Source organism: Hemitrygon akajei, unplaced genomic scaffold (assembly GCF_048418815.1).
Source record: "Hemitrygon akajei unplaced genomic scaffold, sHemAka1.3 Scf000107, whole genome shotgun sequence".
NCBI lineage: Eukaryota > Metazoa > Chordata > Chondrichthyes > Myliobatiformes > Dasyatidae > Hemitrygon > Hemitrygon akajei.
This window is the reverse complement of record NW_027331993.1, coordinates 678,670-822,848: the sequence shown is the minus strand read 5'-3', so window position 1 is coordinate 822,848 and position 144,179 is coordinate 678,670. Positions and strand designations below refer to the sequence as shown.

Sequence of the window (144,179 nt, the reverse complement as noted above, 5' to 3'; positions counted from 1 at the left end):
TCCATCAATTACAAGAATATAGAGCAGCCGCCAAAAAGCATGTGACATTTGGTAATTCAGATATTTTGACCGCTTTGGATAACAAAGTGGTTGGCTGAGCACAGTAAATGTTCACTGCCTCCCAAAACAGCTAGTTTTATTCAGGGTTCCAGAACTCTAGTTTTCATTTATTAAAGAAACAAGAAGCGCATTCAAACTTGAAGAAGTAGAAAAGACACAAAAGGAATTAGACTATTTAAGAGAACGGGTAAAGATTTGTCAGGTGGAATACAATGTCGGGAAATATCAGGTCGTGCACTTCGGGAGAAGAAATTAAAGAGTTGACAAAATAAGCCACTAGCGAGTGCCCATCATTGGTCCTCTGATTACAAATGGAGGAATAAAGTGAAAAACATCTCTAATGCTAACTTTTAATTTAATGCTGTTCAACAGATTTCTGTGTTCTTCCGATGAATCAATCTTCTGCCAGACAGGAAGCGGCTTTTGAGGTACAGTTACTCAACTGGCCAATTAAAGCTTCTGCACTTCTCTATATTATCTCTAAAACTCTAAACATTTCGGCCAGTCTTCTTATGCCAGCAGTAAGATGGGTGTTGCGCCTGCGGGGGGCGTACAGAATCAACGATTACAGGCTCAAGATGAGCGGTCGCTATGAATAGAGATTTGTTTTCACTGGAAGTGGCGAATTTTGGGAATCCACGGCACAAGCTGTGTCTGTGGAGGCTCAGTGGCTAAGCGCGTTAAAGAACAAGAACGGCAAGGATTACACACTAAGGCAAGCAAAGGGATATGAGGGAAGGGAATTGCAAGCGGCCCTCGAGTAAAGGTGTAGGCATCTGTCCTAAATGTGTCTGTCAAACTGTCCTTGCAGAGAATACCGTCTCACCCATGCGTCAGCCCGGTAAGCCACTTCTGAAACCTCACCAACGGCACCGCGCTCTCCCTGTAATGGAGCACTCGGAGCTGTACACAACACTCCCAGTGCGGCCTGAACAAAATTTCAGAGAGCTGCAACATTACTTCTCGATTCTTACATTGAATGTCCCTAGCGGTGAAGGTTATCTTGTCCGTCTCCATTTTCATCCAAGTCATTTATAATACATCACGAACAACAGGGACTCTGTCATCGATCCTTGCCAAACATTGCTGTTCACGGACACCCAACATCCTACCAAGACTTTGCATCAGTCAGCGCACAGAGTGTGGATTTGGGGAATGTTATGTTGCAGCTATATAAGATATTTGGAGGTTGAGATAGGGTGGGCTCATGCAGGCTCTCGCCCTCCCCCTCTTGCTGGTTTAGACTAAAACTAAGTGTCATGGGTTGCGGGTGAACGGTGAAATGTTTAATAAAAACACGAGCCCAAATTCGTCACTCAGGGGGTGGTGCGAGTGTTGATCCAGTTGTCACATTGAAGGGACGTTTGTGTAGGTACATGGGTGAAAGCGGTTTGGGGAACAATGGTTCGTGGGCAGGTGGATGGGGCAAGACAGAAAACCAGAGGGTGTCGAATCGGTAGAACCGTTGCCTCAGTCGGCTACGGAAGCGAAGTTACACGTCATATTTAAAGCAGAGGTTGATAGGGCCGTGTGCTTTGTGTCAAATTCAATTTTATTTCAGTAATGTATAATCAATAATCTGGATACTCATTAGAGTGGAGTTCGGAACGACGCGGCCTGTCGGCTCACTGCAGATCCCAGTGACTCTCACAGTGGAAACATGCACATTGGCTTCACAAATCAGAGTAGAGAGCGCGGGAGTTGGGATGTTTGGGTGAAATTGTATAAAACGCTGGTAAAGGCCCAATCTGGAGTGTTGTGTGCTGACGTGGTATGTCAAAGGTCAGCCAGATACATGCGCCGTGTCCTCTGGACTGGCAATGGATGAACTGAATCTGAAATATAGGGTTAATACCAATGTGAGTACTTTCTGCATAATTACACTGTATACTAAATCACCCACTGGAAATCAGAGTCACGGGGACCGGCACAGAAACAGGCTTAGGCCATTTAGTCCGCACCGATCTATTATTCTGACTAGTCCCAAGGACTTGCACCGTCAATTGCCCCCAGCACACCCTCTCCAGCCATGTACTTACCCAAAATTCCCCAAAGTGCTAAAACCGAATCCGTATCCATCACTTCCGCTGGAAGCTGGTTTCACTCTCTCAGCCCCCTGTGAGTGAAGAGTTCCCCCAGACATTTCAATGCGTTTGGAGTGGTAAAGCTGTCTGTCATGGGATGGAACTGAATGCGGTGATGAGGAGACAACCTGCGATATAAAGTGAGCGCCTGAACAGGGACTTGAACCCTGGACCCTCAGATTAAAAGTCTGATGCTCTACCGACTGAGCTACCCAGGCTCTGTTATACTGGAACCAATTACACTGGAAACACACACAGACACACACACACACACACACACACACACACACACACACACACACACACACACTCACACACACACACACACACACACAGACACACACACACTCACACACACACACACACACACACACACTCACTCACACACACACACACACACACACACACACACACACACACACACACTCACACACACACACACACACACACACACACATCTGTCTCGATGGTTTCTGCATTACGTTTTTTTCTGCAATCGATTTCCAACGTTTTTAGACTCCATGTATTTCATCGCAAAGATTAAGATAATTATCCTTTGCTGAAACATTCCAAGCCTCAAATTGGTCTGTCAGGGGCTGGGATTCAGGCCTGACCTGCACGGAAAAGATATTTACGGCAAATTGAAGAAGTCAAAGTGAGTGAGTTCGGGAGATCGGACAAGCAGGGATGGAAGAAGGAGGGAAAGGGTCTGATGGACGAAGCTGCATTTATTTCAATACAATTAGACTGACGGATACGGCAGATGGATTCTGGCCATGGATCAGAGCACCGGACTGGGATATCAGAGTGATAGATATGGCAGATGTATTCAGGTCGTGGATCGGAACACGGGACTGGGATATCGGAGTGATGGATACGGCAGATGTATTCAGGTCATGGATCGGAACACGGGACTGGGATATCGGAGTGATGGATATGACAGATGGATTCAGGCCGTGGATCGGTACACGGGACTGGGATATCGGAGTGATGGATATGACAGATGGATTCAGGTCGTGGATCGGAACACGGGACTGGGATATCAAAGTGATCGATACGGCAGATGTATTCAGGTCGTGGATCGGAACACGGGGCTGGGATTTCGGAGTGATGGATATGACAGATGGATTCAGGTCGTGGATCGGAACACGGGACTGGGATATCGGAGTGATGGATACGGCAGATGTATTCAGGTCATGGATCGGAACACGGGACTGGGATATCGGAGTGATGGATATGACAGATGGATTCAGGCCGTGGATCGGAACACGGGACTGGGATATCGGAGTGATGGATATGACAGATGGATTCAGGTCGTGGATCGGAACACGGGACTGGGATATCAAAGTGATCGATACGGCAGATGTATTCAGGTCGTGGATCGGAACACGGGGCTGGGATTTCGGAGTGATGGATATGACAGATGGATTCAGGTCGTGGATCGGAACACGGGACTGGGATATCGGAGTGATGGATACGGCAGATGGATTCAGGTCGTGGATCGGAACACGGGACTGGGATATCGGAGTGATGGATACGGCAGATGTATTCAGGTCGTGGATCGGAACACGGGACTGGGATATCGGAGTGATGGATACGGCAGATGTATTCAGGTCGTGGATCAGAACACGGGACTGGGATATCGGAGTGATGCATACGGCAGATGTATTCAGGTCGTGGATCGGAACACGGGACTGGGATATCGGAGTGATGGATACGGCAGATGTATTCAGGACATGGATCGGAAAACAGGACTGGGATATCAGAGTGATGGATATGACAGATGGATTCAGGTCGTGGATCGGAACACGGGACTGGGATATCGGAGTGATGGATACGGCAGATGTATTCAGGACATGGATCGGAAAACAGGACTGGGATATCAGAGTGATGGATATGACAGATGGATTCAGGTCGTGGATCGGAACACGGGACTGAGATATCGGAGTGATGGATACGGCAGATGGATTCAGGCCATGGATCGGAACACGGGACTGGGATATTGGAGTTATAATACAATCACGGATAAAGAATGAGCAATACTGACAGGTCATCGTTCCAGGTTACAGGTACTTCACTCGTGATAGAGGTGGAAATGATGCTGATTATCATGATCTAATGCAGGTTAGGCAAGTCACTACACAACTATTAATTAATCAAAACTTGCACTCTATTGACTCTACGTAACCATGTTGACCCTGGCAACAACTCAAACATAAATTCTACTGTTCCCTCTGTAGCAGAAATTTCTCCAATTTATAACACTGAGATAGAAGATCTCCCATTGGCCAAACGATGGGTTCTTCTTCTCCCAGCATCTGGCACGGGGGAATCCTTGCGATAGTTAGTCTCCGGATTTGCCACTGTTTTGCTTTCGAAGCCTCATCTTCTTACACTCTGCTTATCTGTTTAAAAGTTGAGCTTCAATCTCATTGACTCTGCCCAATCTGGCTAATATGTGTCAGCTTCCCATTGGCTCTGCTCATTTATTTGGAAATGATCTCCAGATCAGCAGACTATCAGGATTATCAATCAGGTCACTTTAAATCGCTTTGATACAGCTACTTCTGAGCAGAGCAGTTCACAAGACAGTTCACAAAATGGAGGATACAGAGCAGCTTCACAAAATGGCAGCCTCCATTCCTTCAGCCACATGGCAAGAACCAAGACAATCGGTTTGTATACTTCCACTCTCCTTGACCCATTCGAGTTCAGTGTTCTCTTCCATATTTTAATCCTTCATGGCCAACTCTAGGAGAGTGAGGGTTGCGTTTTTGATGAAGTGGAACATCGTGGGAATACGTCTGGAGATTGTCCGGTGAGACTATCTGTCAGAACTGAGAAGGAGTGGATGATCGATTTGATTGGAATGTGCTACCGTCCCCGCCGCACCCGCGATGGTCAGAGACAATCAGTGGAGTCCTACCTACCTCTGCTGCGTCTTTTAACAACTTCCTACTCTATCCACGATTCCAGTATGTTTCTGTCGCTATCGCCTGCAAGCATACTAATCAACCATCTACAGCTTCGTCCAAGTTGTGTGTAAGAGGCGCCGGTACAGAAAGTAAGTTATACTAATTCGGTGCGGGGGTGGGGGGGTGGTGAGGGTGCTCTGATGAGAGTGTTTTACCTGCAGTTCATTCGGATCAATAGATTGTATGAACATACCGAATGAAATATATGGATGTTGCATTAGCCAGAGTACTAATTCGGCTTGTTAACGGACGCTGGATGGTCGTGATATATCAAATTAGTTCCACGGTCCACGCAACCCCCTTTCAAATTTACAACTTTAGAAGTCACGTGGACAGGAATTTGTACAGGAAAAGTGTAGAGCGTTATTGAACCCGCTCGGGCAACTGGAAACGGCTCAAACGGGTCCCTTGGACGAAATGAGTAGAGCGGCCAGTCATTCTGTGCTGAACCTCCCTTTGATTCTATATCCATTCGCAGCCGTGTGGCCTGAGGGAAACCTCGGCGTTTGGAATTGCAATACTAACTTATTCCTGCATCTCTCTGTTCCTTTTGGAAATGCAGTGGCTGCATTTATCGAACTGCAATCCCTAAGAACGTGTCCATCTCGCAAAGGATTGTGACAGATACTCATCCGGGTATAAACGACTTTCCACAACGTCCAACCATCCGGCCAGTGTGGATAACGTCACTGACCGCAACTCTGAACTGACTCCACAACCTGGAGACCCAACTTCCAACGACTCCAACATCATATTCTCAGTATTATTGATTCATATTTTTATTTTTATTTGTTCTATTTTGTCTTCCTTTGCATGTTGGTCTTTGTTTATGTTTAGTTTACATTAATTCTATTGTATTGCTTTGTTTTCTCCTGAAAGAACACGAATCTCAAGACGGTGTAGGGAGACAGTTATGTCCTTGGATACTGAACTTATTTTGACTTTGACTTTAACCACATTTCGTTCTTTGGTATCTGCAGCATAAACTCCAGACATTCGTTGTCCTCTATCCTCTTTAATTTCCAGATTACAGGAACACAAGGGAATGGGAACAGGGATGAGCCACGTCTCTCCTGCCAAGCTGGGCGGATTAGTTTCCAGGACTTGAGGCGACAACAGCAGGTGGGTCACTGACCCTGAAACAATATTCTCATGGCTGGAAGAACGTTGCTCTAAATACTCTCTCTTAAATGTGCCATATTTTCCACTCTTTGTAGTTTCGCAATTAACTCTCTGAATCAAGCCAATGAAAATCCCGGCAGGGAATTCGCCCGGCCGATGTTTTATTTTTAACTCGCATTTCCAAAATCACTATTTTTAACTGTTGAACCTTCCATGTCCCTGTGGGAATCTCAATGGCTATAAAGCCTTCGGCTCTGAAGCGCCCCGAAGTTTCATTCGGAAAGGGTTACCTGCAGGTTGGACACCACTTCACGCACGAAATGCTGTATATCTATTACAGTGTTGAGAAAATAGTCTATGTTATCATCGCCGTCATCGGTGTTCCTGGTAAGTGAACGCACCATTCAATTACTGTTACTCCGGGTGTGATTTTATAAAAGTTAACACAGAAACGGTAAAGACAAGAACTAAAGCAATACCTGGAATATTTCGCTCGGTTCTTGTCGCCTCGTTACGGAAAGGACGTGAAAGCTTTCGAGAGGATGCAGGGAATGTTTGCCGGGATTCTGCCTGGAATAAAGTATCCCTTATAGGAACGGTTATGTGAGCTAGGTGTTATTTTTTTCCCCCTTTGGAGAGAAGGACGATCAGAGGAGACTTGACAGAGGGGTGCAAGATGAGAAATGGCACAGAGCAAGTGGATATTCAGAGCCTTTTTCCCAAGGTGGAAATGGAATATACGAGGAGCAGAATTTTAAAGTGTTTGAGGGAAAATGCAAGAGGATGTCGGAGCTAATTTCACGGAGAGCGGTGACTGTGTGAGACACTCTGCCAGAGATGATGCTAGAGACAGATACACAAGGAGTGTTTAAGAATCCCCTGGCTAGGCACAAACATGAACGAGAAATGGTGGGCATTGTGAGAGGGAAGGGGAGAATGATCTTGCAGTAAGTTAAAAGGTCGGCACGACATCGTGGGCCGATTGGCCTGTATTGCGTAGAAATGTTCTACGTTCAATTTTATATTCACGATTAACCGTGGCAGGCCGTTCCACATACTCACCACTCTATACAAAAATGATACCTCCAGCATCCCCATATATTTCACAACAAAATGGTTCTTGCTGCTATGTCTGTGTGAAGTATATCGTTCTGTTGGAGAGGGAGGAAGTGAGAGACTGAGAAAGCGCGGGTAACTGGTGATCATTTAGCCTGGGATCAGCCACAGGTGTAGAGTTCGCTTCTTTATAAGGAAAGAGCGCACAGATACCTGGCAGAGACTAGAAAAGGCCAGCGTTGCTGTGTGGGAGGAAGGTCATGTCTGACGAGCCGGTGTGCGCGTTGACGTCATAACTCGTGGGAAAGCGCATCACTCACTGACAACAGTCACTCCGGCTCAGCAAGCGGTGACACCGTCCCCGTCACGTTGTCCCTCATTGAGGGAACTTTTCACAACAGGAGGATGGCATCTGAAATGCATCAGAAGAGAGCCTCGGCAAAACTGTTCCATAGGACCATAAAACCATAAACTATAGGAGCAAAATTGGGCCGTTTATCCCATCGAGTCTTCTCTGCCATTTCATCATGACTGATCCTCATTCCCTCTCAGCTCCAATGTGCTGCTTTCTGCCCGAATCCCCTCATGCCCCGGCCAACCGGGAATTTCGATTTCGATGGGCAGAGTTCCTGGGTATCCACATCTCTGAAGATCTACCCTGCGCCCAATATTTTGATACAATTACGATCATATTTCACGAGTTTGGGGAGATCTACTACGTCACCAAAGATTTGTATAACATCCGTAAATGTCTAAAGAGTACATAGACCGTGGAGAGCATTCTGACTGGCTCCATTACTGTCTGGCTTTCGTCGCGGGTAAGTGACGGTTTCGTCACGGCACACATTCGGGAAAGAAGCTGTGGAGTTGTAAACACGGCCAGCTCCATCACGGGCACCAGTCTGAACACCAGCGAAGTCATTATCAATATGCCATGAGTCCAGACGGCGTCATCCATCATTAAGACCCCCAGCACCCAGGGCATTTCCCGCTCTCTTTGCTATCATCGGGGAGAAGGTACAAGAGCCTGAAGACACACAATCCACTTCAGAGATTGTCGTTTTGTGTGTTCAGAGATGCTCTTCTGCACACCGCTGTTGTAACGCGTGGCCATTTGAGTTACTGTCGCCTTTCTGTCCGCTTGGAACAGTTTATCCGTCTTTATCTCACCCCCGCCCCCCATAACGGGGCGATTTCGCCCACAGAGCCGCTGCTCGCTGGATGTTTTTTTTTCCCGCGCCATTCTCTGTTGTTGTGCGTGAAAATCCTCGCAGTACAGCAGTTTCTAAAATACTCGGTCAACACCAGCTGATCATCAACAGAGCCTCTCGACCATGTCTGCATGTTTTTAAACGCTTAAAGGTTGATGAGAAATTTGTGTTAATAGGCAGGTGTACCAGTGTCCCTCATAGAGTGGACACTGAGTGTATGTTGTGTGCTCTAACACGAGTTCATTACTTCCCCCGTTCCGATCCCTGCTCCCTCCCTCCAGTGAATTTAATGGCGATTGCCATCCTGTCCCGGGGAAAGTGCGGTCTCTCCACCTGCACCACTCGCTACCTGGTCGCCATGGCGGCGGCGGACTTGATGCTGATCCTCACCGAGGTTATTCTGTACCGGATCAACTTCCATTATTTCCCGGAGTGCTTCCTCAACATAACCCCGGTGTGCAGTGTCATCACCGTGCTGCGTCGCTCCGCCGCCGACTGCTCCGTCTGGTTCACCGTCACTTTCACACTCGATCGGTTTGTTGCCATCTGTTGCCAGCGGCTGAAAACAAAATATTGCACCGGGGAGACTCTCGCGGTGGTCCTGGGGACAACCGGCGTTCTGCTGTGTCTGAAAAATGTCCCCTACTACTTCACGTATGTACCAAGAGTGATCATCGACAATGTGCCGCGGGGCTGCTATCCAATGATCGCTTTCTTTACCGAACCAGGCTGGATGGGGTATGACTGGTTCAACACGGTTGTAACCCCGCTCCTCCCTTTCGCTGTCATTCTGCTGCTCAACGCTCTGACAGTCAGGCACATTTTGGTGGCCAGCCGGGTCCGGAAGGGGCTGCGGGGTCAGAACAGTGGGGAGAACCGCAGCGACCCGGAGATGGAGAGCAGGAGGAGGTCTATAGTTTTACTCTTCACCCTCTCCGGCAGCTTCATCCTCCTGTGGCTGACGCACGTCGTGGAATTCGTCTACTATCAGATCACGGGGACGGCGGGGGGCCGGGAGGAACGACTCACAGTTCATCTTTACGCTGCTCGGGTTTATGCTGCGGACCGTCAGCTGCCGCACCAACACGTTCATTTACGCGGCGACGCAGTCCAGGTTCCGGGAGCAGCTGAAGAGCGCGGCCGTGTATCCGGTCACCTCGCTGCTTCGGGTCATCAGCGCCTCGGCCACCTGAGCGACCCCGGGATCACCTGCCCGGCTCCCGGGCTTCTGAAGGCCCACGCACCGAACAACCGCAGCAAAGTGCGGGGAGGCCAGTCTGCCCTTGGCAATACCTGGAGAACACGGCACAGCACAGACCCCTCGGCACACGATGTTGTGCCGGCCTTTAAACGTACGCCAAGACCAACCTAACCCTCCCTCGCTACAAACAAGAGAAAATCTGCAAACGCTGGAAATCCGAGCAACACACACACAATGCTGGAGGAACTCAGCAGGCCAGGCAGCATCTATGGAAAAGAGTACAGCCGACGCTTCGGGCCGAAACCCTTCGGCAGGACTGGACATGTCTGTCATTTCTGTATGTAGCTGTGAGCTTCATAAATTCCTCTAATATATCTGCCTCTACCACTACTACCGGTACGCACACACCAACCATTTCTGACATTTTTCCCCCCACCCCAGCCAAACTTTCCTCCGATCGAGCAGTTTACAATTATACCCCTTCTGCAAGCCATTTACACCCTGGGAAAAATGTACTTACCCACCGACTCGATCTATGCCTCATCATCTCGTACGGAACTCATAGATCCGCTGCCCTCTCGGTGGCGAGATGAGTCCCGATCTCCATTTTATGGTCTCATAGAGAAGGCCAGGGGGTGGGGCTGTGGTGCGAGAAAGGGATCAGCCATGATTGAATGTCGGAGCAGACTCGATGGGCCAAATGGCCTAATTCTGCTCCTATGCCTTATGGTCCTCTGCTCCCATGGTCATATATGTAACGTTTGTAAATACCTTGACGATGTGACCCCTGGGTTTGGAGTCCACTCCGAGACCATAAGACATAGGAACAGAATGAGGCCATTCCGCCCATCACCGCCATTCCATCGTGGCTGATTCATCCCGATCCCATTCTCCTCATTCAGTTCACGCTCTTTCTCATCAGGAACCTGTCAACCTCCGGTGAAAGTCGGGACCACTTTCCATCGTATCGGGACATGTTGGACTTTGAAGGGTGTCATTGACATCCCGCCTCACGGTGGGTACAGCACAGAATGATCGGCCCGGTCTCTCATCCTCCGTTCGGACAGACAACTGGCGAACAGACCGGCTCGCATCCTCGCCATGAAGCGAACACCTCTCCATAGATAAAACGGTGATACTGCGCACCGTGGGGTCTCACAAAGGCCCTGTGGGTCTGCGCTGGGACTTTCCTGTACGCATTCCCTCTTGCAATAAAGCATGGCCTCCCACATGTCTCCCCAAGTGCTCGCTGCTTCCGAATCCTTATCAGCCCGGATTAAGGGTCTGGTTAGGAAGGGATGACTATTCATTCCTCTCCATAGATGCTGCTGCCCGACCTGCTGAGATCCGCCAGCATTTAGTGCGTGTTACTCTGGGTTTCCGGTATCTGCAGAATCTCTTGTGTCCCTGCCTCGTGTACACGGACACGCGGGTCCCATTTCATTTTCGTGACCCATTTCCCTCACGTCATTAATAATCTGGTTTCTAGTTTGTAAGAATGAAGACTAACCTCTCAGTTATCACCGTCCACATCTGGTACACATCTGCCCGTTCACCAATCCTGAATGGACCGTATCGGAGACAGTTTGCGTCCTGCTCACTGCTCCCTATCGCACCAGCAACGGTGCAGTTTCATGCCGTCCGCAGACAGGCAATGTGTCCACAACATGACCCGGTAGTGGAGCGGTTTGCGTCAGGCTATTCGAGCAGCCGCTGTAAGATCGGGACTCAATTTCCACTGCTAACCGAAAGGAGTTTGTACGTTCTACCCCCGACCGCCTGGGATTCCTCCGGGTAATCCGGTTTCCTCCCACGTTGCAATGACGTACTGGTTCGGGTTGATGAGTTGCTGGCACGCTATGTTGGTGCTGGACACTTGCGGGCTGTCCCCAGCACAATATTCACTGATTCAATTTGACACCGATGATGAATTTCACCCGAAGTTTAGATGTACACGTGACAAATAAATCTAATCTTTAAACACTGTACTGAAGCTTCAAAGTTATCGCCGTACACAGTGAACAACTGAGCTAGGGACCGAACCACGCGAATTCCAACTTGTCACTTCCTTCCATGCAGCAAAAGGCCCGCATCCCCCTCTTCCCTGCTTCGACTCTATCACCTGACAATGCCCCGCGTGGGTTCGTATTCAATGCCACAATCCATGCCAGACTCCTTTAGGGAGACTTACCAAAATCCTTTTGAAAGTCCAAATGCATTAAACCACCGCGTCTATTTCACATTTCACCCTTAACCCATGACCTCTGGCTCCAAACTCAGTGGAAAAGACCTGCTTCCACTAACCCTGTCTATACTACTCATAATTCTGTATACCTGGGTTGCTCAAATTCCCCGGGTTTCTCAGTTCCTTTGTGAAACTGCGAGGTTACATTTCCCACACTCTGCTCGGCAGGAACGTCCCCAGACGTCAGAGAAAGTTGGAAGATGGTCATCCACTCAAACACTATTTCCCATGTTCACGGAAGGGGCTGCGGGGTCAGAACAGTAGGGAGAACCGCAGCGACCCGGAGATGGAGAGCAGGAGGAGGTCTATAGTTTTACTCTTCACCCTCTCCGGCAGCTTCATCCTCCTGTGGCTGACGCCCGTCGTGGAATTCGTCTACTATCAGATCACGGGGACGGCGGCCGGGAGGAACGACTCACAGTTCATCTTTACGCTGGTCGGGTTTATGCTGCGGACCGTCAGCTGCTGCACCAACACGTTCATTTACGCGGCGACGCAGTCCAGGTTCCGGGAGCAGCTGAAGAGCGCGGCGGTGTATCCGGTCACGTCGCTGCTTCGGGTCATCGGCGCCTCGGCCACCTGAGCGACCCCGGGATCAACTGCCCGGCCCCCGGGCTTCTGAAGGCCCACGCACCGAACAACCGCAGCAAAGTGCGGGGAGGCCAGTCTGCCCTTGGCAATACCTGGAGAACACAGCACAGCACAGACCCCTCGGCACACGATGTCGTGCCGGACTTTAAACGTACTCCAAGACCAACCTAACCCTCCCTCGCTACAAACAAGAGAAAATCTGCAAACGCTGGAAATCCGAGCAACACACACAAAATGCTGGAGGAACTCAGCAGGCCAGGCAGCATCTATGGAAAAGAGTACAGCCGACGCTTCGGGCCGAAACCCTTCGACAAGACTGGACATGTATTTGTCTGTCATTTCTGTATGTAGCTGTGAGCTTCATAAATTCCTCTAATATATCTGCCTCTACCACTACTCCCGGTACGCACACATCAACCACTTCTGACATTTTCCCCCCCACCCCAGCCAAACTTTCCTCCGATCGAGCAGTTTACAATTATACCCCTTCTGCAAGCCATTTACACCCTGGGAAAAGTGTACTTTCCCACCGACTCGATCTATGCCTCATCATCTCGTACGGAACTCATAGATCCGCTGCCTTCTCGGTGGGGAGATGAGTCCCGATCTCCATTTTATGGTCTGATAGAGAAGGCCGAGGAGTGTGGCTGAGGTGGGGGAAACGGATCAGCCATGATTGAATATTGGAGCAGACTCGATGGGCCAAATGGCCTAATTCTGCTCCTGTGCCTTGTGGTCGTGCGCTCCTGTGGTCATATACGTCATGTTTGTAAATATCTTGACGATGTGACCCCCAGTTTAGAGTCCACACCGAGACCATAAGACATAGGAACAGAATGAGGCCATTCGGCCCATCAGACCTGCTCCGCCATTCCATCGTGGCTGATTCATCCCGATCCCATTCTCCTCATTCAGTTCACGCTCTGACTCATCAGGAACCTGTCAACCTCCGGTGAAAGTCGGGACCACTTTCCATCGAATCGGGACATGTTGGACTTTGAAGGGTGTCATTGACATCCCGCCTCACGGTGGGTACAGCTCAGAATGATCGGCCCGGTCTCTCATCCTCCGCTCGGACAGACAACTGGCGAACAGACCGGCTCGCATCCTCGCCATGAACCGAACACCTCTCCATAGATAAAACGGTGATACTGCGCACCGTGGGGTCTCACAAAGGCCCTGTGGGTCTGCGCTGGGACTTTCCTGTACGCATTCCCTCTTGCAATAAAGCATGGCCTCCCACATGTCACCCCAAGTGCTCGCTGCTTCCGAATCCTTATCAGCCCGGATTAAGGGTCTGGTTAGGAAGGGATGACTATTCATTCCTCTCCATAGATGCTGCTGCCCGACCTGCTGAGATCCGCCAGCATTTAGTGCGTGTTACTCTGGGCTTCCGGTATCTGCAGAATCTCTTGTGTCCCTGCCTCGTGTACACGGACACTCCGGTCCAATTTCACTTTCGTGCCCCATTTCCCTCACGTCATTAATAATCTGGTTTCTAGTTTGTAAGAATGAAGACTACCCGCTCAGTTATCACCGTCCACATCTGGTACACATCTGCCCGTTCACCAGTCCTGAATGGACCGTATCGGAGACGGTTTGTGTCCTGCTCGCTGCTCCCCATCCCACCAGCAACGGTGCAGTTTCATGCCGTCCGCAGACAGGCAATGTGTCCACAACATGACCCGGTAGTGGAGCGGTTTGCGTCAGGCTATTCGAGCAGCCGCTGTAAGATCGGGACTCAATTTCCACTGCTAACTGAAAGGAGTTTGTACGTTCTACCCCCGACCGCCTGGGATTCCTCCGGGTAATCCGGTTTCCTCCCGCATTGCAATGACGTACTGGTTCGGGTTGATGAGTTGCTGGCACGCTATGTTGGTGCTGGACACTTGCGGGCTGTCCCCAGCACAATATTCACTGATTCAATTTGACACCGATGACGAATTTCACCCGAAGTTTAGATGTACACGTGACAAATAAATCTAATCTTTAAACACTGTACTGAAGCTTCAAAGTTATCGCCGTACGCAGTGAACAACTGGGCTGGGGACCGAACCCCGCGAATTCCAATTTGTCACTTCCTTCCACCCAGCAAAAGGCCCGCATCTCCCTCTTCCCTGCTTCGACTCTATCACCTGACAATGCCCCGTGTGGGTTGGTATTCAATGCCACAATCCATGCCAGACTCCTTTAGGGAGACTTACCAAAATCCTTTTGAAAGTCCAAATGCATTAAACCACCGCGTCTATTTCACATTTCACCCTTAACCCATGACCTCTGGCTCCAACCACAGTGGAAAAGACCTGCTTCCACTAACCCTGTCTATACTACTCATAATTCTGTATACCTGGGTTGCTCAAATTCCCCGGGTTTCTCGGTTCCTTTGTGAAACTACGGGGTTACGTTTCCCACACTCTGCTCGGCAAGAACGTCTCCAGACGTCAGAGAAAGTTGGAAGATGGTCATCCACTCAAACACTATTTCCCATGTTCACGTTCTGTATCTCGCTTCAATGTAGAGAGTATCACACTCAGGACACCTGTTCCTATCCATAGAGCTGAATTTCAGTAATACAGGAACACAGGAGCAGGAATTGGCCACACAGCTTCACAACGATTCCCATCCATTCCAATTCTACGCCAGTCCAAATCCCTCATAGAGTTATAGAGTGACGTTGCACTAGAGAACGGAAACAGACCCTTCGGCTCATCTAGTCCATGCCGCCCTTCTGTCTAGTTCCACCCACCCGCACTCGGAACATAGCCTTCCACACCTCTCCCATCCACATACCTATCTAAAATTGTCTTAATTGTTATAATTCTACCTGCAGCTCGTTCCAAGCTCGCCACAACCGCTGGATGAAGACGTTGAACTTGAATGTTTCACCGTCCACTCTAAAGCTTTGATCTCGAGTTGTCGTCTCGCCCAACCTGAGGGGAAAAGCCTGCAGGAATTCGCCTTGCCTGTCGCCCTCATAATTTTGTATTCATCTAAATATCTCCTCTCATTCTCCTACGCTCCACTGACAGAAGTTCTAAAATGTCTCATTCAGGGGGCTCGTCCGGGATTTGAACCCGGGACCTCTCGCATTCTTGTAAATTCAGACCCAAAGCGAGAATCATACCTCTAGACCAACGAGCCCAATCTATATGTATGACGTAAAACTGATGCCTTTCACTTACTCAATCTCCTTCCTCAACACATCTGGGAGGTGTTTTATGTCTGACCTTGGAAGACAGGACCAAAGTAGAACAAAGAACAAAGACCTTGTTCAGTACACTCGGGGCCCTTCAGACCGCCATGTTTTCTCCACCTATGTAAACCTACTTTCCCGTAACTATAACTCTTCCCTCCTACACAGACTATAATCCGACAATTTAACGCTCACCTGTCTACGTAGGTGTCTTTTAAAATTCGCAGTTACAAACGCCTCTACCACACTGTTCCAAAACCCACCACACTCTGTACAAACAACTTATCTCTGACATCTTCTCTAAACTCTCCTCCATTCCCCTTGCCGCCACCTGCAAGGAGTTTGTACGTTCTCCCCATTTCCGCCTGGATAATCTGATCAACTATTTTAGTTAGACCTCCCCCACCTCCTCTATCTATTACCTCACCCACGTCACTGCACCGTCAGCATTTTAAAACGCCTTTTTATATTAGAAATGTATTTTATTCCATATCCATACTTTAACCACTAACTACATTTTATAACATTCTTTATTCTTCATCATTGCTGAATGTTGGGTTATTTTATCGCGTGTTTTTCGTGTTGACGAGCACACCACAGCAAATTCCTCATAGAGTAATGTGAACGAGTCTTAGGCACATATAAATAGCTCGGAAGCCTAAGATTTTTGCACAGTACTGCAGTAATTTTATGTATTGCACTTTACTGCTGCTGCCGAAAAAACAACAAATTTCATGAGATATGTGAGTGATGACAAACCTGATTCTGATATGGGTCTCTGTTGTGGACTGGAAGTGGGAAGGAGACAGGGAAAGGGGAATCATGTTTGGGAAAAGTGGAAGGGAGATGGGAGAGAGCGGAAAGCACCAGTGAGACATTCGGTGATGATCAATAAACCGACTGCTTGGAATCAGACGACCTTGCCTGCTGCCTCAGTGCTGAGTGCCTGCACCTACGTCACTCTGACCCCGGAGCTCCTTCTCTACCACCCGTCCAACACTCCCTCCCGCGGCGCTCCACCTTCACCATTCCCAAGACCCTTTGCTCCCGCCAAATCTACCAACTCGTTCTACACTGCATGTTGACAAATACAGTACTGGGCAGAACTCTTAGGCACTTGAGCTGTATATCTGTCTGTGTCTCAGACATTTGCACAGTACTGTATATGCTCGCGCGCGCTTGTATGTATAACTTTTTCCTGTTCGGCCACGTATCTTCAATCCTTCTATTCCCTTCTCCATGCTCTGTCTGACCCCTCCATTATATGCCACGAATACAGCTACGTCCCAGCTCTCGGTGATAACCTAAAATTATTCTGCAGCTTTGAGAAATGTACGTGTTTAAGATCACGTTTGTTTCCTCTGATATTGCGGGAGATGTTCTTGGCTGGAAACGGTTAAATGAGTGTGTTTGTTCAGTGACTGTAATTAATGACGGTCTCACTGGAAACCGCTGACGTTTGGGGACTTTTCCTTCTCTCCAGTTCATCAGTAAATATGGCTCTTCCCACACTTCCGTGAGATCATTTCCATCGGCTCTGCCGGGGCAACAGCGCCGCCCCGAGGCAGAGCGTGGTATTACACGTGAAAGATATAGCTCGGTTCTGCATTCTCACTGCTGTGGAGCTTGCTGTTATATCCAGGTATTGATGCTATAAACCACGCATTTGGTCCTTCTGTACACTCAGACTGAGGTGTAGCTTTTTTTTCTTTGCTCTGAATGCAATATTGACTCCTGAATACATATTACATTAAGCTGACGTTCTGGGTAAGATGCTGACAGCACTTAACATTCTACTTTCAAGAGACACACAATCTCACTTTCACCGCATCTCCCACTTGTATTGACGTCAGCTTCATTTCCATCTCTATGGAGTGATTTATTTAAAGATACATCACGGTAACAGCCAATGAGCTCGCACCGCCCAATTACACCCATGTGACCAGTTACCATGCTTACCCGTACGTCTCTGGGATGTGGGAGGAAACCGGGGCACCTTGAGGAAACCCACGCTGGGAACGTACAAACTTACAGACAGCGGAACTGAACCCGGGTCAGTGGCGCTGTGAAGCGTTACACTAACTGCTATGTACCGTGCCAACACCAAGGGCCGTCAGTGATTTTCACCGGTTACCACCTGAGTGGTATTGACTAGCCTGAGGTGGATAAAATCCCCAGGGCCACAGCAAGTTTACCTTTAGATCTTGTAGAAAAGTAAGGAAGAAATCGAGTAAACCCTTGCAGAAACTGTTGCTTCATCTTGTAATGCCCTGGTTAATAGATAGATAGATAGATAGATAGTTAGATAGATAGATAGATAGATAGATAGATAGAGAGAGAGAGAGATAGATAGATAGATAGATAGATAGATAGATAGATAGATAGATAGATAGATAGATAGATAGATACTTTATTCATCCCCATGGGGAAATTCAACATTTTTTTTCCAATGTCCCATACACTTATTGTAGCAAAACTAATTATAACCAATACTTAACTCAGTAAAAATATGATATGCATCTAAATCACTCTCTCAAAAAGCATTAATAATAGCTTTTAAAAAGTTCTTAAGTAGTTTACATAAATACATTGAGTCCTAACCCCGGCACTTTAACATATCCTACTCCTGGCGGTTGAATTGTAAAGCCGAATGGCATTGGGGAGTATTGATCTCTTCATCCTGTCTGAGGAGCATTGCATCGATAGCAACCTGTCGCTGAAACTGCTTCTCTGTCTCTGGATGGTGCTATGTAGAGGATGTTCAGGGTTTTCCATAATTGACCCTAGCCTACTCAGCGCCCTTCGCTCTGCTACCGATGTTATACTCTCCAGCACTTTGCCCACGACAGAGCCCGCCATCCTTACCAGCTTATTAAGACGTGAGGCGTCCCTCTTCTTAATGCTGCCTCCCCAACCTGTTTAATTGTATTTGTTGTACCGGATGGGGTATCTGAGGGATATAATCTACCAGCATTTCTTTTAGATGGTTCTGCGCATGTCTGAAAAAAATCTATTGGAACTTTTTTTTAGATCAAGAGGGTATGAGGACAGAGGCGGTCCCACATACAGGGCTCGTCTGGGAGGTTGGATCGAATGGGATCCAGGGAGAGGTGGCTTGGTGGATGCATAATTGGCTCGATGCTCGGACACAAAGGGTGAAGGTTGAATGTGTTTTTCTCGGACTGGAGGCCACTTTCAGACCACGTCTCAATCCTGGTGTCGGATACTCCAATATTTGCGTCCAAACCATCCTTCGTCAAGGTCTCTCGTTACAGGATCAGTACATCTAGGGATGACACAAAAGCACGAAGTCTTGCTCATAGTGAAGAGGGCTATGGCAGATTACCATAAGATTATAAGATATAGGAGTAGAATTAGGCCTTTGGGCCCATCGAGTTTGTTCCACCATTTCATCATGGGTGATCTATTTTCCCTCTCAGCCCCAGTCTCCTGCCTTCTCCCCGTAACCTTTCATAGCCTGACCAATCAGAAATCTATTAACCTCCACATTAATTATACAAATCTGCCAGTGGCATAGAAATCCACCACTCTCAGGCTAAAGAAAAATTTCCACAATTCCGTTCTGAAAGGACACCCCTCTATTCTGAGGCTGTCTCCTCTCGTCTTAGACACTTCTTAGAGTTGAAACATCCTCTCCACATGCACTCTATCAAGGCCTTTCGCTGTTTGATAGGTTTCAACGAGTTCACCCCTCATTCTTCCGAATTCCAGTGAATAAAGACCTAGATCCATTAAAAGCACTTCATATGACGAAACTCTAACAGATTTGTCCGGCAAGATTTCCCTTAACAGAAGTCATGCTGACTTTGACTTACTTTATCATTAGTTGCCAAGTATCGCCAAACCTCATCCTCAATAGTAGACACCAACACTTTCCCAAACACTGCGGTGAGGCTAACTGGCCTATAATCTCCTTTCTTTTGCTTTCCTCCTTTCTTAAAGAGTGGACTGACAGTATTCCAGGACCATGCCAGAATCAAGTGATTATTGAAATACCATGACCAATGCATCCATTGTCTCTTCAGCAACTTCTCTCCGGACTCTGGGATGTTGTCCATCTGGTCCAGTGGACTTATCCACCTTAAGACATTTGAGTTTGCCTAGCACTTTCCCTTTGTAATAGCAATGGCACTCACTCCTGCTCCCTGACATTCACAGACCACTGACACACTGCTAGTGTCTTCCTCAGTGAAGACAGATACAAAGTACCCATTAATTTCATCTGCCATTACTTTGTCCCCCATTACTACCTCATCAGCCTCATTTTGCAGTGGTCTAATATCAACTCTCACTTCCCTTTAACTCTTTATATAACTGAAAATAACTTTTGGTATCCCGCTTTATATTATTGGCTAGCCTGCCATATTTCATCTTTTCCCTTCCTATACCCAGGTTGTCTCTATTTGGATAGACATGGACTGATTCGGGATGGTCAGCATGGCTCTCTGCTTGGTAGGTTCGATAGAGTTTTTCAAGAAAATTACCAGGAAAGTTGATGAAGACAAGATATTGGATGTTGTCTATGCAGACTTTAGCAAGGCATTTGACAAAGTACGGCATGGGAGGTTGGTCAATAAGGTTCAATCGCTCGGCATTTGACGTTAGAGAGTAAATTGGATGAGACATTGACTTTGTGGGAGGAGACAGAGAGTGGCAGTGGATGATCGTCTCTCTGACTGGAGGCCTGTGACGAGTGGATCGGTGCTGGATCCATGGTTGGTCATCTATATCAATGATCTGCATGATAACATGGTTTACGAGATCAGAAAATTTGTGGATGACACCAAGTTTGGGAGTGTAGTGGACAGCGAGGAAGATTATCAAAGTTTGCAGAGAGTGACAGGCGGGGGAGGGGGTGTTGCTGAGGCTCACTGGGGCCTCCAATGGCAACGGATCCCACTCCTACTGTGTGCAAAACCGAGGCGTTTAGATGCAAACACACTTTTCCACTGAGGTTGGGTGAGATTACAACTAGAGGTGATGGGTTCAGGGTGAAAGGTGAAATCGATCCCCTGAGTAACTTTCAATTCCCTGGCCCTGACCGCCTCATCTTCACCATGGATGTTCTGTCCCTGAACACTTCCATCCCCCATCAAGAAGGCCTCAACACCCTCTGTTTCCTTCTTGACAAAAGAACCAAGCAATCCCCCTCCACCACCACCCTCCTCCGTCTGGCAGCGCTGGTCCTCCCCGGGAACAATTTTTCCTTCTCCTCCCGCTTTCTCCAAACTCGAGACGTGACCATGAGCATTCGCATTGGTCCCAGCTAGGCCTGCCTCTTCACTGGCTACAGAGAACAATCCATGTTTGAAACCATCTCCGGTTACACTCCCCCACTCCTCCTCCGCTACATTGACAACTGCATTGGCGCTGCTTCATGTACCCGTGCTGAGCTCGTCAATTTTATCAACTTTGCCGTTAACTTCTACCCTGCCCATAAATTCACTAGGTTCATCTCTGACACCTCCCTCTCCATTCTCGATCTCTCTGTCCCCATCTCCGGAGACAAACAGTCAACCGAGATCTTTTATAAACCTACTGATTCCCACAGTTGTCTCAACAATACCTCTTCCCACCCTGTCTCATGTAAGAATGCTATTCCCTTTTCTCAGTTTCCTCGTTTTCGCCGCATCTGTTCCCAGGACGTGGTTTTCCATTCCAGGACATCAGAGGCGTCCTCCTTCTTTAAAGAACCGGGTTTCCCTCCCTCTGCTATTGATGATGCCCTCACCCGCATCTCCTCCATTTCCCCTACATCCGTACTCACCCCATCTTCTCGCCACCTTAATAGTGATGGAGTTCCTCTTGTCCTCACCTACCACCCCACCAGTCTCTGCACCCAATACGTTCTCCTTTGCAACTTCCACAGTCTCCAACGGGATCGTAACACAGGACAAATTTCCCCCCACCTCACCCTCTCCGCGTTTCCCTGGGATCTCTTTCTCCACGATCCCCTTGTCCATCCAACCCTCCTCACTCATCTCCCTCCCTCATTCTCCCTGCAAATAGCCTGAGTGCTACACCTGCCCACACACCTCCTCCCTCACCTCCATTCAGGACATCAGACAGTCCTTCCAGGTGAAGTAACACTTCACCTGAGTATCAGCTTCTATTGTGTCCGGTGCTCCCGGTGCGGCCTCCTCTACATTGGTGAGGCCCGGTCTGAATTGTGGGACAGCCTCATCGAGCACCTCCGCACCATCTGCCACAAACGGGACTTCTCGGTGGCCAAGCAATTTAATTCCCATTCCCATTCCCATTCCGATGTGTCAGTCCTTGGCCTCCTCTTGTGCCAAGATGAGGCTGCCCTCAGGGTAAAGGAACAACAACGTATATTCCGTCTGGGTAGCCTCGAACCTGAAGGCATGAATATTGATTTCTCCTTCCGGTGAACAAATTCACCCCCCACCCCACGCCCTTTGCCTATTCGCCACTCTTACCTCTTAATTGCCACTATTCCTCCACCCCTCCCAGCCTGGTGGATTAACACCCACTCCTTTGGCCTAGTACACTGAGACCCTCCTCTTTCGGCCCCAGATATTAACACCCTCCTCTTTCATCCCCATACATTAACACCCTCCTCTTCCGTCCCCGTACATTAACACCCTCCTCTTCCGTCCCCAGACATTAACACCCTCCTCTTTCGTCCCTGTACATTAACACCCTCCTCTTCCGTCCCCGTACATTAACACCCTCCTCTTTCGTCCCCGTACATTAACACCCTCCTCTTTCGTCCCCGTACTTTACCACCCTCCTCTTTCATCCCCGTACATTAACACCCTCCTCTTTCGTCCCCAAACATTAACACCCTCCTCTTTCGTCCCCGTACTTTACCACCCTCCTCTTTCATCCCCGTACATTAACACCCTCCTCTTCCGTCCCCGTACATTAACACCCTCCTCTTCCGTCCCCGTACATTAACACCCTCCTCTTTCGTCCCCAGACATTACCACCCTCCTCTTTCGTCCCCGTACTTTACCACCCTCCTCTTTCGTCCCCGTACATTAACACCCTCCTCTTTCGTCCCCAAACATTAACACCCTCCTCTTTCGTCCCCAGACATTAACACCCTCCTCTTCCGTCCCCGTACATTAACACCCTCCTCTTTCGTCCCCGGTCATTAACACCCTCCTCTTTCGTCCCCGTACATTAACACCCTCCTCTTCCGTCCCCGTACATTAACACCCTCCTCTTTCGTCCCCAGACATTAACACCCTCCTCTTTCATCCCCGTACATTAACACCCTCCTCTTTCGTCCCCAGACATTAACACCCTCCTCTTCCGTCCCCGTACATTAACACCCTCCTCTTTCGTCCCCGGTCATTAACACCCTCCTCTTTCGTCCCCGTACATTAACACCCTCCTCTTCCGTCCCCGTACATTAACACCCTCCTCTTTCGTCCCCGTACATTAACACCCTCCTCTTTCGTCCCCGTACATTAACACCCTCCTCTTTCGTCCCCGTACATTAACACCCTGCTCCTTTGGCCCCGGTCATTAACACCCTGCTTTTTAAATTAACGCCTCCTCTCCCAGACCGAGTAATTAACCCTCTCTCAGCGGCCCCGTGTAGGGAATTGGCCGGGTTGCCAGATGTGGACGGATTCCAGGTTGGGTGGGAGGAGGGGAGGGAGAGGACTCAAACCCGAGTTCCCGGAGATCATCAAAGCCCAGCGGAAGTAGGTGAGGATCCAGGATCACCGGCGACATCCAGGTCCGACCCCTGAGGGGGAAACTGGATCCTGCCCTGAACCGGGGGAGTGTCGAGCTGGAGGGGGTGCTGAGACTCACTGCGGGCTCCCCTGGAGAAAGCACGGCTGGTGGAGAGAGGGAGAGGTGGAGAGGACGGGAGGAGAACAGGGGAGGAGGGGTGGAGAGGACGGGAGAAGAACAGGGGAGGAGGGGTGGAGAGAGGGAGAAGTGGAGAGGACGGGAGAGGAATAGGGGAGGAGGGGTGGAGAGAGGGAGAAGTGGAGAGGACGGGAGAAGAACAGGAGAGGAGGGGTGGAGAGAGGGAGAGGTGGAGAGGATGGGAGAGGAACAGGGGAGGAGGATGGGGAGATAGAGTGGAGAGGTGAAAAGATGGAGAGAAGCTGGAGAGAGAGTTGGAGTGAGATAATGGGAAAGGGAAAGATGGAGTGAGGATGGGATCTGGAGACAAAAGAATGGGAGAATAAGATTAAGTGAAGATAGAGGAATGAGGAGGAGGGAAGATGGTGTATGAATGGGAGAGGAACAACGTTATGAGAAAGGATAGAGTGGTTGGGAAAATGAGAGAGAAATATATAGTGAGGTAGGATGAGAGGGTGGGAAAGGTGGAGGGAGGAAATGGGAACCTCGTATCAGAGGACAGGGTCAGACTAAAGGACGCACATTTACCAAGGAGGTGATAGAGATTTGTTCCCTCCACACCTGGTCTGGGGGAGGGAGGGAGGGTGAGGTGAGAGAATGCACACTTCACAGACACAGCATTGGGACAGGGATTGAACGGGGTCTTCAGAGAGCGACGGAGTGAGAGAACGAGAAATAGATGCAATGAAAGAGAAAATGGAATGAAAGATGGATGGGAGATAAAGAAGTGAAAGAGAATGGGATAAAGAGAGATAAAATGATAGGGAGGGATGGGGTGAATGCATGTGAGGGAGAATGAGAGAGAGTGGGAAGGGTTGAGAGAACATTGGAGGAGAGAAGGGAAACGGGAGGAAAGGATGAAGACAGACAGTGTGCAGATATACGTACTCTTCCCTATACAGGGATATGTTGCCATGGGGCGGGGGGAGAGGGAAGGACAGAATGAGCTTACAGGAAGGGAGAACAAATTAGACACCTGAGAGAGTAGGGGTCCAATTTCTTTCTCCACCTCGTCATTATCACTCAATCCACCACCCGCCCCCCACTCGGTCAGGAAAGATGCAGCAAATTCCCCCAGGTCCAGAAAGGGTCTTGTGCACTCCCCACCCCAGCCACCCACCCGAACGACCTGTACACACACGGCCTGACCTCCCGCCACCCACTCTTTCAGCCCTGCCCACTCTCCCCAGCAGAGGGCGACAATGGTCAGCTCTACACATGTACCCGCAATTACAGATGATATAAAAGGAACACATCTCTCAAAACCTTGCGTTCGGACAGTTCCATGTTTATTGAGCACGCACAACAAGCAATAGCAATGCAAATCATCAGCTTCACAACCAAATAATATTCAGGAATGTCAAAGATCCCTTGGATTTCAACCCTTCAAACCCTTGCAGACTGAGGACACATCATACCGTCTCTGCACTCTGTTCTCCGACGCCCTGTCCCAATCTCCCTATCTCCGTTTGTGGGAATCTGTGGCTAGAGATCGACTGACTTGCTCGATGTGAGAGATGGAAATGAGAGTGCATTAGAGAGAGAAACAGATGGAAATGAGAGTGTACCAGAGAGGGAAACAGATGGAAATGAGAGTGTATCAGAGAGAGAAACAGATGGAAATGAGAGTGCATCAGAGAGAGAAACAGATGGAAATGAGAGTGTATCAGAGAGGGAAACAGATGGAAATGAGTGTGTATCTGATAGAAACAGATGGAAATGAGAGTGTATCAGAGAGAGAGAGAAACAGATAGAAATGAGAGTGAATCAGAGAGAGAAACAGATGGAAATGGGAGTGTATCAGAGAAAGAAACAGATGGAAATGAGAGTGTATCAGAGAGAGAAACAGATGGAAATGAAAGTGTATCAGAGAGAGAAACAGATGGAAATGAGAGTATCAGGGAGAGAAATAGATGGGCATGAGAGTGTATCAGAGAGAGAAACAGATGGAAATGAGAGTGTATCAGAGAAACAGATGGAAATGAGCGTGTATCAGAGAGAGAAACAGATGGAAATGAGAGTGTATCAGAGTGAGAGACAGATGGAAATGAGTGTATCAGAGAGAGGGAAACAGATGGAAATGAGAGTGTATCATTGAGAGAAACAGATGGAAATGAGTGTATCAGAGAGAAACAGATGGAAAGGAGAGTGTATCAGAGAGAGACAGATGGAAATGAGAGTGTATCAGAGAAGAAACAGATGGAAATGAGAGTGTATCAGAGAGAGAATCAGATGGAAATGACAGTGTGTCAGAGAGAGAGAGAGATGGAAATGAGAGTGTATCAGAGAGAAACAGATGGAAATGGGAGTGTATCAGAGAGAGAATCAGATGGAAATGAGAGTGTATCAGAGAGAGAATCAGATGGAAATGAGAGTGTATCAGAGAAACAGATGGAAATGAGAGTGTATCAGAGAGAGAATCAGATGGAAATGAGAGTGTGTCAGAGAGAGAGACAGATGGAAATGAGAGTGTATCAGAGAAACAGATGGAAATGAGAGTGTATCAGAGAGAGAATCAGATGGAAATGAGAGTGTGTCAGAGAGAGAGACAGATGGAAATGAGAGTGTATCAGAGAAACAGATGGAAATGAGAGTGTATCAGAGAGAGAGACAGATGGAAATGAGTGTGGATCAGAGAGAGAAACAGATGGAAATGAGAGTGTATCAGAGAGAGAAACAGATGGAAATGAGAGAGTATCAGAGAAATGGATGGAAATGAGAGTGGATCAGAGAGAAACAGATGGAAATGAGAGTGTATCAGAGAGAAACAGATGGAAATGAGAGTGTCTCAGAGAGAGAAACAGATGGAAATGGGAGTGTATCAGAAAGAGAAACAGATGGAAATGAGTGTATCAGAGAGAGAAACAGAAGGAAATGAGAGTGTATCAGAGAGAGAAACAGATGGAAATGAGAGTGTATCAGAGAGAGAGAGACAGATTGAAATGAGAGTGTATCAGAGAGAGAAACAGATGGAAATGAGAGTGTATCAGAGAGAGAGACAGATGGAAATGAAAGTGTATCAGAGAGAGAGAGATGGAAATGAGAGTGTATCAGAGAGAAACATGGAAATGAGAGAGTCTCAGAGAGAGAAACAGATGGAAATGAGAGTGTATCAGAGAGAGAGAAACAGATGGAAATGAGAGTGTATCAGAGAGAGAGACAGATGGAAATGAGAGTGTATCAGAGAGAGAAACAGATGGAAATGAGAGTGCATCAGAGAGAGAAACAGATGGAAATGAGAGTGTATCAGAGAGGGAAACAGATGGAAATGAGAGTGTATCAGAGAGAGAAACAGATGGAAATGAGAGTGTATCAGAGAGAGAAACAGATGGAAATGAGAGTGCATCAGAGAGAGAAACAGATGGAAATGAGAGTGTATCAGAGAGGGAAACAGATGGAAATGAGAGTGTATCTGATAGAAACAGATGGAAATGAGAGTGTATCAGAGAGAGAGAGAAACAGATGGAAATGAGAGTGAATCAGAGAGAGAAACAGATGGAAATGAGTGTATCAGAGAGAGAAACAGATGGAAATGGGAGTGTATCAGAGAAAGAAACAGATGGAAATGAGAGTGTATCAGAGAGAGAAACAGATGGAAATGAAAGTGTATCAGAGAGAGAAACAGATGGAAATGAGAGTATCAGGGAGAGAAATAGATGGGCATGAGAGTGTATCAGAGAGAGAAACAAATGGAAATGAGAGTGTATCAGAGAAACAGATGGAAATGAGCGTGTATCAGAGAGAGAAACAGATGGAAATGAGAGTGTATCAGAGTGAGAGACAGATGGAAATGAGTGTATCAGAGAGAGGGAAACAGATGGAAATGAGAGTGTATCAGAGAGAGAAACAGATGGAAATGAGAGTGTATCAGAGAGAGAGACAGATGGAAATGAGAGTGGATCAGAGAGAGAAACAGATGGAAATGAGAGTATCAGGGAGAGAAATAGATGGGCATGAGAGTGTATCAGAGAGAGAAACAGATGGAAATGAGAGTGTATCAGAGAAACAGATGGAAATGAGCGTGTATCAGAGAGAGAAACAGATGGAAATGAGAGTGTATCAGAGTGAGAAACAGATGGAAATGAGTGTATCAGAGAGAGGGAAACAGATGGAAATGAGAGTGTATCAGAGAGAGAAACAGATGGAAATGAGAGTGTATCAGAGAGAGAGACAGATGGAAATGAGAGTGGATCAGAGAGAGAAAAGATGGAAATGAGAGTATCAGGGAGAGAAATAGCTGGAAATGAGAGTGTATCATTGAGAGAAACAGATGGAAATGAGTGTATCAGAGAGAAACAGATGGAAAGGAGAGTGTATCAGAGAGAGACAGATGGAAATGAGAGTGTATCAGAGAAGAAACAGATGGAAATGAGAGTGTATCAGAGAGAGAATCAGATGGAAATGACAGTGTGTCAGAGAGAGAGAGAGAGATGGAAATGAGAGTGTATCAGAGAGAAACAGATGGAAATGGGAGTGTATCAGAGAGAGAATCAGATGGAAATGAGAGTGTATCAGAGAGAGAATCAGATGGAAATGAGAGTGTATCAGAGAGTAACAGAAGGAAATGAGAGTGTATCAGAGAAACAGATGGAAATGAGAGTGTATCAGAGAGAGAATCAGATGGAAATGAGAGTGTCAGAGAGAGAGACAGATGGAAATGAGAGTGTATCAGAGAAACAGATGGAAATGAGAGTGTATCAGAGAGAGAGACAGATGGAAATGAGTGTGGATCAGAGAGAGAAACAGATGGAAATGAGAGTGTATCAGAGAGAGAAACAGATGGAAATGAGAGAGTATCAGAGAAATGGATGGAAATGAGAGTGGATCAGAGAGAAACAGATGGAAATGAGAGTGTATCAGAGAGAAACAGATGGAAATGAGAGTGTCTCAGAGAGAGAAACAGATGGAAATGGGAGCGTAACAGAAAGAGAAACAGAAGGAAATGAGAGTGTATCAGAGAGAGAAACAGATGGAAATGAGAGTGTATCAGAGAGAGAAACAGATGGAAATGAGAGTGTATCAGAGAGAGAAACAGATGGAAATTAGAGTGCATCAGAGAGAGAAACAGATGGAAATGAGAGTGTATCAGAGAGGGAAACAGATGGAAATGAGAGTGTATCTGATAGAAACAGATGGAAATGAGAGTGTATCAGAGAGAGAGAGAAACAGATGGAAATGAGAGTGAATCAGAGAGAGAAACAGATGGAAATGAGTGTATCAGAGAGAGAAACAGATGGAAATGGGAGTGTATCAGAGAAAGAAACAGATGGAAATGAGAGTGTATCATAGAGAGAAACAGATGGAAATGAAAGTGTATCAGAGAGAGAAACAGATGGAAATGAGAGTATCAGGGAGAGAAATAGATGGGCATGAGAGTGTATCAGAGAGAGAAACAGATGGAAATGAGAGTGTATCAGATAAACAGATGGAAATGAGCGTGTATCAGAGAGAGAAACAGATGGAAATGAGAGTGTATCAGAGTGAGAGACAGATGGAAATGAGTGTATCAGAGAGAGGGAAACAGATGGAAATGAGAGTGTATCAGAGAGAGAAACAGATGGAAATGAGAGTGTATCAGAGAGAGAGACAGATGGAAATGAGAGTGGATCAGAGAGAGAAAAGATGGAAATGAGAGTATCAGGGAGAGAAATAGATGGAAATGAGAGTGTATCACAGAGAGAAACAGATGGAAATGAGTGTATCAGAGAGAAACAGATGGAAAGGAGAGTGTATCAGAGAAGAAACAGATGGAAATGAGAGTGTATCAGAGAGAGAATCAGATGGAAATGACAGTGTGTCAGAGAGAGAGAGAGAGATGGAAATGAGAGTGTATCAGAGAGAAACAGATGGAAATGGGAGTGTATCAGAGAGAGAATCAGATGGAAATGAGAGTGTATCAGAGAGAGAATCAGATGGAAATGAGAGTGTATCAGAGAGTAACAGAAGGAAATGAGAGTGTATCAGAGAAACAGATGGAAATGAGAGTGTATCAGAGAGAGAATCAGATGGAAATGAGAGTGTCAGAGAGAGAGACAGATGGAAATGAGAGTGTATCAGAGAAACAGATGGAAATGAGAGTGTATCAGAGAGAGAGACAGATGGAAATGAGTGTGGATCAGAGAGAGAAACAGATGGAAATGAGAGTGTATCAGAGAGAGAAACAGATGGAAATGAGAGAGTATCAGAGAAATGGATGGAAATGAGAGTGGATCAGAGAGAAACAGATGGAAATGAGAGTGTATCAGAGAGAAACAGATGGAAATGAGAGTGTCTCAGAGAGAGAAACAGATGGAAATGGGAGCGTAACAGAAAGAGAAACAGAAGGAAATGAGAGTGTATCAGAGAGAGAAACAGATGGAAATGAGAGTGTATCAGAGAGAGAGACAGATGGAAATGAAAGTGTATCAGAGAGAGAGAGATGGAAATGAGAGTGTATCAGAGAGAAACATGGAAATGAGAGAGTCTCAGAGAGAGAAACAGATGGAAATGAGAGTGTATCAGAGAGAGAGAAACAGATGGAAATGAGAGTGTATCAGAGAGAGAGACAGATGGAAATGAGAGTGTATCAGAGAGAGAGAGAAACAGATAGAAATGAGAGTGTATCAGAGAGAGAGAAACAGATGGAAATGAGAGTGTATCAGAGAGAGAGACAGATGGAAATGAGAGTGTATCAGAGAGAGAAACAGATGGAAATGAGAGTGCATCGGAGAGAGAAACAGATGGAAATGAGAGTGTATCAGAGAGGGAAACAGATGGAAATGAGAGTGTATCAGAGAGAGAAACAGATGGAAATGAGAGTGTATCAGAGAGAGAAACAGATGGAAATTAGAGTGCATCAGAGAGAGAAACAGATGGAAATGAGAGTGTATCAGAGAGGGAAACAGATGGAAATGAGAGTGTATCTGATAGAAACAGATGGAAATGAGAGTGTATCAGAGAGAGAGAGAAACAGATGGAAATGAGAGTGAATCAGAGAGAGAAACAGATGGAAATGAGTGTATCAGAGAGAGAAACAGATGGAAATGGGAGTGTATCAGAGAAAGAAACAGATGGAAATGAGAGTGTATCATAGAGAGAAACAGATGGAAATGAAAGTGTATCAGAGAGAGAAACAGATGGAAATGAGAGTATCAGGGAGAGAAATAGATGGGCATGAGAGTGTATCAGAGAGAGAAACAGATGGAAATGAGAGTGTATCAGATAAACAGATGGAAATGAGCGTGTATCAGAGAGAGAAACAGATGGAAATGAGAGTGTATCAGAGTGAGAGACAGATGGAAATGAGTGTATCAGAGAGAGGGAAACAGATGGAAATGAGAGTGTATCAGAGAGAGAAACAGATGGAAATGAGAGTGTATCAGAGAGAGAGACAGATGGAAATGAGAGTGGATCAGAGAGAGAAAAGATGGAAATGAGAGTATCAGGGAGAGAAATAGATGGAAATGAGAGTGTATCACAGAGAGAAACAGATGGAAATGAGAGTGTATCATTGAGAGAAACAGATGGAAATGAGTGTATCAGAGAGAAACAGATGGAAAGGAGAGTGTATCAGAGAGAGACAGATGGAAATGAGAGTGTATCAGAGAGAGAATCAGATGGAAATGACAGTGTGTCAGAGAGAGAGAGAGATGGAAATGAGAGTGTATCAGAGAGAAACAGATGGAAATGGGAGTGTATCAGAGAGAGAATCAGATGGAAATGAGAGTGTATCAGAGAGAGAATCAGATGGAAATGAGAGTGTATCAGAGAGTAACAGAAGGAAATGAGAGTGTATCAGAGAGAGAAACAGATGGAAATGAGAGTGTATCAGAGAGAGAATCAGATGGAAATGAGGGTGTGTCAGAGAGAGAGACAGATGGAAATGAGAGTGTATCAGAGAGAAACAGATGGAATGGAGAGTGTCTCAGAGAGAGACAGATTGAAATGAGAGTGTATGAGAGAGAGAAACAGATGGAAATGACAGTGTAACAGAGACAGAGAAACAGATGGAAATGAGAGTGTGTCAGAGAGAGATAGATGGAAATGAGAGTGTGTCAGAGAGAGAGACAGATGGAAATGAGAGTGGATCAGAGAGAGAAACAGATGGAAATGAGAGTATCGGGGAGAGAAATAGATGGAAATGAGAGTATCGGGGAGAGAAATAGATGGAAAGGAGAGTGTATCAGAGAGAGAAACAGATGGAAATGAGAGAGTATCAGAGAAACGGATGGAAATGAGAGTGTATCAGAGTGAGAGACAGATGGAAATGAGTGTATCAGAGAGAGAGAAACAGATGGAAATGAGAGTATCAGGGAGAGAAATAGATGGAAATGAGAGTGTATCAGAGAGAGAAACAGATGGAAATGAGAGAGTATCAGAGAAATGGATGGAAATGAGAGTGGATCAGAGAGAGAAACAGATGGAAATGAGAGTATCAGGGAGAGAAATAGATGGAAATGAGAGTGTATCAGAGAGAGAAACAGATGGAAATGAGAGTGTATCAGAGAGAGAGACAGATGGAAATAAGAGTGGATCAGAGAGAGAACAGATGGAAATGAGTGTATCAGAGAGAGAAACAGATGGAAATGAGTGTATCAGAGAGAGGGAAACAGATGGAAATGAGAGTGTATCAGAGAGAGAAACAGATGGAAATGAGAGTGTATCAGAGAGAGAGACAGATGGAAATGAGAGTGGATCAGAGAGAGAAAAGATGGAAATGAGAGTATCAGGCAGAGAAATAGATGGAAATGAGAGTGTATCAGAGAGAGAAACAGATGGAAATGAGAGTGTATCATTGAGAGAAACAGATGGAAATGAGTGTATCAGAGAGAAACAGATGGAAAGGAGAGTGTATCAGAGAGAGACAGATGGAAATGAGAGTGTATCAGAGAAGAAACAGATGGAAATGAGAGTGTATCAGAGAGAGAATCAGATGGAAATGACAGTGTGTCAGAGAGAGAGAGAGATGGAAATGAGAGTGTATCAGAGAAACAGATGGAAATGGGAGAGTATCAGAGAGAGAATCAGATGGAAATGAAAGTGTATCAGAGAGAGAATCAGATGGAAATGAGAGTGTATCAGAGAGAAACAGATGGAAATGAGAGTGTCTCAGAGAGAGAAACAGATGGAAATGGGAGTGTATCAGAAAGAGAAACAGATGGAAATGAGTGTATCAGAGAGAGAAACAGATGGAAATGAGAGTGTATCACAGAGAGAGAGACAGATTGAAATGAGAGTGTATCAGAGAGAGAAACAGATGGAAATGAGAGTGTATCAGAGAGAGAGACAGATGGAAATGAAAGTGTATCAGAGAGAGAGAGATGGAAATGAGAGTGTATCAGAGAGAAACATGGAAATGAGAGAGTCTCAGAGAGAGAAACAGATGGAAATGAGAGTGTATCAGAGAGAGAGAAACAGATGGAAATGAGAGTGTATCAGAGAGAGAGACAGATGGAAATGAGAGTGTATCAGAGAGAGAGAGAAACAGATAGAAATGAGAGTGTATCAGAGAGAGAGAAACAGATGGAAATGAGAGTGTATCAGAGAGAGAGACAGATGGAAATGAGAGTGTATCAGAGAGAGAGAAACAGATGGAAATGAGAGTGCATCAGTGAGAGAAACAGATGGAAATGAGAGTGTATCAGAGAGGGAAACAGATGGAAATGAGAGTGTATCAGAGAGAGAAACAGATGGAAATGAGAGTGTATCAGAGAGAGAAACAGATGGAAATGAGAGTGCATCAGAGAGAGAAACAGATGGAAATGAGAGTGTATCAGAGAGGGAAACAGATGGAAATGAGAGTGTATCTGATAGAAACAGATGGAAATGAGAGTGTATCAGAGAGAGAGAGAAACAGATGGAAATGAGAGTGAATCAGAGAGAGAAACAGATGGAAATGAGTGTATCAGAGAGAGAAACAGATGGAAATGGGAGTGTATCAGAGAAAGAAACAGATGGAAATGAGAGTGTATCAGAGAGAGAAACAGATGGAAATGAAAGTGTATCAGAGAGAGAAACAGATGGAAATGAGAGTATCAGGGAGAGAAATAGATGGGCATGAGAGTGTATCAGAGAGAGAAACAGATGGAAATGAGAGTGTATCAGAGAAACAGATGGAAATGAGCGTGTATCAGAGAGAGAAACAGATGGAAATGAGAGTGTATCAGAGTGAGAGACAGATGGAAATGAGTGTATCAGAGAGAGGGAAACAGATGGAAATGAGAGGGTATCAGAGAGAGAAACAGATGGAAATGAGAGTGTTTCAGAGAGAGAGACAGATGGAAATGAGAGTGGATCAGAGAGAGAAACAGATGGAAATGAGTGTATCACAGAGAAACAGATGGAAAGGAGAGTGTATCAGAGAGAGACAGATGGAAATGAGAGTGTATCAGAGAGAGAATCAGATGGAAATGACAGTGTGTCAGAGAGAGAGAGAGATGGAAATGAGAGTGTATCAGAGAGAGAATCAGATGGAAATGAGAGTGTATCAGAGAGTAACAGAAGGAAATGAGAGTGTATCAGAGAGAGAAACAGATGGAAATGAGAGTGTATCAGAGAGAGAATCAGATGGAAATGAGAGTGTGTCAGAGAGAGAGACAGATGGAAATGAGAGTGTATCAGAGAGAAACAGATGGAATGGAGAGTGTCTCAGAGAGAGACAGATTGAAATGAGAGTGTATCAGAGAGAGAAACAGATGGAAATGACAGTGTAACAGAGACAGAGAAACAGATGGAAATGAGACTGTGTCAGAGAGAGATAAATGGAAATGAGAGTGTGTCAGAGAGAGAGACAGATGGAAATGAGAGTGGATCAGAGAGAGAAACAGATGGAAATGAGAGTATCGGGGAGAGAAATAGATGGAAATGAGAGTATCGGGGAGAGAAATAGATGGAAAGGAGAGTGTATCAGAGAGAGAAACAGATGGAAATGAGAGAGTATCAGAGAAACGGATGGAAATGAGAGTGTATCAGAGTGAGAGACAGATGGAAATGAGTGTATCAGAGAGAGAGAAACAGATGGAAATGAGAGTATCAGGGAGAGAAATAGATGGAAATGAGAGTGTATCAGAGAGAGAGACAGATGGAAATGAGAGTGGATCAGAGAGAGAACAGATGGAAATGAGAGTATCAGGGAGAGAAATAGATGGAAATGAGAGTGTATCAGAGAGAGAAACAGATGGATTGAGAGTGTATCATTGAGAGAAACAGATGGAAATGAGTGTATCAGAGAGAAACAGATGGAAAGGAGAGTGTATCAGAGAGAGAGAGAGATGGAAATGAGAGTGTATCAGAGAGAAACAGATGGAAATGAGAGTGTCTCAGAGAGAGAAACAGATGGAAATGAGAGTGTATCAGAGAGAGAGACAGATGGAAATGAGAGTATCAGGGAGAGAAATAGATGGAAATGAGAGTGTATCAGAGAAACAGATGGAAAGGAGAGTGTATCAGAGAAAGAAATAGATGGAAATGAGAGTGCATCATTGAGAGAAACAGATGGAAATGAGAGTGTATCAGAGAGAAACAGATGGAAATGACAGTGTCTCAGAGAGAGAAACAGATGGAAATGGGAGTGTATCAGAGAGAGAAACAGATGGAAATGAGAGTGTATCAGAGAGAGAAACAGAAGGAAATGAGAGTGTATCAGAGAGAGAGAGACAGATTGAAATGAGAGTGTATCAGAGAGAGAAACAGATGGAAATGAGAGTGTATCAGAGAGAGAGAAACAGATGGAAATGAGAGTGTGTCAGAGAGAGAAACAGATGGAAATGAGAGTGTATCAGAGTGAGAAACAGATGGAAATGAGTGTGTATCAGAGAGAGAGACAGATTGAAATGAGTGTGTATCAGAGAGAGAGACAGATTGAAATGAGAGTGTATCAGAGAGAGAAACAGATGGAACTGAGAGTGTATCAGAGAAACAGATGGAAATGAGAGTGTATCAGAGAGAGAGACAGATGGAAATGAGAGTGGATCAGAGAGAGAAACAGATGGAAATGAGAGTATCGGGGAGAGAAATAGATGGAAATGAGAGAGTATCAGAAAGAGAAACAGATGGAAATCAGAGAGTATCAGAGAAACGGATGGAAATGAGAGTGTATCAGAGTGAGAGACAGATGGAAATGAGTGTATCAGAGAGAGAAACAGATGGAAATGAGAGTATCAGGGAGAGAAATAGATGGAAATGAGAGTGTATCAGAGAAACAGATGGAAAGGAGAGTGTATCAGAGAGAAAAACAGATGGAAATGAGAGTGCATCATTGAGAGAAACAGATGGAAATGAGTGTATCAGAGAGAAACAGATGGAAATGAGAGTGTATCAGTGTGAGAAACAGATGGAAATGTGTGTGTATCAGAGAGAGAGACAGATTGAAATGAGTGTGTATCAGAGAGAGAGACAGATTGAAATGAGTGTGTATCAGAGAGAGAGACAGATGGAAATGAGAGTATCAGGGAGAGAAATAGATGGAAATGAGAGTGTATCAGAGAAACAGATGGAAAGGAGAGTGTATCAGAGAAAGAAATAGATGGAAATGAGAGTGCATCATTGAGAGAAACAGATGGAAATGAGAGTGTATCAGAGAGAAACAGATGGAAATGAGAGTGTCTCAGAGAGAGAAACAGATGGAAATGGGAGTGTATCAGAGAGAGAAACAGTTGGAAATGAGAGTGTATCAGAGAGAGAAACAGAAGGAAATGAGAGTGTATCAGAGAGAGAGAGACAGATTGAAATGAGAGTGTATCAGAGAGAGAAACAGATGGAAATGAGAGTGTATCAGAGGGAAACAGAAGGAAATGAGAGTGTATCAGAGAGAGAAACAGATGGAAATGAGAGTGTATCAGAGAGAGAGACAGATGGAAATGAGAGTGTATCAGAGAGAAACAGATGGAATGGAGAGTGTCTCAGATTGAGAAACAAATGGAAATGGGAGTGTATCAGAGTGAGAAACGGATGGAAATGAGTGTGTATCAGAGAGAGAGACAGATTGAAATGAGAGTGTATCAGAGAGAGAAACAGATGGAAATGACAGTGTATCAGAGACAGAGAAACGGAAATGAGAGTGTATCAGAGAGAGAAACAGATGGAAATGAGAGTGTATCAGAGAGAGAGAAACAGATGGAAATGAGAGTGTGTCAGAGAGAGAAACAGATGGAAATGAGAGTGTATCAGAGAAACAGATGGAAATGAGAGTGTATCAGAGAGAGAGACAGATGGAAATGAGTGTGTATCAGAGAGAGAGACATTTTGAAATGAGAGTGTATCAGAGAGAGAAACAGATGGAAATGAGAGTGTATCAGAGAAACAGATGGAAATGAGAGTGTATCAGAGAGAGAGACAGATGGAAATGAGAGTGGATCAGAGAGAGAAACAGATGGAAATGAGAGTATCGGGGAGAGAAATAGATGGAAATGAGAGTGTATCAGAGAAACAGATGGAAATCAGAGAGTATCAGAGAAACGGATGGAAATGAGAGTGTATCAGAGTGAGAGACAGATGGAAATGAGAGTATCAGGGAGAGAAATAGATGGAAATGAGAGTGTATCAGAGAAACAGATGGAAAGGAGAGTGTATCAGAGAGAAAAACAGATGGAAATGAGAGTGCATCATTGAGAGAAACAGATGGAAATGAGTGTATCAGAGAGAAACAGATGGAAATGAGAGTGTATCAGTGTGAGAAACAGATGGAAATGTGTGTGTATCAGAGAGAGAGACAGATTGAAATGAGTGTGTATCAGAGAGAGAGACAGATTGAAATGAGTGTGTATCAGAGAGAGAGACAGATTGAAATGAGAGTGTATCAGAGAGAGAAACAGATGGAAATGAGAGTGTATCAGAGAAACAGATGGAAATGAGAGTGTATCAGAGAGAGAGATTGAAATGAGTGTGTATCAGAGAGACAGATTGAAATGAGAGTGTATCAGAGAGAGAAACAGATGGAAATGAGAGTGTATCAGAGAAACAGATGGAAAGGAGAGTGTATCAGAGAGAGAAACAGATGGAAATGAGAGTGCATCATTGAGAGAAACAGATGGAAATGAGTGTATCAGAGAGAAACAGATGGAAATGAGAGTGTATCAGAGAGAAACAGATGGAAATGAGAGTGTATCAGAGAGAAACAGATGGAAATGAGAGTGTCTCAGAGAGAGAAACAGATGGAAATGGGAGTGTATCAGAAAGAGAAACAGATGGAAATGAGAGTGTATCAGAGAGAGAAACAGAAGGAAATGAGAGTGTATCAGAGAGAGAAACAGATGGAAATGAGAGTGTATCAGAGAGAGAGAGACAGATTGAAATGAGAGTGTATCAGAGAGAGAGAGAGATGGAAATGAGAGTGTATCAGAGAGAGAGACAGATGGAAATGAAAGTGTATCAGAGAGAGAGAGAGATGGAAATGAGAGTGTATCAGAGAGAAACATGGAAATGAGAGAGTCTCAGAGAGAGAAACAGATGGAAATGAGAGTGTATCAGAGAGAGAGAAACAGATGGAAATGAGAGTGTATCAGAGAGAGAGACAGATGGAAATGAGAGTGTATCAGAGAGAGAGAGAAACAGATAGAAATGGGAGTGTATCAGAGAGAGAGAAACAGATGGAAATGAGAGTGTATCAGAGAGAGAGACAGATGGAAATGAGAGTGTATCAGAGAGAGAATCAGATGGAAATGAGAGTGTATCAGAGAGAGCGAGATGGAGTAAAACTGTGTGTTATCTGGAGAGATGGGGAATGAGAGTGTCTGAGGGAGAGATGGAGATCGGGACTGTGTCAGACGGATGTGTCAGGGTGTCGTGCTGATCGGGTGGGAATGTGCAGGATTGTCCTGTGCTCTGCGAGTGTACACAGATGTCTGCAAAGGTGCACAGGATAGTTTCTTCAGGACCTCAGGAGATCAGGGATCTTCCTCACTACATCCACAGACCATGATGCCTTCTCGGTTCTGTGTTTTTATCAAAAAGCGATTCATTATTTCACACAAAATTTCAGTTCAATCAGTTACAGCAAATTATTGATAATATATTAATGCAATGAAGCCAAGCATCAGTTAATTTTCTCATTTTGTTGCAAACCCAGATGTGTGTGTCACACTGACCCAGCCCTGTAGTGAGGGGTGTCTGTGTTTACAGACCGTTCACTGTGGAAGCTGTGTGACGTCTCACACTGACCCGGTCCTGTAGTGAGGGGTGTCGGTGTTTACAGACCGTACACTGTGGAAGGTGTGTGACATCTCACACTGACCCGGTCCTGTAGTGAGGGGTGTCTGTGTTTACAGACCGTACACTGTGGAAGGTGTGTGACGTCTCACACTGACCCGGTCCTGTAGTGAGGGGTGTCGGTGTTTACAGACCGTACACTGTGGAAGGTGTGTGACGTCTCACACTGACCCGGTCCTGTAGTGAGGGGTGTCGGTGTTTACAGTGACCGTACCCAGGGTGTTCTGTGATTAATCTCATCATTCGGGAGATCGGCTCCTCCTGAAACAGGCTGAGTCTGTGTGCTCACTCTCAGTTCTAGGCTTCTAGATTTGAGTGGCGTCACTACTCAAGGGGATCGTACTTCATAATCAGATCAACACGTGGATGAAGACATGGTAAAGGAGCGAAGGCTTCAGATTTGTAGATAATTGGGTAGTTTTCCGGAGAAGGTGGGACCTGTTCCGGCGGGATGGTTTACATCTGAACTGGTGGGGCACCAATATTATTGCAAGTAAGTTTGCGAGAGAGGCTCCAGTGGATTTAAACTAGATACAAGGGGGGAGGGAACCAGAGTGTAGGAACAGATGTGTGCGAATAGGAAGAAAAAGAAGATAGTAAAGTTGTTTGCACCGTTAGAGATAAACAGAGAGGAAGAGATGGAGAATTTCTTAAATGCTTTTATTTTAATGCTAGGAGCATTGTAAGAAAAGTGGATGAGCTTAGAGCATGGATTGTTACCTGGAAATGTAGTTATCAGTGAAACATTGTTGCAGGAGGGGTGTGATTGACAACTGAATATCCCTGGATTTCGTTGCTTCAGGTGTGATAGAATCCGAGGGACAAAAGGGGGAGGTGTTGCATTGCTTGTAAGAGGAAAAATTACAGCGGTGCTCTGGCAGGATAGATTACAGGGCACGTCTAGGGAGACTATTTGGGTGGAATTGAGGAATGGGAAAGGCGTTGCAACACTTACAGGGGTGTATTAAAGACCAGCTAATGGGGAGCGAGAATTGGAGGAGCAAATTTGTAAGGAGATAGCAGATATTTGTAGTAAGCACAGGGTTATGACTGGGGGAGATTTAAATTTTCCACACATAGATTGGGAAGCCCATACTGTAAAAGCACTGGATGGTTTGGAGTTTGTAAAATATGTGCAAGATATTTTTTGCAGCAATACATAGAGGCATCAACTAGAAAAGGGGCAGTGTTTGATCTCCTGTTAGGAAATGAGATAGGTCAAGTGACGGAGGTATGTGTTGGGGAGCACTTCAGGTCCAGTGATCACAATGCTATTAGTTTGAGTATAATTATGGAGAAGGACAGGACTGGACCCAGGGTTGAGATTTTTAATTGGAGAAGGGCTAACTTTGACGAGATGTGAAAGGATTTAGAAGGAGTGGATTGGGACAATTTGTTTTATGGGAAGGATGTAATAGAGAAATGGAGGTCATTTAAAGGTGAAATGTTAAGGGTACAGACTCTTTATGTTCCTGTTAGGTTGAAAGGAAAGGTTTAAAGTTTGAGAGAGCCATGATATTCAAGGGATATTGGAAACTTGGTTCTGAAAAAAGAGAGATATTTACAATAAATATAGGAAGCATGGAGTAAATGAGGTGCTTGAGGAATATAAAGAATGTAAAAAGAATCTTAAGAAAGAAATTAGAAAAGCTAAAAGATATGAAGTTGCTTTGGCAAGTAAGGTGAAAATAAATCCAAAGGGTTACCACAGTTATATTAATAGCAAAAGGATAGTAAGGGATAACATTGGTGCCTTAGAGAATCAGAGTGGACAGTTATGTGCGGAGCCGAAAGAGATGGGGGAGATTTTCAACAATTTCTTTTCTTCGGTATTCACTAAGGAGAAGGATATTGAATTGTGTAAGGTAAGGGAAACAAGTTGGGAAGCTATGGAAAATATGACAATTAAAGATGAGGAAGTACTGGCACTTTTAAGGAATATAAAAGTGGATAAATCTCCAGATCCTGACAGGATATTCCCTCGGACCTTGAAGGATGTTGGTGTGGAAATAGCAGGGACTCTGACAGAAATATTTCAAATGTCATTAGAAATGGGGATGGTGCCGTAGGATTGGTGTATTGCTCATGTGGGTCCATTGTTTAAAAAGGGTTCTAAGAGTAAACCTAACAATTATAGGCCTGTCAGTTTGACGTCAGTGGTGGCAAACTTAATGGAAAGTATTCTTAGAGATGGTATGTATAATTAACTGGATAGACAGGGTCTGATTAGGAATAGTCTGCATGGATTTGTATGTGGAAGGTCATGTTTGACAAATCTTATTGAATTTTTTGAAGAGGTTACTAGGAAAGTTGATGAGGGTAAAGCAGTGGATGTTGTCTATATGGACTTCAGTAAGGCCTTTGACAAGGTTCCACATGGAAGGTTAGTTAGGAAGGTTCAATCGTTAAGTATTAATATTGAAGTAGTAAAATGGATTCAACAGTGGCTGGATGGGAGATGCCAGAGAGTAGTGGTAGATAACTGTTTGTCAGGTTGGAGGCCGGTGACTAGTGGTGTGCCTCAGGAATCTGTATTGGGTCCAATGTTGTTTGTCCTATACATTAATGATCTGGATGATGGGGTGGTAAATTGGATTAGTAAGTATGCAGATGATACTAAGGTAGGTGACGTTGTGGAAAAATGAAGTAGGTTTTCAAAGCTTGCAGAGAGATTTAGGCCAGTTAGAAGAGTGGGTTGAACGATGGCAGATGGAGTTTAATGCTGATAAGTGTGAGGTGCTACACATTGGTAGGAATAATCCAAATAGGACAACATCGTAAATGGTAGGGCATTGAAGAATGCAGTAGAACAGAGTGATCTAGGAATAATGGTGCATAGTTCCTTGAAGGTAGAAACTCATGTGGATAAGGTGGTGAAGAAAGTTTTTGATTTGATAGCCTTTATAAATCAGAGCATTGAGTACAGGAGTTGGGATGTAATGTTAAAATTGTACAAGGCATTGTTAAGGCCGAATTTGGAATATTGTGTACAGTTCTGGTCACCAAATTATAGGAAAGATATCAACAAAATAGAGAGCATACAGAGAAGATTTACTAGAATGTTACCTGGGTTTCAGCACCTAGGTTACAGGGAAAGGCTGTACAAGTAAGGTCTTTATTCTTTGGAGCGTAGAAGGTTGAGGGGGTACTTGATAGTGGTATTTAAAATAATGAGGGGGATAGATTGAGTTGACGTGGATAGGGTTTTTTTCCCTTGAAAGTAGCGGAGATTCAAACAAGAGGACATGAGTTGAGAGTTAAGGGGCAAAAGTTTAGGGGCAACACGAGGGTGAACTTCTTTCCTCAGACAGTGGTAGCTGTGTGGAACGAGCTTCCAGTAAAAGTGGTAGAGGCAGGTTCGGTATTGTCATTTAAAGTAAAATTGGATAGGTATATGGACAGGAAAGGAATGGAGGGTTATGGGCTGAGTGCGGGTCAGTGGGACTAGCTGAGAGTAAGCGCTTGGCACGGACTAGAAGGGCTGAAATGGCCTGTTGCCGTACTGTAATTGTTATATGGTTATATGGTTAAAAGAAGGCAGGCTGCGTCACACTGGGGAATCAGCAGAGTGTTGCAACATCTTCAGGCTCTCCTGGGATTAACCCTTTATGGGCCGTATACTTGTCGAAAGGCAGGCTGGAGTAAGGGAGAGGGTGTAAAACGTCAGGGAGATGGAACTGCAGACTCCTTCACTCGTTGACGGATCACTCCCTCACTCCTCCGGAGGCTCCGACGTGCACTGCACAAGCTCGATCTGAGGATCCGGGTCATCGAACATCTCCCGGAGCTGCGGCCAGAGAGGAGGAAAGATGAATGATTGCTGAGGAAGGAGAAGTTGAAGGAGTGATGGGAGGAGAGGAGCATTAAGACAGGAGGCAGAGGTGTGACAGAGACGGAGGGAGCTAAGAGGAAAGAGGAGGATGAGAGGAGAGAAAATTGAGAGGGTGATAGAGAAATGAGGGACTGGGAGGGAATGGGAGGAGGAGAGGGGATAGGAAGGAGAGGATATTTATCCCCGTGTTCCGCCCTTCCTCCACCCCATCCCTTTCAGCTCACTCTCTCACCTTGTTTCGAATGGCTTCCCGCACTTCTTCCTCACTCATGTCTCCACTCGCTGTCACCTGCACGTCAATCCACCCGTCCTCTTCTCCTGAACAAAACAGCCCAGTGTCAACATGGTGTCACTGTCAGGTCAAGTGCTGCTCACAGGATGTGCTCCCTCATCTTCATCCCTTCGATCGTGCAATCTCTTCTCCCCCACTGTCCACCCTTGCAAACCTTGATTCCTCCCCACACCCTCATCAAATATCTATGTCAATATTCGTTTAGACAGGGACAGGGAAAGTGTGGGAAAAGGGCAGGGGTGGGGTCAGGGAGAGAGTGTGCACAGGTAGTGAAGAGAGGCAGAGAACGAGGGAGGGGCAGACAGTGAGGGGGTGGAAAATGGTAATGAGAAAAGAAAGAGAAAGATGGATGAATCCAGAGTGAGAGACCGAGACATGGAATGTGAGATTTCCCAATTACCTGAATTGGACAGTTTTATGGACATGGGAAATGATGTCATTTACATCCACATGTAAGATTAGAGCAGTACACAGTCATCGGTACAGAAGATTAGAGCTCCTGGTATTGGGTGTAGTGTGTTAACGAGGAGTGAAGACTTATGATCACATGGAGAATGGACTCTTGGAGGAACACGTCATGGAAACTGGCAAGAAACCTCCCTCATTCACTCACCATCCCTCTGTATTCAGGCCATTCCAGATATCAGTCAGCTCCCACTCCCCCTCACCACCCCTCAGTCACCCTCTCCCTCCTCAATCACTCCGACCATCTCTCCTCACCCACACATCCCTCCCACCACATCCAGTCATTCCCTTCCTCAGTGACATCAGGTCTGTCCATTCCCCTCACCACCCCTCAGTCACCCTCTCCCTCCTCAATCACTCCGACCATCTCTCCTCACCCACACATCCCTCCCACCACATCCAGTCATTCCCTTCCTCAGTGACATCAGGTCTCTCTATTCCCCCTCACCACTCCTCAGTCGCCCTCTCCCTCCTTTATCACTCCGACCATCTCTCCTCACCCACACATCCCTCCCATCACATCCAGTCATTTCCTTCCTCAGTGACATCAGGTCTCTCCATTCCCCCTCAGTCACCCTCTCCCTCCTCAATCACTCCGAGCATCTCTCCTCACCCACACATCCCTCCCATCACATCCAGTCATTTCCTTCCTCAGTGACATCAGGTCTCTCTATTCCCCCTCACCACCCCTCAGTCACCCTCTCCCTCCTCAATCACTCCAACCATCTCTCCTCACCCACACATCCCTCCCACCAGATCCAGTTATTCCCTTCCTCAGTGACATCAGGTCTCTCTGTTCAGAATCAGGTTTAATGTCACCGGCATAATCTCCTCCCACATAAACAGACATTTATAAACCAGCAGTGCACAAAGAGAGGACAAAGTAATGGAAGTGGTGATCATGGGTTCATTGTCCATTCAGAAATCTGATGATGGAGGGAATAATCTGTTCCTGAAATTCTGATTGAGTGTCTTCAGGCTCCCGTTCCTCTTCCTTTGTGATAGCAATGTGAAGAGGGATTCCTGAGTGATGGGTGTTTTTAATGATGAATCCTATTCCGTCTCCCCATCACTTTCCTGTCATAACAGCCCCACACACCCTTTCTCCCGGTTACTCTGACCCTCTCCCTGGTCTCCACACTTACCCTCTCCAGCCACCTACTGGCCTCTCGGCCCATCATCTCCCCTGACACCTTCATTCATGTGCCCTGCACTGCAGGTCGAGCAGGTGAATGGGCCCAGGAGTGGGGGAGTGGGGGACTGGGGCAATGGGGGAGAGGGGAGAGGAGGAGTGGAAATGATGAAATGTCTCCAACAGTCCCAAGACTTTGTACCTGAGGTATCCATTGGGGCGGAGGACGGTTTCTGTATACACCCTCCGGTAGTTGATCCTTTGGGCTTTACAATAAACTTCAACTTGAATCGGCTCATGAGAACTTCCAGGTTACAATGTTATGGAATGACACACGTTCACAAGACTTTAGTACCTGAGGCTGTATCTCGAGCTGGGTCTGAAGAAGTTTCCTGGGAAAAATCTCCAGTGGATGACCTTTCAGACTGTTTCCCTGTGGAATTCCCAGGACCTGGGATAAAGGAATGGAGAAACAGGAGAGTGGAAACACTGAAACAGATCATTAGGTAAGACATGACTCTGAGGGAAAGGGGACGGGAAGTGTGAAGAAACCAACAATATCCATCTCCCTACACTGACTCTCCCTCCCAAACCACCATGACTCCAGGTCTCTCTCCTCAGCATGAATTTCTGCAGCTGAACATGGCAATGAGGGATCCCTTCAGTGAATCCCACCACCATTTCCCAAGCCTGCTGACTCTTATGGGCTAGTGGTCAAGCATGAATCATCTCTCCTTCAGCCTCTCCAGTCCAACATCCACCCCTCTCTGCTCACTCATTCCACCTCACACTCTCCAACCCCAATCCTGACCCTATTCAACACGTCACAAAAACAATCTCTACATAAAGATTCACCATTCTCCACTGCCAAGTCCAACAATGCACTCTCATGTTCCATCTCTTCAAAAACTCCCCAATATCACTAACCTCCATGGACTCACCAGGTATCCAGTGAGTTCCCACCCGGCCACTGGGGCCTTGACCCTCTCGGTGTTTCCCACCACCCCCAACACACAATGATCATTGTCCTGTCCCTCATCCATCCCATCCTAACACTACCCTAGCTGAGTCCTCATGTTCTGGCCACCAACCCACCTCACCCGGCCCCATGGACTAAACTCAGACCAAGGTCATTACTGCCTATGTTATAATCTTGCAACACCCTCCCTTGTAGTGATCCTGGATGGTGCTGAAATTTGTCACAGAAGGAGAGATGAACCTCTCACTCCATCATTTACACCCCATCCCCTGCATCCAGCAGGTAAACTGATCCCTGATTCCTCCCCTCTATCAGTCCTCCACTACCCCTACAGCACTTCCCCACATTTCCTCTACCCCACATACCCTCTCTCAATCTCCATCATCTATAGCCCTTCTTCCCCACCACTCTATTCTCTCCTGACCTACCCTATTCATCTTCTCCCTCCTCCCTTATGCTGTACGCTTCCTTCCACTCTCCCTCATTCACTTCTCCTCTCTCTCATCTCCTCTCCTACCCTGTCCCTTATCTCTTCTGCTCTCTCTCATCCCCTCCTCTCCACACTCTCTAATCCTCTGACTCCTCGTCCACTCATCTCCATCCCTCCCTGGGATCACACACAAACTAAACACCCAGATCTGTGGAGATGTGCGGCAGACATCACAGGGACTGTAATGGGTTTCCGTTGTTCGTGTATTCCCCAGTCTGACACAGAGTGTTGAGCTACAGGGTCTAGTCTGTGTCAACCTGCTATTCTGCCTATTCTCATTGACCCACCCTTAGACCATAGTTCCCCATACTGTTCCCATCCTTGTACTAATCCAAACGTCTCCTCATTGCTGCATTCAAACCCACATCCACCACTTCACTGACAGCTCATTCCACACTCTCAGTACCATCTCAGTGAAGAGGTTGACCCTCAGATTCCCCCTTAACTATTTCACCTTTCACCCTTAACCCATGACCTGTCATGTTAGTGGAAAAGCTTGTATTGACACTACCTGTACCCTCGTCATTATATATACCTCCTTCTAATCTCCCCCTCATTCTCCTTCACTCCAGGGAATGAAGCCCAAACCTATTGAACATTTCACAATAACCCAGGTCCTCAAGTCCCAGCAATATCCTTGTAAATTTTCCCCGAACTCTGTCAAATCTTATTGACGTCTTTCCTGCCAGCAGCTGACAATATTCCAAATCAGGCCCTGCCAATGCTTTATACAACTTCACCATAACATCACGACCGAATACTTTGATTTATGAAGGCCAAACTGCTAAACGCGCTCTTCACGACCCGATCTACCTGTGATGCCACTTCCAATTATGAATCTCTATTCCCAGATTGAACAGGGAGAGAAACATTCCCCTCAGTGATCTTCTCCTCTGACACCAGATCTGGTGGTGGACTAACCCAGCCCAGGTTCTCAGTCATTGCTTCCTGGGTTCCCACTAGTTCACTACGAATGTGAACCAGTCAGAGAACTAACTGTGATGTGGGGAACACCACTGGGGAGATGGGAGGTAACAACACAGGCAGAAACCATCAACCAGAATCAAATGGGTTAAACCTCAAACCCCACACTGTCCCCCCCCCCCAACCCCCCAGGCCATTCACACCTCCCTTTTCAGTCAACCCTCTTCTTTAATCTCACACCCCATTCCTCTCTCATAACCATCCATCCTTCCTATCTGAGACACTGAAATCCCTCCCCTTATTTCTCCCCCACTCCACACACACAACCCTCGCAATTCACTCCATCTTTCTCCAGCTGGACACTGCATTCCTCCCTCTCCCAGACACCATCACACTGTCTCCTCAGTTCGTCTGCTACTCACCCAGTGCATCCCACTTTCCTCTATTACTCTGTCCAACAACTGGGGTCCACCATCCCTCCACATTCCCTCTCCATCCTGTCACAGTTCCTGCCTCTCCTCTCTCATTCCTCACCAGTCTCTTCCTCTCTGACCTCTCAGAACATCCCTTTGACAGTTACTCCATCACTCTCTGCTCAATCATCCCTCTCACTCTGTCTAAAAGCCACAGTGGCTCACTACCTCACCCACATCCATCAAACTCAACCCCATTCATCACCCCATGATACAACCTTTTCACAAAGACCCATCAAGCTTCCAATATTCTCCAATGACCCATTGTCCTAATGCTTCAGCTGGCCCAATACTTCAAATACCACCCAATACCCTGATGCACCATAGCCCTGCCCAACCTCCACCTAATGTCCAATATTCAGCAGGTGACCAGTGTATTCCCACCCTCCGCAAAGGCTGCAATTCTCCAGGCATCTCCTCTGATCCCAACATGATGACCAATCTCCAATCCCTTGGCCATCCCATCCCGACTCAACCCATTTGATCAGCCCAGTGTCTGCCAGTGAACCTGAGTCCCGTCGAACCGTGTCCCATCCTCGTTGCTCTCTTTAAACAATGAAATAACATTCACCACATTCCAGGCACCAGCGGTGAGTGATTAAACAAATATCTCCACTGTGTTTCCTCCAATGATCCCCACCACTGATCCTGATCTGCACTGTCCAGCTGTGGACCTGTGAATCTTCAGCATCACTTCATCTCCAGCCACCTCTTCCCCAACTCTATGGCACCTTCTCGCACCTCATTCCCTCCTTGTCTGCCTTTCCCCTCCAATTAGCCCTCCTTTCTACCCACTCCTCCATTCACTCGCTCCATTTCCATCCATCCAGTCACCATCCTCCCTCCACTACTCTATCTTACACATTCCCCTCCATTCCCTTGTTGGTGCTCTCTCCTACCCTCTCTCCTACCTTCCCAACTATCCCTCCCTCCTTTCCAGTTACCAGTGGCTAATGACGAAGCAAATGCCTTCACCAAATGTGAGCTCTCTTGAACTTCGCAGAAATTTCACACAGACAGGTGGGATGAATAACTGAACACTCATTGGCAGCCCGTTACGACGCACATCCAACAGCTGAATTGGTCTGTGAGAAGTTCGACATCACAGAGCGAGAGACTGAGAGACCCCGATGGCACAAGAACTAATACCTGAGGATGTCTCTCCAACTGAGTGAGAGGATGGTGATGGGGTGGGTTGTCCTGTAGACGATCCATTTGACTGAACCATTGTGGAAACCTCCAGATCTGGAACAAAGTAACAGAGACATGGGAGAGTGGCAGAGATTAAACAGGCACAATAATTCATAAAGATGAGCGATTCTGCTGATGCTGAAAATCCAGAGCAACACACACAAAATGCTGTAAGAACTCAGCAGGTCAGGCTGCATCTCTGGAGGGGATTAAACAGTGAATGTTTTGGGCAGACATCCTTCAGCAGCACTGGAGAGGAAGGGAGTAGAAGCCATAATAAAGAGGTGGGGAGGAGTACAGCTGGCAGGTGATAGGTGAAGCCAGGTGAGTGGGAAGGTGGGTGAGGGAGGGGATGATTTCAGAAGGTTGGAGGTGATACATCGAAGAAGTAAAGAGCTGAAGTAGGACTAATCCCACTGGAGAGGACAGTGGATCAGAATAAAGGAAGTGAAGAGGGCGTCCAGAGGGAGATGATGGGCAGGTGAGCAGAACAGAAGGGCTAAATAGTGAGCCAAAAAGAGGTGGAAGGAGAGGGAATTGGTAGGGGTATAAATTACTGGAAGTTAGAGAAATCAATGTTCATGCAGTCAGTTTGGACACTACCCAGACACAGTATGAGGTGTTGCCCCTCTAATCAAAGTTTGACCACACACTGTCAGTGGCGGAGTCCTTGGACAGACATGTGGGAACGGGAATGGGGAGTTGTATTGAAATGGGTAGACACTGAGACAACAATTTGAAAAGGAGCTCTCTGATCTGAATAGATACCAAAACCATTCAGTCCCTGTTCAGCGACTCTACCTCGTGAATGTCTGTGACCAGTCACTACTCTCAGTCAGAGCCCAGGTGAATATTTGGGGCTGAAGGAGAGAAAGTTTGTTCCCTTCAATGACCTCACCACACATACCTGCATTTGCAGACCCTGCTCGGGTGGTGGTCAAACCCAGACCAGGTTCTCCCGTTACAGATCGCTGGGGTCCATTAGTTGTGTCTGACTGGGAATCTGTAATAAGAAGATATACAAAGGATGGGGAAAGTATTAAACAAGTTTTACGTTCAATCAGGAAGGACCTCAATGTCAGATACAGCAGGTTCAAGTCCAGGTCAAATCTGTCCTCTACATACACTACACTCTTCTTTGCTCTTTAATTCCTCTACCCTTGTCTCACAAATCCCATTCCTCACATCTCCCTCTGCATCACTCTCTTTTCAGTCTCTCCTTCCCTCCCTCTAGTTGGAGCGTCACTCTCACTGATCTCTCTGTCTGACTCTCCTCACACAGTCATCACTCTCTCTTTCCTCCCACTCCAGCATGGATGTCTGCGAAGATCAAGTACTTCAGGTTCTACACAGCATACATTCTCTGACAATAAATGGAGCCATTTGAAACTTCCCTCCTGTGTCACTCTCAGTCTCTCCACCCCTCTCTTTTCATTCCTCCCACCCCACACTCTCCAACCCCCAACAGAGCCTCATCCCTCACGACTCACCAAACCCAACGCAACAGACAGGAGAGAGGAACCACTGACTCCATCATTCACAGCCCTACCCACAATGCACTGTACATCCAGTAGGTGAACTGTTCCATGGGAGGTTCAACCTCACACAGTGACAGAGACTGAATGAACACAGATGGACATAGACTTGGTACCTGAGGATGTGTCTCCCGCTGGGACAGAGGACATTTCCTGTGTGTGATCTCCAGTAGACAATCCTGTAGACTGATCCAGAGTTGAAGTCTCCAGGCCTGGAACAAAGTAACAGTGACATGGGAGAGCGGCAGAGATTAAACAGGGACAATAATTCATAAAGATGAGAGATTCTGCAGATGCTGAAAATCCAGAGCAACACACATAAAATGCTGGAAGAACTCAGCAGGTCAGGCTGCATTTCTGGAGGGGATTAAACAGTGAATGTTTTGGGCTGAGACCATTCATCAGCACTGGAGAGGAAGGGAGAAGAAGCCAGAATAAAGAGGTGGGGAGGAGTACAGCTGGCAGGTGAGTCGGAAGGTGGGTGGGTGAGGGAGGGGGTGATTTGAGAAGCTGGGAGGTGATACATAGAAGAAGGGCTGAAGGAGGACTAATCCAATCGGAGAGGACAATGGACCATAGAGTAAAGGAAGTAAAGAGGGAGTCCAGAGGGAGATGTTGGCAAGTGAGCAGAACAGAAGGGCTAAATAGTGAGCCAAAAAGAGGTGGAAAGAGAGGGAATTGGTAGGGGTATAAATTACTGGAAGTTCGATAAATCAATGTTCATGCTGTCAGTTTGGACACGACCCAGACACAGTATGAGGTGTTGCCCCTCCAATCAAAGTTTGACCTCATCATGTCAGTGGTGGAGGCATTGGACAGACATGTGGGAAATGGAATGGGAATCGGAAGTTGAATTGAAATGGGTAGCCACTGAGACAACAATTTGAAAAGGAGCTCTCTGATCTGAAGAGATACCAAAACCATCCAGTCCCTGTTCAGCAACTCTCCCTCGTGAATGTCTCTGACCAGTCACTACTCTCAGTCAGAGCTCAGATGAATATCTGGGGCAGAAGAAGAGAAAGATTGTTCCCTTCAATGACCTCACCACACATACCTGCATTTGCAGACCCTGCTCGGGTGGTGGTCAAACCCAGACCAGGGTCTCCCGTTACAGATCGCTGGGGTCCATGAGTAGTGTCTGACTGGGAATCTGTAATAAGAAGATATACAAAGGATGGGAAAGTAGTAAACAAGTTCGACATTCAATCAGGAAGGAACTCAATGGCAGGAACAGGAGGTTCAAGTCCAGGTCAAATCTGTCCTCTGAAATACATACACTACACTTTTCTTTGCTCTTTAATTCCTCTATCCTTGTCTCACAAACCCCTCTCCTCACATCCCCCTCTCTCAGCATTCACTCTGTCTGCATCACTCTCTTTTCAGTCTCTCCTTCCTTCCCTCCGGTTGGAGTGTCACTCTCACTGATCTCTCTGTCTGACTCTCCTCACACAGTCATCACTCTCTCTTTCCTCCCACTCCAGCATGGATGTCTGCGAAGATCAAGTACTTCAGGTTCTACACAGCATACATTCTCTGATAATAAATGGAGCCATTTGAAACTTCCCTCCTGTGTCACCCTCAGTCTCTCCACCCCTCTCTTTTCATTCCTCCCACCCCACTCTCTCCAACCCCCAACAGAGCCTCATCCCTCACGACTCACCAAACCCAACCCAACAGACAGGAGAGAGGAACCACTGACTCCATCATTCACACCCCTACCCACAATGCACTGTACATCCAGTAGGTGAACTGGTCCATGGGAGGTTCAACTTCACAGAGTGACAGAGACTGAATGAACACAGACGGACATGAGACTTGGTACCTGAGGTTGTGTCCTCCACTGGGGCAGAGGAAAGTTCCTGTGGGTGCTCTCCGGTAGAAATTCCTGTAGACTGATCCAGTGTTGAAGTCTCCAGGCCTGTAACAAAGTAACAGTGACATGGGAGAGTGGCAGAGATTAAACAGGGACAATAATTCATAAAGATGAGAGATTCTGCAGATGCTGAAAATCCAGAGTAACACACACAAAATGCTGGAAGAACTCAGCAGATCAGGCTACATCTCTGGACGGGAATAAACAGTGAATGTTTTGGGCTGACATCCTTCAGCAGCACTGGAGAGGAAGGGAGTAGAAGCCAGAATAAAGAGGTGGGGAGGAGTACAGCTGGCAGGTAATAGGTGAAGCCAGGTGAGTGGGAAGGTGGGTGAGGGAGGGGATGATTTGAGAAGGTTGGAGGTGATACATCGAAGAAGTAAAGAGCTGAAGGAGGACTAATCCCACTGGAGAGGACAGTGGACCATAGAATAAAGGAAGTGAAGAGGGTGTCCAGAGGAAGATGATGGGCAGGTGAGCAGAACAGAAGGGCTAAATAGTGTGCCAAAAAGAGGTGGAAGGAGAGGGAATTGGTAGGGGTATAAATTACTGGAAGTTCGAGAAATCAATGTTCATGGTGTCAGTTTGGACACTACCCAGACACAGTATGAGGTGTTGCCCCTCCAATCAAAGTTTGACCTCATCATGTCAGTGGCGGAGGCCTTGGACAGACACGTGGGAACGGGAATGGGGAGTTGAATTGAAATGGGTAGCCACTGGGACAACAATTTGAAAAGGAGCTCTCTGATCTGAAGAGATACCAAAACCATTCAGTCCCTGTTCAACAACTCTACCTCGTGAATGTCTGTGACCAGTCACTACTCTCAGTCAGAGCCCAGGTGAATATTTGGGGCTGAAGGAGAGAAAGATCGTTCCCTTCAATGACCTCACCACACATACCTGCATTTGCAGACCCTGCTGGGGTGGTGGTCAAACCCAGACCAGGTTCTCCCGTTACAGATCGCTGGGGTCCATGAGTTGTGTCTGACTGGGAATCTGTAATAAGAAGATATACAAAGGATGGGGAAAGTATTAAACAAGTTTTACGTTCAATCAGGATGGAACTCAATGTCAGATACAGCAGATTCAAGTCCAGGTCAAATCTGTCCTCTGAAATACATACACTACACTCTTCTTTGCTCTTTAATTCCTCTACCCTTGTCTCACAAACCCCACTCCTCACATCGCCCTCTCTCAGCATTCACTCTGTCTGCATCACTCTCTTTTCAGTCTCTCCTTCCTTCCCTCCAGTTGGAGCGTCACTCTCACTGATCTCTCTGTCTGACTCTCCTCACACAGTCATCACTCTCTCTTTCCTCCCACTCCAGCATGGATGTCTGCGAAGATACATTACTTCAGGTTCTACACAGCATACATTCTCTGACAATAAATGGAGCCATTTGAAACTTCCCTCCTGTGTCACTCTCAGTCTCTCCACCCCTCTCTTTTCATTCCTCCCACCTCACACTCTCCAACCCCCAACAGAGCCTCATCCCTCACGACTCAACAAACCCAACCCAACAGACATGAGAGACGAACCACTGACTCCATCATTCACAGCCAACCTACAATGCACTGTACATCCAGTAGGTGAACTGGTCCATGGGAGGTTCAACCTCACAGAGTGACAGATACTGAATGAACACAGATGGACATAGACTTGGTACCTGAGGATGTGTCTCCCGCTGCGACAGAGGACAGTTCCTGTGTGTGCTCTCCAGTAGACAATCCTGTAGACTGATCCAGTGTTGAAGTCTCCAGGCCTGGAACAAAGTAACAGTGACATGGGAGAGTGGCAGAGATTAAACAGGGACAATAATTCATAAAGATGAGAGATTCTGCAGATGCTGAAAATCCAGAGCAACACACATAAAATGCTGGAAGAACTCAGCAGATCAGGGTGCATCTCTGGAGGGGATTAAACAGTGAATGTTTTGGGCTGAGACCCTTCATCAGCACTGGAGAGGAATGGAGAAGAAGCCAGAATAAAAAGGTGGGGAGGAGTACAGCTGGCAGGTGAGTCGGAAGGTGGGTGGGTGAGGGAGGGGGTGATTTGAGAAGCTGGGAGGTGATACATAGAAGAAGGGCTGAAGGAGGACTAATCCAATCGGAGAGGACAATGGACCATAGAGTAAAGGAAGTGAAGAGGGAGTCCAGAGGGAGTTGATGGCAAGTGAGCAGAACAGAAGGGCTAAATAGTGAGCCAAAAAGAGGTGGAAGGAGAGGGAATTTGTAGGGGTATAAACTACTGGAAGTTCGAGAAATCGATGTTCATGCAGTCAGTTTGGACACTACCCAGACACACTATGAGGTGTTGCCCCTCCAATCAAAGTTTGACCTCATCATGTCAGTGGCGGAGGCCTTGGACAGACATGTGGGAATGGGAATCGGAAGTTGAATTGAAATGGGTAGCCACTGGGACAACAATTTGAAAAGGAGCTCCCTGATCTGAAGAGATACCAAAACCATCCAGTCCCTGTTCAGCAACTCTCCCTCGTGAATGTCTCTGACCAGTCACTACTCTCAGTCAGAGCTCAGATGAATATCTGGGGCAGAAGAAGAGAAAGATTGTTCCCTTCAATGACCTCACCGCACATACCTGCATTTGCAGACCCTGCTCGGGTGGTGGTCAAACCCAGACCAGGGTCTCCCATTACAGATCGCTGAGGTCCATGAGTAGTGTCTGACTGGGAATCTGTAATAAGAAGATATACAAAGGATGGGAAAGTAGTAAACAAGTTTTACATTCAATCAGGAAGGAACTCAATGGCAGGAACAGGAGGTTCAAGTCCAGGTCAAATCTGTCCTCTGAAATACATACACTTCACTTTTCTTTGCTCTTTATTTCCTCTATCCTTGTCTCACAAACCCCTCTCCTCACATCCCCCTCTCTCAGCATTCACTCTGTCTGCATCACTCTCTTTTCAGTCTCTCCTTCCTTCCCTCCGGTTGGAGCGTCACTCTCACTGATCTCTCTGTCTGACTCTCCTCACACAGTCATCACTCTCTCTTTCCTCCCACTCCAGCATGGATGTCTGCGAAGATCAAGTACTTCAGGTTCTACACAGCATACATTCTCTGATAATAAATGGAGCCATTTGAAACTTCCCTCCTGTGTCACCCTCAGTCTCTCCACCCCTCTCTTTTCATTCCTCCCACCCCACTCTCTCCAACCCCCAACAGAGCCTCATCCCTCACGACTCACCAAACCCAACCCAACAGACAGGAGAGAGGAACCACTGACTCCATCATTCACACTCCTACCCACAATGCACTGTACATCCAGTATGTGAACTGGTCCATGGGAGGTTCAACTTCACAGAGTGACAGAGACTGAATGAACACAGACGGACATGAGACTTGGTACCTGAGGATGTGTCCTCCACTGGGGCAGAGGAAAGTTCCTGTGTGTGCTCTCCGGTAGACAATCCTGTAGACTGATCCAGTGTTGAAGTCTCCAGGCCTGTAACAAAGTAACAGTGACATGGGAGAGTGGCAGAGATTAAACAGGGACAATAATTCATAAAGATGAGAGATTCTGCAGATGCTGAAAATCCAGAGCAACACACACAAAATGTTGGAAGAACTCAGCAGATCAGGCTGCATCTCTGGACGGGAATAAACAGTGAATGTTTTGGGCTGACATCCTTCAGCAGCACTGGAGAGGAAGGGAGTAGAAGCCAGAATAAAGAGCTGGGGAGGAGTACAGCTGGCAGGTAATAGGTGAAGCCAGGTGAGTGGGAAGGTGGGTGAGGGAGGGGATGATTTGAGAAGGTTGGAGGTGATATATCGAAGAAGTAAAGAGCTGAAGGAGGACTAATCCCACTGGAGAGGACAGTGGACCATAGAATAAAGGAAGTGAAGAGGGTGTCCAGAGGAAGATGATGGGCAGGTGAGCAGAACAGAAGGGCTAAATAGTGAGCCAAAAAGAGGTGGAAGGCGAGGGAATTGGTAGGGGTATAAATTACTGGAAGATAGAGAAATCAATGTTCATGGTGTCAGTTTGGACACTACCCAGACACAGTATGAGGTGTTGCCCCTCCAATCAAAGTTTGACCTCACACTGTCAGTGGTGGAGGCCTTGGACAGACATGTGGGAACGGAGATTGGAATGGGAAGTTGTATTGAAATGGGTAGCCACTGGGACAACAATTTGAAAAGGAGCTCTCTGATCTGAAGAGATACCAAAACCATTCAGTCCCTGTTCAACAACTCTCCCTCATGAATGTCTCTGACCAGTCACTACTCTCAGTCAGAGCCCAGGTGAATATTTGGGGCTGAAGGAGAGAAAGATCGTTCCCTTCAATTACCTCACCACACATACCTGCATTTGCAGACCCTGCTCGGGTGGTGGTCAAACCTAGACCAGGTTCTCCCGTTACAGATCGCTGGGGTCCATGAGTTGTGTCTGACTGGGAATCTGTAATAAGAAGATATACAAAGGATGGGGAAAGTATTAAACAAGTTTTACGTTCAATCAGGATAGAACTCAATGTCAGATACAGCAGGTTCAAGTCCAGGTCAAATCTGTCCTCTGAAATACATACACTACACTCTTCTTTGCTCTTTAATTCCTCTACCCTTGTCTCACAAATCCCTCTCCTCACATCTCCCTCTCTCAGCATTCACTCTGTCTGCATCACTCTCTTTTCAGTCTCTCCTTCCCTCCCTCTAGTTGGAGCGTCACTCTCACTGATCTCTCTGTCTGACTCTCCTCACACAGTCATCACTCTCTCTTTTCACCTACTCCAGCATGGATGGCTGCGAAGATACATTACTTCAGGTTCTACACAGCATACATTCTCTGACAATAAATGGAGCCATTTGAAACTTCCCTCCTGTGCAACTCTCAGTCTCTCCACCCCTCTCTTTTCATTCCTCCCACCCCACACTCTCCAACCCCCAACAGAGCCTCATCCATCACGACTCAACAAACCCAACCCAACAGACAGGAGAGAGGAACCACTGACTCCATCATTCACACCCCTACCCACAATGCACTGTACATCCAGTAGGTGAACTGGTCCATGGGAGGTTCAACCTCACAGAGTGACAGATACTGAATGAACACAGATGGACATAGACTTGGTACCTGAGGATGTGTCTCCCGCTGCGACAGAGGACAATTCCTGTGTGTGCTCTCCAGTAGACAATCCTGTAGACTGATCCAGTGTTGAAGTCTCCAGGCCTGTAACAAAGTAACAGTGACATGGGAGAGTGGCAGAGATTAAACAGGGACAATAATTCATAAAGATGAGAGATTCTGCAGATGCTGAAAATCCAGAGCAACACACACAAAATGCTGGAAGAACACAGCAGGTCAGGCTGCATTTCTGGAGGGGATTAAACAATGAATGTTTTGGGCTGAGACCCTTCATCAGCACTGGAGAGGAAGGGAGAAGAAGCCAGAATAAAGAGGTGGGGAGGAGTACAGCTGGCAGGTGATAGGTGAAGCCAGGTGAGTGGGAAGGTGGGTGGGTGAGGGAGGGGATGATTTGAGAAGTGTGGAGGTGATACACAGAAGAAGGGCTGAAGGAGGACTAATCCAATCAGAGAGGACAGTGGACCATAGAATAAAGGAAGTGAAGAGGGTGTTCAGAGGTAGATTATGGCAGGTGAGCAGAACAGAAGGGCTAAATGGTGTGCCAAAAAGAGGTGGAAAGAGAGGGAATTGGTAGGGGTATAAATTGCTGGAAGTTCGATAAATCGATGTTCATGCTGTCAGTTTGGACACGACCCAGACACAGTATGAGGTGTTGCCCCTCCGATCAAAGTTTGACCTCATCATGTCAGTGGCGGAGGCCTTGGACAGACATGTGGGAACGGGAATGGGAATGGGAATTGAAATGGGAGCCACTGGGACAACAATTTGAAAAGGAGCTCTCTGATCTGAAGAGATACCAAAACCATCCAGTCCCTGTTCAGCAACTCTCCCTCGTGAATGTCTCTGACCAGTCACTACTCTCAGTCAGAGCTCAGATGAATATCTGGGGCTGAAGAAGAGAAAGATTGTTCCCTCAATGATCCCCACCACACATACCTGCATTTGCAGACCCTGCTGGGGTGGTGGTCAAACCCAGACCAGGGACTCCCGTTACAGATAGCTGCAGTTCATGAGTTGTGTCTGACTGGGAATCTGTAATAAGAAGATATACAAAGGATGGGAAAGTAGTAAACAAGTTTTACATTCAATCAGGAAGGAACTCAATGGCAGGAACAGGAGGTTCAAGTCCAGGTCAAATCTGTCCTCTGAAATACATACACTTCACTTTTCTTTGCTCTTTATTTCCTCTATCCTTGTCTCACAAACCCCTCTCCTCACATCCCCCTCTCTCAGCATTCACTCTGTCTGCATCACTCTCTTTTCAGTCTCTCCTTCCTTCCCTCCGGTTGGAGCGTCACTCTCACTGATCTCTCTGTCTGACTCTCCTCACACAGTCATCACTCTCTCTTTCCTCCCACTCCAGCATGGATGTCTGCGAAGATCAAGTACTTCAGGTTCTACACAGCATACATTCTCTGATAATAAATGGAGCCATTTGAAACTTCCCTCCTGTGTCACCCTCAGTCTCTCCACCCCTCTCTTTTCATTCCTCCCACCCCACTCTCTCCAACCCCCAACAGAGCCTCATCCCTCACGACTCACCAAACCCAACCCAACAGACAGGAGAGAGGAACCACTGACTCCATCATTCACACTCCTACCCACAATGCACTGTACATCCAGTAGGTGAACTGGTCCATGGGAGGTTCAACTTCACAGAGTGACAGAGACTGAATGAACACAGACGGACATGAGACTTGGTACCTGAGGATGTGTCCTCCACTGGGGCAGAGGAAAGTTCCTGTGTGTGCTCTCCGGTAGACAATCCTGTAGACTGATCCAGTGTTGAAGTCTCCAGGCCTGTAACAAAGTAACAGTGACATGGGAGAGTGGCAGAGATTAAACAGGGACAATAATTCATAAAGATGAGAGATCCTGCAGATGCTGAAAATCCAGAGCAACACACACAAAATGTTGGAAGAACTCAGCAGATCAGGCTGCATCTCTGGACGGGAATAAACAGTGAATGTTTTGGGCTGACATCCTTCAGCAGCACTGGAGAGGAAGGGAGTAGAAGCCAGAATAAAGAGCTGGGGAGGAGTACAGCTGGCAGGTAATAGGTGAAGCCAGGTGAGTGGGAAGGTGGGTGAGGGAGGGGATGATTTGAGAAGGTTGGAGGTGATATATCGAAGAAGTAAAGAGCTGAAGGAGGACTAATCCCACTGGAGAGGACAGTGGACCATAGAATAAAGGAAGTGAAGAGGGTGTCCAGAGGAAGATGATGGGCAGGTGAGCAGAACAGAAGGGCTACATAGTGAGCCAAAAAGAGGTGGAAGGCGAGGGAATTGGTAGGGGTATAAATTACTGGAAGATAGAGAAATCAATGTTCATGGTGTCAGTTTGGACACTACCCAGACACAGTATGAGGTGTTGCCCCTCCAATCAAAGTTTGACCTCACACTGTCAGTGGTGGAGGCCTTGGACAGACATGTGGGAACGGGGATTGGAATGGGAAGTTGTATTGAAATGGGTAGCCACTGGGACAACAATTTGAAAAGGAGCTCTCTGATCTGAAGAGATACCAAAACCATTCAGTCCCTGTTCAACAACTCTCCCTCATGAATGTCTCTGACCAGTCACTACTCTCAGTCAGAGCCCAGGTGAATATTTGGGGCTGAAGGAGAGAAAGATCGTTCCCTTCAATTACCTCACCACACATACCTGCATTTGCAGACCCTGCTCGGGTGGTGGTCAAACCTAGACCAGGTTCTCCCGTTACAGATCGCTGGGGTCCAAGAGTTGTGTCTGACTGGGAATCTGTAATAAGAAGATATACAAAGGATGGGGAAAGTATTAAACAAGTTTTACGTTCAATCAGGATAGAACTCAATGTCAGATACAGCAGGTTCAAGTCCAGGTCAAATCTGTCCTCTGAAATACATACACTACACTCTTCTTTGCTCGTTAATTCCTCTACCCTTGTCTCACAAATCCCTCTCCTCACATCTCCCTCTCTCAGCATTCACTCTGTCTGCATCACTCTCTTTTCAGTCTCTCCTTCCTTCCCTCCGGTTGGAGCGTCACTCTCACTGATCTCTCTGTCTGACTCTCCTCACACAGTCATCACTCTCTCTTTTCACCTACTCCAGCATGGATGGCTGCGAAGATACATTACTTCAGGTTCTACACAGCATACATTCTCTGACAATAAATGGAGCCATTTGAAACTTCCCTCCTGTGCAACTCTCAGTCTCTCCACCCCTCTCTTTTCATTCCTCCCACCCCACACTCTCCAACCCCCAACAGAGCCTCATCCATCACGACTCAACAAACCCAACCCAACAGACAGGAGAGAGGAACCACTGACTCCATCATTCACACCCCTACCCACAATGCACTGTACATCCAGTAGGTGAACTGGTCCATGGGAGGTTCAACCTCACAGAGTGACAGATACTGAATGAACACAGATGGACATAGACTTGGTACCTGAGGATGTGTCTCCCGCTGCGACAGAGGACAGTTCCTGTGTTTGCTCTCCAGTAGACAATCCTGTAGACTGATCCAGTGTTGAAGTCTCCAGGCCTGTAACAAAGTAACAGTGACATGGGAGAGTGGCAGAGATTAAACAGGGACAATAATTCATAAAGATGAGAGATTCTGCAGATGCTGAAAATCCAGAGCAACACACACAAAATGCTGGAAGAACACAGCAGGTCAGGCTGCATTTCTGGAGGGGATTAAACAGTGAATGTTTTGGGCTGAGACCCTTCATCAGCACTGGAGAGGAAGGGAGAAGAAGCCAGAATAAAGAGGTGGGGAGGAGTACAGCTGGCAGGTGATAGGTGAAGCCAGGTGAGTGGGAAGGTGGGTGGGTGAGGGAGGGGATGATTTGAGAAGCGTGGAGGTGATACACAGAAGAAGGGCTGAAGGAGGACTAATCCAATCAGAGAGGACAGTGGACCATAGAATAAAGGAAGTGAAGAGGGTGTTCAGAGGGAGATTATGGCAGGTGAGCAGAACAGAAGGGCTAAATGGTGTGCCAAAAAGAGGTGGAAAGAGAGGGAATTGGTAGGGGTATAAATTGCTGGAAGTTCGATAAATCGATGTTCATGCTGTCAGTTTGGACACGACCCAGACACAGTATGAGGTGTTGCCCCTCCGATCAAAGTTTGACCTCATCATGTCAGTGGCGGAGGCCTTGGACAGACATGTGGGAACGGGAATGGGAATGGGAATTGAAATGGGAGCCACTGGGACAACAATTTGAAAAGGAGCTCTCTGATCTGAAGAGATACCAAAACCATCCAGTCCCTGTTCAGCAACTCTCCCTCGTGAATGTCTCTGACCAGTCACTACTCTCAGTCAGAGCTCAGATGAATATCTGGGGCTGAAGAAGAGAAAGATTGTTCCCTCAATGATCCCCACCACACATACCTGCATTTGCAGACCCTGCTGGGGTGGTGGTCAAACCCAGACCAGGGACTCCCGTTACAGATAGCTGCGGTTCATGAGTTGTGTCTGACTGGGAATCTGTAATAAGAAGATATACAAAGGATGGGGAAAGTAGTAAACAAGTTTTACATTCAATCAGGGAGGAACTCAATGGCACGAATAGGAGGTTCAGGTCCAGGTCAAATCTGTCCTCTGAAATACATACACTTCACTCTTCTTTACTTTTTAATTCCTCTACCCTTGTCTCACAAATCCCTCTCCGCACATCTCCCTCTCAGCATTCACTCTGTCTGCATCACTCTCTTTTCAGTCTCTCCTTCCTTCCCTCCGGTTGGAGCGTCACTCTCACTGATCTCTCTGTCTGACTCTCCTCACACAGTCATCACTCTCTCTTTCCTCCCACTCCAGCATGGATGTGTGCGAAGATCAAATACTTCAGGTTCTACACAGCATACATTCTCCGATAATAAATGGAGCCATTTGAAACCCCCGTCCTGTGTCACTCTCAGTCTCTCCACCCCTCTCTTTTCATTCCTCCCACCCCACTCTCTCCAACCCCCAACAGAGCCTCATCCCTCACGACTCACCAAACCCAACCCAACAGACAGGACAGAGGATCCACTGACTCCATCATTCACACCCCTACCCACAATGCACTGTACATCCGGTAGTTGAACTGGTCCATGGGAGGTTCAACCTCACACAGTGACAGAGACTGAATGAACACAGACGGACATGAGACTTGGTACCTGAGGATGTGTCTCCCGCTGGGATAGAGGTCGGATTCTGAGTCTCTTCTCTAGTAGACGATCCTTTAGACTGGTCCAATGTGGAAACCTTCATGTCTGGAACGAAGCAACACAGAGCTTAAACAACACAACAGGGACAATAATTCACAATGACGAAAGATTCTGAAAATCCAAAGCAACACACACAAAATGCTGGAAGAACTCAGCAGGTCAGGCTGCATCTGTGGAGGGGAATAAACAGTGAATGCTTTCAGGTGAGAACCTTCATCAGCACCGGAAAGGAAGGGGGAAGAAGCCAGAATGAAGAGGTGGGGAGGAGTACAGCTGGCAGGTGACAGGTGAAACCAGGTGAGTGGGAAGGTGGGTGGGTGAGGGAGGGGGTGATTTGAGAAGCTGGGAGGTGTTCTGTGGAAGAGGTAAAGGGCTGAAGGAGGAGTAATCGAATTACAGTGAACAGAATAGGAGATGGGGGCGGGGGAACCAGAGGGAGATGATGGGCAACTGAGGAGAACAGAGGGGTTAAGAGGGGAGCCAGAGTAAAAATGGAATTAGAGAGAAGTGGTAGGGGAGAGAAATTACTGAAAGTTAGAGAAATCAATGTTCATGCTGTTAGTTTGCCGGCTACCCAGATGGAATATGAGTTGTTGGCCCTCCAGTCTGAGTTTAGCCTCATCATGTCAGTAGAGGAGGCCTTGGATAGACAACTGGGAATGGGAAGTTGAATTGAAATAGGGATCTTTACCTGAGCTCACAGACCCAGCTGGTGTGGTGGTCAAACCTGGAACAGGTTCACCTGTCATTGAACCCTGTGGTTCCGGAGTTGTGTCTGACTGGGTATCTGTACGTGAGCTTGAAGACCCTGCTGTGGTGGTGGTCAAACCCAGGCCAAGTTCTGTGGTCACAGATCCCTGGGTTTCCCGAGTTGTGTCTGACTGAGAATCTGCAATAAGAAGATATACAAAGGAAGAGTAAAGTAGCGAACAGGTCTTACGTTCGATCAGGAAGGATCTCAATGGCAGGAATAGGAGGCTCAAGTCCAGGTCAAATCTGACTACCTCTACCCTTGTCTCCCAAATCTCTCTCCTCACATCTCCCTCTGGGCATTCACTCTCTTGTCAGTCTCTCCTTCCTTCCCTCCAGTTGGAGCGTCATTCTCACTGATCTCTCTGCCCAACTCTCCTCACACTCTCTCCTCACTCACCTCATTCCTCCCACTGCAGCATCCCACCTCTCTCTCCATCCCTCTCTCCTGAGTGTTTTCACCCATTTCCTTCTGTCCACATACTGAATTACTCAAATCCCACTCCGATCGTTTCTATGTCTCATCAGTCACCGTGTAACTCCTCATAGTCATTCCTCCCTCCTCTCTGTGACCATCCTCCCCTCTCAACTACAATGGGAGAAGGAACATCAGGATTTCACTGTGGCAGATGTATGGATGGAAATCTCTGTGGTCAATCTCAGTCTCTCTCCCTCTCTCTCTCAACACTGGGGGAGTTTTCTGCCGATTCTCAAGTCGGAGAATCTCAGAATAAAAAGTGATGCAGCAGACTGTAAGATCATCACAGTGAAAATACAAATAATAATAATAAATAAGCAATAAATATTGTGAACAGGAGATGAAGAGTTCTTAAGAGTGAGTCCATAGGTTGTGGGAACAGTTTATGAATGACAATAGACAATAGGTGCAGAAGTAGACCATTTGGCACTTCGAGCCTGCACCGCCATTCTGAGATCATGGCTGATCATCTACTATCAATACCCGGTTCCTGCCTAGTCCCCATATCCCTTGATTCCCCTATCCATAAGATACATATCTAGCTCCTTCTTGAAAGCATCCAGAGAATTGGCCTCCACTGCCTTCCGAGTGGGATGAGTGTTGAGTGAAGTTTTACCACTCTGGTTCAGCAGCCTAATGTCTAAGGGGTAATAACTGTTTCTGAACCTGGTGGTGTGTGTCCTGAGGCTCCTGTACCTTCTTCCTGATGGCAACAATGCAAAGAGAACATCAAAGATAGAAATCTACAGCACATTACAGGCCCTTCTCTACAGTAACCATGGTGTACAAAGGCTGATGTAAACAACCTCTAGAAACTGTCTGGAATTTCCCTACAACATAGCCCTCTAAGTACCTACCTAAGAGCCTCTTAAAAGACCCTTTTGTATCTGCCTCTACCACCGTCACCGACAGTGCATTGCACGCACCCACCGCTCTCTGTGTGAAAAACTTAGTCCTGACATCCCCCTTGTACCTACTTCCAAGCAGCTTAAACCTATGCCCCCTCGTGTTAGCCATTTCAGAACTGGGAAAAGCCTCTGACTATTCACAGGATCAATGCCTCTCATCATCCTATACCCCTCTACCAGGTCACACCTCATCCTCCATTGCTCCAAGCAGAAAAGGCCAAGTTCACTCAACCTATTCCATAAGGCATGCTCCCCAATCTAGGTAATATCCTTGTAAATCTCCTCTGCACTCTCTCTATAGTATCCCCATTCCTTCCCGTAGCGAGGTGACCAAAAGTGAACACTGGACTCCAATTGGGGTCTGACCAAGGTCTTGTATAGCTGTAACAACACTGTCAAATTGTGCAGCGGCTTTGAGTGTCCTATGGACATGGACCCCAAGATCTCTCAGATGCTCCACACTGCCACTAGTCTTACCATTAATATTATATTGTCTTCAAATTTGACTTACTGAAGTGATGCACCTCACACTTATCTGAGTTGAACTCCATCTGCCACTTCTCAGAGCAGTCCTGCATCCTATCAATGTTGCGCTGTAACTTCTGACAATGCTCCAGACTATCCACAACATCCCCAACTTCTGTGTCATCAGCAAACTTACTAACCCCCTAACCCCCCCCCCTTCTACTTCCTCATCCAGGTCATTTATAAAAATCACAAAGAGGAGGGGTCCCAGAACAGATCCCTGTGGAACACCACTGGTCACTGACCTCCATGCAGAATACAAACCATCTACAACCACCATTTGCCTTCTGTGGGCAAGCTGATTCTGGATCCACAAAGCAAGATCTACTTAGATCCCATATCTCATTACTTTCTGAATGAGCCTAGCATTATCAAATGCCTTACTGAAATCCATATACACTGCATCCACTGCTCTACCTTCATCAATGTGTTTTGCTACATCCTCAAATAATTCAATCAGTTTCGTAAGGCATGACCTGCCCATGACAAAGCCATGCTGACTATCCCGAATTAGATTATGTTTCTCCACATGCTCATAAATCCTGCCTCTCAGGATCTTCTCCAGCAACTTGCCCATCACAGAAGTCAGAGTCACTGGTCAATAATTTCCTGGATTATCTCTACTCCCTTTCTTGAACAACAGAACAGCATTTGAAACCTTCCAATCCTCTGGTAGTTCACCTGTCCCCATTGATGATGCTAAGATCATCGTCAGAGGCTCAGCACTCTCTTCCCTCACTTCCCTCTGTAGCCTGGGGTATATCTCATCTGGACCCAGCGACTTACCTACATTAATATTTTTCAAATGTTCCAGCACAGCCTCTTTCTTAATGCCTATATACTCAAGTATTTCAGTCCACTGTAAGTCATTCCCACAAATGCCAAGGTCCTTTTCAGTAATGACCGCTGAAGTAAAGAATTCATTAAGTACCTCCGCTACCTACTCTGGCTCCATGCACATTTCCACTATTGCTCCTGACTGGTCCTATTCTCCCACGGCTCATCCTCTTGCTCTTCACATTCTTGTAGAATGCCTTGGGGTTCTCCTGAATCCTGCTCACCAAGGCCTTCTCATGGCCCCTTCTAGCTCTCCTAATTTCAATCCTGAGCTCCTTCCTGGCACCCTGTAATGTTTAGAGCTCTAACAGCACCTAGTTTCTTGAACCTTTCTCTTGACGCTTTTCTTTTCTCTTATCTAGATTTTCTACATTCTTTGTCCAGCATGGTTCCTTTACCCTACCATCCTTTCTGTGCTTCAATGGAACAAACCTTGCAGACCACCATGCGAATATTCCCTGAACATTTGCCATATTTCTGCCATGCTTTTCCCTGAGAACATCTGCTCCCAATTTATGTTCCCAAGTTCCTGCCTAATAGCATATTCTCCCCACCACCACAATTAATAGTGCCATCTGCACTATCTTCCTGTTCTGACCTTCACGAGCTCGTGGCAACAGGAGTAATCCGGAGATTACCACCGTGGAGGTCCTGCTTTTCAGCCTCCTTCCTAACTCCCTAAACTTACTGTGCATGACCTCTATCCCTCTCCTGTCTCATTGGTACCAACATGTACCACGACCTCCAGCTGCTCACCCTCCCCTTCCAGAATATTCTGCAATCGCTCAGAGACATCCTGGACCCCAGCACCCAGGAAGCAACACACTATCCTGGTGTCTCTTTTCCTGCCACAGAATCTCCTGTCTGTCCCCCTAACTATCGAGTCCACTGTGACTATTGCTCTGCCTGACTTCACCCTCTCCTTCTGAAGTTCAGAGCTGACCACAGTGCTATTGATCTGGCTGCTGCTGCCTTGCCCAGATAGATCACCCCCCTCAGCAGTATCCTACCTGTTGCTGAGGGGAATGGCCACAGGGGCACTCTACACTGACTACCTTCTCCCTTTGCCTCTCTCGGTGTTCACCCATCTGCTCCCCGAATTCTGCACTCTGGGTCTAACACCTGTTCACAAGTCATATCGATCAATTGTCCTGCCTGCTGGATATTCCTAAGTTCATCCATCTCCAGCTCCAGCTCCTTTATGGGGTCTTTCAGGAGAAAGACCATCACGTGCAGCCATCACGGAGACTATCCGGTTCCAGGAATTCCCACCTCCTACAGGGGGACCATAGAGAGGAGCTATAGGCAGGTAGTTACTCCAGGGCCTCGGGAGACAGAGAAGTGGGTAACAGTAGGGAGAGGGAAGGGCAAGAGGCAGATGCTAGAGAGTACCCCTGTGGTGGTCCCCCTTAAGAATAAGTACTCCTGTTTGAGTACTGCTGGAGGAGACGGCCTACCTGGAGGAGGCAATAGTGGTCACGCCTCTGATGCAGAGTCTGGCACTATGGCTCAGAAGGGTAGGGAAAGGAAGAGGATCAGGGCAGTGATAGGGGACTCTATAGTTAGGGGGTCACACAGGCAATTCTGTGCACGCAGAAAAGAAACGCGGATGGTAGTTTGCCTCCCAGTTGCCAGGATCCGGGATGTGTCTGATTGCATCCACTATATCTTTAAGTGGGAAGGAAAACAGCCAGAGGTTGTGGTCCATATTGGTACCAGCGATATAGGCAGGAAAAGGGAGGAGGTCCTGAAAACAGACTACAGGGAGTTAGGGAGGAAGTTGAGAAGCAGGACCTCAAAGGTAGTAATCTCCGGATTACTGCCTGTGCCACGTGACAGTGAGTATAGGAATAGAATGGGGTGGAGGATAAATGTGTGGCTGAGAGTTTGGAGCAGGGGTGACCTGTATAAAAAGGACGGGTTGCACTTGAATCTGACGGGGACAAATATCCTGGCAGGTGGGTTTGCAAAGGCTATGCGGGGGAGAGCTTAAAATAGAATTGCCGGAGTGTGGGAACCAAACTGAAGTGACGGAGGAAAGGGAGGTTGGGTCACAAATAGAGAAAGTTTGGAGACAGTGTGAAAGGGGGGATAGGCAGGTGATAGAGAAGGGACGCGCTCAGACCGATGGTTTGAGATGTGTCTATTTTAATGCGAGGAGTATTATGAATAAAGTGGATGAGCTTAGAGCGTGGATCAGCACTTGGAGCTATGATGTTGTGGCCCCATTACAGAGACTTGGATGGTGCAGGGGTAGGAATGGCTACTTCAAGTGCCAGGCTTTAGATGTTTCCGAAAGGATAGGGAGGGAAGAAAAAGAGGTGGGAGCGTGGCACTGCTGATCAGAGATAGTGTCACGGCTGCAGAAAGGGAGGAAGTCATGGAGGGATTGTCTATGGAGTCCCTGTGGGTGGAAGTTAGGGACAGGAAGGGGTCAATTGCTCTACTGGGTGCTTTTTATAGACCACCCAATCGTAAAAGGGACATCGAGGAGCAGATACAGAGACAGGTTGTTGTGGTGGGAGATTTCAATTTCCCAAATATTGATTGGCATCTCCCTAGAGTGAGTGGTTTAGATGGAATAGAGTTTGTTATCTGTTTTCAGGCAGGTTTCTTGACACAATATGTAGATAAGCCTACAAGAGTACTTGATCTGGAATTGGGAAATGAACCTGATCAGGTGTCAGGTCTCTCAGTGGGAGGCATTTTGGAGATAGTTATCATAATTCTATCTCCTTTACCATAGCATTGGAGAGGGATAAGAACAAACAAGTTAAGAAAGTGTTTAATTGGAGTACAGGGAAATATGAGTCTATCCGGAAGGACTTGGAAGCATACATTGGGAACAGATGTTCTCAGGGAAATATACAGCAGAAATGTGGCAAACATTCAGGGGATATTTGCATGGAATTCTGCAGAGGTACATTCCAATGAGACAGGGAAAGGATGGTAGGGTACAGGAACCATGGTGTACAAAGGCTGATGTAAATCTAGTCAAAAAGAAGAGCTTATGAAGCGTTCAAAAAACTAGGTAATGATAGAGATCTAGAAGATCATAAGGCTAGCAGGGAGGAGTTTAAGAATGAAATTAGGAGAGCCAGAAGGGGCCATGAGAAGGTCTTGGCCAATAGGAATAAGGAAAACCCCAAGGCATTCTACAAGTATGTGACGATCAAGAGGATAAGACATGAGAGAATAGGACAAATCAAGTGTGACAGTGGGAAAGTGTGTATGGAACCGGAGGAGATGGCAGGGTATTAATGAATTCTTAGCTGCAGTATTCACTATGGAAGAGGATCTTGGTGACTGTAGGAATGATTTGCAGTGGACTTAAAAGCTTGAGCATGTAGATATTAAGGACGAGGATGTGCTGAAGGCTTTGGAAAGCATTAAGTTGGTTAAGTCACTGGGACCAGACGGGATGTACCCGAGGCTACTGTGGGAAACAAAGGAGGAGATTGCTGAGCCTCTGGCAATGATCTTTGCATCATCAGTGAGGACAGGAGAGGTTCCAGAAGATGGTAGGGTTGCGGATGTTGCTCCCTTATTCAAGAAAGGGAGTAGCAATAGCCCAGGAAATTATAGAACAGTGAGTCTTACTTCAGTGGTTGGTTATTTGATAGAGAAGATCCTGAGAGGCAGGATTTATGAACATTTGGAGAGGCATTATTGATTATGAATAGTCATCATGGCTTTGTCAAAGGCAGGTGGTGCCTTACGAGCCGAATGAACTTTATGAAGATGTGACTAAACACATTGATGAAGGTAGAGCTGTAGATGTGGAGTATATGGATTTTAGCAAGGCATCTGATAAGGTACCCCATGAAAGGCTTACTGAGAATGTAAGGAGGCATGGGATCCAAGTGGACATTGCTTTGTGGATCCAGAACTACTTTGCTAACAGAAGGCAAAGAGTGGTTGTAGACGGGTCACATTCTGCATTGAGGCCAGTGACCAGTGGTGTGCCTCAGGGATCTGTTCTGGGACCCTTACTCTTTGTGATTTTTATAAATGTCCTGGATGGGGAAGTGGAGGGATGGGTTAGTAAATTTGTTGATGCCACAAAGGGTGGAGGTGTTGTGGATAGGGTGGAGGACTGTCAGAGGTTACAGCGGGACATGATGCCAAACTGGGCTGAGAAGTGGCAGATGGAGTTCAACCCAGATAAGTGTGAAGTGGTTCATTTCGGTAGATGAAATATGATGGCAGAATATGGTATTAATGGTAAGACTCTTGGCAGTATGGAGGATTAGAGGGATCTTGGCGTCCGAATCCGAAGGATGCTCAGATTAGCTGTGCAGGTTGACTCTGTGGTTAAGAAGGCGTATGGTGTACTGGCTTCATCAATCGTGGAATTGAATTTACAAGCCGAGAGGTAATGTTGCAGCTATATAGGACACTGGTCAAACCCCATTTAGAGTATGGTGCTCAATTCTGATCACCTCACTACAGGAAGGATGTGGAAATCATAGAAAGGGTGCAGAGGAGATTTACAAGGATGTTGCCTGGATTGGGGTGCGTGCCTTATGAGAATAGGTTGAGTGAACTCAGCCTTTTCTCCTTGGAGTGACGGAGGATGAGAGGTAACCTGATAGATGTGTACTCAATGATGAGAGGCATTGATCCTGTGGATAGTCAGAGGGTTTTTCCCAGGGCTGAAATGACTAGCACGAGAGGGCATAGTTTTAAGGTGCTTGGAAGTAGGTACAAAGGAGATGTCAGGGGTAAGTTTTTTACTCAGAGAGTGGTGAGTGCATGGAATGGGCTGCCGGCAACGGTGGTGGAGGCGGATACGATAGGGTATTTTAAGAGACTCCTGGATAGGTACATTGAGCTTAGAAAAATAGAGGCTATGGGTAATCCTAGGTAGTTCTAAGTTAAGGACATGTTCGGCACAGCTTTGTAGGCAAAGGGCCTGTATTGTGCTGCAGGATTTCTATATTTCTATCTTTCTATTCCACTATCATATCTGCCACCTTGCCTGCACTGTACGATGGGTAACAAAGACCAGATCATTTAACCTGTTTCTTTGGCCTCAGCCTCTTCTTATCAAAGCCTGACAACTCCTACTCTCATCGCTGACCTACTTCCCAACAATGGCCGCCCCATTTGCCCCTTCTGTACTTTTATTTAATTTGCAGTGCTCTGCTCCCTACGCTGATCAGACCTCTGGAATGTTCGAACACCTGTCTCCTCCTTCATCGCTACGGGTCGGGATGAAATTCTGGGACTGACCATGGGGATCAGTGTTCCCTTAGATGATCCCCACCACCAATTCCTGAGCTGTGGACCATCCTGCATCCATTGTTTCTCCACCCTCCACCCCCACAACTGTCTAAAGCTCCCTCTCAGCACCCCTCCTCCCTCCAGTCTCCATCTTGTATCCCAGACCTCTCTCCCATCCCTACCTACAATCTCCCTCTATTGTCCTCATTTTCCTCCCTCCTCCTCACTCCCATTTCTCTGCACATCACTATCCCTCCTCTCCACTTTCCCACTTCACTCCACCCCAGTCATTCTCCTCTCACCCCTCCATTCTCCTCAATGTCCACCCCCCTCCCTTGCGATGTTCAGCCGGGGGGGGGGGGGGGGATACAGGGACTCAAGTCACCTCATTGTAGCAAGGATGTGGAAGCTTTAGAGAGAGTGCAGAATAGATTTACCAGGACGATGTCTGGATTAGAGAGCAGGTCTTGTCAGGAGAGGTTGAGTGAGTGAGGACTTTTCCCTTTGGAGTGAAGGAGGATGAGAGGTGACGTGATGGAGGTGTACAAGATGGTAAGAGCAATAGATTGAACAGACAGCCAAACTTTTTCCCAGGAAAGAAGTGACTAATACCAGGACGTGTAATTTTAAAGTGACTGGAGGAAAGTATAGGGTGGATGTCAGAGGTAAAGTTCTTCACATGGAGAGTGTTGGGTGTGTGGAACACCCTGGAAAAGGGTGGTGGTATAGACAGATACATTCGGGGTGTTTAACACACTCATAGGTATATGGATGACAGAAACCTGGAGGGTTATGTAGGCGTATGTATTTACTTTGATTTGTACTTCAGGGAGCGCAAAGCACAGAATCAAATATCGCTGTGATGATTGTACGCTCTAGTATCAATTGTTTGGTGGCAATAAAAGTAAAGTAAAGGGGAGGGTTAGATTGATCTCAGATTATTGTCTATTGTCTATTAGGTCTGCTCAACATTGTGGGCCGAAGGGCCTGTGCTGTGCTGTACTGTTCTGTGTTCTATGATCTCTGTCACAGGTCAGACTGGGCAGTTTCATTCTGACCTCGGTGTGAAGGGGGATACGGGAGTGTGATCACAGACCACGGGTAGGGCAGCCGATTAGAAAACTCAGCCCGTGGTGTGTTGGTGACTCAGGATGTTCCAGAATTTCCCCAAAATTCTGTGCAGACCTACTCTGAGATCAATCTCACCCTTTCCTCCTACAAAACCTCCATGTTTCTGTCACCCACGTACCTATAAGTTTGTTAAATGCACCTAACGTATCTGTCTGCACCACCTCCCCTTGCAGGGTGTTTCACACACCCACCACTCTCTGTGTAAAGAACAATTTCTGACATCTACCCTATACTTCCCTCCAGTCACTTTAAAATTACACCCCCTGGTATTAGTTACTTCCTCCCTGGGGAAAAGTCTGGCTGTCCACTTGATCTCTGCCTCTTACCATCTTGTACACCTCCATCAATCACCTCTCATCCTCCTTAACTTGAAAGAAAAAGCCCGCACTTACTCGACCTCTCTTCACAAGACCTGCTCTCTAATCCAGATATTGTCCTGGTAAATCTATTCTGCACTCTCTCTGAAGCTTCCACATCCTTCCTGCAATGTGACCTGTCACCCTGTCATGTGAAGATCATAAAGGGAAGAGAGGAGGGGACATTGAAAAGAAGGGAGGGATAAGAAGGGAATGACTCCCCCCCACACCTCTAATCACCTCGCTTCATCCCACACACCAGACCTTGATCCTATCCCCCACCTCTGGTCTCCCTCCACTTTCCCTTCCCCTAATGCCCCCTCCCCACCCTTCTTCCTCTCCCCTTGGTCTTCACTCCACCCCAGTCTTTCCACTCCTACCCCTCCACTCTCCTTCACTCTTCCCCATTCCCTTCGACCCACCGTGGTCCTTTACAATGTTTCCCTGCTCCCCATGTGTGTCAGGGCAGACTGGGTTGGGTGGTTCTGCTCACCTCATTATGGGAAGGATGTGGAAGCTTTCGAGAGTGTGCTCAGGCTTTTATCACTGGAGTGAAGGAGGATGAGAGGGGACTTGATAAAGGTGTAAAGGATGGGAAGAGGAATGGATCGAATGGACAGCCAGCTATATTTTTTCCCCAGGACGAATGTGGCTAATACCAAGGGTCATAATTTTCAAAGCTAAGGTTTTTTCTTTATATTTTTTACACACAGAGAGTCATGGGCGCATGGACGTCCTGCCCGGGGTGGTGGTAGATTCAGATATATTAGGGGTATTTAAGAAACACTGAGATAAATATTGACATTATCCACACTGGTTCAGGAGCCTGATGGTTTGAGGGGTAGTGTGGGAGCTAAGGCTCCTGTACCTCCTTCCCGATGGCAGCAGTGAGAAGACAGCATGGACTGGATGGTGGGGTCCTTGATGATGGATGCTGCTTGTAGATGTGTTTAATGGTGGGGAGGGCTTTTCCTGTGATGGACTGGGCTGCATCCACTACTGTTCTGATCTTGGGCATTGGTGTTTCCATACCAGGCTGGGATGCAACCAGTCAGAAATACTCTCCACCACACATCTACAGACGTTTATCAAAGCTTTAGGTGACAGACTGAATCTGTGCAAACTTCTCAGATAAGTAGAAGAGCTGCAATGCCTTCTTTGTAATGACACTCATGTGCTTGTCCCAGGACAGATCCTCTTATCATTCAAGATGTCTGTTGAAGAGTCTGATGACAGTGGGGGTAGAAGCTGTCCTTGAGCCTGGTGGTACGTGCTTTCAGACTTTTGTATCTACTGCCCGATGGGAGGGGGAGATGAGAGAATGTTCGGGGTGGGGTATTTGATTACGCTGGCTGCTTTACTGAGGCAGCAAGAAGGGTAAACAATGTCTGTCTGTACTTCTTGCCATAGTAATTCTAATATTCTAATAATGTGTTTTAATGATCTAATAATAATCAGTTTATAATAATAAATTATAACTGAAGACACAGCAGATTTCTATAGGTGTCCTGTGGAGATCATTGTAACTGGTTGCATCACCGTCGGATATGGAGATACCAAAGCACAAGATTGAAAAAAGCTGCTGAGAGGGTTGTAAATTCAGCCAGTTCATCATGGTCACTGGCCTCCCCACCATCGAGGACATCTTCAAAATCCCTGGTCTCCTCAAGTCCCTTCGGATATGGCATGAAGGCCTGACCTCTAATTCCTCCACATGCCTCTCCCTAAATGCTAACCTGATGACTAACTTCCCACTCTGTCCCCAATACCATCTCTACAAACTTACAAAAACAACTAAACCTGAGGCACGATCTTGATGGAGAGCTTAGCTGGGCACCATCTTGACCATCGATTGTACAACACTCCCCCGATAACATCTTGACCATCTATTGTACAACACTCCCCAGACACCATCTTGACCTTCTATTGTACAACACCCCCCTGACACCATCTTGACCATCTATTGTACAACACTCCCCAGACACCATCAATCACTGTCATGGGGCTGCTGGGCTGATTTACACTTTCCTACATCATATCTTCTGAATAATTGTCTACTGGTGTTCCAATCATTACAATTCTAACAGAAACATCTCACAGGTTAATTTTTCGTGAGAGAACAAAGGATGTTTCATTATGACAGATACAAAGTAACATTTCATAAATGTAAATTGGTCAGTGGATGTAAATAATCTGGAATGGGTTGGGAGGTGGTGGGTGGAGAGATTCCATCAACATTACTGAAGATTTATTCTGGGCAACACACAGTGACACAATCATGAAGAAGGCACACCAGAAGCTATATCTCATTAGGAGATTGAGGAGATTTGCCTTGTTACCAAAGACTCCAGCAAATTTCTACAGATGTACCGTGGAGAGGATTCTGACGGGTTATATCACTGTCTGGTGTGGAGGGGCCACTGCACAGGATCGGAAAAAGCTGCTGAGGGTTGTAAACTCAGCCAGCTCCATCATGGGCACTATCTTCCCCATCATCGAGGACATTTTCAAAAGCAGATGCATCAAAGATTAAAGTTCAGATTAAATTTATTATCGATGCACTTGTTTATTACTCTAACAAACACAAGAAAATCGGCAGATGCCAGACATCCAAAGCAACACACACAAAATGCTGGAGGAATTGAGCAGGTCAGGCAACATCTGTGGAAAAGAGTAAACTCTCAATGATTCAGACCAAGACACTTCTTCAGGACTGAGAGGGAAGGGGGAAGATGCCGGAATTAAAAGGTTGGGGTAGGGGAGAGAGGTTGGCTGGAAGGTGATAGGTGAAGCCAGGTGGGTGGAAAAGGTCAAGGGCTGGAGAAGAAAGAATCTGATAGGAGACCAGAGTGGACAATAGGATAAAGGAGAGGAGGATGTGAACCAGGGGTAAGTAACAATTGGGTGAGAAGAAATAAAAGGTCAGAGTGGAGAATAGAGGAAGTAGGAGGAGGAGGGGGGAATTTTGTTCAGCAGAAGGAGAAATCGATATTCATACCGGCAGGTTAGATTGTACAGAAGGAATATAATGTGTTGCTCTTTGACCTTGAGGGTGGCCTCATCTTGGCACAAGAGGAGACCATGGATCAACATGTCAGAACGGGAATGGAAATAGTCATTAAAATATTTGGCCATCAGGAAATCCCGCTTATGGTGGATAGTGTGGAGGTGCTCGAGAAGCTGTTCCTCCAGCTTACGACAGGTCTCACCATTGTAGAGGAGGCCACACCGGGAACACTGGACACAACAGACAGCAGATTCACGGTTGATGTGTTGCCTCACCTGTTTGGGGCCCTGAATGGAGAAGATGGAGGAGGTGTCGGGGCAGGGGTAGCACTTAGGCCACTTGCAGGGGTAAGTGCTGGGAGGGAGATTAGTGGGAAGGGATGAATGGAGAAGGCAATTGTTGAAGAAGCGACCACTGTGAAAAGCAGAGGGGTGGTGGGGGGGGGGGGAGGTAAAGATATGTTTCGTGGTCTGATCTCTTTGGATATGGCTGAAGTTTCAGAGCATAATTTGTTGGAGAGGGAGGCTGATAGGTGGTAGATGAGGACAAGAAGGATGATCACTATTATGACAGTGGGAAGGTAGAGTGAGTGCAGATGTACGTGAAATGGAGGAGTTGTGGGTGAGGGAGGGGAAACTCTGTTCTTTAAATGAGGAGGACATCTCTGATGTCTTGGAATGGAAAGCCACAACCTGTGAACAGATGCTGCAGAGGTGTGGAGGTGCATCTTGGGTCAAGATGAGGCCACCCTCAATGTGGAGGAGCAACACCTTATACGGGTAGCCTCCTACCTATTCGTATGAATATCGATGTCTCCTTCTGGTAAGCAAAATTTATTCCCCCACCCATCACCAGCATCCAAATCTGTCCACTGAAATACGCACACTACCCTATCCTTTGCTCTGTAATACCTCTAACCTTCACTCTCAAATCCCTCTCCTCACATCTCCCTCTAGGCATTCACTCTGTCTGCATCACTCACTTTTCAGTGTCTCCTTCCCTCCCTCTAGTTGGAGTGTCACTCTCACTGATCTCTCTGCCCAATTTTCCTCATACAGTCATCACTCTCTCTTCACTCGCCTCATTCCTCCCACTCCAGCATCCCACCTCTCTCCCCATCCCTCTCTCCAGTCTGTTTTCACCCATTTCCTTCTGTCCACGTACTGAATTACTCAATTCCCACTGCAGTCGTTTCTATGTCTCATCAGTCACCGTGTAACTCTTCACAGTCATTCCTTCCTTCCTCTCTGACCATCCTCCCCTCCCACCTCCATCACTCCTCCCCTCCCTGTAGTACCACTCAGTCACTCCACACCTCTCCACTCATTCCTCCCACCCTACTCTCTCCAACCCCCAACAGAGCTTCATCCCTCACGACTCACCAAACGCAACCCAACAGACAGGAGAGAGGAACCACTGACTCCATCATTCACACGCCTACCCACAATGCACTGTACATCCAGTAGGTGAACTGGTCCATGGGAGGTTCAACCTCACAGAGTGACAGATACTGAATGAACACAGACTGACATGAGACTTGGTACCTGAGGATGTGTCTCCTGCTGGGATAGAGGACCGTTCCAGTGTGTGCTCTCCAGTAGACAATCCTGTAGACTGTTCTAGTGTTGAAGTCTCCAGGTCTGGAACAAAGTAACACAGACACGGGAGATTGACAGACCTTAAACATCACAACAGGGACAAGCAGTTGTACAGACGAGCGTTTCTCCGGATGCAGGGAATCCAGAACAATGCACTGAAAATGCTGAAGGTCCATCAGCATCTCTGGAGGAGAATAAACAGTCGAAGTTTTGGGCCAAGTTACTTCATCAGGACTGGAAAGGAAGGGGGCAGAAGCCCGAATAAGAAGGTGGAGAGTGTACAAGCTGGCAGGTGATAGGTGAAGCCAGGCTGTGAGAAGATGTCTGGGAACATGAGCAGGATGATGCGAGAAGCTGGGAGGTGATATGTGGAAAAGGTAAAGAGATGAAGCAGGTGAAATCCAACGAGACAGGACTGTGGACAATGGATTAAATAGATGGAGGAGGGGGACCAGAGGGAGGAGATGGGCAGATGAGGAGAGGGGAAGGGCTGAGAGGAGAGCCCGAATGGGAATGGAAAAAGAGGGAAGTGGGAGGGAGAAGAATTTACAGGATGTAAGAGAAATCGATATTCATGCCATCAGGTTGGTGGTGACCCTGACAGACTATGAGGTGTTGCTCTTCAAACCTGGGGGTGATCTCATCAAGTTAGAGGAGGCAGTGGACAGTCCTATCAGAAGGGAATGGTAAGTAGAATTACATTGGGTAGCCAGTGGAACAAGAATTTAACAAAGAGGTCTCTAATCTGAAAAGAAACGAAAACCATCTAGTCACCATTCACCACCTCTCCCTCCCAAAGTTTCTGTGAGTGGACACGTCTCTCAGACAAAGTCCAGATGAATATCGAGGACCAAAGGAGGGAAAGTTCGTTCTATTCATTGACCCTCATAAACCCCATCACGAATACCTGAGCTCAGAGACCCTGCTGGGCTGCTGGTCATACCCAGACCAGGCTCTCCTGTCGTTGTTTCCTGGGCTTCCCAAGTTGTGTCCGACTGGGAATCTGTACCTGAGCTCACAGACCCTGCTGGGCTGGTGGACAACCCTGGACCAAGTACTGCGTGTGTGGGCCGCCACACTCTGATAATAAAACTTACTTTGACCTTACTTTGAGCTTTGCCTCCTAACTACACAATGTTCACATCCCTACATCAAAGCGTCTCTTAAGTACCACAAATGCAATTACACCTAGCACCATACCAGGCAGCACATTCAGGCATCCAGCACTCTGAGGGAAAAAAAACTTACCCCTCACATCCCTCTTGAACCTACCCCCTCTCACCTTCATAGATAGTGGGGTCAAGGGATATGGAGAGAGGGCAGGAATGGGGTACTGATTGTGTATGATCAGCCATGATCACAGTGAGTGGCGGTGCTGACTAGAAGGGCCGAATGGCCTACTCCTGCATCTACTGTCTATTGTCCCTCTTGTACTGGTCACCCCTTCCCCAGAAAAGGTTCCAATGATCCAAGAACATGAAACCCTGTCCCTGCACCATCTCCTCAGCCACTCATTCATCCGTGCTATCACCCATTCCTACCTGCACTAGCCCGTGGCACTGGGAGTAGTTCACAGATTACTACCTTGGAGATCCTTCTCTTCAGTCTCTTTCCAAACTCTACATACTCACTGTACAGAACCTCTTCCCCTTTTCTGCCTCTGTCATCCATGACAATATGTACTACGACCTCTGAATGTTCACCTTCCCCCTGGAGAATACCCTGCAGCCGCTCCAATACATCCCAGACCCTCGCAACAGGGAGTCAACACACAATCCTGGTGTCTCTTTTGCAGCCACAGAATCTCCTTTCTGTCCCCCAGTCTTTGTTTATCCTACAACTGCCATACAGTCTGACGTTACTATTCCCTGTGGAGTCTCAGAGCCAGCCAGTTCCACCAGCCTGGCTACTGCTGCTGCCGTGCCCCGATGGGTCGTCCCCCAGCAGGATCCAAAGAGATATACTTGTTGCTGAGGGGAATGGCCACAGGGGAACTCTGCACTGACTTCCCCATCCCCTTACCTCTCCTGGTGGTCACTCATCTACTGTGCAAATCCTGTACTCTGGGTGTGACCACCTTTCAAATATCTCATCTATAATAGCTTCCCGGATGATCCTAACTACATCCAACTCCAGCTCCGTGACCCAGTCAGTCAGGCGCTGAAGTTGGGTGCACTTCCCGCAGATGTAGTCATCAGGGAAACAGTCAGGTAACCTGAATTCCCACATCTGACAGGAGGAGCATTCCTTCCTAAATACTCTGCACTGAAAAAGGCTTCCCTCTTATCTGTGCTTCTAGCTGTTTAGACAAAGCCTTCCCATTCTTTCACTGGCACACTCTGACACATGTGACATTGAAATCTGCAGCACAGTACAGGCCCTTCAGCCCACAGTGTGGTACCGGCATTTTAACCTACTCAGCTCTCCCAGAGTCTGCAGGCCATCACTTCCTACAAGGCAAAACCTAACTTCAAGAATGGCCGTGATGCTTCACTCCCAGATGAGCTCAACACCTTTTATGCACGCTTTAAAAGGGAGAATAGAACTACCCCTGAGCAAATCCCTGTGGCATCTGGTGCCTCAGAGGTCGATATCAGAACATTGGACTGGGTGAACCCTCAAGACATTGGGCCCTAATGGTAGGGAACTGAGAACTTGTGCCAACCAACTGTGGGAGTGTTCAAGGAAATCTTCAATATCTCACCACTGGAATCAGAGGACACCACCTGCTTTAAAAGGGTGATAATCATACCAGTACCCAAGAAGGACAGGATGAGCTTAATGTCAACAAGACCAAGGAGCTGATCATTGACTTCAGGGGGAAACCAGAGGTCCATGATCCACTCCTCATCGGGGGATCAGGGGCAGAGAGGGTCAGCAACTTTAACTTCCTCGGAGTTATCATCTCAGACGATCTGTCCTGGGCCCAGCACATCAGTGCAATTACAAAGAAAGCAAGGCAGCACCTCTACTTCCACAGAATCCTGTGAAGATCCAGCAAGACATCTGATACTCTGACAAACTTCCAGAGATGTGTGGTGGAGAGTATAGTGACTGGTTGCATGACTGTCTGGAAAGGAAACACCAATTCACTTGGAACAGAAAATCCTTCACAAAGTACTGGATTTGACCCTCTCCCCATACCCACAGGGTCTGTCACAGGAAAGCAGCATCCGTCATAAGGACCCACACTACCCAGGCCGTGCTCTCCCCATATCCACAGGGTGTGTCACAGGAAAGCAGCATCCATCATAAGGACCCACACTACCCAGGCCGTGCTCTCCCCATATCCACAGGGTCTGTCACAGGAAAGCAGCATCCATCATAAGGACCCACACTACCCAGGCCGTGCTCCCCCCATATCCACAGGGTCTGTCACTGGAAAGCAGCATCCATCATAAGGACCCACACTACCCAGGCCGTGCTCTCCCCATATCCACAGGGTCTGTCACAGGAAAGCAGCATCCATCATAAGGACCCACACTACCCAGGCCGTGCTCTCCCCATATCCACAGGGTCTGTCACTGGAAAGCAGCATCCATCATAAGGACCCACACTACCCAGGCCGTGCTCTCCCCATATCCACAGGGTCTGTCACAGGAAAGCAGCATCCATCATAAGGACCCACACTACCCAGGCCGTGCTCTCCCCATATCCACAGGGTCTGTCACAGGAAAGCAGCATCCGTCATAAGGAGCCACACTACCCAGGCCGTGCTCTCCCCATATCCACAGGGTCTGTCACAGGAAAGCAGCATCCATCATAAGGACCCACACTACCCAGGCCGTGCTCTCCCCATATCCACAGGGTCTGTCCCAGGAAAGCAGCATCCGTCATAAGGACCCACAGTACCCAGGCCGTGCTCTCCCCATATCCACAGGGTCTGTCACAGGAAAGCAGCATCCGTCATAAGGACCCACACTACCCAGGCCATGCTCTCCCCACATCCACAGGGTCTGTCACAGGAAAGCAGCATCCATCATAAGGACCCACACTACCCAGGCCGTGCTCTCCCCGTATCCACAGGGTCTGTCACAGGAAAGCAGCATCCATCATAAGGACCCACACTACCCAGGCCGTGCTCTCCCCATATCCACAGGGTCTGTCACAGGAAAGCAGCATCCGTCATAAGGACCCACAATACCCAGGCCGTGCTCTCCCCATATCCACAGGGTCTGTCACAGGAAAGCAGCATCCATCATAAGGACCCACACTACCCAGGCCCTGCTCTCCCCACATCCACAGGGTCTGTCACAGGAAAGCAGCATCCATCATAAGGACCCACACTACCCAGGCCGTGCTCTCCCCACATCCACAGGGTCTGTCACAGGAAAGCAGCATCCATCATAAGGACCCACACTACCCAGGCCGTGCTCTCCCCATATCCACAGGGTGTGTCACAGGAAAGCAGCATCCATCATAAGGACCCACACTACCCAGGCCGTGCTCTCCCCATATCCACAGACTCTGTCACAGGAAAGCAGCATCCATCATAAGGACCCACAGTACCCAGGCCGTGCTCTCCCCATACCCACAGGGTCTGTCACAGGAAAGCAGCATCCATCATAAGGACCCACACTACCCAGGCCGTGCTCTCCCCATATCCACAGGGTGTGTCACAGGAAAGCAGCATCCATCATAAGGACCCACACTACCCAGGCCGTGCTCTCCCCATATCCACAGACTCTGTCACAGGAAAGCAGCATCCATCATAAGGACCCACACTACCCAGGCCGTGCTCTCCCCATATCCACAGGGTGTGTCACAGGAAAGCAGCATCCATCATAAGGACCCACACTACCCAGGCCGTGCTCTCCCCGTATCCACAGGGTGTGTCACAGGAAAGCAGCATCCGTCATAAGGACCCACACTACCCAGGCCGTGCTCTCCCCATATCCACAGGGTCTGGCACAGGAAAGCAGCATCCATCATAAGGACCCACACTACCCAGGCCGTGCTCTCCCCATATCCACAGTGTCTGTCACAGGAAAGCAGCATCCATCATAAGGACCCACACTACCCAGGCCGTGCTCTCTCCATATCCACAGGGTGTGTCACAGGAAAGCAGCATCCATCATAAGGACCCACACTACCCAGGCCGTGCTCTCCCCATATCCACAGGGTGTGTCACAGGAAAGCAGCATCCATCATAAGGACCCACACTACCCAGGCCGTGCTCTCCCCATATCCACAGGGTCTGTCACAGGAAAGCAGCATCCATCATAAGGACCCACACTACCCAGGCCGTGCTCTCCCCATATCCACAGGGTCTGTCACAGGAAAGCAGCATCCATCATAAGGACCCACACTACCCAGGCCGTGCTCTCCCCATATCCACAGGGTGTGTCACAGGAAAGCAGCATCCATCATAAGGACCCACACTACCCAGGCCGTGCTCTCCCCATATCCACAGACTCTGTCACAGGAAAGCAGCATCCATCATAAGGACCCACACTACCCAGGCCGTGCTCTCCCCATATCCACAGGGTCTGTCACAGGAAAGCAGCATCCATCATAAGGACCCACACTACCCAGGCCGTGCTCTCCCCATATCCACAGGGTCTGTGACAGGAAAGCAGCATCCATCATAAGGACCCACACTACCCAGGCCGTGCTCTCCCCATATCCACAGGGTCTGTCACAGGAAAGCAGCATCCATCATAAGGACCCACACTACCCAGGCCGTGCTCTCCCCATATCCACAGGGTCTGTCACAGGAAAGCAGCATCCATCATAAGGACCCACACTACCCAGGCCGTGCTCTCCCCATATCCACAGGGTCTGTCACAGGAAAGCAGCATCCATCATAAGGACCCACACTACCCAGGCCGTGCTCTCCCCATATCCACAGGGTCTGTCACAGGAAAGCAGCATCCGTCATAAGGACCCACACTACCCAGGCCGTGCTCTCCCCATATCCACAGGGTCTGTCACAGGAAAGCAGCATCCATCATAAGGACCCAGACTACCCAGGCCGTGCTCTCCCCACATCCACAGGGTCTGTCACAGGAAAGCAGCATCCATCATAAGGACCCACACTACCCAGGCCGTGCTCTCCCCACATCCACAGGGTCTGTCACAGGAAAGCAGCATCCGTCATAAGGACCCACACTACCCAGGCCGTGCTCTCCCCACATCCACAGGGTCTGTCACAGGAAAGCAGCATCCATCATAAGGACCCAGACTACCCAGGCCGTGCTCTCCCCACATCCACAGGGTCTGTCACAGGAAAGCAGCATCCATCATAAGGACCCACACTACCCAGGCCGTGCTCTCCCCACATCCACAGGGTCTGTCACAGGAAAGCAGCATCCGTCATAAGGACCCACACTACCCAGGCCGTGCTCTCCCCACATCCACAGGGTCTGTCACAGGAAAGCAGCATCCGTCATAAGGACCCACACTACCCAGGCCGTGCTCTCCCCACATCCACAGGGTCTGTCACAGGAAAGCAGCATCCGTCATAAGGACCCACACTACCCAGGCCGTGCTCTCCCCACATCCACAGGGTCTGTCACAGGAAAGCAGCATCCATCATAAGGACCCACACTACCCAGGCCGTGCTCTCCCCACATCCACAGGGTCTGTCACAGGAAAGCAGCATCCATCATAAGGACCCACACTACCCAGGCCGTGCTCTCCCCACATCCACAGGGTCTGTCACAGGAAAGCAGCATCCATCATAAGGACCCACACTACCCAGGCCGTGCTCTCCCCACATCCACAGGGTCTGTCACAGGAAAGCAGCATCCATCATAAGGACCCACACTACCCAGGCCGTGCTCTCCCCACATCCACAGGGTCTGTCACAGGAAAGCAGCATCCATCATAAGGACCCACACTACCCAGGCCGTGCTCTCCCCACATCCACAGGGTCTGTCACAGGAAAGCAGCATCCATCATAAGGACCCACACTACCCAGGCCGTGCTCTCCCCATATCCACAGGGTCTGTCACAGGAAGGCAGCATCCATCGTAAGGACCCACACTACCCAGGCCGTGCTCTCTTCTCGCTGCTGCCATCAGGAAAGAGGTACTGCAGCTTCAGCACCCACACCACCAGGATCAGGAAGAGTTATTACCGTCAACCATCAGGCTCCTGAACCAGTGTGGATAACTTCACTCAACTTCACTGAACTCATCCCACAACCTGTCGACTCACTTTCATGGACTCTTCATCTCACATTCTCGAGACATATTGATTATCTATTTATCATCATTGTTATTTTTCTTTCTGTTCAAGCTTGCTCTGTTTGTTCTCTTTCAGACACTGGTTGTTCCCCCCCCCCCCCGCCCCAGGGGCAGACTTTCATTGATTCCCTTTGGGGTATTTGATTTATTGAGTATGCCGACAAGAAATTGAATCTTGACTCCTTCTCCCCTACGACTCACCCTAAAACCCTCTCCCTCAGACTCTGCCTGCATCTCCCCTCAGTCTCCCCCAACCTCCTCCTTTGTTCTCTACGTACATCTCTTTTGCCTCACTGTTTCTACCTCCCTATCTCTCTCTCCCTTCAGTGTCTCCCTACCTCCCTCGGATTCACCTTAACTTCATCACCCTCGGTCTCAGATGACTTCCCTATCCCCTTTGCCTTCTTCCTACACTCTTTCTCCCCTCAGACTCTCCCCTCTCCCTTTTCCTTCAGTGTCTCCCTGACATCCTCTCATCTCAGTCTCACCCTGTCTCTCCTCTTGGTTTCACACCCCTCTCCCTCACCACTCGGTATCTCTCTACCTCCATTTCAGACCAGTCTCTCCCTACCTAACTGTCAATCTCTCCACTTACCTCTCCCCTCGTTCACCCACTGGCACCACCCCCCTCGTTCTCTCCCTACATCCCTCTGCCTCTGGTCTCTTCTTAATTCTGTTTACCCTTGGTCACTCTCTGCATGCTTCTCTCCCTCGGTCTCCCTCTACCTCCATCTACTCTCGGTCTCTCCCTATCCCCCTCTCCCTCTGTATTTTGCTAACCCCTCTCGCCTCGCTCTCTCCCATCTGCCCCCCCCACTCAGTCCCCAACTCTCTCTCCCCAGTCTCTCCCTATCTGCCCTTCCACTCAATCACTACCAACTTCCCTCTACCTTCAGACTCTCTCTACCTCCCTATCCCACTCTCTGCCTACCTGCCTATCCTTTCCGTCACTCCTTAAATCCATCTACCCTTGGTCACCTTCTGCTTGGCTTTCCCCTCGGTCTTCCACCTCAATCTCCCCTCGATATCTCCCGATCTCCCTCTCGCCGTTGTGTATCCCTACATCCCTCTACACTTGCTCTGTCCCTATCTCTCTCATGTGTTTGCGTGCGGCCAAGTGGCTAAGGCATTGGTCTAGTGATCTGAAGGTCGCAATTTCAAGCCTCAGCTGAGGCAGCGTGTTGTGTCCTTGAGCAAGGCACTTAACCACACATTGCTCTGCGACAACACTGGTGCCAAGCTGTATGGGTCCTAATGCCCTTCCCTTGGACAACATCGGCGACGTGGAGAGGGGACACTTGCAGCTTGGGCAACTGCCGGTCTTCCATACAACCTTGCCCAAGCCTGCGCCCTGGAAACTTTCCAAAGCGCAAATCCACGGTCTCTCGAGACTAACGGATGCCTATATCTCTCTCATACTCATGTCTCTTTCTTCCTCTTCACACCTTGTTCCCTTCCTCACCTTCTTCACTCTGTCTCAGTTTAACTCCTCGTCTACAGTCTCTCCCCCATATTCTCCACAGCCTCTCCCTACCTCATTCTTCCCTTGCTCTCCCTCACTCCCTCAGGAAGTCTCTCCCCACCTCCCTCTCCCTCTCCCCCCAGACTCTCTTCCCCCCCCCCCCATTGGACTCTCTCCTCCCCCCAACTCCCTCTCCCCCTGCACTGGACTCTCCCCACCTCCCTCTCCCTTGATGTCCTCCATCCTCCCCCTCGCCTTGGTGTCTGCATAAATCAGTCTAACATTTGTTCCTCACAACCTCCCTATCCCTTCCATCTCTCGAGACCTCCTTCTTCCTGACTCCCGAGAACTACCCCTCCCCGCCATCTCCCCGACTTCCCAGTCTCCCCCGTCCTTCACCTACCGCCCATCTCCCCCGAACTCCCCCTAACCCTAGACTCCCCAACCACCCCCTACCCCCATTCTCACCCAACCTTCCCCTCTTCCCAGTCTCGCCCGACCTCCCTCTGCCCTCGGTCTCTCCCGACTTCCCTCTATTGGTCTTCCTACCTCTCTCTTCCCTCTGTCACACCTTAAATCCCTCTCCTCTCTGCCTCACACTATCTCATTCTCCCCTTGGTCTCTCCACACCTGATTCTCCTCTCAGCCTCTCCCTACCTCCCTGTCCCCTCAGACACACTCCACATTGCTCTCGCCCAAGTCGCTCTCTCCACTTTGGACTCTCCTGTTCTCCCTCCCACTTGATCTCCTTAATCTCATAATACCTCCCTTTGCCCTCGGTCAATCTATACCTCACTCTCCCCTCAGTTCTCACTGACACCCTCTCCCTTTGATATCTCCCTACCACCCTACACCTTCAGTCTCTCAGCATATCCCTCCCCTCATTCTCTCACTACTACCCTACCCCCTCATTCTCTCCCTACTTCAGTGTCTCCCTCTCCCTCCATCTCTCCCTAATCCTCTCCCTTCTGTATCTCGCCATCTCCCTCGCCCCTCTCTCTCTAAACCTGCCATTGCCTTGGGATTCTCCCGACCGCTCTTCCACTTTCTTCAGTCTCTTCCACCCCCCACATCCCTTCGCTCTTAGTTCTATCACTCCTCAACATCTGCCTACCTCCATCTCCTCTTGACCCTCCCATATCCCCTCAACTCTCCGTAGTTCCATCACTCTTGAATCTCTCTAAGTTCTTTTCTCCTCGGTCCATCCTTCCTCTCCCCTCAGTCACTCCCTATCACCCTCTCTCCTCACTCTTTCTACATCCCTGTTCCCTCAGTCTCTCCTCATTTCCCTCTGCTCTGTCATTCCCTGAATCACCCTCCCCTCCGTCTCCCCCTAAATCACCATCCCCCATCTCCCCTCAGTCTCTCCTTAAATCCATCTCCCCTCAGTCTCTCCCCCCCCCCCTCCCCTCGGTCTCATCCCACCTCACTCTCCCCTGGCTTCTATCTACCTCCTTCTCCCCTTGGATATACACCACCTCTCTCTCCTCTCGCTCTCCACAAGTCATTCCCTGCATCCCGCTCCACTCAGTTTCTCACTAATACCCTCCACCCTCTGTCTCCTCTCATTTCTCTTTCCTCTCAGTGTCTCCCTACCACATTCTCCTCTCAGTCTCACGCTACATACCTTTCCCCTCAGTTGTTCTACACCTTACTATCACCTCAGTCCTCCCCAACACCCTCTCCCTTCGATATCTCCCTACCACCCTATCCCCTCAGTCTCATAATCTATCTCCCCTCGTTATCTCACTGCCACCCTCCCCCATGGGTCACCCTACCCCTCTCTCCCTAACTCCCTCTTACCATGGGATCTCCCTAACTCCCTCTCCTCTCAGTCCCTCTATACCTGCATTTGCCTTCAGACTCTCTCCTTCTCTCTCCCCTCAGTCTCGTCTCACCTTCCTGTCCCCTTGGTCTCTCCTTGTCACCTTCTCCACCTGGTCTCTCACTACCTCACACAACCCTCGGTCTATCCCTACCTTCCTCTCTCCTCGGTCACTCCCAACGACCTCTTCTCTTCTGTCTTTCCCTTCTTACTTCTCCCCTCGGTCTCCCCATTCCTCCATCTCCCAGTCTCTCCCTCCATTCTCTCTCCTCAGTCTCACTACCACCCTGCCATCTTGCTCTCCCTATCACGCTCTCACCTCGGACCCCCCCCCCCCCACCATTGCCCCTCGGTCAATCTCAACCACCCACTCCCCTTGCTCTCCCGGCCACCCTCAACCCTCAGCCTCCCTCCATCCTCCCACAACCCTCGGTCCATCCGTACCCTCCCCTTGTTCTCTCCATCTGTTCCTTTCAGCCAGGTCTCTCCATACATCCCTCTCTCCTTAATATCTCCCTACCTCCATCTCACCTCGGCCTCTTTCCACAACCCTCACCCCCCCCCCCCCATTCTCTCACTATCCCACTCACCATTCAGACTCCCTTCGGTCCCTCACTACCATCACTCTCTCCTCAGTCTCTCACTACTACACACTCTACCAATCTCCCCCCTCAGTCTGTCCCTACCTCCCTGCCCCCTTGGTCTCTCCCTGCCTCCATCCCCCCATATCAGCATCTTCCAAACTCCCACTCCCCACTGTCTCTCCCTAACTCCCTCCACCCCTCGGACTCTCCCTAACTACCTTTCTCGTCGGTCTCTCCATGCCTCACTCCTCTCTCTCCTTACCTCCGCCTCCCTCTCCCCTCAGTCTCTAGCTACTCCCTCGCACCTTGTTCTCTCCCTCACCTACTCCACTCACCCCCTCAAAGCCCTCTCCCTTCAGTCACACCCCACCTCCCTCTCTTCTCATTCTCTCCCCAACTTCTTCGCTCATTCTCTCCCCACCTCCCTCTCTCCTCTGTCTCTCCTTACCTCTCCCTCCATCACTCATTCAGTCTGACACAGGATGAATTTTAAGGACCGACTATGGGAAACAATGTTCCACCATGGATACCTGAGCTTGCAGATCCTTCTGGGCTGGTGGTCAAACCTTGACCAGGTTCTCCAGTCACAACTCCCTGTGGTCCCAGAGTTGTGTCAGACTGGGAATCTGTACCCGAGCTCACAGATCCTGCTGGGATGCTGATTATTCTCTGAACAAGATCACTCATCACTGATCCATGTGCTTCTTGAGTTGTGTCCAACTGGGAATCTGTCACAGAGCTCGCAGACCCTGCTGGGGAGGTGGTCAAACCCAGACCAGGTTCTCCAGTGACTGATACCCAGGGTTCACGAGTTGTGTCCATCTGGGTATCTGTACGTGAGCTTGCAGACTCTGTTGGGGTGCTGGTTGAGCTCTGAGCAAGATCACCCATTGCTGATCCTTGAGTTTTGCCCGACTGGGAATCTGTAATTAATCAATAAATTCTACGTCAGATCAGGAAGGAACTCAGTGACTGGGAATAAAGAGGATTAATTCCTGGTCAAATCTGCCCTTTGAAATACACCTACATATCTCTCCTTTCCTCTTTAATACCTCCATTCCTTGTCTTTCAAATCCGCTTGCTCACATGTCCCTCTCTCGGCATTCACTCTGTCTGAATCACTCTCCTGTCAGGTTTCTGAATGGACAATCAACCCATGAACACCAGCTCAATCTTTTTCCTCCCTTTTTGCACTACTACAGGTGGCAAGAGTGGGCTCCCTCACCTCTGCTCCTCTGACCCCGAACACAGGAGCCCCCCCAGGGTTCTGTCCCAAACCCCCTCCTTTACTCTCTGTACACCAATGACTGTCACTACCTTCAGTTTCAATCTGCTAATTAAATTTGCAGATGACACTACATTGATTGCCCTAATCTCAAATAATAATGAGGCAGCCCACTGAAAAGAAGTCACCACCCTGACACAGTGGTGTCAAGAAAACAACCTCTCCCTCAATGTCGCAAAAACAAAGGAGCTAGTTGTGGACTACAGGGGGAATAGAGACAGGCTAACCCCTATTGACATCAATGGATCTGGGGTTGAGAGGGTGAACAGCTTTAAATTCCTCAGTATAAACATCACCAAGGATCTCACGTGGTCTGTACATATCGGCTCTGTGGTAAAAAATGCACAACAGTATCTCTTTTACCTCAGACGGTTGAAGAAGTTTGGTATGGGCCCCCAAATCCTAAGAACGTTCTACAGGGGCACAATTGCGAGCATCCTGACTGGCTGCATCACTGCCTGGTATGGGAACTGAACTTCCCTCAATCACAGGACTCTGCAGAGAGTGGTGTGGATAGCCCAGCGCATCTGTAGATGTGAACTTCCCACTATTCAGGACATTTACAGACAGATGTGTAAAACAGCCCATCGGACTCCCTGTACCTCCTTCCCCCCTCGAACTCCCCGTACCTTCCTCCTTCCTCGGTCTCTCCTGACCTCCCTCTCCCTTCAGTCTCTCCCAACTTCCCTGTCCCCTCGGACTCTCCCAACCTCCCTCTCCCCTCAGACTCTCCCAAACACCCTCTCTCCTCATAATGTTAATACCAGTAAATGTTAATATTATTTATAGAATGCAAGTGTTGCTTACCTACTGGGATTCCATGGCAGTCCTACCAGCCGTCAACTGAATGAGAGGAGGATAATGATCCTACAATATTTATCTTTGGATCAATAGGAGGGAGATGCTGGCCAGAAGAAACTGCATTCTGATCAAGGACAGGGGAAGCAAACAAGCCAGTTGACTTTGTGTCACACTTTTTGTGGACTCTAAACTGATTCTTGCTCTTGGATAATCTAATCGGAGCAACTGATTGTGGACACAGGAAGCTTCAGGTAATGATCTGCTAAACCTGAGACCATTCTCAAACAAGTAGCCATTTGTTATGTAAAGGGCATGGACTCTGAACTGATTCTTGACTCTGGGACAACCTAATCAGGGCAATAAACCTGAGACCATTCTCAGAGGTGTAGCTACTTGTCATGTAAAATGCCAGACCTACAATCTGTAATCTCATTAGACTCTGTCTGGTTTGGACCAGTCAGAGTGCAAAGGCAGAAATACACAAGGCTGGTGTGGGCGGAGCCATGAAACAGTGTGGGCTGTAGCCCTGTACAGTGACCAGGAAGAAGGTGACCCGGGTAAGTCAGGTGAGCTTGAGCCAATGGGATGGAGACAATGGTTCAATTGATGAGGAACACCAGAAGGCTCAGGAGCTACAAATACACAGGAGCAATAACTTTCCAGCAGCCAGAGACCAACCATTGCGGATAAGGACGACCCCACGGATACATGAAGATTGGGACCACGGGGAACGCCTGGCCAGCGTAGACTCCTTTCCCAGTAATAGCTTTTCTCTCCATTGACTGTTCATGGAGATTCAGCGATTCTAGTTGGGTGCACACGGAGACAGTTTGTGAACCCATGTGTTTTTAGTTGAAACAGTCTATGTTACTTGTCGGTAAGTACAGATTCTCTGTGCCTCACTGTTCATTATTACAAGGGGTGATTCTTGTAACACTCCCAACCACCCTCCCTATCACACTCTCCACTCGGTCACTGCTAACGCCTCTTTCTCCTCAGTCTCTCTCTGCCTACATCTCCCCTCAGTCTCTCGCTCCCTCAACCACCCTCTCCCTCAATCCCTCCTCAACCTTCCTCCATCTTCCCTTTCCACTTAGTACATCCGTACTCTTCCCTTTACTCCCCCTTCATTCCTTTCAGCCCAGTCTCTCCATACGTCCCTCTCCTCTTAATCTCTCCCTACCTCTGTCTCACCTCGACCTCTCTCTACGACCCTCACCCCCCCCCCAGTCTCTTGCTATTTCTCTCTCCCCTCAGTCTCTCACTACCTCCCTATCCCCTCGTTCTCTCCCTACCTTCCCTTCGCCTTGGTCTTTCTGGACTTCCCTCTTCACTCTAACCCTCCCTAACCCTCTCCTTCACTCCCTCAACTCCACTGACTCTTCCTATCTATTTCTCTTTCCAGTCTCTCAATACCTCCTTCTCCACTCTCCCTCACACCTCTCTCTCCTTACCTTTCTCTCCCCTCGGTCCTTGGCTACACAGACCAGGTTCTCCAGTGACTGATCCCCGTGGTCCCTGAGTTGTATCTGTCTGGGAATATGTACCTGAAACCACAGATCCAGCTTGGCTGGTGGTCAAACCTGGACCAGGCTCTCCCATCACTGATCCCTGGCCCTCCCCAGTTTTGTATGACTGGGAATCTGTACCTGAGCTTGCCGACCCTGTATGGGTTGTGGTCAGATCCAGTTCCTGTGCTTCTGTCATTGACCCCTGGGCTTCCTGAGTTGTGTCCAGCTGGGGATGTGTACTGGAGCTCGCTGGCCCTGTGGGGGTGATGGTCCAACCTGGATTATCTTCTTCCATTGCTGGTTCCTGGAGTTCCCTAGTTGTATCTAAACTCCAAGTTCCTGCTGTGTTGGTGGTCAAACCTGGTCCAGACACTCCAGTCGCTGATCTGTGGGTTTCCACAGCTGTGTCTGACTGGGGTTCTGTTCCTGAGTTCACATTCCATCCTGTGGGGGAGGTCAATCCCGGCTGAAACACTCCCGTCGCTGATCTGTGGGTTTCCTGAGTTGTGTCCGACTGGGGATCTGTAATTAATGAATAAGTTCTACATCAGACCAAGAAGGAACTCGGTGACTGGAAACAAGAGGATTAATTCCTGGTCAAATCTGCCCTTTGAAATACACATACACCCCTCTCCTTTCCTCTTTAATACCTCCAATCCTTGTCTTTCAAATCTGCCTGCTCACATGTCCCTCTCGTGGCATTCACTCCATCTGAATCACTCTCCTGTCAGTCACTCCTTCAGGAACAACTTCTCCTCCACCATCAGGTTTCTGAATGGACAATGAACCCATGTTCACTACCTCAAGCCCGAATAAGAAGGTGGAGAGTGTGCAAGCTGACAGGTGATAGATGAAGCCAGGCAGTGAGAAGATGTCTGGGAACGTGAGCAGGATGATGCGAGAAGCTGGGAGGTGATATGTGGAAGAGGTAAAGGGGTGAAGGAGAAATCCACCGAGACAGGACAGTGGACAATGGATTAAATAACTGGAGGAGGGGGACAAGAGGGAGGAGATGGACAGCTAGAGAGAGGAGAGGGGCTAAGAGGAGAGCCAGAATGGGAATGGAAAAAGAGGGAAGTGGGAGAGAGAAGAATTTACTGAATGTAAGAGAAATCAATATTCATGCCATCAGGGTGGTGGTGACCGTGATGGTCTATGAGGTGTAGCTTCATCGGAACAACAATTTGACAAAGAGTCTTTGATTTAATAAGAAACCAAAACCACCCAGTCTCTGTTCACCAACTCTCTCTCCCAAAACTTGTGTGACTGGACACTTCTTTTAGTCAAAGCTTAGATATACAGGGGACTAAAAGAGGGTAAGATCATTCCATTCATTGACACCCACCACTGATACCTGTGCTCACTGATCCTGCTAGGGTGGTGGTCAGTACCAGTCCAGGTTCTCGGGCCACTGATCCCTGGGGTTCCCAAGTTGTGTCCGAATCTGTAATAAGAAGAATTACAGAAAAAAAGAAAGGGTAAAGTAGTAAACAAGTTTTGTGTTAGATCAGGAAGGGCTTCAATGGCAGGAACAGGAGTCTCAAGTCCATGGCAACTCTGTCTTCTGAAATACACACACTCCCTGTAACGTTCTCGCTCGGGTGTGAAGTAACGCCGAGGTAAACGTCGAGATAAACCAGAATCAATGCAAACGAGACCGCAGTAAGATTAACCATTTACTGTTCACTCTTCACATTAACGCATGGTGAAAACTGTTGAAAAACAATACAATATTGGTACAGTGTTTGTTTCCTTCTAAATATCACATTTACATTGTGAATACTTGCAAAGGTAAAACAACGATAACTACATTACATTAAAGTGCAGCATACAGTCAGAATCTAGCTGCTCCATTGGCTGCTTAGATACACTTCAATACAAACTATCCCGACTCTTTAACTGACGAAAAGGTAAACCTTACCGACCGTCGTTACTTTTAACAGAATCGGCGTTAACATTTTAACTCAAAATACCGATTATCTAATGACTTACAGCGTTGCTTTCACTGTGTCTTTGGTGCATAGAGAGACCCTAGTCAGCGTTATGGTCGCACATGTGAGTGACCCCCACCCTTGCGTGAATCTCAAACCGGTAATTCCCCACAAGACGCGGCGAACCCGGATGTGACGTCATCGCAGCCGCGATGTATTACAGACAAATCAATTGATTTAAACAATCCTAACTTTAACTAAAAAATGCTAACAAATTACTACGCGAAAATATTATAAACTAAATAACTGCCATAAAGGCAGCACACTCCCCGCTTGGCCTTCGTAAGGTCACAATGAACATAATACGAACTTCAGTCTCTAAATCAGTCGTTAGGTAGAAGTAGAATGACTTCTGTAACAGGCCTTTGGTAAATTTTCCCATCGCCTTGGTCGGTAGTTTTCAATTCAACCTTCCTGACATGTCCATCCCTACTAGGGAATGTGGCAGTGATTCTGGCCATTGGCCAGCAGTTGCCGGCGATTTGCTTGTCCTTGAGCAGGACTAAATCTCCAACTTGAAGGTCCCTTCTCCATTGCTTTGTGTACAGGTCCTTATCGGAGAAGTCCCCTGGTGGAGGGGCAGCTCCTGCCTTCTGCGTAAGGAGCATTGATGGCGACAGTATGAAGGGGTTTTCCGGGTCAGAAGACACGGGTAGGAGTGGTCGTGCATTCATAATGGCTGTGACCTCTGCCATTGGTGTGCCCAGTACCTCGTGGGTCGATCGGATGCTTTGCTGCATCTCAGGTCTCCTTTTCGTGGTTTTTTGCAAGGGCGTGAACCGCTTGACTGCCTGCTCTTTGTTGTTTGGCAAGCACTGGCGTGGTTCTCTGAAAGGTAGTGGGGCGACCCCACTATTTGCTTTGTCTCTGAAGACCTTGGTGTCCTCCGTTTTTAAGATGATGGCGTCTTGAGCCGATGGAGCGAGTTTATTATCATGCTCCTTTTGAGCAAAGACAGACTGACCCAGCGTCTCGTCAGTTACTTTGCGCTTGTTAAAGCCTTGTGGTGCTTCCTGGACGCACATGGAACTCGTGCGGGGTTGAAGAATCATATGGCGGCTACTCTCTAGCACATTGGTCTTGAGTGTGTTAGCCGTTGATTTGTGTTCGTTGCCAAGGCACACCTCTCCTATCACCACCCAGCCCAGATCCAGGCGTTGGGCAAAGGGGGCGTCGTGTGGTCCATTGACCTGCTGCCTAACCTTGTGTACCCGGAGAACATCCCTCCCTAATAGCAGGAGTATTTCTGCTTCTGGATCCAGCTCTGGGATGTATTTGGCAATGTGGTGGAGATGTGGTTGGTGTAGTACCGCACTTGGCGTCGGGATCTCAGTGCGGTTATTCAAGATTTTCTCGCACTCTACGAGTGGGGGGAGACAGATGAGGACTTTACCATCCAGGGACTCGATCTGGAAACCTTCGGCCCTCCTTCCGTAAGTTTTCATGTTGCCTGAGCAAGTTCTAAGGTAGTATGGGAACTGCTCACTCTCAATGTTGAACAAGTTAAAGAACTTTGGACTGACTAGCGAGCGGTTGCTCTGATCGTCCAGAATTACGTAGGCTTTGATGGCCTTGTCTTTGGCTCCCTTAGGGTACACCTTAGTGAGACAGATCTTTGAACAAGAACGGCTTGCCTGAGCTTGACCGCAAACTTCCGTACAGCTCGAGCTGACAACAGTTGTCCTGGAGTGAGCTTCTCCCTCCCCGCCGTCCTGTTGTGGGGGTGAAGGAGCGTTGTCGGTTTGCGGTGACGGGCCAGGATGCATGGCCCAGTCGTGATTAGTGCTATCACATTCCAGGCACTTCACGGCGATCGTACACTCTCTCGCACAGTGAGAGGTCGAGGAACAGCATCTAAAGCATATTCCTTTCTCCTCGAGGAGGGCCTTCTTCTCTTCAAGGGGTTTTTCCCTAAACGTTCTGCATCTTTTGAGGGGGTGGGGTTTGTTATGCAATGGACAATCCTTGCTAGGGTCGTTGTTAGTTGTAAGGACTTCAGTCTTAAGCGCTGAGACTGGTTTAGTAATGTTGGAATTATTCGAAGTGGATTTATCCGGCTTGGTGTAAATTGTACTGCTTCCTGGACCTATGAGGCTAGGATCGTTTCGCTTCTTCGCCTCCTTGCACACGAACCTGGTGAAATACTCGAAGGGAGGGAATTGACCTTCGTGTTCTTCCTTGTAATCTGAGGCAACGGACAACCACCTGTCCTGCAGCCCAAATGGAAGTTTGTCCACGAGTTGTCTAATCCCGGTTGGAGTGTCTAGGTATACTAGACCAGCTGAGTGGCCATCTTCTTTGGCGCCTTGAATCTCCATGAGTAAATCTCCAAATTCTCTTAGCTTGGTGTGGTCCTTGGCTGACACCTTAGGAAAATTTCCCAAACGTTGGCATAGCGCCGCCTCAATAATTTCGGGGGCTCCGTAGCCCTCCTGAAGTCTCTCCCATGCTTTCTTCAATGCTAGCTCGGGTTTGTTGATGTACACTGAACGCATGCGTCTCACCTGTTCGCATGATTCTTTTCCCAGCCATTTTGCCATAAGATCCAACTCCTGGGTTGCTCTGAGCTGGACTCCGTCGATAGCGTTGGTGAAAGTGGAGTACCATGCACGGTAATTTTCAGGTTTATCGTCGAACTGGTATAGTCCTGAAGTGACGAGATCCCGTCGTGCGAAATACCGTGCTGCGGATTCGTCTGCAAGTGGCGTGCGGGCTGAGGGAACATGTCCACAGGTACATGACTGAGGGCGTACATCTGTTATGGGATTTGCTGGTCTGGACTCAGTCTTTGCCTCTCTTCTCCCCAAATCCGGTAAGTTCGGTGTCGAGAAGTACTTGTCGTGAGCCCTTGCATTCCTGGGTTCATCGCGGAGTTGCGAGGGTAAATTATCTTCCTCGGATGGACGTGATGCCGTCGGGCCTCTCCAAGACTCCTCGTGAAGTGGGACGTTATCGAATAAGTAAAGAGAGGAAGAAAGAGTCTTCCATTCCATTTGAGATTGGACATAGTCACTTGTGCGTTCCAATCCGATCTTTTCTGAGGTAGATTTTCCGTCATCCGGATCATGCATTTCTTCGGCGTCTTCTATTAACTCTGCTTCCACCTCGGCAGCTGCTGCTTCTCGTTCTAGCTTCAGCGCTTCTAACCGTGCCTCTACCCTTTTCCTTTCCAATTCGTTTTCGGCTTCTCTGGCAGCCGCTTCGGCTTCTCTGGCAGCCTTTTCCTTCTGGTTTTCGGCTTCTCTGGCAGCCGCTTTCATCTTTACTTCTAATTCTTCTTTGGCAAAGCGCGCTCGCACCTTGGCGGCTTCTGCTTTCGCTCTTGCTTGGGTGGCCTTACTTGATGCCCTACTGCCCCTATCGCAGGATGACGATGACTTTGACAACGACTTGATGCTGGATCGGGTTGACATGGCTGCACTTTAAACACCTGATAATGCCGCTTTTTCACTGTAACGTTCTCGCTCGGGTGTGAAGTAACGCCGAGGTAAACGGCGAGATAAACCAGAATCAATGCAAACGAGACCGCAGTAAGATTAACCATTTACTGTTCACTCTTCACATTAACGCATGGTGAAAACTGTTGAAAAACAATACAATATTGGTACAGTGTTTGTTTCCTTCTAAATATCACATTTACATTGTAATACTTGCAAAGGTAAAACTACGATAACTACATTACATTAAAGTGCAGCATACAGTCAGAATCTAGCTGCTCCATTGGCTGCTTAGATACACTTCAATACAAACTATCCCGACTCTTTAACTGACGAAAAGGTAAACCTTACCGACCGTCGTTACTTTTAACAGAATCGGCGTTAACATTTTAACTCAAAATACCGATTATCTAATGACTTACAGCGTTGCTTTCACTGTGTCTTTGGTGCATAGAGAGACCCTAGTCAGCGTTATGGTCGCACATGTGAGTGACCCCCACCCTTGCGTGAATCTCAAACCGGTAATTCCCCACAAGACGCGGCGAACCCGGATGTGACGTCATCGCAGCCGCGATGTATTACAGACAAATCAATTGATTTAAACAATCCTAACTTTAACTAAAAAATGCTAACAAATTACTACGCGAAAATATTATAAACTAAATAACTGCCATAAAGGCAGCACACTCCCCTCTATTTTGTTCTTTAATACCTCTACCCTTGTCTTTCAAATGCCTCTCCTCACATGTCCCTCTGTTTGCATCACTTTATGTTCTATGTGCCATGTTCCACATATCTGCACTGCTCCCTCAGGTCCCTTTGAAACCTTTCCCCAGCGGGAACAATACCAACACTTTGGAACAAGTACATGTATGGGGAAAGTATAGAGAAGTATGGGACAGACACTGACAAATGGGTCTAACTCAGACTGACATCGTGGTCAGCATGGATGAGTCGGGCCGAAGAGCCTGTTTCTGTGCTGTATAACTCCAGGACTATAGAGACAGGGAGGCACCGGACCAATATTATAACAAGAAACACCAGGAGCCTGACGTCACACCTCCCCCCCCAGCAACATCACACACTCTGACAACACAATCCACATCCCTCTCTCCAATCTCGCCTCTCCTGAAGTCTGTCCATCTCCCAAGTCACTCAGAATCCTGACTATCTTTAACCCACCCTCATTCACTCACTTCATCTCTCTGCATTCAGGCCATACCAGACACAGGCCACTTCCCCCCGTCCACTCTGCAGCCACCCTCTCCCTCCTCAATCCCTCTGACCATCTCTCCTCACCCACACATCCCTCCCATCACATCCAGTCATTCCCTTCCTCAGTGACATCAGGTCTCTCCATTCCCCCTCACCACCCCTCAGTCACCATCTCCCTCCTCAATCACTCCGAACATCTCTCCTCACCCACACATCCCTCCCACCACATCCAGTCATTCCCTTCATCAGTGACATCAGGTCTCTCTATTCAGAATCAGAATCCTGTTTAATATCCCCGGCAAATGTTGTGGAATTTATTGGTTTTAGGGCAGCAGAACTTTGCAAGACCTAATAATCAAAACTATAAACTACAGTAAGTATGCGTGTGCATAAACAGACTCTCCATCCCTGTCCCAGACTCTGCACACCCCACTTTCCTCTGTCACTTCTGCTCTGCTCTCTAATGCCTCAAAAGATTTTGTCCGGCCTCACTCCTCCCCCACTTTATCTGTCCTTCCTCCGACCTTCCATTGCCCACTCTTTCCTTGTCTTTATTCTATCCCTCTACCTCCTACTCACCTCAAAATCTCCCAATGACCCTCTCCCTTCAGTCTCCCAAATTCTTCCCTCTCCCTTCAGTCTCCCAAATTCTTCCCTCTCCCCTCAGTCTCCCAAACTCTTCCCTCCCCCCTCAGTCTCCCATACTCTTCCCTCCCCCCTCAGTCTCCCATACTCTTCCCTCCCCCCTCGGTCTCTCAAACTCTTTCCTCCCCCCTTGGTGTCCCTACCTCCCTCTCGCATCAGTCTCCCTTCCTCCCTCTCCCATCGGTCTCCTTACCTTCCACTCCCCTTGGTCTCCTTACATCCCCCTCAAGGTCTCCCTACCTCCCTCTCTACTCGGTCTCCCTACAATGCCCTCCACTCAGTCTCCCTGCCTCCCTCTCCCTTCTCCCCTCAGTCTCCCTAACTGCTTCTCCCACCCAAACTCTCCCTATTTCCCTCTCCCCTCTCCCACCCAAACTCTCCCTACCTCCCTCTCCCCTCAGTCTCTATCTGCCTCCCACTTCCATTGGCCTCTTGCTAACTCTCTTTTCCCTCGGTCCACCACTCCTTCTCTTACTCCTCATTCCCACCACTGTACCCTCCCTTTCCAATTAATCCCATCCTCCCTCACTCTGAGAAACGGCCTGACCGCACTCCAGGGAGCTGACTGGAAAACTCAGCCCACTGTATGAGTTGGTGACTTAGGACATCGCATAATTTCCTGACAAGCCCCTGTACTCCCGTATCACTGGGGAACGGTGACGTACCTGTACAATACACACTGCCACCCCAGGGTGTCCGCTTCAGCCAATACACAAAGTAACTGAAGCAGTTTTTCACCTTGATCTCCAGGCTCCAGAAACAGGTGTGTTCACCGACAGTGAAGCAGACGGTCCTGGTCACCTCCCCCTCTCCCACGTGGGGATGGGAACCTGGAATGAGGTTTATTAACACTTATTTTATGACTGTAAAATGTACCCGGTCACACAGTACAGTGGGAATGTGAATCGGGACCCACTGTAAATCAGTGGTTCACAACATACAGTCTCAGTCAGCAGTGATCTTCTGCCTTCACAGTCTCTACCCCACCCTCCCTGTGGCAGAACCTGGTCCCTGAGACCAGGTGCTATTGGGGAGATATTGGGGGTCCCAGGGGATTAGGCTAGTAACACCCCTGATGTGACTGACGATTCTTGTCGCCTTGCTCCTGATGTGAAGTCAGCTGAAGCCCCACCCCTGATGTGATTGACAGCTGGTGAAACTCCACCCCTGAAGTGATTGACAGCTGGTGAAATTCCACACCTGATGTGATTGACAGCTGATGAAGCCCCAGCTATGGTATAATTGATGCTACGCCCACACTAAACCAGATAAATTCGTAACCGAAACTTTTTCTCTTCATTTTTACCCTCCGTCCACACTAAAACGGCATTTTCGTCCCCCGAAAATGGAGCTTTTCAGAAACGTCCTCCAGAGTGTGTAAATTTGAAAATACCGGATTGGCCGGCGCAGTGTGGACAGGGTAACTGGAGAAATCTAAAAATGCTGTCATGACGTGCCAGAACAGATGGTGACGGCAGCACGCTATTTCATTGTTTTCTTAAACACAACCGAACAATTTCAGAACAAACAGCAATGAGACTGAAGCCAGAAGAGTTAGAAATGTATCACCAAATACTTTGACCCATAACTTACTGAATAAATAAGTGTACTCACTTTTGCCCTGTTTTCTGTCCTTGCTCGTATGAAGGTGGTTTACCTATTTATGCAAGTACTTCTCTGACATTAGATGTGTAACAGCCTAATGTAACGTTGTATGGAAATACAAGATAACACTGATGCAGACATGTTTTATACATTTAACAAGGTGCTTTATTAATGCAACAGAGTTAGTCAGATTTTCAATGTTCATCATCAGCCGGGTCATATTGTTCATGAACTCCCTGTTCACGAAAGACTCAAGTCTTTCACAGCGAGATTTGACACCAAACACTTCACTTGTATTCGGTAGATGTGTCCTCCACATGCGCAGTAGGAGGAGATTCGCCGAAATATCCGTTTTAATGTGGACAGAAGTATTTTCAAAAACGCTTAGTGTGGACGCCTATTGTTTTTACGTGAAACCGGCATTTTCAAAATTATCCGGTATAGTGTGGACGTGGCCTGACGGCTTGTGAAGCCCTATCCCTTACATGACTGACAGTTTGTAAAGCCCCGAACCTGATATTCCCAACCTTGAGTTCAGCCACAAAGCACAGATTCAGCCACTGTAAAAATTTCACCAACATTCAGAGAATTCACAAGCTCTGAATCCATGGAACGACAGCCCAACCCCTGGGAAAATCCAGGAAGCTGGAACTCTTCCACTGGACTCCACGAGGATCCAGTGCCGGAGTGTGGTCTGGGTAACTGTGGGAAGCCCTCTCAGGGAGTTTGAGTTCTGTGTTTGTTTCTGAAGGGATTTGGGTCATCAGTCTGACCCTCTCTGAAATGAACCGAGCCCCACTGACGTAAACTCTGACCCTACCGTTTAACCAGCCTGGGCTCTTTCCAGAGCAGCGACCCTGTGGAACGACCGTCTCGGGAATCTTCCATCCTCCGGAACTGAAACAACAATCAGACAGTCAGTCCCTGATCTGAGGGAGTTTATTCACTCAGAGAGACATGGGAAATTACACTCACCCTGTCCGTACCCTGTCTCTGGTCAATAACCCACCAATCCTGGGAATTCCTTCTCTGTTGTACCTCCCCCTTGTCTCTACCCCGAGAATGTGGGATCTCCCCTCTCCCTGTATTTACTCCCCATTTCAGTGTAGTCACTGATGATCCCGGTCTCCCTGCATTTCCCATTCACACACCCCTTGTTCCCCTGTTTACATTCCCCTTCTGTGTCCAGTTTCTCAGTGATTATCTCCTCACTTTACCTGTTAAATCTGTACCATCCCAATTTCAGATATCCATCACCCCTTAAACTTCCACCGGTTAAATTCACATCCCTCCATGGATCATCCAGAACAGTGTAGTCAACACACGGATCACCGAGTGTGGAATCTGGGCCTGAAGGACAGAACGATGTTCAGTGTTAATGTGAAGTTCAGCTCATGTCTCCCAACCTCCCCCATCTGTACCTCCACCATCACCAACCCCAGAGAACCAATAATGTCCCACTTACTCTGACCAATAACAACACCTTTAACTCAGCTTCATTGCTCTCCCATCATCTAATTGTTACAACAACAATGGCCTTACACCCATCAGGTCCGGGGCAGCTTCCAGAGAGCCAGTCCCATCTCCCCATCCCATTTGATTCCATGTATTTCCACAGCTTGTTCACTCTGACCCCTGCCCTTTGATTCCTCCTGTAATTAAACCAAACTTTGGAGCATTTCACAACAGCCAATTAACCTGTACATCTTTGGGAGGTGGGAGGAAACCCACAAGGTCACAGGGAGAACTTGCAAACTCCACACAGACAGCACTGGAGGTCAGGATTGGACTGATCACTGATCAGAACTGAAACAGAGCTGACGGTTCCTGTAGGGGACAGGAGTGAGGGTGGAGCAGCAGGGAGAGAGAGAACAATTACCGAGGGTGAGACAGCAGTTTCAGGAGGATGTACGGTGGAGAGCATTCTATATATATCACTGACTGGTATGGGGGTGTGGAGGGAACAATGCACAGGATAAAAGCAAGCTGCATAAAGTTATGAACTCAGTCATCTCCATCATGGGCAGCAGTCTCCCCAGCACCCAGGACATCTTCAAGAAGAAAGTATACATCAGTAAGGACCCCCACCACTTGGGACACGTCGTCTTCTCATTATCACCATCAGAGAGGAGGTACCGGAGCCTGAAGAAAAACACTCTCAACGTTTCAGGAATGGCTTCTTTCCCTCTGTCATCAGATTTCTGAACAGACAGGAACCCATGAACACTACCTCACTACTTCTGTTTTCTCTTTTTGCATGCTATATACGTATATATATTTATATTCCTTACTATGGGGTGAATGGGGTCATCAGGGAGGGTAGCACCTCTGATGCAGAGAATTGTCATGTCCATTCCGTGGCAGCTCTCTCACCTGTCGCTCCAACTAGCTGTTTGCATGCAATAGCGGTCACACCCCAGTAAACTGCTTTGACAGTGAGCCTAAAGCAGGTGAGGTATCCTGGGGAGATCGGGTCATACTTATCCTAGTACGAGACCTACAATGAGATCCAATGGCGAGGAAGACGGTACTGCAACACTCCATGGAGAGTGAAGAACATGACAAGGCACAGAAGAATGTCAGGGTTATCCAAGGAGGACCCCAGTTTGTGACGCTTGCTCCTACCACTGGAATCAGATTTCCGAGTTTGAGAGAGTGGAACAACACAGTGCAATAGCTTTTCAACGTTAAAAACTTTCCACACAGGTTTCCTGCCATCATCAGACATGATGAACAACCATCACGTCTTCCTGTAATTTACAGGATTTTATTATTATGTATCGCAATGTGCAGCTGCCTCATAATGACAATTTCACGACATATACCAGTGACATTAAACCTCTTTCTGATTCTAAGAGGATTTTGGAGCCAGGGGTTCAGGACATGAGCTGGAAGGCAGTCAGCTCATATAGACTGCTCTGCCATGGCACTGAGGCTGACTTACTATGACTCTCAACTCATTCTCCTGCTTTTTGCCTTCTCCCGGTAATCTGTGACACCCTTATTAATCAAGAACCTATCAACATCTCCTTTAAATATACCCGATGACTTGGCCTCCATAGCCATCGGTGGTAATGAATTCCACAGATTCATTCTCTCTCTAGCTAAAGAAATTTTTCCTCAGCTCTGTCCTATTTTGAGGCTGTGCCCTCAGGTCCTAGACTAACTGTATAGGAAACATCCTGTCCAGGCTTCAATCACAGCCCAGAGCCATCACCCAGTCTGCATGTTAACCCTTTCATTTCCGGGTACAGTCAGGTAGATGGGTGAATGAGGGATCTCCGTGACTGAAATGTGGTGAAGCAGGTGGTAGTGACTGTGAAACTTTCTCCATTTTCTGGGCTTCAGATTGATGGACAGGAAGTGAATCTGGATGTGATACAGTGTGAAGAAGGATGATGACTGGAATGAAGAAATGAGAATACCTGGGTTCAACCAAGGCAGAGACATGGGAGGAGGGTAGTATTGCTACCCCCAGCAGTCAGAGAAAAGTGAAACACCATATCACTGGAAGGTTTACAGAATTTTCTGTTCTCTCATGTTGTCTAGGTGTCAGGACGGGGACAGGAACGGACCCAAACGTAGGACGCAGGCGCTGAAGTACTAGGGGTAGGATAGGATGGGGATGCCATGGCATTTAAGGGTTAATGCAGGTGGGGCTGGATCCCAAGGGGCAGGCAGATGGATCCCACAGTTCAGGGCAGGCAGGCAGGCAGATGGATCCCACAGTTCGGGGCAGGCAGGCAGATCCCAGAGTTCAGACGAGGCAGGCCGGAGGATTCCTCATGGCGGGCCGCATGGATCCTGGGCAGGGCCACCTCCCAGGCAGAAACACGGAGGCCTGGGCCAGTCACGGACACCTGGGCAGGTGCGGGGCACAACCCTTAGGGAGCAATAGGTGGAAGGGGCAGAACCCCCGCTGGGCAGCGGCAGTCCGGCCGGACCTGCCCGACAGAGGCAACGGGTAGGAAGGGGCAGAACCCCCGCCGGGCAGCGGCAGTCCGGCCGGATTCTGCCCGACGGAAGCAAGTTATCAGGAGGAAGCTGGGTCCAGGGTGAGCAGCAGAACTACCGCGATCCACCGGGTACATTGGTAAAGGCGCGGGCAAGACGAATAAGATGGAACAGCGGGACCAGCGCACCCGAGAGGAGCAGGAAAAGCATGACGAACCGGGTAAAACAGGTACAGAGTGGGTTGTAGAGTGGAATACAGAACCGATTGCAGTACAGGCAAAGGGCAGGATACGGAGTAGGATTCGGAGCAAACGAACCAGGTATAGAGCAGGTTAAACTGGCTTCGGAGCAGACAGGATGCAGAACAAAACGACCACCTGCCTGGTCTCCGTCCCAAGGCCCCTTATAAACACCTGCAGCTCAATGAGTCACAGGTGTGCCTCCTTGAACCAGGAGGGTCCTAACTAGTTCACGGGTGACGGGAGGGACAACTGCAGGACCTGGAACCCGAAGTCCGCGGACCGGATCAAGACCCGGAGTGCGGGCTCCGGACCGGACCGGATCCTGACCCTAGGGTTGCTTTAGTGTGAGGGAGATGGGGGATTTGTGCAGAGTCAGAAGGAGACTCTTTTGAGTCAATATTTAGAATGACCCATTGGAGGAACACATGTTCTGATCTTAATCTTGGGCAGCTGAGACCAATCTTGTTGCTGATTTACATGAAATGTCCTCTTGCTGTGTATCACCATTTCCCCTCTATTCCTTTCCTATTATGGTGTGCATCCTGAACTCCACCAGAACGATCGGAAGGGTATGGAGGGCTATGGTTGAGGTGTGGATCCGTGGGACGAGGCAGACTAACAGTCTGGCATGGACTGGATGGGCCAAAGGGCCTGTTACTGTGCTATAATTCTCTATGATTCCAATACCGCCCCATACCCGCCCCTCATCTTCTGTACTGGTTAACTCCTCCAAACAATCCGGAACCTGAACCGAATCTGTAAATCCTTCCACAAACCATACCTGACAACTCAATCCAGTGATGCTTTTCAACATGCCCTGATATCACAGTAAATGTGACCGGGCATGCTGAGGATATTGGAGATCCAGACCAGCAGACTTTCCCAAATATCGCATCTTGGAACATGGAGCATCGAACCCTACAGCACAGTACAGGCCCTTCAGCCCACAAAGTGGGTTGACATTTTAACCTACTCAGCTCTGCCAGGGTCATTACTTCCTACAAGGCAAAACCTAACATTGAGAATGGCAGGATCATAGGACCAGAGGATACACTAAATGACAGGATCTGAGTTGAATGAAGAATGTTTCCTGTTGTGGGGAGTCTCGGACCAGAGGGTACACTGAATGACAGGATCTGAGTTCAGTGAAGAATGTTTCCTATAGTGGGGGGGGGGGTCTAGGACCAGAGGGTACACTAAATGACAGGATCTGAGTTGAGTGAAGATTGTTTCCTATAGTGAGGGAGTCTCGGACCAGAGGATACACTATATACAGGATCTGAGTTCAGTGAAGAATGTTTCCTACAGTGGAGGAGTCTAGTACAAAAGGATACGCTAAATGACAGGATCTGAGTTCAGTGAAGAATGTTTCCTGTTGTGGGGGAGTCTAGGACCAAAGGATATGCTAAATGACAGGATCTGAGTTCAGTGAAGAATGTTTCCTACAGTGGAGGAGTCTAGTACCAAAGGATATGCTAAATGACAGGATCTGAGTTGAGTGAAGAATGTTTCCTACAGTGGAGGAGTCTAATACCAAAGGATACGCTAAATGACAGGATCAGAGTTCAGTGAAGAATGTTTCCTGTTGTGGGGGAGTCTAGGACCTGAGAATACACTAAATGACAGGATCTGAGCTGATTGAAGAATGGTTCTTATATTGAGGGAGACTAGGAACAGATACACTAATTTATAGGATCTGAGTTGAGTGAAGAATGTTTCCTACAGTGAGGGAGTCTAGGACCGGAGGATACATGGATGATGGGCTGGTAAATTGGATTAGTAAGTATGCAGATGATACTAAGATAGGTGGCGTGTGGATAATGAAGTAGGTTTTTCAAAGCTTGCAGAGAGATTTCGGCCAGTTAGAAGAGTGGGCTGAAAAATGGCAGACTGAGTTTAATGCTGGAAAGTGTGAGGTGCTACATTTTGGTAAGAATAATCCAAATAGGACATACATGGTAAATGGTAGGGCATTGAGGAATGCAGTAAGACCGAGTGATCTACGAATAATGGTGCATAGTTCCCTGAAAGTGAAATCTCATGTGGATAGGGTGGTGAAGAAAGCTTTTGATATGCTGGCCTTTATAAATCAGAGCATTGAGTATAGGAGTTGGGATGCAATGTTAAAATTGTACAAGGCATTGGTGAGTCCAAATTTGGAGTATTGTGTACAGTTCTGGTCACTGAATTATAGGAAAGATGTCAACAAAATAGAGAGAGTACAGAGGAGATTTACTAAAATGTTACCTGGGTTTCAGCACCTAAGTTACAGAGAAAGGTTGAACAAATTAGGTCTTTATTCTTTGGAGCGAAGAAGGTTGAGGAGGTCTTGATAGAGGTATTTAAAATTAAGAGGGGGATAGATAGAGTTGATGTGGATAGGCTTTTTGCATTGAGAGTATATTATTAGATCCATTGAGAGTAGGGGAGATTCAAACAAGAGAACATGAGTTACAAGTTAAGGGGCAAAAGTTTAGGGGAGCACGAAGGGGAACTTCTTTACTCAGAGAGTGGTAGCTGTGTGGAACGAGCTTCCAGTAGAAGTGGTAGAGGCAGGTTCGATATTGTCATTAAAAAAAAATTGGATAGGTATATGGAGGGTTATGAGCTGAGTGCAGGTAGGTGGGACTAGGTGAGAGTAAGCGTTTGGCATGGACTAGAAGGGCCGAGATGGCCTGTTTCCGTGCTGTAATTGTTATATGGTTATATGTTATATTATATGGTTAAATACAGGATCTGAGTTGGTGAAGAATATTTTCTATAGTGGGGGCGACTAGGACCAGAGGATACACTAAATACAGGATCTGAGTTGAGTGAAGACTGTTTCCTATAGTGGGGGCGTCTAGGACCACAGGATGCACTAAACGACAGGATCTGAGTTGGTGAAGAATATTTTCTATAGTGGGGGCGTCTAGGACCAGAGGATACACTATATACAGGATCTGAGTTGAGTGAAGACTGTTTCCTATAGTGAGGGAGTCTTGGACTGGAGGATACACTAAACGACAGGGTCTGAGTTGAGTGAAGGATGTTTCCTGCAGTGGGGGAGTCTCGGACCGGAGGATCCAGACTCAGAATAGAAGGGCGTCCCTTCAAAACAGAGATGAGGAGGAGTCATGCTGAAGGGGCTCTGCCTCAATCATCGACTGTACTCTTTTCCATTGATGCTGTCTGGCCTGCTGATTTCGTCCAGCATTTTGTGTGTGTTGCAGCGATGAGGAGGAATTTCTTCAGCCAGAAGGTGGTGAATCTGTGAGATTCCCAGACAAATGTGGAGGCCAAGGTGATACGTTCTTGATTAGTAAGGGCATTAACGTTACGTGGAGAAGGTAGGAGAACAGGGTTGAGATTGATAACAAATCAACCATGATGCAATATGCAATGGTGCAGAAGACCTGACAGGCCGGAAGGCCTAATTCTGCTCCTACTTCCGATGGAAATTCTTTCACAGGGAGTTGGAACGAATTACGTTATACGTTACGTTCAGGAGGCTTGTCGACGGCAAATTGAATAAACATGCTACAAAGCTGTACAGAACTAAAGGGTGTAAATTGGATTGATGTGTACAGATGAACCAAAGAGCCTGAATCATCAGACTGTCTGTAACAATCAGTACTGTAGTACATTTTGGAGTGGCTGTTGTATGGAGAGGGGGAGGCGGAGAGGGAGCGGGGAGAGGTGGGTGAGGGAGAGGACACAACCAGGGAGAAAGGGAGAGAGAGAGAGAGACAGCACTACAGGAGTGAGAGATCTAATGACCCCAAAAAATACGACACCTGAGAATGTCTCTCCAGATGAGGCAGAGGACAGTTCCTGGTTGGACCCTCCAATCTCGGGGTCTGTAATAAAGAAACAGAGACATGGATGAGTGGAAACACTGAAACAGGTCATCACAGTGGGACAGGAGTTCAGAGAATGTGAGACTGGGTCTGTGATGAAACCAACACCATCCCTCTCCTTCCCAATCCTCCGTCACTGCCCTCAGTCTGCCACAGGATGAATTTTAGGGACCAACTATGGGAAACAGCATTCCATTCACTGATCTTCACCACAGATACCTGGAATCACAGACTCGTGCTGGGATGATGGTCAAATCCAGACCAGGTTCTCCCATCACTGATCCCCAAAATGTGTTGAACTGATGATTTGTAAGGAGAGTGACTGGAAGGGCGGAGCTGGGTGAAAAATTTAAAAAGGCATTGAACAGCTGGTCAGGACGAACCCGCTGCAGAGAATGGGAGGTACCTGTCCGTGAGAACCCAATAAACATCACTGGATCAACAGGTCAAACCGCTCATCTCCAACAATCCCCTCTCCTACAACACAGTCCCCACCACTCTCCCTAATCTCCCGTGTCCTCCTTTCACACCCACACACCACATCCGGCCATTCCCTTCTTCACGGTCATCACTTTGCCCTAGTCACACTCTCCTGTCACTCTCCACACCCTTCTTCCCACTGTCACTTCTACTCTGCTCATTAATCACACAAAGACTCTCACCGACCTCCCACCTTCACTCTATCTGCCCTTCTTTTGATCCTTCCCCATTTCTTTACTCTATCCCTCTGCCTCCCACACATATCACTCTCTCCCAACGACCCTCTCCCCTCTGTCTCTCCTGACCTCCTTCTCCCCTTGGTCTCCCTCCACCTCAGTCTTTCATCAACTCTTCCTCTCCTCAGTCTGTCTCTCCTTCACTGTCCTCATTCCCACCACTACTCCTCCCTTTCCTCTCATCTCACCCTCCCTCAGTCCGGGAGATAGTTTGACCAAACTTCTGACAGCTGACTGGAAAACTCAGCCCATGGTGTGTGTTGGTAACTCAGGACATCCCAGAATTTCCCCACAACACACCACACCTCAGTTTCATTGGGGAATGGTGACCTACCTGTACAGTACACAGCGGTACTCCAGGGTGTCGGCTTCAGCAAATACACAAAGTAACCGGAGCAGTTTTTCACCCTGATCTCCCGATTCCAATGACAGTTGTCTTCACCCCAGGTGAAACAGACGTTCCTGGTCACCTCCCCCTCTCCCGCACTGGGATGGGGATCTGAAATGTAGTGAATAAACACTGTAAAATGTACCCAGTCCCACAGCACAGTGGGGAATGTGAATCAGGACACAATGTACCTAGTCAGTAGTGAGTTAGTGTCATTATACTTTCCCACATCCTCAGCCTCCACCAATCACCCCAGCCATACCCAGCCCCTGAGAATGGTTCATGATGGAGAGGTCCTGGGGACCCCAGGTTTTAATCTGGTGACACAAGCCCTTCCCATGATGTGACTAGCAACTGTCGATGCCTCAGCCCTGATGTGATTGACAGCTGGTGAAACCCCGCCCCGAAGTTACAAACTGTTGATGAAGCCCTGCCCCGATGGGACTGACAGCTGGTGAAACCCCACCCCTGATGTGACTGACAGCTTGTGAAGCCTCGACCTGATGTGCTCAAAGTCAGGTTCAGCTGTGAAGCTCAGACTCAGCAATAATAAAAGTTTCACCGACATTCAGTGAATTCACCACCTTTGAATTCATGGAACAATAGCCCAACTCCTGGGAAACTCCAGGAAGCTGGATCTTCTCTGCCAGACTTCATGAGTATCCAGGGTCGGAGTGTGGTCTGGGTGACTGTGCGAAGTCCTCTCAGGGAGTTTGAGTTCTCTGTTCATATCTAAAGGGATCTGTCATCAGTCTGACCCTCTCTGAAATTAACCGAGCCCCACTGATGTAAACTCTGAACCTACCGTTTAACCAGCCTGGGATCTGCCCGGAGCAGCGGACCTGCGGAACAACCGTCTCGGGAATCTTCCATCCTCCGGAACTGAAACAACAATCAGAGAGTCAGTCCCTGATCTGAGGGAGCTTATTCGCTCAGAGAGACATGGGAAATTACACTCACCCTGTCCGTACCCTGTCTCTGGTCAATAAAACCCCAATCCTGGGAATTTCCTCTCCATTGTACCTCCCCCTTGTCTCTACCCTGAGAATGTGGGATCTCCCCTCTCCCTGTATTTACTCCCCATCTCAGTGTAGTCACTGATGATCCCGGACTCCCAGCATTTCTCATTCACACACCCCTTGTTCCCCTGTTTACATTCCCCTTCTGTGTCCAGTTTCTCAGTGATTATCTCCTCACTTTACCTGTTAAATCTGTACCATCCCTCTTCAAGTTTTCCATCAGGCTTCCATTGTCCACCAGTGCACTCAGTGTATGTACAATTCGTGCTCCTCCAGGGCTGATCCAGGACAGTGTGGGTTACACATGGATCACTGAGTGCAAAGTCCGGGCCTGAAGGACAAGGATGATGTTCAGTGTTAATGTCAATTTCAGATCGTGTACCCCATCACCAACCCCAGAGAACTAAATATCTCCCATTTACTCTCTGTCCAATAACAACACCTTTAACTCAGCTTCATCGCTCTCCCATCATCTACTTGTTACAACAACAATGGCCTTACACCCATCAGGTCCGGGGCAGCTTCCAGAGAGCCAGTCCCATCTCCCCATCCCGTTTGATTCCATGTATTTCCACAGCTTGTTCACTCTGACCCCTGCCCTTTGATTCCTCCTGTAATTAAACCAAACTTTGGAGCATTTCACAACAGCCAGTTAACCTGTACATCTTTGGGAGGTGAGAGCACAGGGAGAACTTGCAAACTCCACACAGACAGCACAGGAGGTCAGGATCGGACCTGAGTCACTGATCAGAACTGAATCCTGAAACCGAGCCCGTTGTTTTCCTGTCAGGGAGTGGTGGGGGGGGGGGGGGGGGGGAGGTGTGTTTGTGGTGGTAGAGGAAGCATTGAGGGTAGTGACAGAGGTTTCAGGAGGGAGAGGTTCTATATATGTACTGTGGAAACTGTTCTAACTGACTGAATCAGTGACTGGCATCGGGGCGGGGATGCACAGGATCAAAATGTGCTGCAGGAAGTTATAAACTCGGTCATCTCCATCATGGGCACTAGCCTCTCCAACATCCAGGACATCATCAGAAAGACGGCATCCACCATTTAGGACCCCCATCACTCAGGATGTGCCCTCTTCTCATTGCTGCCATCAAGGAGGAGCTACAGGAGCCTGAAGACACACCGTCAATGATTCAGGGACAGCTTCCTCCCCTCTCCCATTAGATTTATGAATGGACAGTGAACCCATGAACATACCTCACTACTTTTTTTCTCTGTTTGCACAGCTTATTTAACTTAACTTTTAAAATATACATATTTACTGTAAATCACTGTTTTTATTATGTAACGCAATGTACTGCTACTTCAATACAAGAAATTTCACAACATATACTGGTGATATTACACCCGATTCTGAGAGGATTTGGGTGCCTGGGGTTCAGGAATGAGCTGGAAGGCAGAGACACAAGTGTGATGGGGGGGGGGGGGGGGGAGAGAAAATAAGAAACAAACAATGCTCGGTTCTTGGCCAGTCTCAATCGCTGACAATTTCAGACCATAAGACAAAGGAGCAGAATCAGGCTACTCGACCCATAGTCTGCTCTGCCATGCCATCGTGGGTGATTTATTATCCCTCTCAACCCCATTCTCCCAACTTCTCCCTGTGAACCCTTACTAATCAATAACCTATTAACCTCTGCAGTAAATATACCAATGACCTCATCTGTGGCCATGAATTCACAGATTCATCACCCTCTAACTAAAGAAATTTCACCTCATCTCTGTTCAAAGGGATGTCCTTCTACTTTGAAGCAGTGCCCTCAAGTCTAGACCACCACAGGAAACATCCTGTCCAAATCCACTCTGTCTCGGCCTTTCATTATTCCCCTAATTCTTTTAAACTTCAGTGAGCAGAGGCCCAGAGCCATCAAACATGGATATGTTAACTCTTTCATTTCCAGGTACAGTGAGCTAAAGGGTAAACAAGGAGTGTCCATGACTGAAACGAGTTAAAGCTGGGGGCCGTGGCTGTGGAACTTTCGCCAGTTTCCAGGCTTCAGATTGCATGGGTAGGAAGTGTATCAGGATGTGAGACAGTATGAAGAAGGATAATTACTGGAATGAAGAAACAAGAATGTCTGGGTTAAACTAATGCTGATAAAATAATAATAATAATAAATATAATATTGAGAACAGGAATTGTAGGGTCCTTGAAAGTGAGTCCATAGGTTGGGGAATCAATTGGGACCTCAGTGTTGGGGTGAGTGAAGCTATACCCTCTGGTTGCTGATCCTGATGGTTGAGGGGTAGTAGTGCTGTGGGACCTGAGGCTTCTGATGGCAGCAGTGTGAAGAGGGCATTTCCTGGGTGGTAGGGGACCTTGATGATGGATGCTGCTTTGTAGATGTTCAATGGTCACTCAAGAGTGTCTGTGATGCCTAGAGCAGTACTGACAGGAGCCTGAGTTGAGGGCTCACTCCGAGTGTCCAGGCAGCAGTTAGTTGGGTGACCACCAGAACGAGGGGACTTCAGCAGAGAATGCAGGGCCCCTGTGGCCACCCCCTTCTGTATTTTGTTGGGGGCAAGAAGAGGAGGGTGGAAAAAACAGGGCTGTGGCACAAAGGCTGGTTGTGATGCACAGCACAGGAGAGGTGGTGACAAACTGTGTTGATCAGAGATGATGTGGAAAGGGGACAGACAGAAGAGCAAGTGGCAATCCCAACCAAGTACCTATCCACACTTCTCTTAAATGTTGAAATCAAACTCACATGCACCACTTCTGCTGGCAACTCATTCGACACTCTCACCAGCCACTGAATGAAGAAGTTGCCATGTTGCCCTGAAAAGTTTCACCTTTCACCCTTAACCCATGATCTCTAGTTCTGGTCTCACCCAACCTCATTAGAAAATGCCTGCTTGCATTCACCCTATCTACACCTCTATCAAATCTCCATTGTTCTTCCACACTCCAGGTCATAAGGTTCAACCTGGATCACTGTAGCAGAACCAAATACAACGTAGAACATAGATGAGTATAATACCAGAACAGGCCATTCAGCCCACAATGTTGAACCAAACTAGCTAAAAAGCAAATCGAAAACACCCAAACACTAACCCCTCCTACCTACTCCATGTCCAGATCCCTCCATCTTCCTTCCATCCATGTGTCTATCCAAACGTCTCATAAAAGCCTCTAATGTAGTTGCCTTTACCACCATACCAGGCATCCACCACTCTCTGGAGAAAAAACACCCAACATCTCCCTTGGACCTACCCCCTCTCACCTTCAATGCATGCCCTCTGGTATTAGACAGTTTAACCCAGAGAAACAATAAGTTTAGCAATGTACTCCTGTTTGAGTACTGTTGGGATGGTGGGGGGGATGGCCTACCTGGGGGAAGCAACAGTGGTTGTGCCTCTGGCACAGAGTCCGGCCTTGAGGCTCAGATGGCAGCACTAATAGGGGACTCTACAGTTAGGGGGTCAGACAGACAATTCTGTGGACGCAGAAAAGAAGCACAGATGGCAACTTGTCTCCCAGGTGCGAGGGTCTGGGCTGTTTCTGATTGCGTCCACAATTTCCTGAAATGGGAAGAACAGCCAGAGGTTGTGGTACACATTGACATAGGGAGGAAAAGGGAGGAGGTCCTGACGGCAGACTACAGGAAGAAAAAGGATAGATTACACCTGAATCTGAGGGGGACCAATATCCTGGCGGGGAGGTTTGCTACAGCTACTGGGGAGAGTTTAAACTAGAATTGCTGAGGGGTGGGAACCGAACTGAACAGACAGAGGAAGTGGTGATTGGCTGACAGATAGAGGAAGCTTGCAAATAGAGTGAGATGGAGGATAGGCAGGTGATAGAGAAGGGACGCGCTCAGACTGATGGTTTGAGATGTGTCTATTTTACTGCAAGGAGTATAGTGAACAAAGTGGATGAGCTTAGAGCGTGGATCAGTACTTGGAGCTATGATGTTGTGGCCATTACAGAGACTTGGATGACTCAGGGGCTGGAATGGTTACTTAGACTGCCACGATTTATTTGTTTCAGAAAGGACGGGGAGGGAGGCAAAAGAGGTGGGGGCATGGCACTGCTGATCAGAAATAGTGTCAGGGCTGCAGAAAAGGAAGAAGTTCTGGAAGGATTGTCTGTGGTAGTGGTCACCAACCTTTTTCAGCCCAAGATCCCCTACCTCAGCCTCAGTGAAGATAAGATTGACTCCAAATCTATTAGTTACACGCATGCGCACTGGGGCAAAAAAAGACTGGAAGTAAAACCCCGCAACCTGGAAGTAGAAATAGTGTAAACACCAGGGGTCACCACTTTTTTTTGCACCACAGACCGATTTAATATTGACAATATTCTTCTATTCCGCAATTTAGTTGAAGTGGCTCTCAGTCCCGTTTGCTCACATTTTTTCCACTGGAAAAAAACTCAACGGGTTTGTCTTTCAGTGCGGGGTGCTTGGACTCAGCGTACCGAAGCAGTTTTGAGGGCTTCATTGCCTCATTAGACAGCCTTCGGACCCGAGCTCCAGCCTCCCGCCCACCGCCTTGGCCAGGTGCGGCTGTTCCCGTACCAGGGCCACGGCAGTCGCAGTCCAGAGAGAGCGACCAACCGAGTGATGAGTGCATTAGGACACGCGCCCGCCCCCCTTGTAGGATCTATCGGCCGACAGAAGTTTTTTTTTCAGTAGATTGCAGTGAGGTAGCTGCTGTGCTGCTTATAAAACCCTGAGCCCGAATGAGGTCTGTGAATATTTCAGCACTGGGTTCCCCACGAGCATTCGGTGTGCTAAACAGCTTCAGAGGCGGCGTCCATTTGTCTGCGCTCCAGGCCAGTAGCATCAGCACTTCCTGCTGGCCGCGCTCCATGCCAGTACCAACGGCACTTCCCGCCGGCCGGTTACCCGAGGCCAAGCAGTGATCCCTGGCGCACTTGGGTAATGACCTCGCGTGTATTCAAGTTCAACAGTGGGCGTGACAGGGAATGAGGAAAGGTGCAGCTGACTCATATTGTTTCTTCCGGCCCGGTGGTTGGGGACCACTGAAGTACACTGTGTAGTGCAGGGTGGGGAGCTACACACATGTGCACTGGGCAGAAAGAATGGAACTAAAACCCTGCAACCCGGAAACGGTCTCTCAATAGTATTTGTGTATTTATTTTTCCTTTTTTTTTTTTCGGGATCTACTGGGAAAGTCTCCAAGATCGACTAGTCGATCACGATTGACTGGTTAGCGACCACTAGTCTATGGAGTCTCTTGGGTGAAAGTCAGGAACAGGAAGGGGTCAATAACTCTAAAGGGTGTTTTTTTTATATAGACCACCCAATAGTAACAGGGACATCGAAGAGCAGATAGGGAGACAGATTCTGAAAAGGTGTAATAATAACAGGATTGTTGTGGTGGGAGATTTTAATTTCCCAAGTACTGATTGACATCTCCCTGGAGCAAGGGGTTTAGATGGGATGGAGTTTGTTAGGTGTGTTCAGGAAGGTTTCTTGACACAATATGTAGATAAACCTACAAAAGGAGAGGCTGAACTTGATCTGGTATTGGGAAATGAACCTGATCTGGTGTCAGATCTCTCACTGGGGAAGCATTTTGGAGATAGTGATCACAATTCTATCTCCTTTACCATGGCATTGGAGAGGGAGAGGAACAGACGTCAGGAAAGCATTTAATTGGAATAAGTGGAAATATGAAGCTATCAGACAGGAACGGAAGCATAAATTGGGAACAGATGTTCTCAGGGAAATGTATGGCAGAAATGTGGCAAATATTCAGGTGATATTTGTGTGGAGCTCTGCATAGGTATGTTCCAATGAGACAGGGAAAGGATGGTAGGGTACAGGAACCGTGGTGTACAAAGGCTGTTGTAAATCTAGTCAAGAAGAAAAGCTTACTAAAGGTTCAAAAAACTAGGCAATGATAGAGATCTTGAAGATTATAAGGCAAGCAAGAAGGAGCTTAAGAATAAAATTAGGAGAGCCAGAAGGGGCCATGAGAAGGCCTTGGCAAACAGTATTAAGGAAAACCCCAAAGCATTCTACCAGTATGTGAGAGCAAGAGGATAAGACATGAGAGAATAGGACCAATCAAGTGTGACAGTGGGAAAGTGTGTATGAAACCGGAGGAGATGGCAGGGTACTTAATGAATACTTTGCTTCAGTATTCACTATGGAAAAGGATCTTGGCAATTATAGGGATGACTTACAGTGGACTGAAAAGCTTGAGCATTCAGACATTAAGAAAGAGGATGTGCTGGAGCTTTTGGAAAGCATCAAGTTGGATAAGTCACCAGGACCAGATGACATGTACCGCAGGCTACTATGGGAGGCGAGGGAGGAGATTGCTGAGCCTCTGACAATGATCTTTGCTTCATCAATGGGGATGGCAGAGTTTCCAAAGGACTGGAGGGTTGTGGATGTTGTTCTCTTATTCAAGAAAGGGAGTAGAGATAGCCCAGGAAATTATAGCCTAGTGAATATTACTTCAGTGGTTGGTAAGTTGATGGAAAAGATCCTAAGAGGAAGGATTTATAACCATTTAGAGAGGCATAATATGATTAGGAAAAGTCAGCATGGCTTTGTCAAAGGCAGGTTGTGCCTTATAAGCCTGACTGAATTTTTTGTGTGTGTGACTGAACACATTCACGAAGGTAGAGCAGGAGACATAGTGTATATAGATTTCAGCAAGGCATTTGATGAGGTACTCCATGCAAGGCTTATTGAGAAAGTAAGGAGGCATGGGATCCAAGGGGACATTGCTTTGTGGATCCAGAACTGGCTTGCCCACAGAAGGCAAAGAGTGTTTGTAGACGGGTCACATTCTGCATTGAGGCCAGTGACCAGTGGTGTGCCTCAGGGATCTGTTGTGGGACCCTTACACTTTGTGATTTTTATAAATGACCTGGATGAGGAAGTGGAGGGATGGGTTAGTAAATTTGCTGATGGCACAGATATTGGGGGTGTTGTGGATAATGTGGAGGGCTGTCAGAGGTTACAGCAGGACATTGATAAGATGCAAAACTGGGCTGAGAAGTGGTAGATAGAGTTCAACCCAGATAAGTGTGAGGTGGTTCATTTTTGTAGGTCAAATATGATGGCAGAATATATTATTAATGTTAAGAATCTTGGCACTGTGGAGGATCCAGAGGGATCTTGGGGTCCAAGTCCAGAGGACACGCAATGCTGCTATGCAAGTTGACTCTGTGGTTAAGAAGGCGTATGGTGCATTGGTCTTCATCAATCGTGGGATTGAGTTAGGAGCCGAGAGGTAATGTTGCAGCTATATAGGACCCTGTTCAGACCCCACTTAGAGTACTGTGCTCAGTTCTGGTTGCCTCACCACAGGAAAGTGTGGAAACCATAGAAAAGGTGCAGAGCAGATTTACAAGGATGTTGCCTGGATTGGGGAGCATGAATTATGAGAATAGGTTGAGTGAACTTGGCCTTTTCTCCTTGGAGCAACAGAGGATGAGAGGAGACCCGATAGAGGTGTACAAGATGATGAGAGGCATTGATCATGTGGATAATCAGAGGTTTTTTCCCAGGGCTGAAATGGCTAACATGAGAGGGCACAGTTTAAGGTGTTTGTAGGTAGGTACAGAGGAGATGTCAGGGCTAAGTTTTTTTAATGCAGAGAGTGGTGAGTGTGTGGAATGGGTTGCTGGAAGCAGATACGATGGGGTCTTTTAAGAGACTCCTGGATTGATACATGGAGCTTAGAAAAATAGAGGGCTATGTGTAACCCTAAGTAATTTCTATAGTAAGGACATGTTCGGAACAGCTTTATGGGTTGAAGGGCCTGTATTGTGCTATAGGCTTTCTAACTCCAGTTCCAACTACTTGACCCAGTCAGTCAGGTGCTGAAGTTGGGTGCAGTTCCTTCAGATGTAGTCATCAGGGAAACTGACAGGTAACCTGAATTCCCAAATTGCTCAGACCTAAAAAAAAAATGCTTATCTGTTCTTATTTGTGCCTCTGGTTGTTCACGCCAAAGCCTTCCCACTCTTTCACTGGCACAGTCTGACAGCAGCCACTCCACTTGACCATCCCTCCCTTTTATTTCAAACTGAGTTGAGGCCGACACTCTCACTCATTCCACGCCTGAGTCACCGATAAAAGAACCGATTTACCTGATTCTTCTCTTTTTATAATCTCACTCCAAACTTTGGTTGGCCTCTGACACCTGAGCAGCCGAAAGTGACCGGCCTTACCCGAATCTGTTCTTTTTACATTCTCTTTCCTGATCTTTGATCAGGCTCTGACACATGGAACATCAAAATCTACAGCTCAGTAGAAGCCCTTCAGCCCACTCTGTTGAGCAGACATTTTAACTGACTCAGCTCTTTCAGGGTCTGCAGACCATCATTTCCTACAAGGCAAAACGTAACATCGAGAATGGCTGTGATGCTTCACTCCCAGATGAGCTCAATGCCTTTTATGCACACTTCGAAGGGGAGAATTAAACAGCCCCTGTGCAAAGCCCTGTGGCATGTGGTGACCCTGTGATCTCTGTCTTGAAGGTCGACATCAGAACATCGTTAGGGTGAACCCTCACAAGACATCAGTTTCTGATGGTCTACCTGGTAGGGAATTGAAAACCTGTACCAACTAACCATGGGAACGTTCAAGGAATTCTTCAATCTCTCACTGCTGGAAATGGAGGTTCTCAGCTGCTTCAAAAGGGCAACAGTCACACCAAATCTCAAGAAAAGCAGGGAGAGCATCATGTCAGCAAGACCAAGGAACTGTTTATTGATCTCAGGAGGAGGAAACCAGAGGTCCACAAGCCAGTCCTCACTGAAGATCAGAGGTGGAGAGGGTCAGCAACTTTAAATTCCTCAGTGTTATCGTTTCAGATTAACTGTCCTGGGCCCAGCTCACAAGTGCAATTACAAAGAAAGCCCAGCAGCAGATCTACATCCTTGGAATTCTGTGAAGATACGATATGACAACTGAAACTTTCACAAACTACTATAGATGTGTGGTGGAGAGTATACTGACTGGCTGCATCACTGCCTGGTGAGGAAACACCAATGCTCCTGAACAGAAAATTCTGCACAAAGTAGCAGATATGGCCCAGTCCATCACAGGTAAAGCCTCCCCACGCATCGACACAGACCATCGTCACAGGAAAGCAGCAGACATCATCAAAGATCCTCACCACCCAGGTCATGCTCTCTTCTCGCTGTTGCCATGAGGAAGGAAATACAGGATCCTCAGCACCTATACCAATAGGTTCAGGAACAGATATTACCCGACAACCATCAGGCTCTTAAATCTGTGTGGATAAGTTCATTCAACTTCACTTATATCATCACTGACCTGATCCCATAACCTATGGACTCACTTTCAAGAACTCTTCATCTAATGGTCTCAAAACTTATTACTTATTTATTTATCTTTATTATTATTTCTTATTCCTTTCTGTATTTTTAGTTTGTTCTTGTTTAAACACGAGTTGTTCACCCTTTTGATGTAGTCTTTCATGATTCTATAATGGGCATTGGATTTATTGAGTATGCCTGGAAAAAATTCAATCTTGACTCCCTTTCTCCTCAGTCTTTCCCTACTTCCCTTTCCTCTCGGTCTCTCCTTACCTCCCTCTCCCTCAACCCCCTCCTATCTCCCTCTCCCCTAGGTGTCACAAACCTCCTTCAACACTTGATCGCTACATCGCTCTCGCTCCCCTCAGTTTCTCCTCAACTCCATCTACCCTTGGTCACTCTTGGTTGAGAGGGTGAACAGCTTTAAGTTCCTTGGCATAAACATTACCGAGGACCTCACGTGGTCTGTACATACCAGCTGTGTGGTGAAAAAGGCACAACAGCGCCTCTTTCACCTCAGATGGTTGAAGAAGTTTGGTATGGGCCCCCAAATCTTAAGAACTTTCTACAGGGGCACAATTGAGAGCATCCTGACTGGCTGCATCACTGCCTGGTATGGGAACTGTACTTCCCTCAATCACAGGACTCTGCAGAGAGTGGTGTGGACAGCCCAGGGCATCTGTAGATGTGAACTTCCCACTATTCAGGACATTTACAAAGACAGGTGTTTTAAAATGGCCCGAAGGATCATCGGGGACCCAAGTCACCCCAAGCATAAACTTTTCCAGCTGCTATGATACGGGAAACGGTACCACAGCATAAAAGCCAGGACCAACAGGCTCTGGGACAGCTTCTTCCACCAGGCCATCAGACTGATTAATTCACACTGACACAACTGTATTTTTATGTTATATTGACTCCTGTTGTACATACTATTTATTACAAATTACTATAAATTGCACATTGCTCCTTCAGACAGAGACAGAATGTAAAGATTTTTACTCCTCATGTATGTGAAGGATGCAAGAAACAAAGTCAATTCAGTTTTCTGTCTCCCACGGTCTCTCTCTACCTGCATCACCTATCTAACTCTCAGAAACCTCCTCTCCCCTTGGTGCCCGCCTATCTCCCTCTCCCCTCAGTGTCACCCCAGCACCCCCTGCCCTCGATCTCTCCTCACATTCTCCCATTGGTCTCTCCTCATCTTATTCATGCCTCAGCCTCTCCCTACCTCCTTCTCCCCTCAGACTCTCCATACCTCTCTCTCCCTTCGAACTCACCCCACCTCACTCCAACTCCCTTCGATTTCTACCTACCACCAACCCCTTTGTTCTCTCCCTACCTTCCTCTCCCCTTGTCTCTCACTATCACTGTCCTTCTTGATCTTACCCTACATTCCTCTCTTGAGTCGCTCCCTACCTCCCTTTCCAATTGCACCCTATCTCCACTTGCTTTTGTGTCTCCCTAACATAGTCAACCCTTCGTTACATAGTAACTCACTCTCCCCTCAGTCTCTCACTACCTGCCTCTCCCTTTGGATTCTTCCAACCTCCTTTTTCCTTTGGACTCTCCCTACCTCCCTGACTCCTCGGTCTTCCCCTAACTCCATCTCGCTTCCCTCTCCTCGGTGTCTGCATACATCAGTCTTCCCTCAGTCCATACCTACCTCCCTCCAACATTGGTCTCCCTTCCTAACTCTCTCCTTGGTGTTTCCCTACCACCTTCCCCCTCAGTTTCTCCCTACCTGCTATTCCTGTCAGCTCTCCCTACATTCCTCCCCTCAGTCCTTTCCTCACTCTTCGCTCAGTATCTCTCTCCCTCCATTTCTCATGGGTCTCTCCCTACCTCACTTTCCCTCTGACTTATCCCTTCCTCACTCTCCCTCAGTGTCTACCTCTATTTCCCCTCATTCTCTCCCTGTCCCTCTCCCCTCTGTCTCACCGACCTGCATCTCAGTACCTCCCAAACCTCCCACTACCCCCTAATCTCTCCCTAACTCCCTTAGTCTCTCCGTACTTCCCTCTCCCCTCAATGTCTCCTTCACTTCCTCTCCCTTTGGTCTCACACTCAAATCCTCTCCCCTCAGTCTCTCTCTACGTAACTTTGCCCTCAGACTCTCCCTACCTCATTGCCCCTTGGTCTCATCCTACCTCCCTTAGTTCCTTGCCAATCGGTCTCACACTCAGGTCCTCCCCCATCAATATTTCCTTCCCTCCCTCAAATCTAGTTCCCCCCTCCCTCACTCTCCCCTTCATGTGCCCCAATTTCTCTCCCTTCAGCCTCTCCCCAATTGTATATCCCCACAGTCTCCCCCAAACCCTGTGCCCTCGTCTCTGAGTACACCGCTCTCGCCTCGGTGTCTCCATACCTCACTTTCACCCTAATTCCCTTTCCCCTCAGTCTCTCCTAACTCATTCTCCCCTCAGTCTCTCCCTATCTCCCTTTCCCTTCAGTGTCTCATTTTCTCCCTCTCCCATCGGTGTCACTTGAACAACCTCTCCACACCTTGGTCATTTTTCCCTCAAGCCTAGGCATACCTTCGTCTCCCCTCAGTCTCCCCCTAACTGCCTCAGTCCCTCCCTTCTTCACTCTCCTCTACTTCTTCTTCCCCTTAGTCTTTCCCTCCCTCCCTCCCTTTGATCTCTCATCCCCTCGCCTCTCAGTCTCACACTCATGTCCTCTCCCTCACTCTCCTGCAACTTCCTCTCTCCATACCTCCCTCTCCTCTTGGTCTTTTCCTACCTCCTCCTCCCCTCGGGATCTCCCTACTTCAACCCTCCGACCCTCCCCTCGAACTCTCTAGACATCCCTGTCATCTCAATGCTCCCCAACACTCTCCCTTTGATATCTCCCTACCTTCCTCACCCCACATCCCTCCACACTCAGCCTCTCCCTATCTCCCTCCACACAGTCTCTCCTTTCCTAACTCTCCCCTTAGTCTCTCCTGACTACATTCTCCCTCTGTCTATCCTCACCTAATTCTCCCCTCGATCTCTCCCCTCCTCATTCTCCCATTGGTCTCTCCTTAATTCCTTCTCCCCTCAGTCGTTACCTACCTCACACTCCCCTTGGTCCTTCCCTATCTCCCTCACCCCTGTCACTCCCAACCTCCCTCACCCCTTGGTCTCTCCCTACCTCCCTCAACCCTTGGTCTCTCCCTACCTCCCTCTCTCCTCAGTCTCTCCCAAACTCCCTCTCCTCTTGGTCGCATACCCAACTCCCTGTCCCCTCAATATCTCTACCTCCATTTCACATCAGTCTCTCCCTACCTAACTGCCCCCTGGATCTCTCCACCTTCCTCTCAACTCATTCTCTCACTACCACAATAAACCTTCAGTCACTCTTGGCATAGCTCCCTCCTGTCTGTCTCTCCCTACCTCCTTCTCCCCTCAGTATTTTGTTTACTCCCTCTCCCTTCAGTCTTTCCCTACCTCCATCTCCATTTGGTCTCAATTCTGTCTAACCTTGGTCACTCTTGGCACAGCTCCCTCCCTCGGTCTCACCCTACCTCCCTCTCCTCTTGGTATTTTGCTTACTCCCTCTCACACCTCCCTACCTCCCCTTCCCCTCAGTGTCTCCTGACCTCCCTTACTCCTCATTCTTCTTGCTATCTTCCTCTCTCCTGTCTCACCCTAGCTCCTTCTCCCCTAGGTCACTCCCTAACTCAGTCTGCCCTCAGTTACTCCCTATGTCCTCACCCCTCTGTCTCTTCCTCCCTCCCTCTCTATTCATAATCTCCACACTTCCCTCTCCATTTGGTCTCCTCTGTCTACCCTTGCTCACTCTCTGCCTGCCTCCCTCGGACTCTCAGCCGCCCTTTCCCTTTGTCTCTCTCAACCACACTTTCCCTCAGTCTCCCCCAACCGCCCCGTCCACTCGATCTCTCCATTCATCTCTCTCCCCTTGGTGTCTCCCTACCTCCAACTGTCTTTCCCTTAATCACACTCCCCTCAGACACTCCCTACCTCCCTCTTCCCTCAATCTCACCCTAACTACCTCTTTTCTCAGTCTATTCCACCTCCTTCTCCCCTCAGTCTTCCTATCTCCCTCTGCCATGTCTCTCCCTACCTCCCTCTTCCCCTCCCTCTTACCCCATTCTCTCCCTTCGTCCCACTCCACTCAGTCTCTTCCGCCGTCACACCCTCTCTCATGCTTTCGCAGGTCAGTGATTCTCTTCCTCCTGCTCCCCTCTCCCTGTGGTTCTCTCTCCTGAGACTCTCCCCTTGCTTTCTCCCTTACACTCTCCCCTTGGTCTCTCCCTACCTCTGTCTCCCTCTCAGTCTTTCCCTACATACCTCTCCCCTCAGACTCTCACTACCTCACACTCTCCCCTCACTCTCACTAACTCCCTCTCGGTCTCTCACAAACTCCCTCTCCCCTCAGACCCTCACTAACTCCCTCTCCACTCGGACTTTCACTATCTCCCACTTCCCTCGGACTTTCACTAGCTCCCACTTTCCTCGGACTCTCACTACTTTCCCTCAGTTTTTCCTGCTCCCTCTTCCTTCAGTCTCTTCCCATCTTGCTCATCCCTTGGTCTCACCATACCTCCCTCTCTACTAGGTCTCTCCTCACCTCATTCACCCCCTACCTCATTTCCCCCCTTGGTCCCTCCTTACCTTGCTCTCTCCTTGGTCTCTCCACAACCAATTTGTTCCTCACTCTGCCAAACTCCATGTCCCCTTGTTCTCTATCTACCTCCATCTCCCTTTGGTTGTAATATTCACGTATGTGATCAAAGGGTTGGGGGCTGAATATTTTTACAAGGTACTCTAAGTACTTGATCAAAATTTTTCTTTGTAATTTGAAGGACGACCGTCCAGTTGCACTCACATCTACAGTGATGAAGTACTTTAAGAGGTTAGTCATGGCCAGAATCAACTCCAGCCTTAGCGAGGCCCTGGACCTGCTGCAATTTGCCTATCGCCACAATAGGTCTACAGTGGATACAATCTCACTGGTTCTACACTCGGCCTTGGATCACCTGGACAACAGTGATACCTGCTCACTGACAATCAACACTGGCACACCTCAAGGATACAAACTCAGCCCACTGCTCTATTTTCTCTCCACACCAACAACTGTGTGGCTCGGCACAGCTCAATCATCATCTATAAATTTGCCGATAACACAACTATTGTCGGCAGAATTTGAGATGATGACAAGGAGGCGTAGAGGAGTGAGTGGATCAGCTGATTGAGTGGTGTCGTAACAACAACACTGCACTCAACGTCAGTAAGACCGAGAAAATGATTGTGGACTTCAGAAAGGGGAAGTCAAGGGAATACACACCAGTCCTCATCGAGGGATCAGCAGTGGAAAGGGTGAGCAGTTTCAAGTTACTGGGTGTCAACATCTCTGAAGATCGATCCTCAGACCAACATATTGAGCCAATGATAAAGAAGGCCCAACAGTGGCTACATTTCATCAGGAGTTTGAAGGACTTGGTCTGACTCCAAATACACTCGCAAATCTCTACAGATGTACAGTGGAGAGCATTCTAACTGGTTGTATCACCGTCTGGTATGGAGGGGCCACTGCACAGAATCAGAAAAAGGTGCAGAATACTGTAAACTCAAACAGCTCCAACATGGGCACAAGCCTCCCCAGCATCGAGGACATCTTCACAAGTAACAACTCAAAATGGCAGCATCCACCATTAAAGACCCCCATCACCCAGGACATGCCTTTTTCTCCTTGCTACTGTCAGGGAGGTGGTACAGGAGCCTGAAAACACACACTCAACACTTCAGGAACAGCTTCTTCCTCTCCGCCATCAGATCTCTGAATGGACAATGAACCCATTTACACCACTGCAAAAAATTACAAAAAAAAAAGAAAAAGAAAACTTTTGCTCTCTTTTTTATTTAAATATATTTCATATTGTAATATATTATTGTTTTTATATTGTGTTATTGTGTACTGCCATAAAACAACAAATTACATGACATATACCAGTGATATCAGAACTGATTCTGATCAATCAAACCCTTTCCTCCTACACAGCTCTCCATTCTTCTATCATCCATGTGCCTATCTGTGAGTTTCCTTACATGCCCTATCAAATATTGAAAGGCTGGAGAGAGTGGACACAGAGACATGTCCAACAGCGGAGGAGTCTCGGACCAGAGGGCACAGTCTCAGAATACAACAATGTCCCTTTAGAACAGAGAGAAGCAGGAATTTCTTTAGCCAGAGGATGGTGAATCAGTGAAATTCATTACCACAGACGACTGTGGGGTCACGTCATTGGGGATACACTCAGTGGCCACTTTACTAGGTACACCTGCACACTTGTCCATTAATACAAATATCTAATTAGCCAATTACACTCTGCACATAATAAAGTGGTCACTGAGGGTACACAGTGACACTGATTCCAAGAGCAACACACACAAAATGCTGGATGAACTCAGCAGGTCAGGAAGCTTAGATGGAAAAGAATAAACAGTCAACATTTCAGGCTGAGACTCTTCATCACAACTGGAAAGAAGGACTGGGGAAAAAAATGATGGACAGCTCCTCTTGCTTTCCAGTCCTGATGAAGGAACTTGGCCTGAAATATTGACTGTTTACTCTTTTTCATCGATGCTGCCTGGTCTGCTGAGTTCCTCCAGCATTTTGTGTGTTGCTATGCACAGGGCAATTTATAAAGACCAATTAACTGACTAACCGGTACATCTTTGGACTGTGGGAGGAAACCGGATCACCCAGACGAAACCCACAGAGGCTGGTACGAATGCAGAATGAGCTGCCACTGGAAGTCATTGAGACAGGTACGATAATGACATTTAAAAGGCACCTCTGCCCCACAGTGATGCTTGCCTCTTTAACGTCACCCAGCTCCGCCCCTGACCCAGTCCGTCTCTCATTCACACCTTCAGCCACCTCCCACTCCTGGACTCAGCTCTCCACCAATTCTGCGGGCTGTGCCTGGATTTGTCCCGAGGTCCTTCACCCACCATCCCTGTGTTCACTAACTAATGTTGTATCCCTCAGTGATACAACCTCCTTCAGTATCAGACAACCCAGCATAGCCTCACCACTTCCTCCCAGTGTAATCTCCTCCAGCCTCTCAACACTCCCTCCAGTCCCAGCCTCTCGGAGTGTAATTACTGCATTTCCAGCTGTGCCTTCTCCTCAGTCTTCAAGCCTGAAATTCTCTGCCTAACCAAACCATGTACCTGGACGTTTCTGATCACCAGCTCTAATGCCATGCGTCCTGGAGTCAAATTGGATTCATAATGTTCCCGAGGTCCCTTCAGTACTTTTCCCCCATTAAATACAGGCTGTCTCTGCTCGTCCACAGAAACAATAAATAACATCTACTTCCTCTTACTGTACACAGCATGCAGTTTGTCCCTACAAGACATTACTCACCCAGAAAACCCAGGATCAGCAGCACAACCCTCAGTTCAGCCGGTGACATTCTGGAAATGAAAGATTGGAATTAACTCAGTGAGAAATGACACACTGGGGCCGAGGACAAGGTGTAAATGGGGATGGGAACTGAGGATCGAAAGGGATATCCATCTACAGTGGGATAGATTCATCACTCCCTCACTCAGACCCCACAGACAGAAGTGGAATCTCCTTTTCTCCCTCACTGAGACACCACAAACACAGATGAGATCTCCCTCAGTGTGACCTCACTCACTCCCTTAATGAGACGGAGATGAAACCTCCCTCAGTGAGAACCCACAGAGGCCAGATATCTGAGTCCCCATGGAAGGAGGTGAGATCTCCCTCTGCCCTCACTGTCCCCACATAGAGTGAGATCTCCCTCTCCCCCTCACTGTCCCCACATAGAGTGAGATCCCTCTCCCCTCACTGTCCCCACATAGAGTGAGATCTCCCTCTCCCCCTCACTGTCCCCACACACAGTGACATCTCCCTCTCCCCTCACTGTCCCCACACAGTGAGATCCCACTCCCCCTCACTGTCCCCACACACAGTGAGATCTCCCTCTCTCCCTCACGGGGATTACACAGTGAGATCTCCCTCTCCCCTCACTGTCCCCACACACAGTGACATCTCCCTCTCCCCTCACTGTCCCCACACAGTGAGATCCCTCTCCCCCTCACTGTCCCCACATAGAGTGAGATCTCCCTCTCCCCCTCACTGTCCCCACATAGAGTGAGATCTCCCTCTCCCCCTCACTGTCCCCACATAGAGTGAGATCCCTCTCCCCTCACTGTCCCCACACACAGTGACATCTCCCTCTCCCCTCACTGTCCCCACACAGTGAGATCCCACTCCCCCTCACTGTCCCCATGTAGAGTGAGATCTCCCTCTCCCCTCACTGTCCCCACACACAGTGACATCTCCCTCTCTCCCTCACGGGGATTACACAGTGAGATCTCCCTCTCCCCTCACTGTCCCCACACACAGTGACATCTCCCTCTCCCCTCACTGTCCCCACACAGTGAGATCCCACTCCCCCTCACTGTCCCCATGTAGAGTGAGATCTCCCTCTCCCCTCACTGTCCCCACACACAGTGACATCTCCCTCTCCCCTCACTGTCCCCACACAGTGAGATCCCACTCCCTCTCACTGTCCCCACATAGAGTGAGATCCCTCTCCCCTCACTGTCCCCACACACAGTGACATCTCCCTCTCCCCTCACTGTCCCCACACAGTGAGATCCCACTCCCCCTCACTGTCCCCATGTAGAGTGAGATCTCCCTCTCCCCTCACTGTCCCCACACACAGTGACATCTCCCTCTCTCCCTCACGGGGATTACACAGTGAGATCTCACTGTCCCCACACACAGTGACATCTCCCTCTCCCCTCACTGTCCCCACACAGTGAGATCCCTCTCCCCCTCACTGTCCCCACATAGAGTGAGATCTCCCTCTCCCCCTCACTGTCCCCACATAGAGTGAGATCTCCCTCTCCCCCTCACTGTCCCCACATAGAGTGAGATCCCTCTCCCCTCACTGTCCCCACACACAGTGACATCTCCCTCTCCCCTCACTGTCCCCACACAGTGAGATCCCACTCCCCCTCAGTCCCCATGTAGAGTGAGATCTCCCTCTCCCCTCACTGTCCCCACATAGAGTGAGATCTCCCTCTCCCCCTCACTGTCCCCACATAGAGTGAGATCTCCCTCTCCCCTCACTGTCCCCACACACAGTGACATCTCCCTCTCTCCCTCACGGGGATTACACAGTGAGATCTCCCTCTCCCCTCACTGTCCCCACACACAGTGACATCTCCCTCTCCCCTCACTGTCCCCACACAGTGAGATCCCACTCCCCCTCACTGTCCCCACATAGAGTGAGATCTCCCTCTCCCCCTCACTGTCCCCACATAGAGTGAGATCCCTCTCCCCTCACTGTCCCCACACACAGTGACATCTCCCTCTCCCCTCACTGTCCCCACACAGTGAGATCCCACTCCCCCTCACTGTCCCCATGTAGAGTGAGATCTCCCTCTCCCCTCACTGTCCCCACACACAGTGACATCTCCCTCTCCCCTCACTGTCCCCAGATACAGTAACATCTCCCTCTCTCCCTCACGGGGATTACACAGTGAGATCTCCCTCTCCCCTCACTGTCCCCAGATACAGTGACATCTCCCTCTCTCCCTCATGGGGATTACACAGTGAGATCTCCGTGACTGAGACCCCAGTCAGAGATGAGAAATCCCTTCCTGAAACCTCACAGATAGATGAAACAGAGGAGCTCCATCTACCTTCATTTATTTACACACTCTCTCTCTCCCTCCCTCTCTCTCTCTCTGCAACATCCACACACAAACACAGAACACAAGTCAAATTTCCAGATTCAATCAGTTTTGGTGATGTCTACTCACGTGTGACTCCCGATGAGGTGTTGCTGTGTGAAATGGAGGGAGATGGGACCACCTACAACCTCCTCACTCTCTGCTGTGAGTGGTGTCAGACGCAGCAACAGGCCAACGACTACTTTCCACACCGGCTTCTCAAAGCAATGAAGCCAGCGCAGGGTGGTGGAATAGTTGATGTATGTTTTGAAAAAGTATGCAAAACAAACAAACATCATCTATCCTGAGCCTCTGTAATGAAGAGCCTATTGTTCCCAGTCAGTGAGCTTCCTCTAACAACCACAGTGATGGGTCAGTATTGAGCAGAGGGACAGGAATGGACACAGGTGCTAGAGAGGAAATAGTCACAGGATTACTGTTGCCAGGTTTATAATGGGTCAGAATTGTGTAGTGGAAGGTGTAGATCGTCTGTAATGGACAGCAGACATTAGAGGGGGAGTCGACTCAGGATAAACCCCGGTCAGGTTGGCAATGGGTCAGTAATGGGGAGTGGACCGTGTACAGGGTCTGTAATGGAGAAGGAATTTAGAGGGAATTTTATGAAAGATGCAAAGATGTTTATACACAGATGCAAGTGTGTAGTCACACTGGTCCACCATGGGGTGTTCATCTCAGACTGCAGGAAGGGGCAGCAGTAGTTAGGAAGGCAAATGGCACATTGACATTTATTGTATGGGGGGTGTTGGTCATACAGTCATGGAGCACGACAGCATAGAAACAGGAAATTCGGCCCATCTAGTCCATGCCAGCCTGCTCCTCTGCCTCATCCCATCTCTCTGCACCCAGACCTCGGCCTCCAGACCTCTCTCATCTCATCCACCTGTCCAAACTTTTCCTAAATGTTACAATGGAATTTGCATCTACCACTTCCATTGGCAGCTCGTTCCACTCACACCACCCTCTGAGTGAAGATTGCCCTCTGATTCCACTAAAATATTTCATCGTTCCCACTAAGTACGCCAGTGAATAAATTCCTAATGGATTCAAACTCTCCCTGTAACTCAGATCCTCAAGTTCCGGCACTTCCTTGTAAATTTTCTCTGCATTCTTCCAAGTTTGTTGATATCCTTCCTATCGGTTGGTGACCAGAACTGCACACATTACTTTGAAATCAGCTTCACTAACATCTTTTACAACTTCAACATAACATCCCAATCCTGTACCCTGTACATACCAATGTACCTAAAACTCTCTTCACAACTGTATCTACCTGTGACGCTGCTTTCAAGCAAATGTGGATCTGTATTTCCAGGTCCCGTGGTTCTACCGTACACCTCAGAGCCCGAACATTCACTATGTGAGTCTTATCCTGGTTTGACCTCCCAAATTCAACATCTCACCCCCATCTGCAATAAATTCTATCTGCCCTTTCTCAGCCCCATGTCTCAGCTGGTCCAGATCCCATTGCAAGCATTGATAGCCTCCTCGCTGTCCATTACACACAATCCTGAAGTCAGCAGCAACGTTGCTGATCCAGTTTACCACATTAATGGGGTCATATTACAAACCACTCAATAGTCAGCTGGATTTAGAGGAGCAAATTTGTAGAGTACACAGACCCCAGTCTATCGCGAGGTAATCCCCAGCATTTTGCCCAAACCCATTTTCAGCTGGGTGGACTGGAGCAATGTGTGGTTAAGTGCCTTGTTCAAGGACTCAACACGCTGTCTTGGCTGGGACTCGAACTCACGACCTTCAGATTGCTAGTCCCACACCTTAGCCAGTTGTTTAAGACGTTGGACTAGCCACGCGCCACAACCAGACTCTATAGAAGTGAGGGAAAGCAGGGAGGTTATGGACTGTACACACATTACTGACTTAATGCAAATTAGTCTGGATAAATCTCCAGGGCCTGACGAGGAGTTCCTGTAGACCTTGTGGGATGTTGCAGCAGTAATTGCCGGGGCCCTAGCAGAGACATTTAAAACACACTCAGCAACAGGTGAGGGCTGGAGGATTGGACGATAGGGAATATTGTCCCATTCGTTAAGAAAGGCTCCAATAATAAACCAGCAAATTATAAGCGGGTGAGCCTGACACCAGTAGTGGGTTAAGTTATTGGAAGGTATTTGGATGGACAGAGACTGATTAGGGATGGTCAGTATTACTTTGAGTGTGGTTGGTTGTGGTTAACCAATCCCACAGAGTTTTTCAAGGAAGTTACCAGGAAAGTTGATGAGGGCAAGCCAGTGGATGGTGTCTACATGGACTTTAGCACGGCCTTTAAATAGGTACCACATGGCAGGTTGGTCAAGGAGTTTCAGTCACTTGGCTTTCACGATGAGGTAGGTAATTGGATTAGACATTGGCTTCATGGGAGATCCCAAAATGGCTGCATCTCTGACTGGAGGCCTGTGACTACTGGTGTGTGCCGCAGCGATCAGAGGTGGGTCTGTACTTGTAAATGGCTGCCTCTCTGACTGGAGACTTGTGACTAGTGGTGTGTGCCGCAGGGATCAGAGCTGTGTCTGTACTTGTCAATGGCTGCCTCTCTGACTGGAAGCCTGTGACTAGTGGTGTGCACCGCAGGGATCAGAGCTGGGTCTGTACTTGTCAATGGCTGCCTCTCTGACTGGAGGCCTGTGACTAGTGGTGTGTGCCGCAGGGATCAGAGCTGGGTCTGTACTTGTAAATTGCCGCCTCTCTGACTGGCGGCCGGTGACTAGTGGTGTGTGCCGCAGGGATCAGATCTGGGTCTGTACTTGTAAATGGCTGCCTCTCTGACTGGAGGCCTGTGACTAGTGGTGTGCGCCGCAGGGTTCAGAGCTGGGTCTGCACTTGTCAATGGCTGCCTCTCTGACTGGGGGCCTGTGACTAGTGGTGTGTGCCACAGGGATCAGAGCTGGGTCTGTACTTGTAAATGGCTGCCTCTCTGACTGGAGGCCTGTGACTAGTGGTGTGTGCCACAGGGATCAGAGCTGGGACTGTACTTGTAAATGGCTGCCTCTCTGACTGGAGGCCTGTGACTAGTGGTGTGTGCCGTAGGGATCAGAGCTGGGTCTGTACTTGTAAATGGCTGCCTCTCTGACTGGAGGCCTGTGACTAGTCGTGTGTGCCGCAGGGATCAGAGCTGGGTCTGTACTTGTAAATGGCCGCCTCTCTGACTGGAGGCCTGGGACTAGTGGTGTGTGCCGCAGGGATCAGAGCTGGGTCTGTACTTGTAAATGGTTGCCTCTCTGACTGGAGGCCTGTGACTAGTGGTGTGTGCCGCAGGGATCAGAGCTGGGTCTGTACTTGTAAATGGCTGCCTCTCTGACTGGAGGCCTGTGACTACTGGTGTGTGCCGTAGGGATCAGAGCTGGGTCTGTACTTGTAAATGGCTGCCTCTCTGAGTGGAGGCCTCTGACTAGTGGTGTGTGCCGTAGGGATCAGAGCTGGGTCTGTACTTGTAAATGGCTGCCTCTCTGACTGGAGGCCTGTGACTAGTGGTGTGTGCCGTAGGGATCAGAGCTGGGTCTGTACTTGTAAATGGCTGCCTCTCTGACTGGAGGCCTGTGACTAGTGGTGTGTGCCGCAGGGATCAGAGCTGGGTCTGTACTTGTAAATGGCTGCCTCTCTGACTGGAGGCCTGTGACTAGTGGTGTGTGCCGCAGGGATCAGAGCTGGGTCTGTACTTGTAAATGGCTGCCTCTCTGACTGGAGGCCTGTGACTAGTGGTGTGTGCCACAGGGATCAGAGCTGGGTCTGTACTTGTAAATGGTTGCCTCTCTGACTGGAGGCCTGTGACTAGTGGTGTGTGCCGTAGGGATCAGAGCTGGGTCTGTACTTGTAAATGGCTGCCTCTCTGACTGGAGGCCTGTGACTAGTGGTGTGTGCCGCAGGGATCAGAGCTGGGTCTGTACTTGTAAATGGCTGCCTCTCTGACTGGAGGCCTGTGACTAGCGGTGTGTGCCGCAGGGATCAAAGCTGGGTCTGTACTTGTAAATGGCTGCCTCTCTGACTGGAGGCCTGTGACTAGTGGTGTGTGCCGCAGGGATCAGAGCTGGGTCTGTACTTGTAAATGGCTGCCTCTCTGACTGGAGGCCTGTGACTAGTGGTGTGTGCCGCAGGGATCAGAGCTGGGTCTGTACTTGTAAATGGCTGCCTCTCTGACTGGAGGCCTGTGACTAGTGGTGTCCGCCGCAGGGATCAGAGCTGGGTCTGTACTTGTAAATGGCTGCCTCTCTGACTGGAGGCCTGTGACTAGTGGTGTGTGCCGCAGGGATCAGAGCTGGGTCTGTACTTGTAAATGGCTGCCTCTCTGACTGGAGGCCTGTGACTAGTGGTGTGTGCCGCAGGGATCAGAGCTGGGTCTGTACTTGTAAATGGCTGCCTCTCTGACTGGAGGCCTGTGACTAGTGGTGTGTGCCGCAGGGATCAGAGCTGGATCTGTACTTGTAAATTGCCGCCTGTCTGACTGGAGGCCTGTGACTAGTGGTGTGTGCCGCAGGGATCAGATCTGGGTCTGTACTTGTAAATGGCTGCCTCTCTGACTGGAGGCCTGTGACTAGTGGTGTGTGCTGCAGGGATCAGAGCTGGGTCTGTACTTGTAAATTGCCGCCTCTCTGACTGGAGGCCTGTGACTAGTGGTGTGTGCCGCAGGGATCAGAGCTGGGTCTGTACTTGTAAATGGCTGCCTCTCTGACTGGAGGCCTGTGACTAGTGGTGTGTGCCGTAGGGATCAGAGCTGGGTCTGTACTTGTAAATGGCTGCCTCTCTGAGTGGAGGCCTCTGACTAGTGGTGTGTGCCGTAGGGATCAGAGCTGGGTCTGTACTTGTAAATGGCTGCCTCTCTGACTGGAGGCCTGTGACTAGTGGTGTGTGCCGTAGGGATCAGAGCTGGGTCTGTACTTGTAAATGGCTGCCTCTCTGACTGGAGGCCTGTGACTAGTGGTGTGTGCCGCAGGGATCAGAGCTGGGTCTGTACTTGTAAATGGCTGCCTCTCTGACTGGAGGCCTGTGACTAGTGGTGTGTGCCGCAGGGATCAGAGCTGGGTCTGTACTTGTAAATGGCTGCCTCTCTGACTGGAGGCCTGTGACTAGTGGTGTGTGCCGCAGGGATCAGAGCTGGGTCTGTACTTGTAAATGGTTGCCTCTCTGACTGGAGGCCTGTGACTAGTGGTGTGTGCCGTAGGGATCAGAGCTGGGTCTGTACTTGTAAATGGCTGCCTCTCTGACTGGAGGCCTGTGACTAGTGGTGTGTGCCGCAGGGATCAGAGCTGGGTCTGTACTTGTAAATGGCTGCCTCTCTGACTGGAGGCCTGTGACTAGCGGTGTGTGCCGCAGGGATCAGAGCTGGGTCTGTACTTGTAAATGGCTGCCTCTCTGACTGGAGGCCTGTGACTAGTGGTGTGTGCCGCAGGGATCAGAGCTGGATCTGTACTTGTAAATTGCCGCCTGTCTGACTGGAGGCCTGTGACTAGTGGTGTGTGCCGCAGGGATCAGATCTGGGTCTGTACTTGTAAATGGCTGCCTCTCTGACTGGAGGCCTGTGACTAGTGGTGTGTGCCGTAGGGATCAGAGCTGGGTCTGTACTTGTAAATGGCTGCCTCTCTGACTGGAGGCCTGTGACTAGTGGTGTGTGCCGCAGGGATCAGATCTGGGTCTGTACTTGTAAATGGCTGCCTCTCTGACTGGAGGCCTGTGACTAGTGGTGTGTGCTGCAGGGATCAGAGCTGGGTCTGTACTTGTAAATTGCCGCCTCTCTGACTGGAGGCCTGTGACTAGTGGTGTGTGCCGCAGGGATCAGAGCTGGGTCTGTACTTGTAAATGGCTGCCTCTCTGACTGGAGGCCTGTGACTAGTGGTGTGTGCCGTAGGGATCAGAGCTGGGTCTGTACTTGTAAATGGCTGCCTCTCTGAGTGGAGGCCTCTGACTAGTGGTGTGTGCCGTAGGGATCAGAGCTGGGTCTGTACTTGTAAATGGCTGCCTCTCTGACTGGAGGCCTGTGACTAGTGGTGTGTGCCGTAGGGATCAGAGCTGGGTCTGTACTTGTAAATGGCTGCCTCTCTGACTGGAGGCCTGTGACTAGTGGTGTGTGCCGCAGGGATCAGAGCTGGGTCTGTACTTGTAAATGGCTGCCTCTCTGACTGGAGGCCTGTGACTAGTGGTGTGTGCCGCAGGGATCAGAGCTGGGTCTGTACTTGTAAATGGCTGCCTCTCTGACTGGAGGCCTGTGACTAGTGGTGTGTGCCGCAGGGATCAGAGCTGGGTCTGTACTTGTAAATGGTTGCCTCTCTGACTGGAGGCCTGTGACTAGTGATGTGTGCCGTAGGGATCAGAGCTGGGTCTGTACTTGTAAATGGCTGCCTCTCTGACTGGAGGCCTGTGACTAGTGGTGTGTGCCGCAGGGATCAGAGCTGGGTCTGTACTTGTAAATGGCTGCCTCTCTGACTGGAGGCCTGTGACTAGTGGTGTGCGCCGCAGGGATCAGAGCTGGGTCTGTACTTGTCAATGGCTGCCTCTCTGACTGGAGGCCTGTGACTAGTGGTGTGTGCCACAGGGATCAGAGCTGGGTCTGTACTTGTAAATGGCTGCCTCTCTGACTGGAGGCCCGTGACTAGTGGTGTGTGCCGCAGGGATCAGAGCTGGGTCTGTACTTGTAAATGGCTGCCTCTCTGACTGGAGGCCTGTGACTAGTGGTGTGTGCCGCAGGGATCAGAGCTGGGTCTGTACTTGTAAATGGCTGCCTCTCTGACTGGAGGCCTGTGACTAGTGGTGTCCGCCGCAGGGATCAGAGCTGGGTCTGTACTTGTAAATGGCTGCCTCTCTGACTGGAGGCCTGTGACTAGCGGTGTGTGCCGCAGGGATCAGAGCTGGGTCTGTACTTGTAAATGGCTGCCTCTCTGAGTGGAGGCCTGTGACTAGCGGTGTGTGCCGCAGGGATCAGAGCTGGGTCTGTACTTGTAAATGGCTGCCTCTCTGAGTGGAGGCCTGTGACTAGTGGTGTGTGCCGCAGGGATCAGAGCTGGGTCTGTACTTGTAAATGGCTGCCTCTCTGACTGGAGGCCCGTGACTAGGTGTGTGTGCCGCAGGGATCAGAGCTGGGTCTGTACTTGTAAATGGCTGCCTCTCTGACTGGAGGCCCGTGACTAGCGGTGTGGTGCCGCAGGGATCAGAGCTGGGTCTGTACTTGTAAATGGCTGCCTCTCTGACTGGAGGCCTGTGACTAGCGGTGTGTGCCGCAGGGATCAGAGCTGGGTCTGTACTTGTAAATGGCTGCCTCTCTGAGTGGAGGCCTGTGACTAGCGGTGTGTGCCGCAGGGATCAGAGCTGGGTCTGTACTTGTAAATGGCTGCCTCTCTGAGTGGAGGCCTGTGACTAGTGGTGTGTGCCGCAGGGATCAGAGCTGGGTCTGTACTTGTAAATGGCTGCCTCTCTGACTGGAGGCCCGTGACTAGGTGTGTGTGCCGCAGGGATCAGAGCTGGGTCTGTACTTGTAAATGGCTGCCTCTCTGACTGGAGGCCCGTGACTAGCGGTGTGGTGCCGCAGGGATCAGAGCTGGGTCTGTACTTGTAAATGGCTTCCTCTCTGACTGGAGGCCTGTGACTAGCGGTGTGTGCCGCAGGGATCAGAGCTGGGTCTGTACTTGTAAATGGCTGCCTCTCTGAGTGGAGGCCTGTGACTAGTGGTGTGCGCCGCAGGGATCAGACCTGGGTCTGTACTTGTAAATGGCTGCCTCTCTGACTGTAGGCCTGTGACTAGTGTTGTGTGTGCCGCAGGGATCAGAGCTGGGTCTGTACTTGTAAATGGCTGCCTCTCTGACTGGAGGCCTGTTACTAGTGGTGTGTGCGCAGGGATCAGAGCTCGGTCTGTACTTGTAAATGGCTGCCTCTCTGACTGGAGGCCTGTGACTAGTGGTGTGTGCCGCAGGGATCAGAGCTGGGTCTGTACTTGTAAATGGCTGCCTCTCTGACTGGAGGCCTGTGACTAGTGGTGTGTGCCGCAGGGATCAGAGCTCGGTCTGTACTTGTAAATGGCTGCCTCTCTGACTGGAGGCCTGTGACTAGTGGTGTGTGCCGCAGGGATCAGACCTGGGTCTGTACTTGTTTGTCACCTATGTTGACAAATTTGCGAATGACACCAAGATTTGGGCTGTAGTTGGGAATACGGAAAGCTATTAAAGCTTGCAGCAAGATCGAGACCAGCTGGAAAAATGGGATTGAAATTGGCAAAAGGAATTTAATGCAGACAAGTGTGAGGTGTTGCTCTTTGGTAGGACATTCCAGGGTAGGGCTTACACAGTGAGCAGTAGGTCACTGAAGAGTGAGATAGAACAGGGGGAACTGGGAATACAAATCCATAATTCCTCAAAAGTAACATCACAGGTAGATAGGGTCATAATGTGCTTTTGGTACATTGGCCTTCATAAATCACTGTATTGAGTCAAGGAGTTGGATGTCCTGTTGAAGTTGAAGACGTGGTGAGGCCCAATTTAGAGAATTGTGTACAGTTCTGTTCAGCTACCTACAGGTCGGATATCAACAAGATTCAAAGAGTGCAGAGAAAATTTACAAGGATTTTACCAGGACTTGTGGACCTGAGTTACAGGGAAAGGTTGAACAGGTTATGACTTTATTCCCCAGAGTGTAGGAGAATGAGGGGAGATGTGACAGAGGCTTATTTACCCTATCCATACCCCTCACAATACAATATTATGGAGAGGGTAAATGTAAACAGAGCCTGAACTGTATCAGGGGAACACGAGAGGGATCTTCTTCACTGAGAGAGAGGCGAGAGCGTGGAACAAGCTGCCAGCAGAAGAGGTGGATGCACGTTCGATTTCAACATTCAAGAGAAATGTGGATTGTACGAGGGTGGGAGGGGTACAGAGGGTTCTGGTCTGGGTGGAGGTCGATTGGACGAGGCAGGTTAATAGTTCAGCATGGATTAGATGGACAGAAAGTCCTGTTTCTGTTTTGTGGTGTTCTGAGACTCTTCTCTGATTTCTGGGTTTTCTGCCCGTTTAGAAATTACTCTACATTTTTATTCTTTCTAACAAAGTCTATGACCATACACTTCCCTACACTGTATTCCATCTGACACTTCTTTACCCATTCTCCTAATCTGTCTGAGTCTTTCTGCAGACACTCTGCTTCCTCAACACTACCTGCCCCTCTACTTAACTTCGTATCATCCTCAAACTTTGCACAAAGCTATCAATTCTGTCATCAAAATCACGGATGTTTCATGTGAAAAGAAGCAGTCCCAACACCAAACATCACGACTCACCAGCAGCCAATCAGAAAAGGCCCCGTTTATTCCCACTCATTGCCTCCTGCCAGTCAGCCAATCCTCCATCATGCTAGTATCTTCCCTGGGCTCTTATCTTGTTCAACAGCCTCATGTGCAGTACCTTGTCAAAGGCCGACTGAAAATCCAAGTAAACAACATCCACTGACTCTCTTTTCTCTCTCCTGCCTGTTATTGTCTCAAAGAATTTCAGAGCTTTCTCAGGCAAGATTTCCCCTAAGGAAACCATGCAGACTACGGCCTATTTTTTCATGTGCCTTCAAGTTCCCCAAAACCTCATCGTTCATAATGGACTCCAACATCTTACCAACCACTGAAGGCAGATGAACTGGCCTATGAATTACTGACCGAGTTTGCAACTTTCTGTAGCTTTTTCTGATCCTGTACAGCATATATGTCAAACTCAAGGCCCGCGGGCCAAATCCGGCCCGCGGTGGAATTATCTTTGGCCCGCGAGATAATATCTAATTACTATTAAAGCTGGCCCCAGTAATCGAAGCGCCTATGGCGTATGATATGGCTAATGCTGAGTTTATTCAGGTACCAGGTTTTCAGGGTTTTTAGTGTTTATTCGGCAGTCTTGCTCGGCAGTTTTCTTCATAAGAAACGGAATTTGTAAAGTGAAACACTTTGTAGTTATAGCAGAGACTGAGACACATGAGAGCAGGCTGAAAAAACGGAGGCAACGAAAGCTGCGTTCGCACGCGTCCAACTGATCTGGCCCGCATGAAGCTGCATTTTGCTCAATCCGGCCCGTGACCTAAAATGAGTTTGTCACCCCTGCAGTGTACAGTATCCCCTCCATTCCAGACAGTGATGAACCAGTTAGACTGCTCTCTGCGGTACCTCTGTAGAAATTTGTGAGAGTCTTTGGTGACAAATCAAGTGTCCTCAAACTCTTAAATACAGCCACTGTCGTGCTTTCTTTGTAATTCCATTAATGTTGGGCCCAGGAGAGATCTTCAGAGATGTTGACACCCAGGTACTTGAAACTGCTCACCCTTTCCACTGCTGATCCCTCACTGAAGACTGGTGTGTGTTCCCTTGACTTCCCCTTGCTGAAGTCCACAGTCAATTCCCTGGTCTTACTGACATTAAGTGCAAGGTTGTTGTTTTGACACCACACAACCAGCTGATCTACCCCACTCCTGTACACCTCCTCATCACCATCTGAACTGCTGCCAGCAATAGTTGTGGAATCTGCAAATTTTGAGGGGCCGGGACATCTTCAGCTCCTGGTGTGTTGTCTTCTTGCATAATGAGATGAAGGGGCCTCAGGAGGTAACTCTGGAGCAGTGTCCTGGTTTCATTCCACACACTGATCAGTAGATTAAATGGCCACAGAAAACTGCCACTGGGGGAATGTGGAGACAATAATGTGTGATCAGGGTAGGATCAGTGTCAATGGTGCTTGATGGTCAGCACGTACTCAATGGGCCAAAGAGCCTGTTTCTGTGTTGTAGGACTGTGACTCTCTTTCTCCCTTCCTCTCTCACCTCTGCTGTCTTTCACTTTCTCACTCTCCCAATCCCCCTCCCCTCGAACACCTCAATGCATTGTTTCTGACCTGTGACATTTCACCAAATGTGACCTGTGTCTATGATGTGAAAACCCCTCTGTTCTCAGTCTGTTTGCATCCGGTGGCAAACAGGAGAACAGAACAGGGCGGAATTAACCAGAGGGATGTTCCTATTGGAACTGTAATGGCCAAGAAGCAAAAGTGAATAATCTGGAATGTTTTGCAGAGAAACTGAATATTCAGCACCACAAACTTCATGGGCATCTCTCTGACCCTCTCTAACCTCACCCCCCCCCCACCTTTCTGTCTCACTCTCCGTATCAGCTCAGCACCCTATTCCAGGAACTCCTCTCAGTTCTGTTAGTGGGTGAATTTGCATCTGTAGCTTTCAACACGTGATACCTGCGTGAGTGAAATGAAGAGTCCATTGTTCTCAATCTGTGTGTTTTTTGTTGCCTTTGATTTCCTGTTGTTTGCCTCCCACCCTTCAGAAAGAGTGGAGTGACATTTACAATTCTCCATTCCTCCAAAACCATCCCAGAATCCAGTGATTGTTGAAAGATCACTACTGATGCCTCCACAATCATTTCAGCCACCTCTTTCAGAACCCTGGGGTGTAGTCCATCTGGTCCAGGTGACTTATCGACTTTCAGACCTTTCAGCAACCCAAGCACCTTCTCCTTAGTAATAGCAACTACACTGACTTCTGCCCCCGACACTCGAATTTCTGGCAGACTGATGGTGTCTTTCACAGTGAAGAAAAGTACAAAATACTTATTAAGTTTTTCCGCCTCTCTTAATACTGCATTATGACCTCTCCAGTGTCATTTTCCACTTGTCTCTATTTTACTTTTTGCATACCTGAAAAACATTTTGTTTTCTTCTTTTAAATTACTGGCTAATTAACCTTCACATTTAATCTTTTCTCGTTATTGCTTTTTTATTGCCTTCATTTAGTTTTTAAAACCCTCCAGGTTCCCACTAATTATTGATTATGCATTCATTGACTTCACTTTACAGTTACAGTTGCCTCATCTTCCCTTTGCAATATTTCTTTATCTTTGGTATTTACCTATCCTGCATTTCCAAATTCCTCCCAGAAACTCCAGCCATCGCTGCTCTGCCAACATCCCTGATAACGTCCCATTCCGATCAACTTTGGCCAGCTCCTCTCTCATGCCTCTGTAGTTCCCTTTACCCCACTGTAATACTGATACATCTGATTTTAGCTTCTCCCTCTCAAACTACAGGGTGAATTCCATCATATCATGATCTCTGCCTCATTACACAACTCCAAATCCAGACTTGTCTTTTCCCTGGTGGGCTCAACCATGAGCTGCTTTAAAAAGCCATCTCGTAGGCATTCTACAAATTCCTTCTTTTGGGATCCAGCACCAACATGATTTTCCCAATCTACCTGCAAATTGAAATCCCCATGGTTATCATTACATTGTCCTTTTTACATGCCCTTCCTATCTCCTGTTGCAATTTGTAGTCTACATCCTTGTTACTGTTCTGAGGCCTGTGTAAACTGAATTGGAATTGACCTTACAACTTACAACCTTCATATACAGGAGTAAAAGTCTTATGTAGGGCTCTCAGTACCAGTAACTGTGGTGTTAACTGTTCAGGCTAACAAAATGGCTTCTTTGTATTGTTATAATGAAATGGCTTCTCTGTAATGTTACTTAATGCTGTAATGGGTTTCTGTTTCTGGAATGATTGGGTTATAACTGTAGCTAAGGGGGGAACTAGCCAATGGAGAATTGTTATACTATCTTGTATCTGTGAGCTGAGCAGGAGTTCACGGTCTTTTTTCGGGAGGTGAGCGAGGAGGATGACGTGTGAGGAGCGGACAGCGGTTCCAGGGCAGCGGATACTGGACGTCGGCGGTTCGGACGGTGGCCGAAGGCTCGGAAGGTCGTTGTGGATGGAACCGGAGCTGTGAGCTCCAACGTATTAAAATATTATGTGCACAAACTGATAAACTTACTGATTTGGCATTTTTAGGCTATCTGTTTCTACTAACCCGTCACTAGGAAATAACTATAAAGTTGTAATTATTTACTTGCCTTTGGTGTATTGTCTGATATTTGTGTTGCGAGTGTGTATTGGGGGGGGGGCATTACACCGTATTTACACCGAAGTACTGCACTATTGGCAGGGCGACGGCGGTTCACCCTAGGCGAACGGGGGTAAATTGGGGGCACAGATGCTACACTTATGTTACGTCTGTATCTAAATGTGCAATTTGTACTAATTTATAATAAATATTATGTACACCAGGACAGTCAATATAACATAGAAATACAGTTGCATCAGCATGAATTAATCAGTGTGATGGCCTGGTGGAAGAAGCTGTCCCGGAGCCTGTTGGTCCTGGCTTTTATGCTGTGGTACCTTTTCCCGGATGGTAGCAGCTGGAACAGTTTGTGTTTGGGGTGACTCGGGTCCCCAATGATCCTTCAGGCCTTTTTACACACCTGTCTTTGTAAATATCCTGAATATTGGGAAGTTCACATCTACAAATGTACTGGGCTGTCCACACCACTCTCTGCAGAGTCCTGCGATTGAGGGAAGTACAGTTCCCATACCAGGCAGAGATGCAGCCAGTCAGGATGCTCTCAATTGAGCCCCTGTAGAAAGTTCTTAGGATATGGGGGCCCACACCAAACTTCTTCAACCATCTGAGATGAAAGAGGCACTATTGTGCTTTTCCACCACACAGCTTCTATGTACAGACCATGTGAGATCCTCAGTGATGTTTATGCCGAGGAACTTAAGGCTGTTCACCCTCTCAACCCCAGATCCATTGATGTCAATAGGGGCTAGCCTGTCTCCATTCCTCCTGTAGTCCACAACCAGCTCCTTTTATTTTTTAACGACATTGAGGGAGAGGTTGTTTTCTTGACACCTCTGTGTCAGTGTGATACAATTCTCATCAGGGTCTTTTCAGCCTTGCAGATTCTGAATTTTACCCACAAGGATTGTACATATTCTCAATCGTATGTCAACTCTCTCTCAGAATTCAATTTCCACCCCAACTTTCTGCTTACCCTCCTATCCATTCAATACAATGTGTATGTTAAACACATTCCCAGATTCCTCTGTTCTACCGCACCATTCCCTGTGTGAGTCTGAACCTGTTTTACATTCCCAAAGTGCGATCATGCTTGTCTGCATTAAATTCCATCTGCCATTTCCCCAGCTCATCCAGATCCTGCTGCAGATATTGATAGCCTTCCTCACGCCCACTATGCCCCAGTGTTGGTGTCTCCCACACACTGGCCGATTCAGTTTACCTTGGTCTCATACAGAACAGAGATCAGTACAGCACAGGAACAGGCCATTCGGCCCACAATGTTGTGCTGGACCAGCTAAAAAGTAAATCAAAAAATCCAAAATCTAATCCCTCCTTCCCACACAATGTCCAAATCCCTCTATCTTCCTCACATCCATCAGTCAATCTAAACGTCCTTTAAAAACCCCTAATGTATTTGCCTCTACCATCATACCAGGCAGCGATTTCCAGG

At 48.1% G+C, this 144,179-nt stretch overlaps 1 protein-coding gene and 2 non-coding genes across 3 annotated transcripts; all 3 read right to left on the bottom strand.

Annotated features, from left to right (window-relative positions):
* Positions 1–2,289: 2,289 nt before the first annotated feature.
* On the bottom strand, positions 2,290–2,362 carry trnak-uuu (transfer RNA lysine (anticodon UUU)). The gene has a single exon. It is a non-coding gene; the product is annotated as a tRNA-Lys (tRNA).
* Positions 2,363–15,598: 13,236 nt separating this feature from the next.
* On the bottom strand, positions 15,599–15,686 carry trnap-ugg (transfer RNA proline (anticodon UGG)). The gene is given in 2 exon segments: positions 15,599–15,634; positions 15,651–15,686. It is a non-coding gene; the product is annotated as a tRNA-Pro (tRNA).
* Positions 15,687–53,596: 37,910 nt separating this feature from the next.
* On the bottom strand, positions 53,597–127,515 carry LOC140723273 (uncharacterized). Its single transcript, XM_073037879.1, has 21 exons — positions 127,467–127,515; positions 110,987–111,134; positions 110,590–110,666; positions 109,731–109,895; positions 108,618–108,680; positions 101,863–101,995; positions 101,466–101,542; positions 99,706–99,870; positions 93,107–93,196; positions 91,891–92,274; positions 88,686–89,078; positions 62,970–63,167; positions 62,228–62,323; positions 61,461–61,556; positions 60,513–60,608; positions 59,745–59,840; positions 58,020–58,115; positions 56,304–56,399; positions 55,347–55,442; positions 54,579–54,674; positions 53,597–53,742 (listed from the first exon to the last, which is right to left on the bottom strand). The coding sequence occupies exons 1-21, from the start codon at positions 127,513–127,515 to the stop codon at positions 53,597–53,599; spliced, it is 2,856 nt and encodes a 951-aa protein (XP_072893980.1).
* Between the last annotated feature and the right edge of the window lie 16,664 nt (positions 127,516–144,179).

Bases quoted from the DNA above. Each gene is read 5' to 3' on its own strand.
- LOC140723273 (XM_073037879.1), bottom strand. From the start codon at position 127,515: ATGTCACCGGCTGAACTGAGGGTTGTGCTGCTGATCCTGGGTTTTCTG. The intron at 111,135-127,466 runs GTGAGTAATGTC...CTTGTCCTTCAG, and splicing joins GCTGATCCTGGGTTTTCTGG to GCCCGGACTTTGCACTCAGT. The intron at 60,609-61,460 runs GTATGTGTGGTG...ACTTTGTTACAG, and splicing joins AGCAGGGTCTGCAAATGCAG to GCCTGGAGACTTCAACACTG.